This window comes from Hyla sarda, chromosome 2, assembly GCF_029499605.1.
Source record: "Hyla sarda isolate aHylSar1 chromosome 2, aHylSar1.hap1, whole genome shotgun sequence".
In the NCBI taxonomy this organism is placed as follows: Eukaryota; Metazoa; Chordata; class Amphibia; order Anura; family Hylidae; genus Hyla; species Hyla sarda.
In genome coordinates, this window is record NC_079190.1 from 322,816,814 (window position 1) to 322,960,992 (window position 144,179).

At 44.0% G+C, this 144,179-nt stretch overlaps 2 protein-coding genes across 6 annotated transcripts; one reads left to right on the forward strand and one right to left on the reverse strand.

The window, feature by feature from the left end:
- Positions 1–12,751: 12,751 nt before the first annotated feature.
- On the reverse strand, positions 12,752–36,665 carry PSMA5 (proteasome 20S subunit alpha 5). Its single transcript, XM_056557867.1, has 9 exons — positions 36,509–36,665; positions 34,250–34,316; positions 33,259–33,385; positions 32,873–32,940; positions 32,675–32,782; positions 32,534–32,592; positions 29,355–29,457; positions 26,835–26,921; positions 12,752–12,910 (listed from the first exon to the last, which is right to left on the reverse strand). The coding sequence occupies exons 1-9, from the start codon at positions 36,535–36,537 to the stop codon at positions 12,833–12,835; spliced, it is 726 nt and encodes a 241-aa protein (XP_056413842.1). The 5' UTR covers positions 36,538–36,665; the 3' UTR covers positions 12,752–12,832.
- Positions 36,666–36,687: 22 nt separating this feature from the next.
- Positions 36,688–82,759, forward strand: SYPL2 (synaptophysin like 2). Of its 5 annotated transcripts, none has more exons than XM_056557865.1 (8): positions 36,688–36,758; positions 47,965–48,015; positions 50,709–50,882; positions 50,972–51,040; positions 61,742–61,869; positions 74,982–75,180; positions 76,402–76,593; positions 82,460–82,759. In XM_056557865.1, the coding sequence occupies exons 3-8, from the start codon at positions 50,817–50,819 to the stop codon at positions 82,589–82,591; spliced, it is 786 nt and encodes a 261-aa protein (XP_056413840.1). In that variant the 5' UTR covers positions 36,688–36,758; positions 47,965–48,015; positions 50,709–50,816; the 3' UTR covers positions 82,592–82,759. The 5 variants fall into 5 exon arrangements, with proteins under 5 accessions (XP_056413840.1, XP_056413838.1, XP_056413837.1 ...); XM_056557862.1 differs by having other exon boundaries at positions 36,733–36,814; XM_056557864.1 differs by lacking the exon at positions 36,688–36,758 and adding an exon at positions 36,778–36,852.
- The last annotated feature ends 61,420 nt before the right edge of the window (positions 82,760–144,179 follow it).

Below are 144,179 nucleotides of genomic sequence, written 5' to 3' on the forward strand. Positions count from 1 at the left end.
GCTGCTTTTAGCACCCAATTCACGTAACCTTTTGCAGACGTCACTGTATCATCAAGATGTGGTGACCACGGGGTGTTTCAATGGATGTAGCAGGGTCTGGTGGTATTAACCCCGGGGGCAAAATATTGTTAACCCCTTAGTGTTCATGAAGCCAGGATATGGTTGTTTTGGTATAGGGCACCGCCAACAACCAGCCCAAAAACGGCATGCAATGAATGAAGGTCCACAGCAAGGATTTGAAGTAACTGGAACTTTTACTTGTAATATGCAGGAAACAATCATTACAGATATGCAGTTTCCACAGAGGTAACCGGGACACAGGGAACCTTGCAGGCTTGCTTGGACTTGTAGTTATTGTATTAATTATGCAGGCCACTGTACTACTGATATAACTTGAGCTTGACAGTAGGTACTTGATTTGTAGAAGTAGCTTTGACTTACAGTTTAGAAGTGGCTGCTGGTCTTTAGGCTTTGGCCTAGATGAGATGAATTTGGATAGTACAGGACTTTGTGCTTTCTTCAATACCAGGAACTAAGAGAGAGAATTAAGAGACTACTGACCCTTATATATACTAGGGGGCTGGACTAAAGCCCATTGGTTGCTAGTTGCCTGGGGTACCTGTGCCCTTGGAAATCTGGGTATGTCATGTGACCGCAGGTCACATGATCAACACTCTATACACTTTGTACAACTTTATACAAATGAACAATCGCATTAAATGAACATAATAAATACACATGACATTTATACAATACATGTAATATAACATCACCTGGGGGAAGCCCTGCAGGAGAGCCATGTTGACCTAAGGGACTCTTCCTGAGGGGACTTTAGGATGGTACAGAACTAGGTTTGGTACCGGGACACCACCTTGTACAGCTTTTTTTTCTGGTTAATAAAGGAAAGTATCATCTCAGTTGACATTGTTTCAGGTGGTCTTTTCTGGCGTCGCTCTTGATAAAACAAATCAGGAAGGGGCAGATCTTCACTGGTTACAACCAGGATCTATTTCAACAGCAGCTGATAAGTACCGGAAGGATTAAGATTTTTAAATAGAAGTAATTTACAAATCTGTTTGACTTTCTGGCACCAGTTGATTTAAAAACATTTGTTTTCCACCGGAGTACCCCTTTAAGGACTGGGCCAATTTTATTTTTGTGTTTTAGTTTTTTCCTCCTCCCCTTCTTAAAATCCTAACTCTTTTATATTTCCATCCACAGACCTATGTGAGGGCTTGTTTTTTGTGTGACCAATTGTACTTTGTAACGTCACCACTCATTTTACCGTAAAATGTACGGAAAACCCCCAAAATTATTATTTGTGTGATGAAATTGAAAATAAAACTGGATTGTTGCACATTTTGGAAGGTTTCATTTTTACGCTGTACACTTTACGGTAAAAATGACATTTTATTTATTCTGTGGGTCAATACGAATAAAATGATACCCATGATTACATACTTTTCTATTATTTTACTGCTTTTAAAGAAAAAAACTTTTTTCCCCAAATTTCACAAAAAATCTTGGAGGTTTGTTTCACCATATTCTTTTATGGGAGAAAAAACGGCAAGAAAAATGCAAAGTGGGTTTAACCTCTAAAGGACACAGTCAAGTTCAATTTTAGTTTTTGTTTTTCTCCCTGGCCTTTTCAGGGCCATAACTTATTTTTCAACCCCAGATATGAAGGTTTGGTTTTTTGGGCGCAACCAATTATACCTTTTAATGACATCTTTCATTTTACCATTCCTTTTATACACAAATTTTCTGCTTCTTCATTTTACCATAAAATGTAACCAAAAAAATATTATTTCTGGTGGAAAATTGAATAGAAAACTGCAATTTTGTAACTTAGGGGGGCTTTGCATTTTACATAGTTCACTTTGTGGTAAAACGTGTTCTCTTTATTCTGTGGGTTAATACAATTAAAATGATACGCATGGTTAAATGCTGTTCTGTTATTGTACCGTTTAAAACGTTTAAAAAAAAAAAAAAAAGTCAAACTTCTTAAATGAAATAAGTGCCATATTTATCAGAGGATAACATGCACCCTCGTTTTAACTGAGAAATGTTGGTAAATATAGAACAAAATGTTAAATAAATGACTTGGAACTAAATGCCACATCATTCTCCCAACTTTGATTCCCCCATTTGCTACATCATTCCCCCTGCTCCCCCCCCCCCCCATATCATTCCTGACCCTTTTTGAGCCCCTGTGCCACATTTACTGCCTCCCCCTCTCTGGTCCCATGTGTCTCATTATTTTCCCTATGTGCCTCATTTCCCCTTGACCCCCTCCCCTTCTTTATTTTTCTTCTTCCTTACCTGGCCACGCTCAGGTTTAATGCACGTCAGGGATGTCACTCATCATTTCCTGCAGCCGCCACTGGTCACTTCAAAACAGTGTTGCGGTGCTTCACTGACTGCACAGCCCCGCTGCCTACCAGAGAGAGGCCTGGTAAGGGAAAATAAATAAAAAGCATGGGAGAAGTGTTGCGTCAGGGCCCGCAGCAGCCACCGCTAGTCACTGTTTTAGGGCACCTACCCACATGCAGCATTTTGCTGCTGCATATTTTCTTTCCCATTGAAGTCAATGGCTAGCAAAATACGCAGCTGTTTTTGCTGCCCAACGACTTCACTGAGAAAATACGCAGCAGCAAAATACAGCATGTGGAAATGTGCCCTTAAAGTGTCCTCGGCCGGGCTGCTAGTACCTACCCTGAAAATAGGCCCTAGCTGGATTATCAAGGCGGGCTGCAATATAAGCCCTACCCCGAAAATAAGACCTAGACCAGTGGTCTCCAACCTGCGGACCTCCAGATGTTGCAAATGTTTGCAACATCTGGAGGTCCGCAGGTTGAAGACCACTGACCTAGACAATGCCCAGGCTGCAAATATTAAAAACAAACTTTAACTTACCGTATATACTCGAGTATAAGCCGACCCGAGTATAAGCCGAGACCCCTAATTTCAACCCAAAATCCCAGGAAAAGTTAATGACTCGAGTATAAGCCTAGGGTGGGAAATACATCATCCCCCCCTGTCATCATCCAGACCCGTCATTAACATCCTCATCATCATCACCGCCTGTCATCATCCAGACCCTCATCATCATCACCTGTCATCATCCCCTTGTCATCAACCCACACCCCCCCTTCATCATCCCCTTGTCATCATCCCCACCCCCCTTCTTCATCCCCTTGTCATCATCCCACCCCCCCTTCATCATCCCCTTGTAATCATCCCACCCCCCCCTCATCATCCCCTTGTCATCATCCCCACCCCCCTTCATCATCCCACACACCCCCTTCATCATCCTCTTGTCATCATCCCACACCCCCCCTTCATCATCCTCTTGTCATCATCCGCCCTCAGTGGTCTTCAACCTGCGGACCTCCAGAGGTTTCAAAACTACAACTCCCAGCAAGCCCGGGCAGCCATCGGCTGTCCGGGCTTGCTGGGAGTTGTAGTTTTGAAACCTCCGGAGGTCCGCAGGTTGAAGACCACTGCGGTCTTCGACATCATCCAGCCCCCTCTCACCCCCCTTTAGTTCTGTACAGTACTCGCCTCCGCTCGGCGCTGGTCCGGTGCTGCAGGACTGTCCGGTGGGGAGGTCGTCCGGTGGGATAGTGGTTCCGGGCTGCTATCTTCACTGGGGGCGCCTCTTCTCCGTGCTGCGGGCCCGGAATAGAGGCGTTGCCTGGACGATGACGCAGAAGTACGTTGGCAATGAACGTACCTCTGCGTCGTTGTCAAGGCAACGTGACTATTCTGGGGTCGGGCCCGAAGCGCTTAGAAGAGGCCTCCCCGGTGAAGTTAGCAGCCTGGAACCACTATCCCACCGGACGACCTCCTCACCGGACAGTCTTGCAGCACCGGACCAGCGCCGAGCGGAGGCGAGTACTGTACAGAACTAAAGGGGGTGAGAGGGGGCTGGATGATGTCGAAGGCCGCAGTGGTCTTCAACCTGCGGACCTCCGGAGGTTTCAAAACTACAACTCCCAGCAAGCCCGGACAGCCGATGGCTGCCCGGGCTTGCTGGGAGTTGTAGTTTTGAAACCTCTGGAGGTCCGCAGGTTGAAGACCACTGCGGGTGGAGAGTTCACTCGAGTATAAGCCGAGGGGGGTGTTTTCAGCACGAAAAATCGTGCTGAAAAACTCGGCTTATACTCGAGTATATACGGTACCTACGTCCTCCGTTCCCCCATTGCTAAGAAACCGGCCTCCCTGTCCTCCGCTGTTCTCGCTGCGGTCCTGGGGATGGGAACGTCACAGAGCCTTCAGCCTATCACCGCCCGCAGCGATGTCCCGCCTCTGCCGATGATAGGCTGAGCACACTGTGATGTAAGAAGCCGGCCGGCTTCTTACATGACAGTCGGCTCAGCTCGCGGGTGACAAATGATTAGTCCCCCGATGTGGGGTTAATTGGGGGGGGGGGTGTAAATACCGTGGAACCGCCCTGTTGTTCAATGTGCATACTACCCTGAAAATAAGCCCTAGTGTGTTTTTTTGTGGCTAAAATTAATATAAGACCCGGTCCTATTTTCGGAGAAACACGGTAGTAAACAAGCAGTGGCCAGCACATTTATCAGCCTCTAACTCGCAGATTAGAGTTTGTGGCTTAAACTTAAGTTTTAAAAGTGTGTGTTATATGCCGAAACATACAGTATGTTTAATATTGCCCTATTTCATCAGTACCACTTTTGTATGTATGTATCTTTTTGATCACTTTTTGTTCCTTTTTTTTCAGGGATGTCATGTGACCAAAAGGCAGCAATTTTGGAATACCTTATTTTCGACAGCCCCCAACTTTTACAGTTAAAATATAGAGTTTGGGATATACTCGCTGTATAAGCCTACCCCTCTACCGCGATACGGTACCTTACCATTGTTCCCCCACACTAGGTTGTCAGCATAGTGTCTCCACATTTGGTTGGCAGTATAGTTCCCCCACATTAGGTTGTAGTTCCCCCACATTAGGTCGGCAGTATAGTTCCCCCAACATTAGGTTGTAGTTTCCCCACACTATGTTGGCAGTATAGTTCCCCCACAGACATACAGCCTTCAGCCATATACAGTGTATGACTGGAGGCTGTATGACTTTGTACTGCCCCACTTCAGTGCTCCGACCACCGCTCCTCCGGCCCAGGGTCACGATCTACTGCTATGGCCTATAGATCATAGCAGTAGGTCCCAGGACCGGAGGAGTGGTGGTCGGAGAACCGAAAATTACGTGCTGGTAACTTACCATGCCTGCGCGTCCTCGCTGCTCCGCTCTGCCGTTGCTATGGGCGCACGCACGGGAAGTCAGTGACATCCCTGCGTGTGCTACCTCCTGGCGGCCCCTGAGTTAACGCGGGGCCTCAGAAAGGTAACCGGAACATCCTTGTGTCCCAAAAAGATCTTTTGGAACACAGGGATGTCCTGAATGTGAGGGATAATCCATACCCGGGGCCTCCCGGCTGACTGCATTTTAAGGGGTTAAAAAGTCATCTTATATGCTGGAAAATACGGTATTTATTTTTTTATTACACCGCACCCCGTATAGGGTATCTTCAGATGTGCATATTTTGAGGTGTATTTTGCTGCAGATTTTGCTACCCGTTGCAGTCAATCAGTAGCAAAATCAGCAACGGAAAATTTGCTCCTGTGAATTGTTCAATAAGAGTAAAATTATATGGGGGAGATTTATCAAAACCTGTCCAAAGGAAAAGTTGCCCATAGCAACCAATCAGCTTGCTTCTTTCATTTTTAACAAGGCCTCTGCAAAATGAAAATGAGCAATCTGATTGGTTGCTATGGGCAACTGGACAACTTTTCCTTTTCACAGGTTTTGATAAATCTCCCCTTTATAGGTATAGAAAGTCAAGACAATATCTGAAATCTATCAGGGATTAAAAAGCCATACAGCCCCTTGTCAGTGCCCCCTGGTGCTAGAAAGTTAAACAGATTTGTAAATGACATCTATTTAAAAATCTTACTCCTTCCAGTACTTATCAACTGATGTATACCACAGAGGAAGTTCTTTTCTTTTTGAATTTCCTTTGTCTGACCACAGTGCTCTCTTCTGACACCTCTGTCCATTTTACGAACTGTCCAGAGCAGGATAGGTTTTCTATGGGGACCTGCTCCTACTGCAGACAGTTCCTGACATGGACATAGGTGTCAGCAGAGAGCACTGTGGTCAGAAAAAGGAAATTCAATACAGCAGCTGATAAGTACTGGAAGGGTTAAGATTTTTAAATAGAAGTTATTTACAAATCTGTTTAACTTTCTGCCACCATTTGATTTATAAAAAAATAAAATAAAACTTTTCCAATGGAGTACCCCTTTAACCCCTTAAGGACAAAGCCCATTTTCACCTTAAGGACCAGGCCAATTAGATTTTTGTGTTTACGATTTTTCCTCCTCGCCTTCTAAAATCCATAACTCCTTTTATATTTCCATCTACAGACCCATATAAGGGCTTGTTTTTTGTGTGACCAATTGTGTGATCACTTTGTAATGAAACCTCTCATTTTACCAAAAAATGTACAGCGAACACAAAAGAAAAAAATTTTTAGGGAGGAAATTTAAATAAAAACCACAATTTTGCACATTTTGGAGGGTTTTGTTTTCACACTGTACACTTTAAGGTAGAAATTACATGTGTTCTTTATTCTGTGGGTCAATACGATTAAAATGATATCCATGGCTAGATACTTTTAGATTTTTGTACTGCGCCGTCATCTGTACTTTTTATTGATACCACATTTGCATATATAAATCTTTTAGATAATTTTTTATTAATTCTTTTGGGAATAAAATGTGACAAAAAAGCAGCATATTTGGAATTTTTTAATTTTTTACATTTACGCAGTTCACCGTACGGGATCATTAACATTATATTTTGATAGATCGGCCACTTTTTTTTCAAAAAAATTCACGCTTTTTGGGGGTAAAATTGACAATTTTCATTTTTATTAGGGGAGGGGATTATTTTTTTTTTTTTTTTTTTACACTTTTTATGTCCCCATAGGGAACTATCTATAGCAATCATTTGATTGCTAATACTGTTCAGTGCTATGCATAGGACATTGCGCTGATCAGTATTATCGGCTATCTCCTGCTCTGGTCTGCTCGATCTCAGACCAGAGCAGGAGACGTTGGGAGACAGACAGAGGCAGGTGAGGGGACCTCCGGCCACCATTAAAGATGATCGGATTGCCGCGGCAGCGCTGCGGGCGATCCGATCATCTATCTTAACGTGCATTGCCGCAGATGCCGTGATCCGTACTGATCACGGCAGCTGAGGGGTTCATGGCGGACATCCACGCGATCGCAGATGTCGGCCATTACCGGCGGGTCCCCGGCTGCTATCAGCAGAACCTGCTGTGTAGGACACGAGCACTGCTCTGATGCTCGCGGTCATACACAGGACGTAAATGTATGTCCTGGTGCGCGAAGTACCGCCAAGCCAGGACGTACATTTGCGTCCGCGGTCGTTAAGGGGTTAAGTCCCAACTAATGGCCTAAAAAAAAAATGTCACATTGGATAAAAGCAAAGAGCTGTCCCAAGACCTTAGACTGTAGCAAGGTCATCATGCTCCATCCCATAGACTTGCATTGAGGAGGCAGGGCGTGACACCACAAGATGGCAGAGTCGTGACGTCACGAAACTCCGGCCCCGTAGTCGTGACCCTTCAGACACAGAGCGAACATCGCTCTGTGCAGCTGCCACAGGTGGGTGTCTGCATGAGAGACCCCCGCGATCAGACATCTTATTCCCTATCCTTTAGATAGGGAATAAGATGTCTTAGGGCCAAAGTACCCCTTTCAAATTCCATTGAAAATCTATAGAAAGAACATGATTCATAGAAGAGGCCCAAGATTTGAAGATAGTTTGTGTGGAAGTATGGGCCAAAATTGCAACAAAGCAATGCATACGACTAGTTTCTCCACACTGGCTTTTTTTTCTACAAAGTATTAAATATCAGTAGGCATTTTCAATACTTGTTCTCTGTGTGATTTCACATTATTACACATAACCTAATGTCTAAGCGTATTGGTGTCTTTGTATGGATGGATTACTTGAGTGGTGAAAATGTTGTCAATAGCACCTTTGGAAATATATTTACTGAGAAAAATAGTGACGTGTTTAACACTTGTTTCACCCCCCGCTATATAGCTCTCATCATTACATTAACACTTACAGGGGTAAGTATCATTGTAAGGTGTAGTCCATTTGGCTTGTTTCTGGTAACTGTCACTACTCCTCAATGCACAGTCCTCCTCTGCACTGCTCCTTCCTGCTACACACCCTATTAAAACTACATTTCCAAGCAGTCCTCACTGCCAAGACCAGTAAAAAGGGGTAAAGCTTGCCGTTGCGCTGTCAGAAGGGTGGGTGTGGCTTGATGAGCTATTATAGAGAGGGAGGTGGCTTGGTTAGAAAGGGGCATGGCAAGGCCACAACAAAGTGTCACATGATCTGTCTTTGAAGAAAGAAGATGGCAGGTTTTTCTTCATTTTCTGCCTGTCACAGCATATTCCAACAGGGTAAACAGCCCAGTACAGGTAATGAGTGTATATTACAATACAGTTGAACTCCTTTATTTTGGTAAGTAATGGAGTAGTGCATCCATATATGATCCAAGATACATGTTCTTGTTATTACCTTTTCTTGTTCCCAGACACCCCCTTCCAAGATGAGAGGGGGTCGAATACAATCATCTCATGTAGGAACAACCACATCTGCATGCGGTGTCCAATAACTGAGCAATCTCGCTGCAACAGTTAAAGGGTAGCTCCCACCAAGTAGTATATAATGTAATATGTCCCTACCTAGTAGTAATCTAGCCCTAACCCCCTACCTGGCTTCAACAATTTTTTAAATCGCTTTAATAGAGCAGATTTAGTGCTTCTAAATCTGCTCTATAAAGCAGGGCAGGAAGCAGCGCTTCCCAACAGACACAACGTCACTGAGGCCTTGCTGGGCGCTTACTTCCGCCCTCAGATCGTCTATGCAGCGCTCCTGTCGGGAGCGCGCATACATGATCTGCCAATAGCACTGCAGGCAGCCCCGGGGTCTCCTCCTCCCTGTTTACTTGTGCATGTGCTACCCAGGGAGGAGGAGTAGAGGAGCATCACCGGCCTGCCGTGCACAATATTACAGCAGAGACCCGGGACCGATTACAATAGTGGTAGCTATTCTAAATAACTGGCAATACAATGAAAAACTTTAGAAACCCCACCAATGATCTAAATTATGCCCCTAAATAGTTTAGAATCAGCTGTAGGCACATTTATTTTATAAATACGGATGAAAAATCATCAGTGTGCCTACAGCTGTTTCTAAACTACAACTACCAGCATGCACAGACAGCTGTTAGCCGTCAGGGCATGCTTGTAGTAGTAGTAGTTTTGCAACAGCTGCAGGCACCCTGATGATTATTCATCAGTATTTCTAAAATAAATGTTCCTACAGCTGTTGAAAAACTACAACTTCCAGTATGCCCATACAGCTGCCAGGGCATGCTTGCTGTTGTAGTTTTTCAGCAGCTGGAGGCACACTGTTTGAGAAACATGTGTAATCAGGGTGCCTCAGCTGCTGCAAAACTACAACTCCCAGCATGCCCTAAAAGCTGATGACTGTATGGTCATGCTGGGAGTTGTAGTTTTGCGTTAGATGGAGGCACCCACCCTAATAATTACACATGTGTTTCTCAAACAGTGTGCCTCCAGCTGCTGAAAAACTACAACAGCAAGCATGCCCTGACAGCTGTATGGGCATACTGGGAGTTGTAGTTCTTCAACAGCTGTAGGCACACGGTTTGAGAAACACTCATGTATAATTTTCATGGTGCCTCCAGCTGCGGCAAAACTACAACTCCCAGCATGTCAGTACAGCAATCAGCTTTCACGGCGTTCTTGGAGTTGTAGTTTTACAGCATCTGGAGTCACCCTCTTGATTACACATGACACTTTCTCAAACAGTGCGCCTCCTGCAACTCCCAGCATGCCATGAAAGCTGTTGGCTGGATGGGCATGCTTGCAGTTGTAATTTTGCAACAGCTGGAGGCACCCTGATGATTGCACATGAGTGTTTATCTGTGTGCCTACAGCTGCTGCAAAACTACAACTCCCAGCATGCCCATACAGCTGTCAAGACATGCTTTAAGTTGTATTTTTTGCTGCAGCTGGAGGCACACTTTTTGATAAACACTCATGTATAATTTTCATGGTGCCTCCAGCTGCGGCAAAACTATAACTCCTAGCATGTCAGTACAGCCATCAGCTTTCGCGGCGTTCTGCGAGTTGTAGTTTTACAGCATCTGGAGTCACCCTCTTGATTACTTGATCACATGACAACTCCCAGCATGCCATGAAAGCTGTAAGCTGGACGGGCATGCTTGCAGTTGTAGTTTTGCAACAGCTGGAGGCACCCTGATGATTGCACATGAGTGTTTATCTGTGTGCCTACAGCCAGGGCTGGTGCAAGGATTTCCGCCTACCCAAGTGAAGCTCCATTTTGGCGCGACCCCCCCCCCCAACTCTACAACATCTTCCCCTCCACCTCCATCCCCGGCCACCAGAGCTCCCACACGTGACCAGTCACACACCTACACTTCCAGCCAAAACACATATAATGTAGTAGATGTGACCTGCAGTCCTATGTAACACCACAGATAACACAGTGATAAGGTATACCTTCTAGGTATACCTGCCATGATATATTTCCAAATAGGGCACATAACGATATCTCCCAACAACAACTCCATGCATGACATGACAGCGATTGTCGATCCCTGAATGCTTGAAGTTGTAATTTGAAACAGCTGGAGACACACGGTTCTGAAAACACTGATGGCATGGATATATACTATGTTATATATCTATGCCAAGACTGTCTTACTAACAGTTTGCCTCCACCTGTTTCACAATAAATAAAAAAATTCTGCATGCCCCGACAACTATTGTCTATCACTGAATGCTGGGAGTTGTAGTTGTGAAACAGCATTAGGCGCACTATTAGGAAATATATCATGGCAGGAATATATAGTAGAAAAAATAATAATAATGTGTATATATATATATATATATATATATATATATATATATATATATATATATATATATATATATATATATATATATATAATTTTTTTTTTCTACTATATATTCCTGCCATGATATATTTCCTAATAGGACGCCTAACGCTGTTTCACAACTACAACTCAAAGCATTCAGTGATAGACAATAGCTGTGATGTCATGCATGAAGTTGTAATTTCAAACAGCTGGAGACACGGTTTTGAAAACACTCATGCCATGGATATATACTATGTTTTATATATATGCCCAGTGTTTTACTTACAGTGTGTCTCCAACTGTTTCACAATAAAAAATTTCTGCATGCCCCGACAACTATTGGCTATCCCTGAATGCTGGGAGTTGTAGTTGGGAAACATCATTAGGCGTCCTATAAGGAAATATATCATGGCAATAATATATAGGAGAATACATATACATACAAACACACACACACATATTATATATATATATATATATATATATATATATATATATATATGTGTGTGTGTGTGTGTGTGTGTATGTGTGTTCTACTATATATACATCTGGCATGAGTGTTATTTATCTAATAGGGCGCCTTACGCTATTTCCCCAACTACAACTCCCAGCATGCCATGATTGCCATTAGCTGTCAGGCTATGCTGAGAATTGTTGTTGTGAAACAGCTGGAGGCACCCTATTAGAAAAAGAACACTTATGGAAGATGTGTGTATATATGTGTATATATACACACATCTTCCATAAGTGTTCTTTTTCTAATAGGGTGCCTCTAGCTGTTTCACAACAACAATTCTCAGCATGGCCTGACAGCTAATGGCAATCATGGCATGCTGGGAGTTGTAGTTGGCAAACTTGTTTCTAAAGTACTTTAAGACCTCAGATCAGACTTACCCATCCGGAGGATCAGCGCAGCAATGAGTGCGCGCGCTGCCTCCGGACAGGGTAACGGGGGCGGGCGGGGCCGCGCGCGAGGCCAGTGGAGCTGGCCAATGCGCGCAGCCCCAGCTATCAGCGTGCTCGCTCTCGCCTGTTTGATTGACAGGCAGGAGTGAGCACCGCAGTTAAAGGAGTCGAAATTCAGTAGTGACGTCACTGCCAAATGAATTCGGACACTAGGAGGGCGACCCCTAGTGGCAGAAATTAAAAGTTATTTTAAACTGGTTTATTTTATTAAAGTATATTAGAGATATGTTGTAGTACTTAAGTACTACAACATATACATTTTTAGATTTCATGACAGTGCCCATTTAACATTTCACAGGTATTGGCTACTGCATGTGGGCATGGCGTGGCTAACATGCACTGATCATGATGTAGTACCCATTTTCTATTGTCTCAGGAGGTATACTTCATGTTAACAATATTTAAAGCTGGCGGGAAACAAAAACAAAAAAAAAATAAAATAAAACATGTGAACATATCCAAAGTGAACTCAGGGATATCACCGAGAAACTGCCATTGTGTGCCTAAGTTGTCTGCCCGTCTTACTTAAGATGGAGAATTTAGAACTTAGGACAGTGGTTTAGTTTTGTATCCCGGAGTTCTCCTTTAATGCCTACAATTATAAATGTGATCAGCCACAAAGTAAAGAAAAAAGTTCTCAAGAATAGGAAAACAATTTATTTCAGACAACTGGGACCTTTATCTATATACAGATAAAGTTATGTAAACAAAAAAAAAAAAAAAACAAAGAAAAAAATACATGGAAAAATCAACTCAGGAATCGGCAGCTGTGGTCCAATCACCATGATTTTAGTTGATGCTCAGATATCCTTGATAACCTCTTCTAGCTCTTCTTTGCAGTACATGTGAAACTTCTTCCCAGGTTCTACAGTTGCAAGCTGAAGAGAAAGGGAAAAAAAATGGGTAAAGAACGACAGTAGTAAGTGGGAGGTAAAGACCAGCAGGAGATGGACTGAGCAGCTGCTGTGAGTGTGATTGATGTCAACAAAGAATCTCTGCAACTGCAATACCCCAAATATAGCCACTTGTAACCAGAATAGCTCATAGGATAGCCCCCCCCCCCTTTCCATCCAGAAAGCATTTTGCTCTCTATAGCAGCTGAGTAATTAGAGCTGAGCTTTTTACATCAGTAAAGCAGCATCTACTTCCTGAAGAGAGTGGAAAAACAGAAGACATCAACACAAATATTAATGGTTAAATAGCATTTAAAATAAACACAGAAAAAGGCCACAGTTACTGGTAAGTTAAATACAAGTACAGGTTAGGCACCCATTCCCATTTTGATGTAACCACAATGCTATATATAGGGGGAGGTTTGCACAGGTGCAAAGTACTGATAAACAACCACTCCACCTCGCCTCCACCTCATGAGGGGGGTAGCTGCTTAGTATTATAGTTGCACACAGATAAGGCAATATACAGGGTGCCAGTAACGTGATAACGTGTAGTGCACCGTGCTGGCTTACAGCCTATTAGTGACGACCATACTATTCGATCAGGCGGGTTGCCCAGCTTCTTCTATGTGCACCCCACAATGCACTGACATACTGGGCTCATCTGTTTTTTTGTTGTTGTTTTTTTGAGTGATTTATGTGCCTTTTTTAATGTAATGTTAGTGTAACATAGAAACATAGAATGTGTCGGCAAATAAGAACCATTTGGCCCATCTAGTCTGCCATATAATCTGAATCCTATAAATAGTTCCGGGTCCTATCTTATATGAAGGACAAACTTATGCTTATCCCATGCATGCTTAAACTCATTCACTATATTTGCAGCTAGCACTTCTGCAGGAAGGCTATTCCATGCATCCACTACTCTCTTGGTAAAGTAATACTTCCTGATATTACTTTTAAACCTTTGCCCCTCTAATTTAAAACTATGTCCTTTTGTGGAAGTTTTTCTTCTTTTAAATATGCTCTCCTCCTTTACCGTGTTGATTCCCTTTATGTATTTAAAAGTCTCTATCATATCCCCTCTGTCTCTTCTTTTTCCCCCAAGCTATACATGTAAAGGTCCTTTAACCTTTCCTGGTAAGTTTTATCCTGCAACCCATGTACTAGTTTAGTAGCTCTTTAAACTCATTCTAGAGTATCTATATCCTTCTGGAGATACGGCCTCCAGTACTGTGCACAATTCTCCAAGTGAGGTATCACCAGTCTTCTGTACAGCGGCATGAGCACTTCCCTCTTTCTACTGCTTATACCTCTCCCTATCCATCCAAGCATTCTGCTAGCGTTTCCTGCTGCTCTATTACATTGTCTTCCTACCTTTAAGTCTTCTAAAATAATTACTCCTAAATCCCTTTACTCAGATACTCAGGTCAGGACTGTGTCAAATATTCTATATTCTGCATTATCTTGTACTTATCCATATTAGATGTTGAATAGCCAGAGTTCTGACCATTCTTCTAGTTTGCCTAAATTTTTTTTCCATTTGACGTATCCCTCCAGGAACATCAACCCTGTTACATATCTTTGTGTCATCAGCAAAAAGACATACCTTACTACTATCGAGACCTTCTGTAATATCACTAATGAAGATATTAAACAAAATTGGTCCTAGTACAGATCCCTGAGGTACCCAACTGGTAACAAGACCTTGCTCTGAATATACTCCATTGACTACAACCCTCTGTTGTCTGTCCCTCAGCCACTGCCTAATCCCCTCAACAATATAGGAATCCAAGCTCAAAGACTGCAGTTTATTGAGAAGTCTTCAAAATTTACTAAAATCTAGATATGTCTACTGCCCCTCCGCCATCTATTATTTTAGTCACCCAATCAAAAAAATAATATTTGTTTGACATGTTTGCCATCTTGCAATCCATAGGAGTTTAGATGTTCCACAATCAAATCTTTTAATAGGGTTTCCATTAATTTCCCCACTATTGAGGTCAGACTAACTGGCCTATAGTTGCTTGATTCCTCCCTACTATTTTTCTTGTGAATGGGTACGACATTTGCCAATTTCCAATCTTCCGGAAAGGCTCCCGTTACCAGTGATTGGTTAAATAAATATGTTAACAGCAACACATTAAGAGAAACAGAGAAACACAGCCGCACATCCACCATTTGTAATTTGGTCTACTTGCTTCTCAGCATAATTTCAAAAACTAACAGGTTGTTAGTATACATTTTGATCAAAAAGTACAAGCCCACTTGCCACGTCAAGGCCACCTCGTTAGAGTGGGTCCCTAACCTGACACTGGCGTAGCCCTCGGCGGCGACCACTCCCTCCAAGAACCCATGCCCAAAGGAGGGAGCGACCCAGAAGCCAGGCAGCCCCACTACTGCCCGACCAAGTATAAATGTATACTAACAACCTGTTAGTTTTGAAATTATGCTGAGAAGCAAGTAGATCAAATTACAAATGGTGGATGTGCGGCTGTGTTTTTCTTTTTGTGTTGCACATTTGTAGTCTCTCCCTTCTTCCACAGCCAGCACTCCACTCCACCCAATTTGGCCCAGTCGTTTTTAATTAGCAGGAAACTGCATAAGGGTTTCCTCCTACCATTCTCCCAGTCCTCTGGCAGTGAGCACATGGTAGATTTCATGCTGGTGGGGTTCTCTGTGGCAGCCATTGTTTCTGTGATGCTTTGTCTGTGGGGTGGAGTGGCCTGGAGCCAGGGGCTTTGTCGGGCAGTAGTGGGGCTGCCTGGCCACTGGGTCGCTCCCCCTGTTGGGCATGGGGTCACGGAGTTGGTGGTCGCCGCCGGGCGCTACGCCAGTGTCAGGTTAGGGACCCAATCTAACGAGGTGGCCTTGACGTGGCGAGTGGGCTTGTACCTTTTGATCAAAATGTATAATAACAACCTGTTAGTTTTTGAAATTATGCTGAGAAGCAAGGAGATCAAGTTACATATTGTGGATGTGCGGCTGTGTTTCTCTTTTTGTGTTGCAAATATGTTAACAGTTTTGCTAGTTCACTGCAAAGCTCTTAATTTTGGGTGTATCCCAATAGGCCCCTGTTACTTATTTGCCTTAACTGTAGACAGCAAACATAGAACCTCTTCCTCTGTAAAGACACAGGCATCAAAAGATTCATTAGTCTTGCTCCCTAATGGAGGTCCTTTCCTTTTTCTTCTGTAAAAACTGAAAAGTAGTATGCATTAAACCAGACCATTAGCCCTTTATTCTCTTCTACATACCTTCCTTGTATTAATTTCCTTTTTTATTTATATATCTGAAGAATATCTAATCCCTTTTTTCACAGACTGTGCTAGTTTTTCTTCTGCCTGCCCTTTAGAAATTCTTATAACTTGCTTGGCCTCTTTCTGCCTAATCGTGTAGATTTCCCTATCTTCATTCCTTTTTTTTATTTTTTTTTTTTATTTTTTATATAAATACTAAATGCTAGCTTTTAGTTCTTTATGATTTTGGCAACTTCTGCTGAGTACCACAGTGGTCTCTTCCTTTTTCTGCTTTTACTGACAAGTCTAATGCAATTTTCTTCATTTAATTAAATTTTCATTATTGCCTTCAATAATGCATCTTTTAAGTAGTCCCATTTCTCCTGGACTCCATGTAATCCGTTCCAGTCTGATAGGGACTCATTTATGACTAATCTCATTTTTGAAAAGTTGTTTTTTCTAAAATATAAAACTTTAGTTTTTGTGTTGTGCGACTCCTTCACTGTTCTTTTATTAAACCACACTGATTGGTGATCACTAGATTCCAAGCTTTCTCCTACAGTAACATCATATACCAAATCCCCATTTGAGAAAATCAAATCCAAAATGGCCTCCCTCTGGGTTGGCTCCTCAACCACTTGTTGTAGAGATAATCCCAGTAGGGAATTTAGAATATCTGTACTCCTGGCAGAACTAGCTATTTTGGTTTTCCAGTTTATATCCGGAAGATTGAAGTCTCCCATAATGATAACTTCTCCTTTCATTGTCATTTTAGCTATTTCCTCTACTAGAAGACCTAATTTCCGCTGCTAGTTCTCTATAGAAGCCATCCCCTTCTCATTCTCCCACTGCAGCTCCTCTAGTTTCTTTTGCAATTTCAAGAGAACTGTTAGGATTTCCAAAACATTTTTTAATTACTTTCAATTCAGATTAAGATGTAATTAATGCATTGTTTGGAGTATTTGTTAACCCCTAACTCCTTGGGGATGGAGCCCATTATAACCCTAAGGACGGGAGCATTTTTTGCAATTCTGACCACTGTCACTTTAAGCATTAATAACTCTGGGATGCTTTTACTTTTCATTCTGATTCAGTGACTGTTTTTTCGTGACATATTCTACTTTGTTAGTGGTACATTTTTCTCGATACTTGCATTATTTCTTGGTGAAAAATTCAAAAATTTGATGAAAAAATTAAAAATTTTGCATTTTTCTAACTTTGAAGCTCTCTGCTTGTAAGGAAAACAGACATTCCAAATAAATTATATTGATTCACAAATACAATATGTCTACTTTAGGATTACATCATGAAGTTGACATGTTTTTACTTTTGGAAAAAACACCAGAGGGCTTCAAAGTTCAGAAGCAATTTTCCAATTTTTCACAAAAAATTTTCAAAATCGGAATTTTTCAGGGGCCAGTTCAGTTTTGAAGTGGATTTGAAGGGCCTTCATATTAGAAATACCCCATAAATTACCCCATTATAAAAACTGCACCCCTCAAAGTATTCAAAATGACATTCAGTAAGTGTGTTAACCCTTTAGGTGTTTCACAGGAATAGCAGCAAAGTGAAGGAGAAAATTCAAAATCTTCATTTTTTACACTCACATGTTCTTGTAGACCCAGTTTTTGAAATTTTACAAGGGGTAATAGGAGAAAAAGACCCCCAAAATTTGTACACTGGGAGTTGTGGTTTTGCAACAGCTGGAGGCGCCGTTTAGGAAACACTGCCGTATGAGACTTTTTCATTTTTATTGGGGGGGGGGGGGGGGGGGGGGGCGACGTGTAAGGGGGTGTATATGTAGTGTTTTCATTTTGATTAATTTGTTAGTGTAGTGTTTTTAGGGTACATTCGCACAGGCAGGGGTTCAAAGTAAGTTTCCTTGAAGGAAACCCACTGTAAACCCGCCCGTGTGAATGTACCCTGTACGCGCCCCAAACCTTCAGCTGTGGCAAAATGACGACTCCCAGACAGTCCGTACATGCTGGGAGTTGTAGTTTTACCACAGCTGTAGGCACACTGGAGGGGAACCACAGAGTTAGAAAATTTTTATTTTTGCAACATCTGGAGGACCACAGTTTAGAGACCACTACACAGTGGTCTCCAAACTGACCCTCCATATGTTGCAAAACTACAACTGGCAGCAAGCCCAGACAGCTTTTGATGGGAGTTGTAGCTGGGAGTTGTAGTTTTACAGCTTTTAGAAGGCCACAGTCAAGATCACTTATCGCGATCTTCACTGCAGCCTTCTCCGCCACACTTTCCGGCCGCCGCCCTTCCTGCTGCAGCCGCTGCTCCGTGGATGCCGCCTCCGAAGGTCCGGGTAAGCCGAGCCATGCTCCCCCCTCTCCGCCCGTGTTCCCCCCCTCTGTACCGACTTCCGATCGGTGGCAAGAGCGGAGGAAATGAACTCTAACTCCCCCCGTCCTCCTCCTGCCATTGGTGGTCAGCCTGACCGACCAATGGCAGGGGATAGGAGGGGGTGGCAACACTGCCACCTCGCTCCTATCCTTTAGGCTGGTAAGAGCTGGCTCTGACAGCTCCGATCAGTCTTATTTTCCGGGCGATCGGGTCACTAGTGACCCGATTTGCCCTGATCCCGGCAAATCGCAGGTGTCTGAACTGACCTGCGATTTGCTGCGATCGCCGACATGGGGGGTGTCGCATTGCCACGGGATGCCTGCTGATAGATATCAGCAGTCATCCCGGTCCGATCACCGCCCGGCGAGTGGCAGTGATCGGAAATGCCGAGGGTGTATGGATACGCCCTCCGTCCTTAAGTGACGGGACGCGAGGGCATATGCATACGCCCTCCGTCCCCAAGGAGTTAAGGACTTTGGATATAAATGTACATGCTGGTGTGGTGGTACTTAATGCACCACGACGTAAATTTACCTTATGGACATGACTGAGCACTGGATCGGTGCTCGCATCATGCACGGCGGGTCGCGGATGCTATCAGCAGCCAGGGACCTGCCAGTGAAGGCGGACATCAGCTATCGTGCTGATGTCCGCCATTAACCCCTCAGATGCCGTGATCAATACAGATCACAGCAACTGCGGGTTTGAGGCACTTTAAACGGGTGATCCGATCACCCGCAGTGCTGCCACGGAGATCGGATCACCCGAGGTGGCGGGTGGAGGTCTTCTTACTTGCTTCCCACCGCCATCTTGGGGTCTTCTGCTCTGGTATACAATCGAGCAGACCAGAGCAGTAGATCCCATATTTTACTGTATAGTACTATGCCTATGCATAGAACTAAACAGTAAAGGCAATCGAGTGATTACTATAAAATAGTCCCCTATGGGGACTATACAAGTGTACACAAAAGGTTTAAAAAAAAAAGAAAAGAAAAAGTGAATAAGCCCCTCCCCCAATATAAATTCCCCCCCCATTTTGCCTTTTTCCATAAAAATAAATAAGTGTAAAAAAAGAAATAAGTGAGTGAACATATCTGGTATCACTGCCAAGTTACTGATTACCAAACTGCAATGTAACCCAAACTGACTATGTTGGCCTCACTAACTTGTATTAGGTTCGATTTTATGCTATCTTTCACATACATGGCCACCCCTCCCCTTTCCTGCCTTCTGTATATAAAAAAAAAAAAAAAACCCTGGTATGGTTATGTCCCAGTCATTACTTTCATTAAACCATGTCTCAGAGGGGGCATGGCCTGGTGCCAAACAAGATGGCTGTACACTGACCTCGCTCCTGCTCCCTGAGGCTACAAATTAGCTGTTTTACTGCTGTGACCTGGCCATTCTAGATGGGGAGAACCTCCCGACGGCAAGCAAAGCTTTCTCCCACTAACCGGCAACCTTCTGCCCTTCCGGGGGCCATCACCCGCTACCTCCAGGCACCCTCCAGGTCCAGCCTGCACAGCTCGTCCACCATTGTAGGCCCTGCTTCCCGGCCTTCGTTCCTGCTCCGTGGGACCCGCTCCTCTTCTGGTCCGTGACCTGCCCGCTCCTCCACTATCATCCCTGCAGGGGCCGCGGGACTGCCTGGTCTCCAGAGCACCCCTTACCCCCGCACCGGTACTACCAGTCACAGACCTCGCTGTCACCCGGCCTTCTCCTCCCTGCACAGCGGCGGATCCCCTGGAACTCACTGCAGTTCCCACCACTACTGACCTGTAGTGCGCTGAGCCTCTGGCCATCCCTCCAGCCTCGGTGAGTTGCCACTCTAACATCTGGGGAGATGGGCTCTCCTCCTAGCAGCGCTCTCAGCCCACCCCTGTTGGGAGTCCTAGTCTCCTCCTCACCCCTGCTGGGAGTCCTGGTCATCTCCTCACCCCTGCACTGTGAGGCGCCATCTTGGGTTGGGGTGGTGCAAGGCTCCTCACTGCCTCCTCCTTGTACTCTGACACCTCCAGCTGGACTTCAAACCCCTGAGGCCCCCTCTCCAGCGCTGTTGGCTACCTCAGCTGGGCCATCTCCACTGCAAGGGGACTGGTCCCTACCACCTGCCTCCCCTCTATGTCCCTCGGATGAGACCTCCCCGTTTGCACACCTCAGCCAGAACCCCCCAAGCCACACAGGGCTATGGCAACCAGCGGACTTAACGCTGGGGCCCCAAAGTTCTCTTCTCAGAGGGGCCACACTGCTACCACAGAGTTTCATGAGCCCCAGGATGGTAAAATGCTGTGGGACACTATGTCTGATGCAGAGTTGGAGTGCTCAGGGGTGCCTGCTCCATCTCCTCAGCTTTTATCCCAAATTCCCACCAAAGAGGACTTCCACTCCTTACACGCTGATGTAGGGCGGAAATCTCCTCCCTCTGTCAGGATCTCCAGCATGTCTCTGACAGGGTTGAAGGATTGGAGGATGCACATGATTTTACCAGGGCTTATTTCACTCAACTCCAGTCTACTATTGCCTCCCAAACGGAATTCCTCAGCGATTTGCATGGTCATGTGGAGGACTTTGATAATAGGGGAGGTGTAACAACATACAGGTGAGGGGGTCTCCCCGAAGCAACCCGAGAGGAGGATCTCCATGTGACTTTGGAAGCTATATTCAACCTTATCTTAGGCGAACGCTCCTCTCATAAAATCAAACTGGATAGAGCCCACTGGGCTCTCCGCCCCAAGCCCATTAACAGTCTCCCTAGGGAGGTCATTTGTTGTGTCCATGATTTCCAGCTCAAAGAGGTGATTATGGCCAAAGCTCGTACATTGAGGAATTTTGACTTTGGTGGAGCCCCTATTCAATTGTTCTAAGATCTCTCCTGGCTCACCCTCAGGAAATGGCGGATGCTTTCCATGCAGTCTTACTCGCCCATCAAGTGCCCTACAGGTGGAACTTTCCATTTGTCCTGAATGCTAGGGATGGACACTCTGCTGTTCTGATATCTTTTGCTGACCTTCTGTTCTGCGCTGGATTTGCCAGTTCCTTCCTTGTTCACCCCCATAAGCATGACTCCTCCAGGAAGTCTACCTCCTCGGAGTGTCCTCATAGTCAGACTATGGAGTTGATTCCGGAATTGTAATATAGGGGATTGACTCTCACCTGATTTGCTTTAAGTCACCTGTGCCTGTGTTGCTCTTTTTTTCTTTATTTTCCTATGCTGCAGATGCATTCTTTGGACTTCAGTTCCCCCCTGTCTTCAGCTACATGAATATGTTCTATACTATTTGCTTGTTTATATGATTCACCTGTTTATGCATATTTGGTCACCTGTAGTTTTCATGCATGTGTCCTATTGGCATGGCCTCGGGATGGGAGGTTTATTCTTTGTGTGGTTGTTCTCTGATGGCGTTCTCCCATTTTCCCCCCTCAGAGGCTTTAACAATGGTCTGGATCTCTTTGGGATCCATGTTTAAGTTGTTCTTACATCTGGTCTTGGCCTCTGCATTGACCAATTGGTCAATGGTTCATTTTGTGATCTGTTTTTGTATTTTGTCCTCAATCACCTTGTTGTTGTATGGTGGGCCCTTTTTGTCTTCGTGTCCCTTTCTTGTTTCCTCCCCTTTTTTTCCCCCAGGTTCCTGTACGTATCTCTTCTGCAGCGGACTGGTTGGCGCTCCCTTCATTTGGTTCTCCTGGGTGGTCCTCCTGGCTTTTTGGGTGAATCTTTATTAGTGTTTTATTTCCCTACCACATCAAGATGGTTAAGTGTGTGTCATTGAACGTTAAGGGCCTTAATTCCCCCCTAAACAGCGCCTTTGGCAGCAGGAGTTACTTACGCTGGGTGCGGATATTGTTTTCCTTCAGGAGACACATTTTAACCACTCTGGATCCTTCCAATTTCTCCAAAACCTCTATCCTCAGATCTTTTCTGCTACTTCTGATAGGAAAGTGGCTGGAGTTGCTATCCTCATCACTAGATTGTGCCCGCTGCAGGTTTTTACGTCGACCTAGTAGTGGAGGGTACGTTGGGGGTTGCCTTGCTTTTGCTTTGTAATGTTTACGCTCCTAACTCCTCACACACTCCGTTCTTGTGTAGAGTTTTGGCTAGACTTCATAAATATTCGCCCCCTTGTCTTCTCACCCTCTTTGGAAAGTCACTCTCTTACCGGTGCCCCTTCCATTCCTGCCCAGTTGCGCTTGCCCTCTCTTTTCCAGCATATTCGTGCTTTGTCGCTGTATGGCCATCCTCTGGGAAGCCCATAAATCGGTTGCCCATGGGCACTGTTATGCTCTCCGTTCACGTTTGAAACGTGATGCCATGGCTCGCTCTCGGGAGCTAACAGCGCGCATAGCTCACTTGGAGGCCCTCCTGCTGTCCTCTACTCTCTAGGTTCTCTAGGTTAGGTGGCTGCTTGGGCCCAATTGGGTGAGCTTGCCCTTCATAAAGTTTAGCGGCAATTGTTGTACGCTATACAGAGATATTATGAGAAAGGTAATAAGGCCCATACTATGTTGGCCAGATGACTAAGGGACCGTGCAGCCACTCTGTCCACCTCGGCCTTAAAAGGATTCTTCAGGTGTTCTTCACTATCACCTTATATTTCCCGTATATTTGTTTTACTCTGACCTTTACTCCCTGCCTTCTCAACTTCCTTCTGACCCTGTGGAGCGAGCTGCGGAACTTGACTCCTATCTCATGATGTGGGTTGCCAACTTAGTCTGAGGCTGATCGTGCTGTTTTGAATGCCCCAATTACCCCTGAGGAACTTCAGGAGGTACTCAAGTCTCTTCCTACGGGTCGCTCCCCTGGCCCAGACGGCTTTACTTATTTGTACTATAAGACCTTTTCTTCTGTCCTTCTGCCTAGGCTTGTTTCCCTTTTTCACTCTTTTATGGGGGGGGGGGGGGGGTCTGAGTAAGCCTTGCTTCTAAAAGGTACGTTTACACTTCCAATTCCACGGGCGGAATTCTGCGAGCAGAATTTTGCGGTGTGAACTTCACACTGCAGAATTTTAGCGGCGGAATCTGTTCCGCGCAAAGAAAGAACATGTTCATTCTTTGCGCGGATTCCACGAGCACTGCATAGCCATCAATGGTGACGGCTCAGTGCCCCGCGGCCCTAGCCGTGAAGTATTTTCGGCAGCGATCGCCAGACGGAATTCTCTCATCGAGCGGAGATTCTGAGAAGGCCTTTGATAGGCTGGGGTGGCCATTTCTATTTGCTACTTTACAGAAGTTTCACTGGTAACTTCCTAACTGAACTGCAGGGTCTCTATTCTTCTCCTACTGACTTTTAAACTTACTCATGCTCCTTCTCTGACTTTTCCCTTTGTTCAATGGTACTCGCCAGGGATGTCCGTTGTCCCCACTGATTTTTGCACTATGTATTGCACTGCTATGAATCGGGGGGACCCGGATATCTCTGGCATTGCCCTTCACAATAGAGAATTTAAGATCTGTCTATATGCTGATGATGTCTTGCTTACTCTTTCCCGTCCTTTGCTGTCTCTACCTAATCTCTATCGGGTTCTTCATGAATATGGGGTGGACTCTAGTTATAAGGTTAATTTATCTAAATCAGAAGCTCTCCCTCACAATCTTCCCTTGATTCTTTCTTCCCTTTTGCGTGCCGATTATTCTTTTAAATGGTCTCCTCCTGCTATTAAATATTTGGGCATCCATATAACGCCTTGCTATTCCTCTTTATTCTACAAAATTTTCTCCCTCTCTTTCGTGAGCTTAGGTCTCTCATGGAGAAGTAGCGGTCGCAGTATATCTCCATTTTTGGTCGTATAGCAGCAGTGAAAAGGACGATTGCTCTATTTTTTTTTTTTTTTTTTTTTAAACCCTACTGGTTTGTGTACCGCTTTCTGCCCTCAGCTGTTTTTTCGTTTTATATGGGGTGGGAAGTGGCAACGCCTCCCGATGTCCGTAAGGATTGCCAGCCGATCGGGGGGGTCAATTTGCGGTCCCTGATGTCGCTAAATATTATTGGGCTGCACACTTATGCCACCTGGCGGCGTGGTCCTCCTACCATGCCTACAGTCGCTGGATGGAGCTAGAAAAAAAAAAAAAAAAAAAAAACTGTGGTTGGCCCCAATACATCCTAATACTCTATAGTGTATCCCTCCCCCTGAATTGTCTTTGGCTTCCTTGTTGGGTACTATATCTTCTCTAGGTATGTGTGGGGCTACTGTTGTAGGAAGTTTAGACTTTTCCCTCCTTTCTCACCTATGCGGTCTTTTCTCTACCACCCTGACTTACCCTCTGGTCTGTCTTCGGGTATAGTGAATGAGTGGGACTCTCATGGGCTATTTTGTTTTGCTGATGTGGTGGATCCCCTCTCTTGTTCTCTCCTGTCCTTTGACCTGTTGGTCTCTCGCAGGGGGCTCCCTCTGTCCGAGCGGTTACATTACAAACAACTCCAGAACTATATCACCTCTTTGTTGCGCTCAGTGGTTGTTTCCTGGCCCACCGGTTTTAAAAGGTTATGCCGTAATGGACCTCAGGCACGGGGACTTCTCTCTGATATTTACTCTCTTCTTCTACATCCCTGATTCTGACCCTCCTCAGCATCGCTACATGTGTCGTTGGGAGGAGGTTCTGAATACAACCATTACTATCCAGCAATGGCAAGTTATTTGGGAATGTGCATCTAAGGCCTCTATGTGCACAGGGTACAAAGAGACACAATATAAGATGTGGATGGGGTGGTACCATACTCCGGAGGTGCTGAATAAGCAAAATCCTACTATCCCTCCCCAGTGCTGGCGCTGTGGTGTGAGTTTAAGCTCGGTTTATCATATTTTTTTGGTCCTGCCCCCTTATAGTGGACTATTGGAGTATGGTACAATATTTGCTCTCTGAAGTCTTGGGTATCTTGGTCCCCTTAGACCCTCTTCACTATCTTTTTCACCTGTCTCGTAGGGCTTTATCTAAGAAACCTTTCAAGCTTTTCATGCACATAGTCTTGGCAATGAAAACCCTCATAGCCAAAAATTGGAAGAAGACCCTTTCTCCTTCTGAACTGGAATTGCTAGCCCGTATACACAAGATTCGCTCTCTGGAATCTCTTACAGCTTCCTTGAATTACTATATGCCTTTCTTTCGTTTCTTTCTGTGTGGGAACCTTGGGACTGCTTTTCTGACCGCCAACCCCCATAATCATCTTTGTTATTTCATATGACCTCTACCCCCCCTCCTTTTCTTTTCCCTTCCTTACCTCCCTCCCTTTTGGGTCGTGTGACTTGTCCTTTATGTTGGTCCTGTGGTTTTTATATGGTACTTCTCCCCCCCCCCCCCCCCCCCCCCCCCTTTCCCGTGTATGAGGCCTGTGGGACTTCTGTGTATCTGTTTAGTGACTGGTGGGGCGTTGATGCTCCTAGTTTTAACAATCCTGAGGGGTGGAGTGCTTATCTTTTTATTTTCCTGTTTTTAAAGGGCTGTTCCTGCTACTTGTGGTGTACCTATACTGATACTCAGTAGTTCATTTTTGTGCTCTTAAATGTCATTTGCTGACTGTTTGGGGTCACTGACATAATTTGTGTCTTTTTGTTTATTATATGAAAAAAAAAAAAAGTCTTAATAAAAATTGGAAAAAATATAAAATAAAACACACACACACGTCTCAGTAACAGCCACTAAATCTACATTCAGATGCCATTATTGACCCAAGTTCACTGATCTTTTTTCCTAAGCTGCGAGCATTTGTAGGCAAGACTAAGGTTGTCATTTCTTTACCTATGTGCTTCTGACATGTTCTGGCGAGTGTAGGGACTCGCAAGAGACTGAGGACCCTTGACGTGGGTTGAGAGCTTTGCTTTTTTATTTATATTTTTTTGTAATGTGGTCTGGCCTTGTGATGCTGGGGAAGCCAGAGTGTCAGTGCGTTGTGGGGTGCACATAGAAGATGCTGGGCAACCCACCTGATCGAATAGTATGGGCGTCACTAACAGGTTGTAAGCCAGCATGGTGCACTACACACTATCATGTAACTGGAATACTGTTTATGCCTTATCTGTATGCAACTATAATACTAAGCAAATACCCCCCTCATTAATAGGAGGCATGTGAGTGGTTTTTCATCAGTATTTTGCACCAGTGCAAACCTCCCCCTATATAGCACTGTAGCTGATCTACATCATAATGGGAAAGGGTGTCTAGTCTGCCCTTGTATCAGTAACTGTGCCATTTTTTCTGGGTTTTTTTTTTGTGATTTATGTCCCTTTTTTCCTGAGTTTTTTTTTTTTCTTAAAACCATTTAGCAGGAAATTTTGATGAGCACATTTCAGTATATTTGTGAAAGAAAAACCTACCTCAATGTTTGTTGCATTCAGTTTCTCTTCCATCACCTGCTTTAGGATTGTGAGTGATGATTTGATGGCTTCTTTCAGTGTCATTGACTTAAAAGCAAAACACATAAGAGCTAACATTTTAAATATAGCTGATTTAAACAATAATAGCGGTAATTTTATAAAGATTGGGGTACCGTAAAAACAATAGGAAAGCTACACTTACCTACCATGGTACCTTTCCGCTGCAGAACCAATGCTCCTGGTTCTCTGCTTTTGCTGGTTCTTGCTGTGTGTTGATCCCACAGGAACTGCCATGCTCAGCCAAATAGTGACCACAGCGTTGTCCTATCTCTAGTCAATGATTGGCTGAGCAGGCTGGTCCAGTGGTATTGGCATGTGCCAGGAACCAGGAAGAATAAATGACCAATAGGAGCATCAGCGGGGCAGCAAGATAGTATTTTTTATACCACAACTGCCTCATAGAAGAGTTTCCCTTCAAATATTGGATGGCATTTGTAGAAATAGCCACACACTGCATAGAAAATCCACTCAATCTGGAGGTGCAGATTTTAATTGTCACTTTATGCTACAGATACACTGAGTTTCCTTGTTGACGTTAATAGAGAGCTGACATTCTGTAATAAACCTACAGTTACGATTCCACAGCAAGATCCACAACTGCAGATTTTCAGATTTCAATCATTAGCCGAGGCGAGACACAACAGAAGCAGGAACACTGAGGTTCAGGGGACCAGACAGCTAAATGGGATCTGCAGGAGACTGGGCCTAGTAAAATATACACTGCTCAAAAAAAAAAAAATAAAGGTAAGACTAAGATAACACATTCTAGATCTGAATGAATGAACTAATCGTATGAAATACTTTAGTCTTTACATAGTTGAATGTGCGGACAACAAAATCACAAAAATTTTCAATGAAAATCTAATTTATCAACCCATGGAGGTCTGAATATGGAATCAAACTCAAAATCAAAGTGGAAAACCCCACTACAGGCTGTCACACTTTGATGTGATGTCCTTAAAACAAGTCAAAATGAGGCTCAGTAGTGTGTGTGGCCTCCACGTGCCTGTATGACCTCCCTACAATGCCTGGGCATGCTCCCCATGAGGTGGTGGATGGTCTCCTGAGGGATGTCCTCCCAGACCTGAACTAAAGCATCCGCCAACTCCTGGACAGTCTGTGGTGCAATGTGGCGTTGGTGGATGGAGCGAGACATGATGTCCCAGATGGACTCAATCGGATTCAGGTCTGTGGAACAGGTGGGCCAGTCCACAGCATCAATGTCTTCCTCTTTCAGGAACTGCTGACACACTCCAGCCACATGAAGTCTAGCATTGACTTGCATTAGGAGGAACCCAGGGCCAACCGCACCAGCATATGGTCTCACAAGGGGTCTGAGGATCTCATCTCGGTACCTAATGGCAGTCAGGCTACCTCTGGCAAGCACATGAAGGGCTGTGGGGCCCCCCCAAGAAATTCCACCCCACACCATTACTGACCCACCGCAAAAAAGTTCATGCTGGAAGATGTTGCAGGCAGCAGAACATTCTCCACAGCATTTCCAGACTCTTGTCACATGTACTCAGTGTGAACCTGCTTTCATCTGTGAAGAGCATAGTGTGTCAGTGGCGAATTTGCCAATCTTGGGTTTCTCTGGCACATGCCAAACATCCTGCACGTTGTTGGGCTGTAAGCCCAACCCCCCACCTGTGGACGTCTGGCCCTCACACCACCCTCATGGAGTCTGTTTCTGACCATTTGAGTGGACACATGCACATTTGTGGCCTGCTGGAGGTCATTTTGCAGGGCTCTGGCAGTGTTCCCCCTTGAACAAAGGTGGAGGCAGCGGTCCTGCTGCTGGGTTGTTGCCCTCCTACGGCCACCTCCACGTCTCCTGAAGTACTGGCCTGTCTCTTGGTAGCACCTTCATGCTCTGGACACTATGATGACAGACACAGCAAACCTTCTTGCCACAGCTCACATTGATGTGCCATCCTGGATGAGCGGCACTACCTGAGCCACTTGTGGCGTTTGTAGACTCCATCTCATGCTACCACTAGAGTGAAAGCACCACCAGCATTCAAAAGGGACCAAAACATCAGCCAGGAAGCATAGGAACTGAGAAGTGGTCTGTGGTCATCACTTGCAGAACCACTCCTTTATTGGGGTGTCTTGCTAATTACCTATAATTTCCAACTGTTGTCGGTTCCATTTGCACAACAGCCTGTGAAATTGATTGTCAATCAGTGTTGCTTCCTGAGTGGACAGTGTGATTTCACAGAAGTGTGATTGACTTGGAATTACATTGTGTTGTTTAAGTGTTCCCTTTATTTTTTTGGGCAGTGTAGTTTTTAACCCAGCCTCATCAATATAAAATATATAATGTGTTTTGTTATTTTTTAATGCAGAAATACCCTTTTAATACACACACCGTTTTAGTTAGGACAATTCTGTATATTTATAATACATTGGTGCATGATGATTATATTGCACAGAGAATTTAATTTGCTTTAAAATCACCTTATGATAGACCTCTTGTAAAGAACTCTGTGCCCCTTCAGAAGCAGAGCCAATGGCACGAGCATCACACTGTACAAAAGTCCCTGAAGGATCCATGTGAAAACTGTAGGACATGAGAAGAACATTGCAACAGTTATTAACCGAAAACTAAAATGTTATGAAAGCATAAAGAAACCCATTAAAATTGTAGAATATCTTAAATTATTCAGCAGTCTAATATATATATTTTTGTTGTGAAACAAACAGGGAGTACTCAGACCACACGCAGCGCAATTTTGGGGGTCCAATGAGAAAAAAAAATGGCTGTCGGAGGTCTTTTGACTGGCTCTTGCTATCTTCTCGCCTGGTCTGCCCTCTGGCACTAACAAAGTAGTAAAACAATTAAATAAACAAACATATGTGGTATTGGCATATGCAGAAATGTCTGAACTATTAAAATAAAAATGTTTTAATATCGTGTGGTGAACGGCATAAAAGTAAAAAATTGCAAAGTCTAAAATTGCTGGTTTTTATTTACATCACATCCCAAAAAATAAATACATAAATAAAAAAAACGACTACCAAACACTCAAATATATGCTAAGGTGGTACCGTCAAATGGGCACTGTCATTAACCCCTTTAGGACTCAGGGTTTTTCCGTTTTTTGCACTTTTGTTATTTCCTCCTCACCTTTAAAAAAAAAATCATAATTCTTTCAATTTTGCACCTAAAAATCCATATGAGGGCTTATTTTTTGCACCACCAATTCTACTTTGTAATGACATCAGACATTTTATCCAAAAATCTACAGTGAAACGAAAAAAAAAAAAAAAAAAAAAAATATATATATATATATATATATATATATATATATATATATATATATATATATATATATATATATATATATATATATATATATATATATATATATATATATATATATATATATATATATATATATATATATATATATATATATATATATATATATATATATATATATATATATATATATATATATATATATATATATATATATATATATATATATATATATTATATATCTCAATGTGCGACAAAATTGAGGGGCTTCCGTTTCTACGCAGTAAATTTTTCGGTAAAAATGACACCTTATCTTTAGGTCCATACGATTTAAATGATATCCCACTTATATAGGTTTGATTTTGTTGCACTTCTGGAAAAAATCATAACTACATGCAGGAAAATGTATATGTTTAAAATTGTGATCTTCTGACCCCTATGACTTTTTAATTTTTCCGCGTACGGGGCGGTATGAAGGCAAATTTTTTGTGCCGTATTCTGTTTTAGCGGTACCATTTTTGTTGGTCAGACAAAACATTGATCAGACTTTATTTTTATTCATTTTTTCATTATATAAAAAGTGACCAAAAATACACAATTATTATTTTTTTGCGCATACGCCATTGTTTAACTAACAATATATTTTTATAATTCAGAAATTTCCGCACGCGGCGATACCACATGTTTATTTACAGGGTTTTTTTTATGGGAAAGGGGGGGGGGGGGGTGATTCAAACTTTTATTGGGGAAGTGGTTAAATTATCTTTATTAACTATTATAGGGGGCTAGGACACTGCACACACTGATCATTGTTATCCCATAGGATAACACTGATTGAGGATTCTGCCGCTTGACTCCTCATGCCTGGATCTCAAGCACAGAGCAGTCATTCGGCTATCGGACACACAGGAAGCAGGTAGGGACCCCTCTTTGTGTTCCAGCTGTTCGGGATGCCGCGATTTAGCCACGGCGGTCCCGACCAGTTGACTGAGCTAGCCGTAATAGGTTTACTTTCACTTTAGACGTAACGATCAACTTTTAAAGTCGCATCTAAAGGGTTAATAGCGCGCGGCACCGCGATCAGTGCCGCACGTTATTAGCCACAGGTCGGCACATACTAAGCTGCACAGAGAAAAAGCTGAACAGTGCCTCACTGAAAGATACACAGACTGAAAGATGCTGCACTGAGCTTGAGGTCTTCTATTCATCACAGCGCTGCAACGATGTGAGGGCAGAAGTGGTCCACCAGCAGGCTTCAGTGATGTCATGCCTGCTGAGACTGCACTATATGAGCAAGAATAAAAAGGTATGATCCAGAGCTTTTTAAAGCTCTGAAATTTTTTCTAAGGGTGGGAGGAGTGTTAGGAAGCATAGCCTGAGTTAGTTTAGGAAAGTTTATTTAGTGAAAGATACTCTTTAAAAACTACAGATCATGGCGCAAAACCCTCAGCCATCATACAGCCCAGTATATGAAAAATATAAGTATTGTGGGTCAGCAGAGGTCAATTTAAAACTTATTTTGTTAAAAAAAATAATTTAAGTACAATAATAGTAAAGCATGTATTCATGGGCATCGTTTTAATCATATTGACCCACAGAATAAAGAGAACCTGTAAATTTTCATGTAAAAGTGCAATACGTAAAACCGTAAACCCCCAATAGCTGTAAAAATTCTGTCAAATAATTTTTTCATTGTGTTAAACATTTTATGGTAAAATAAAAAGTGCCCTTACAAAGTACAATTGGTCACAGAGAAAAGCCCTAATATGAGACTGTGGAGGAAAACTAAAAGTTATTGGGAGAGATTTATCAAAACCGGCTTTTTTCTTTTAGCCTATTGGACCCTATAACGAGTCGGATCATTCGATAGCATAGGGTTCGTCGGTGATCCAGTGATTTTACAGGAATTTAGCGGGAGAACAAAAATGGTGCTTGCACTATTTTTTCTCTGCTAAACTCCTTCCCTTCTGGCCAGATTGCTGACAGAATTCCGAATAGCGGAGTCGGATGGCAATATGAACGAGGCCTTAGCTGCTCCTTTGGACACTAGGTGGGGGTGGCTCCTTTTTGTTATTAAGACTGTGTGCGTGTACTGTACAGGACCCTGAAGAAGCTCCTGTCCTCTACATAGACAGTGATTTACAGCTTCCAGCAGCTCTTTCTTACTTTTATATGTAAGGACATGCTGTATCTGTATTACTTATTCTTCTTTTCTTTCCTATTTTGGGGCTTTAGAACCAATTACTAGAGTTATGGTCTCAACATACAATGGTCATCCTAAATCCAATAAATATTTTAACTTGTCTAAAAATCCCAGTTATACAAATTTAGTCTATATATACACACACACATCAACTATATGTATGCAACTTACAGCTGAGGCCCTTTCTCATCTGCTCCTCCAAACAGTAAAGCAACTCCAAATGGTCGACTCTAAAACAAAAATAATTGTTATTTACGCAAATATTAGAACTTATACGCATATTACAACTATAGCCCCATATGTAGCACTTGCCATTGCTCCTGGATCAGCATCTTCTTCCCCAAACTGTAATGCTAGGTTAGACACCGCTTGTGTGACACTCTCTACAGTCATTGTCTCATTATATGTAAACCAGTGATTCTAGAAGTCCAAAGTGAGACTACGTTAGAAACAAGGAGTAAAAGATGCAAACAAATATATACAGAATTAGGATTACACAGCAGTTCTTACCTGGGTTTCAACTCTAGCTTTATCAATTAATGTCTTTGCATCTGCAATCAGACCACTCATGGCGCAACCTGTTGGACATAAATAGTTGTAGTTTAAGGAGTTGTCTAGGTTGCTACTGTGACCAGTGCTTGGCCAAGCTGGCATTCCGACACGTCAAGAGGAAAGCAGAAAGAGGTAAACATCAGGCCATGTCGGAATGAATGTTGAAGGAGATCGGGTCAGTGAGTATAGCTCTTTCTGTTTTAATGCCCTGCAGGGGGGCCAAGAGCCACTTGAACAACTCTGTCACACAGCATCTATTGTATGTAATGAATAAAACCTGATCCTCTATTATAGTGATGTAAATCATTGTGGCTTTTCTTTTTAAAGGATATATTATGATTTACCTATATGAGCATCTATTTCTACAATCTTCTCAATGCTGCTGGGCTCCATCAGAGGTGAGGTGATTCTCTTTTCGACAGCAAGGCATACTCCCTCGGATGTCTGGATACCAATAGCTGTGGAGCCAAGCTGCATAATACAAAGCATATCATAAACACTATAATCGAGGCTGTTCATTCCTTCTGTCATATAGTGATAAGTAGTGCCAGTTCCCAAAAAACTCCACCTCTTAGGTTAGAAGTAGAGATGAGCGAACTTACAGTAAATTCGATTCGTCACAAACTTCTCGTCTCGGCAGTTGATGACTTATCCTGCATAAATTAGTTCAGCCTTCAGGTGCTCTGATGGGCTGGAAAAGGTGGATACATTCCTAGGAAAGAGTCTCCTAAGACTGTATCCACCTTTTTCCAGCCCACGGGAGCACCGGAAAGCTGAACTAATTTATGCAGGAAAAGTCATCAACTGCCGAGCAGAGAAGTTCGTGACGAATCGAATTTACTGTAAGTTCGCTCATCTCTAGTTAGAAGCACATGCTGCAGATTTTCGGCATGAAAAGGTGCATGGCATATTCACAGCAGATTACAGTACATGCAAAGTAATGGGATTTTAGACATCTCATGTACACACAGCAAAAACTTTCCTGACAGAAACGGACCCGCAGGGAAGCTTTTTAATGTAAAGTATAATGATATATGTCACAGGAAAGGCACACTAGTGTGCTTTTACAGTAACATAACAAAAGAAAAAAAATAAGGAAATGTTGGACTCTGAAACTGTATACACTCAAAGGCTCGAGGGCCAAAGGGGTTTTCTGGCTTAATGAAAATAAATAAAATATACATCATCAGGATAGGCTGGAACGAACAAACACACACTCCCCATGTCAGGAGAAAGAAAAAAAAAAAAAAAAACCCTCTGAGGGTGACTTGCAGAAATACTTTCACTTTCACATTCATAAAGACAAAGGAAGGTGGAGAAAGTAATGATAACTACCTTTATAGCTTCAATTGCATATTCTACTTGAAAAAGCCTGCCTTCTGGAGAGAAGGTGTTCACCCCCCTGAAGGAGAGAGAGGAGAAAGTCACATATATGCATTATACACACACATACATATATATATATGGTTACAACAGAAACTGAAAGTAGTACAAGTACAATTGATCGGAACAGTACAAAGATATTTTTAGGCCCAATATTGTAAAATGTCTTTGCTTAAAAGGGGTTTTCTGAGATAAGAACATTTATGGCCTAGTCATAGGATAGACCACAGATTTTACATTAGTGGGGGACCAACCCTTGGTTGAAGGGGCAGTGGTGCCAGTGTACAGCACGCAGATGTACGGGGTGACATAAACAAAGAGCCTTTCAAATCTGACATTCTAATTAGAGATGAGCGAACTTACAGTAAATTCGATTCGTCACGAACTTCTCGGCACGGCAGTTGATGACTTTATCCTGCATAAATTAGTTCAGCTTTCAGGTGCTCCCGTGGGCTGGAAAAGGTGGATACAGTCCTAGGAGACTCTTTCCTAGGACTGTATCCACCTTTTCCAGCCCACCGGAGCACCTGAAGGCTGAACTAATTTATGCAGGAAAAGTCAGCAACCGCCAAGCTGAGAAGTTTGTGATGGATCAAATTTACTGTAAGTTCGCTCATCTCTAATTCTAATCAATAATCTTATCTTGGAAATCTCCTTTAGGGTAGGGTCACAGATAGCAAAGGTGGATACAGTCCTAGGAAAGAGTCTCCTAGGAATGTATCCATCTTTTCCAGCCCACCGGAGCACCGGAAAGCTGAACTAATTTATGCAGGAAAAGTCCAACTGCCAAGCCGAGAAGTTTGTGACGAATCGAATTTACTGTACGTTCGCTCATCTCTAATCACCACAGCTGTCCCAGTCATGTATTCTGCCCCTACTGTGATTGGATGGAGTATTTTACATACCTTTCCTGTGCAGAGGTAAAAATCCATGCTAACTAATTATCACCGCCGGTAAATCCACAGCATATCCATTATTTAGGATGCAAGCGGATTGGACACAGAAGCTAGGTACAAACCCATGTCAAGTCCAACACATGTGAACACAGGCCTTAGGGCAGCGGTCTTCAAACTGTGGCCCTCCAGATGTTGCAAAACTACAACTCCCAGCATGCCCGGACAGCCAACGGCTGTTCGGGCATGCTGGGAGTTGTAGTTTTGCAACATCTGGAGGGCCACAGTTTGAAGACCACTGCCTTAGGGTGCATGCACACCACGTTTTTGCTATACAGTTCCGTATACGCTTTCAAGTTAAAACCCGTATGGAACTGTATAGAAAACCATATGCATTGACTTAACATTGTAAACCGTATGTCAAACGCATCAGCCGGTTTAGTCCGTTTTGCATCTCATATGGTTTTGTCCAGTTTTTTACCCGTACGCAAAACTGTAGTCTACCACGTTTCTTGGTCCGGGTGAAAAACTGTATTAAACCGTATACAGGTTTTTTTTTTTTTTTTAACATGGGAGTCAATGGGAACTGTACAGAATTTTATGTGCATATGGTTCCATCAGGTTTTCACCATACGTTTTTTTTTACTTTGCACAGTTTTTTTTCTTGGAATTTCAATCAAACAAGTGAAACTTTATTCAAAATGGAGTGAAAAGTTAAACACATATACACTAGTTTCTTAAAAAACAGATGGAACCGGACATCATTTTTCAAACCGTATAAGGTTTTTAACTGTATATGGGTTAAAATTTATACACACGTTTTGATACAGTTTAGTCAGGTTTCGAGGAATCCGTTTTTCATCAAAAACCTGATACGGGAAATGTATTGCAAAAACATGGCGTGCATGAACCCTTAGGGTATATTCATGCAGTTTTTTTTTATTATTTTTTAAACCATGAAACATGACTTCACAATAGTCTTGCTATAAAAAAAAACTAAAAAAAAAAACTGCATTCTGACAGTTTGTCAGATCAGCATTTTGCTGAAGTCTAATGGTTAAAAATAAATAAAAATTTGCGTTTGGCCTTATTAACCACTGGGGGTCAAACCTCCAAAAAAGAAGCTGAACGGCCAATGCTTACATTAAACTTTCATAAAAAGTGAAAAAGTAACATTACATAAAATGACCAATGTCTTCGGCTGGCACAAAAGAAAGCATTGTATTCCTATCTCTAATGCTGCATAGAGATGATTCAGCAGGCCCCATAGGATGAGCGCATCTTCCCCACTCTCCTATTCCAGTTCCCTCACACTCACCTGTCATACTCAGACCGGGTCAGAAACATGATGAGATGGGACTCCGTGCAAACCTCAAGGACCACAGATGCTAACTCACGAGGGCCTACAACTACCGGCACATAGAACGTAACACCTCTCCACCGCTACCTCTGATTGGCGGGATGATGCACCACGTGCCTGAAACGTCACCTACACGGTTGTGAGGGAGATGCAAGGCATGATGGGAAGTGTAGTTTTGAACAGCAACTAGTGATTGGCGCACACAGATGTGTGTATATTCCGGCGACTTCCGGTTATGCCGTATCTGAAGTAGCGGTTGGATTGGTGGGGAGTTACATTGAAACTGCAGATTGGATTATTGTGTAGCGTTTACTTTTACCATAGCATAGATTTCAGTGCAAGATGTTGGTTAAAACAATACAAGAGTTATACAGCACATACATCGAGTACACATCCGGTGTATTAGTCAAGAGCAGGCAAAGGCAACCTTCGGCACTGCAGATGTTTTGGACTACATCTCCCATGATGCTCTTACAGCCAAAATACTGCCAAAGAATCATGGGAGATGTAGTCCAAAACATCTGCAGTGCCGAAGGTTGCCATGTCTGCTCTAGACTAATGTTTCCCAACCAGGCCGCCATTATGGTGCTTCAAAACTATAACTCCCAAGCATGCCCGGACAGAGTTGTAGTTTTACAATAGCTGAAGGCAACCTGGTTCTGAAGCACTGGTTTATAAGCACATAGACCCAGATTTATCAAACTGTGTGAGAGAAAAAAATAGAGAGATTTTCCCACAGCAACCAATCACAGCTCAGCTAACGAGCTGAGGTAAAGTGAAAGCTGAGCTGTGATTGGTTCTTGTAGAAAAATCCCTCCCCTTTTCTCTCACACATTTTGATAAATCTGGGCCATAGAGAGGGATGTATCAAAACCTGTACAGATGAAAAGTAGACCAGTTGCCAATAGCAACCAATCAGATCAATTCTTTCATTTTCTTAAAAAAAAAAATGCCTCTGAAAAATGCAAGAAGTGATCTGATTGGCTAACTGGTCAACTTTTCCTCTGCCCAAGTTTTGATAAATCTTCCCCATAAAGAACAGGATAAAAACTGATAACATTTTGGCAAACTGTAAACAAAGATTTCCCGGGTATACCACAGTGTACTTTGACAGGCCCACTTGGTATAATGGACTGTAGTCAATTTGTGTACTTACAGTGCATTTTCCAAATGTATATGTCAATTTTGCGGTACGCAATAGCGTAGCACATCGCATTGTTGGTTCCCACAAAATTAACGGATTGGTTCAGAAGAGAACAGTCAGTAGCGCGCTACAGTATTCTCTGGTATCCTTTTTTGACAGATTACCAGTACCGCGAGGGAAAACATAATGGGACCATAGCTGTTCTAGGACCATAAACAGGAACCAGAAAACTGGGCTTTTTCACTTAGCAAACTGAAAATTCTGGCTTAAAATCTGAAATCGGTGCGATTTTACTTGCAGATTTTGACATGGATTTTGGCAAGATTCCATTGATTTCAATGAGAGAATCCATGCAGAAAAGTTACCACTTTTATTACATTCTGAAACATCCACTACAAGGTCTTTGAAAACTATGCAGATTTCTTATTGAAGTCTGTGAGAAATGTTTTATACAAAATGGTGCCAATTTAAATGGGATTTGGTGACAGTTTTCCTTTAAAGAGTTGCTCCCACCATCCTTTTTTTTTCTTTTCTTCCTGTCCCTGCCTATTGCCCATCTATCCCAAATCCCCTCGCGACCTTTATTATAATTTTTTTTTTTTTACTATCTTAGAAATGGCTTTTTGTGCTCACTTATTAGGCAGACTTCCCTAGTAGGCGCGATGTCACTTATGCCTGCTGGGGTCCGACTTCCGCCCTTAGCTCATCTATACACACTTAGCTTATCTATACAGGCCATGATTGTTTTCCTAACAGTGTACCTCCAGCTGTTTCACAAACATCTATTGGCTGTCAGGGCATGCTGGGAGTTGTAGTGGTGAAACAACTGGAGGCACCCTGTGTTAAAAACAATCTATCTTTGTCAAGGCGCCACCTCGTCTTCCCCCCCCCCCCCCCCCCGAAACAACTCCCTATAAGACCTCAGATCAGACACACCCAAGTACAGGACACATGCGTCCTGAGGCAGCAGCAGCAGCACAGCACTGAGATTCAGTGCGCGCTGCCACGCGTATATGCCGGGAGGTGGGGCCAGCGCACGAGGCCAGGGAGCCAATGCGCGCAGCCCCGGCCTTCACAGCGCTCGCTCCCGCCTGTCTGATTGACATGCAGGGAGCGAGCGCAGGTTGACTAAATTCGGACTGATGCCCCGCCGGGATCAGTCCGAATTAATCTGTGACATCACAGCAGGCTGCAGCCACCCACTAGGAGGGAGACCCCTAGTGGCCGGATTTCAAGAGGAAAATAAAATAATTTAACCACAAAAAAAAAATAATAGAAGTATATTAGAGATATGTTGTAGTACATAAGTTCTACAACATATAAAAAAAAAAAAAAAAAAGTTGGGGACAGTGCCCATTTAAGGTATGTTCACAATGAAGAATTGGCATGGAACTGACAGGGAATCATTTTAGTAAGAAAATACTGCAAATCTTCTGCTTGGATAGGAATTGGCACAGAATTTAAGACTGAATTTTTAAGCTGAAATCTATAAGAGGGTCAGTACTATAATCAACAATGTGCTGGCTCTCAATTGTCCATTAAAAATTTATCACGAAAATTCTGCTTCAGTTCCTCGCTCCAAATTTGCCAATGTGGTTACAGAGTGAACTTTTTTTCTCTGTTAACTCACTTAGGTGCAGCTGTCATTATTGACGGTGACACCTAAGGGGTCAAACACCAATCACAGCATTTGCAGCTTTATGTATAAGCTTATGCCATCCCTCCCCCTCCTCCCGCTTCCCTCACTGTGCTTACATGCTGTGCAGGAAGGGGTTAACTCAGTGACCAGCTATAGACTATAATCCCCAAGCTGTTTTCAAGAGCTGAAACTTTTTTCCAATAACATAGCCATATGAGTACTTGTTTTTTGTTGGACAACGTTTTAAAACGTTTTTTAAAAAGTTTTTTAAAAAGTTTTTATCAGCCAGGGTCTCAGTGCTAATGAGAACTAGTGTTTATGAGAACTAGAATGGATAAAGCGGCTCATTTTTGATGACAACATGGGGGTTCATGTAACTTATTGATTACGTTTTTTTAAACTCTTTTTTGGGAAGATAATGGAAAAACATCAATTTAATCCTATGTTTTGCATAATTACTCTATTCACTATGTGGTAAAAATAACATTATGAATTTATTGTTTGGTTCAATATGATCAAAGTAAAAACTTAATTCATATAGTTTTTATAAGTTTTAGTACTTTGCCACAATAAATTATAAAAAAAATGCCACCACATTCATATTGTAACACCTTCGCTCTGGCTGGACACGCCGGCCATTAGCGCTCTCTGCTTATGTCCCCGCTGCCGGCGGGGCTGGGATTCCTATCGTGGGACACGCCCGCATGCAAATCCCAGCCCGTCACTCATGTCCCTCATCTTCCGCCTCTCCGTGTCCTGGCAGTCCCGGCACGCGTGCCCCTCAGGAGGAAGCCATTGAAGCAAAAACGCGTTTGGGGTAGGTTGTTAGCGGTGCCCGTCAGGTGCATGGGTCATGTACAGCATCATTATCTGAATATGTTATTTATCTATCTTGTAACTTGTTGCCTTGCTCCTTAATACCAGTGATATTACTGTTGTCCTATTTATTGATTTGTTCATACTACCTGTTATACTATAGCACTTATATGTGAAGTGATTCTATTCTGGTTATCACTCCTAGAAATGTCACTTTGGTGAAGTGATCCTATTTCAGTGATCACTCCCCCCATATCATTTGTACACCTCTGGGCACTTTACATTGTAGCACCCTCATCCCCCTTTCTTCTGCCTGAAGTACCCCTTTAGTACCCATTCGATATATATGTCTTTTATCGTATGTTTTAAGGTTCTGTGACATCCTAATAAAGTTGGTTCATTTTTATTCACATTTATCTGTATGGTCTCTTGCTTTTGGCGTTGGTGTTGTACGCCGGCCATATGATAGTGGTTCTCGGATAGCAATATGGCTTTGGTAACAGTGTTCTATCCATCTAGAACTCATGGCGGATCTGTTCCCGACGGAGCGTGCTAAAGTGGCGTTTGTGTTCATTCTACTGTCTGGAAAAGCTTTGGCCTGGGCTATTCCTCCCTGGGATCATAGAGATCCGGTCTCCTTGAACCTGTTGGCCTTCCTTGCAGAATTCCGCAATGCATTTAACTCCTTCAGGACGTAGGGCGTACCTGTACGCCCTACGCCCGGTCCCGGTGTTTAAAACGGGGTCACGCCGTGACCCCGCAACACACCGGGTCGATCCCGGCTGCTAATCATAGCCGGGACCCTGGATTAACAGCGCGCGCCATCGATCGTTGTGCCGCGCGCTGTTAACCCTTCAGATGCAGCGATCAAAGTTGACCGCCGCCTCTGAAAACGAAAGTAAACGCTTCCCGGCAGCTCAGTCGGGCTGATCGGGACATGATGATAAAATCGCGATGTTCCGATCAGCTGGGACGCAGGCGGAGGTCTCCTTACCTGACTCCGTGGCGTCCGATCGTCGATTGATTGCTCCAAGCCTGAGCTACAGGCTTGAGCAATCAAGCCCCTATCTCACTGATCCATGCAAAGCTATGGCTTTGCAAGGATCGGCATAGGAGATCAGTGTGTGCAGTGTTATAGGTCCCTATGGGAGCTATAGCACTGCAAAAAAAAGTGAAAAAAAAAGTTAACAAATGTCATTTAACCCCTTCCCTAATAAGAGTTTGAATCACCCCCCTTTTCAAATAAAAAAAATAAAAAATGTGTAAATAAAAATAAACATATGTGGTATCGATGCGTGCGGAAATGTCCAAAGTATAAAAATATATTGTTAATCAAATCGCACGGTCAATGGAGCATGCGCAAAAAAATTCCAAAGTCCAAAATAGTGTATTTTTGGTCACTTTTTATATCATGAAAAAATGAATAAAAAGTGATCAAAAAGTCCAATCAATACAAAAATGGTAACAATAAAAACTTCAGATCATGGCGCAAAAAATGAGCCCTCATACCACCCCATATGTGGTAAAATAAAAAAGTTATAGGGGTCAGAAAATGACAATTTTAAACGTATACATTTTCCTGCATGTAGTTATGATTTTTTCCAGAAGTACTGCAAAACAAACCTATATAAGTAGGGTATAATTTTAATCGTATGGACCTACAAAATACAGAGAAGGCCCGTACGCAGAAAAATAAAAAAGTTATAGGGGGTTAGAAGATGAGAATTTTTAACATATACATTTTCCTGCATGTAGTTAGGATTTTTTTTCCAAAGTACGACAATATCCAACCTATATAAGTAGGGTATCATTTTAACCGTATGGACCTACAGAATAAAGATAAGGTGTTATTTTTACCGAAAAATTAACTGCGTAGAAACGGAAGCCCCCAAAAGTTACAAAATGAAATTTTTTCTTCAATTTTGTTGCACAATGAATTTTTTTTCCATTTCGCTGTGGATTTTTGGGGAAATGACTAATATCACTGCAAAGTAGAATTGATGGCGCAAGAAATAAGCCATCATATGGAATTTTATGTGCAAAATTGAAAGCGTTATGATTTTTAGAAGGTGATGAGGAAAAAATGAAAATGCAAAAACGGAAAAACCGAGATGGCTCTACTGAACCGATGCTAAGGGAACTCCTCCGTTGGTGACTACGCGGTTCAGTTCCGCACTCTTGCCTCTCAACTTTCTTGGAACGACGAGGCCTTGTGTGATACCTTTAAAAAAGGACTTTCCTCTCGAATGAAGGATGCTCTCGCTGCACGAGATTCTCCGGTTAACCTGAGCAAACTTATCCATTTAGCCACTCGAATTGATGTGCGTTTTGCGTGTCAAAATTCTAGTTGGCCCACACTTCCCAACATCACGCTATTGATTAACAGATTTAATTTCTACCAGTGCTAAAAAAATATTTATTATCGCTTAATGCCAAACAATAGTCTAAATAGGGCAAAAATGTATTGATTCCTCAGCCCACGGGTAGTCATCACATACGATTACCCCTTGCCCCTCATACAGTCATGGCCGTAAATGTTGACACCCCTGAAATTTTTCAAGAAAAGGAAGTATTTCTCACAGAAAAGGATTGGAGTAACACATGTTTTGCTATACACATGTTTATTCCCTTTGTGTGTATTGGAACCCTTTGGAAACAATAACTGAAATCAGTGGCTTCCTATAACCATCAATAAGCGTCTCACACCTCTCAGCCGGAATGTTGGACCACTCTTTTGCAAACTGCTCCAGGTCTCTCTTATTGGAAGGGCGCCTTTTCCCAACAGCATTTTTAAGATCTCTCCACAAGTGTTCAATGGATTTAGATCTGGACTCATTGCTGCCACTTCAGGACTCTCCAGCGCTTTGTTGCCATCCATTTCTGGGTGTTTTTTTTTTTTTTTACATATGTTTGGGGTCATTGTCCTGCTGGAAGATCCAAGATCTCGGACACAAACCCAGCTTTCTGACACTGGGCTGGACATGGCGACCCAAAATCCGTTGGTAATCCTCAGATTTCATGATGGCTTGCACACATTCAAATGAAGGAAGTCCAGGCACACGGTAAATAGCTTTCACTGTTTTATTCAAGCTTTCAGCTTAGTGTATCTGCACGCGTTGCGGCTCCACCTGAGCCTTTCTCAATAGCTGATTACAAACAATGGAAGTGATATCTTATAGCAACAAAAATAGGCGTGATCACATATGAACAGAACCATCGCAACTTACTGCTAAATAAAAGTTAAAATAGGCATAATCCATAACTTAAAGAGACAAGTATGAACAATGCCTTATGAAAAGTAAACAAAAAACAAACATCTCACCATATTTGGATTTTCTATTAAGGTCATTCTCTGTTCGATCTGAAAATAGAAATAAAACAACATAGTATCAAATATCATATATGTTGCAAAATTTCATAATCTCTTTTGAGACCACTAGGTGACAATGTATTGAGAACATGAATCCAGGACATTAATTCCTTTGTCGTGAAGCGTACTGGATTCATGTCCTCGATACATTGTCACCTAGAGGTCTCAATAGAGATTACAAAATTTTGCAACATATATCATATTTGATACTATGTTGTTTTATTTTCAGATCCAACAGAGAATGACCTGAACAGAAAATCCGAATATAGTGAGATTTTTGTTTGTTTACTTTTCATAAGGTATTGTTCATACCTGTCTCTTTAAGTGATGAATTATGCCTAGTTTAACCTTTATTTAGCAGTAAGTTGCAATGGTTTTGTTCATATGTGATCCCGCCTATTTTTGTTGCTATAAGATTTGTAATCAGATGTTGTAATCAGCTGTTGAGAAAGGCTCAGGTGGTGCCGCAACCCATGCAGATACGCAAAGCTGAAAGCTTGAATAAAACAGCGAAAGCTATTTACCGTATGCCGGGACTTGCTTCATTTGCTTTACCACTTTCCATGTGCAACGGGTTTCCAGCCACAGTGCCGACTGCCTTCTACTCATTCATTGCTTGCACACATTCAAGGCATCCAGTGCCAGAGGCAGCAAAACAACCCCAAAACATCATTGAATCTCCACCATATTTTACTGTAGGTACTGTGTTCTTTTCTTTGTAGGCCTCATTCCGTTTTCGGTAAACAGTAGAATGATGTGCTTTACCAAAAAGCTCTATCTTGGTCTCGTCTGTCCACAAGACATTTTCCCAGAAGGATTTTGGCTTACTCAAGTTCATTTTGGCAAAATGTAGTCTTGCTTTTTTATGTCTCTGTGTCAGCAGTGGGGTCCTCCTGGGTCTTCTGCCATAGCGTTTCATTTCATTTAAATGTCGACGGACATTTTGCTCTGAGACTGATGCTCCCTGAGCCTGCAGGGCAGCTTGAATATCTTTGGGACTTGTTTGGGGCTGCTTATCCACCATCCGGACTATCCGGTGTTGACATCTTTGATCAATTTTACTCTTCCTTCCACGCCCAAGGAGATTAGCTACAGTGCCATGGGTTGCAAACTTCTTGATAATGTTGCACACTGTAGACAAAGACAAATCTAGATCTCTGGAGATGGATTTATAATCTGCTTTTAGGTGTGATTTTAATAATTCCCACACCTGTTTCTTGCCCCAGGTGAGTTTAAAGGAGCATCACATGCTTGAAACAATCTTGTTTTTCCACAATTTTGAAAGGGTGTCAATATTTTTTTCCAGCCCATTTTTGGAGTTTGGTGTGGCATTATGTCCAATTTGCTTTTTTTCCTCCCATTTTTGGTTCCAATACACACAAAGGGAATAAACATGTGTATAGCAAAGCATGTGTTACTAAAATCCTTATCTGTGAGAAATACTTCATTTTCTTGAAAAATGTAAAGGTGCCAACATTTACGGCCATGACTGTAGCTCTCTTACTATTCTTTTTGTATTAGTTGCATCTCTGATACTAAATAGTATATTGACTGAAGTTTCTCTAGAATCCTACAAAACATGGGTAGAAATATTTAAAGGGGTACTCCGCCCCTAGGCATCTTATCCCCTATTCAAAGGATAGGGGATAAGATGTCTGATCACTGGGGTCCCACCTATTGGAGGGGGCATGGCAGCAGTCGGGAGGACATGACATCACGAGGGGGCGGGCCGTGACATCACGATCCTCCGGCCCCTGTATCACCTGTCATCAGTCACGAGCGAACTTCGTTCCATGCACAAGATGACATTGGATGCTGTAGGAGAGATTGCGGGGGTTCCTAGCGGCGGGACCCCAGCGATCAGACATCTGATTCCCCTATTCTTTGGATAGGGGATAAGATGCCTAGGGGCAAAGTACCCCTTTAATACTTTCCTGCAGTGTGCCAGTGTACACCTACTTTCTCTTATACACCCTGTTCCAAGTTATTACGCAAATTATATTTTTCTCATTTACCTAAATAATTGATGAAAATAACAGTCAGGATAATTCTCTTGTTATCAACTATTAAGAGTACAATTCAAATTTTACTGAACAAACCTCCTAATGATAAGAGTATTTTTTTTAAACATAAAAAACTTACAATGCACTGTTCCTTAATATTACGCACAGTAAGTTTCAAAACACTTTATAGGTTGTAAAGAACTGAAAATTGTCATTTGTTGTGTTTGGAGCATATTTACTGAAATCAAAAGCTATTTTAATCAAACTTTTAACAACATTTTAACTTTTTAAACATTTTAACAGGTCACGTTACATTTTAACATAGGACCTCTTATTTGATAGCAGCTTCACAAGTCTTGCATCCATTGAACCTGTGAGTTTCTGCTTGAATTTGTTTGCAAGATGTCAGAATAGCCTCCCAGAGCTGCTGTTTGGATATAAACTGCCTCCCTCCCTCATAGATCTTTTGCTTGAGGATGCTCCAAAGGTTCTCAATAGGATTGAGGTCAGGGAAGGATGGAGGCCACACCATGACTTTCTCTCCTTTTAGCCCCATAGCAGCCATTGATGCAGAGATATTCTTTGCAGCATGAGATGGTGAATTGTCATGCATGATGATTTTATTATGAAAGCATAGTTCTTCCTTCTGTACCAGGGAAGAAAGTGGTCAATCAGAAACGCCACATACTTTGCAGAGGTCATCTTTTCCCCTTTCGGGGACCCTAAAGGGGCCGACCAGCTCTCCTCCCATGACTCCACCACTGCCTTGCTGATGTTGCAGCCTTGTTGGAACAGGTTGGCCGTCCACCAACCATCCACTACTCCATCCATCTGGACTATCCAGGGTTGCACGGCACTCATCAGTGAACAAGACTGTTTGGAAATTAGTCTTCACATATTTTTTCTGCCCAATGCAGTTATTTCTGCTTGTGAGCATTGGTAAGTGGTGGCAGACTAGATGGTTTATGCACGGTCACAAGACTCTGGAGGACTCTACACCTTGATGTCTGTGGGACTCCAGAGGCACCAGCAGCTTCAAATATTTGTTTGCTGCTATGTAATGGTATTTTAGCAGCTGCTCTCTTGATCCGATGCATGGATCTGGCAGGACTCTTTCTCAATGTGCCTTTATCTACACAAACCCGTCTGCACTCTGAATCAGCCATAAATCTCTTAATAGTGCGATGATCACGCTTAAGTTTTCGTGAAAGATCTAATGTTTTCATACCTCGTCTAAGGCGTTGAACTATTTCACTCTTTTCGGTAGCAGAGACTTCCCTTTTCTTCCCTATATTGCTTGAAAACAGTGATCTGCTTAATAATGTGGAATACCCACCTTTAGTAGTTTTTCCTTAAATTGGGCTCACCTAATTATCACAGGTGTCCGAGATTGTTTTCAGTGATCAAAAGAGCCCTGAGACACAATGCCATCCATGAGTTAAACTGAAAAAAAAATTATATTTAATCTTTGTGACACTTAAATAGGATTTGCATAATAATTTGTAACAGGGTGTAATGTATCAAAGCCCAAAAGTCAACTTTTTTGTAGTTGTTCCAGTAACATGTTAATAGCTCTTATGTGCACTGTCGTATTACCTGCCACTTCTTCCTAAAGCTGATGGTGTATTTTTAATTGAACAACACAAACCTGCTTTGCTGTGGCCTCTTTTGTTGTATTGCACTGGGTTACCTTTGGCTTCCAGGCCAGCATCAGTGCTAAAAGAGTACCTGTCACCAAAGAAACTTTTCTAAACTAACTCAGGCTATGTTTGCTAACTACTCCTAACACCCTTAATTTTTTTTTTTTTTTTTAATAAATGGAGGGTTTTTATTCTTTCACATCACATTACTGCGGAAGTAGCAGACATTGGCCCTCATTTACTATTCTAAACCCGACCTCTTTTGTCGGGTTTTTTTGGCGCATCTTTGTCTGCGCCATGTCGCAGATATCATGCGCCAGTCTGCGACACTATGCGACATTTTTTCCCGACGGACCCGATGTGGATTCTCCCAAACCCGAAAAAGGGGCGTAACCCGACATTTCTGAGCTTTCCCACGTATTTATTAAGGTTTCCAACCCGAATTTGTTGAATTGTTGTGGATTTTTTCCCGACAGCTCAGAGGAGTTGGAAACCAAAACCTACAAAACCCACGTGCGACAAACAGGATGCGACATAATAATAAATACCAGGGGAAAAAAGCAGTCGGGTAAGAAAGCAACATAGACTTACAACCCGATTTTCTTAGTAAATGAGGGCCATTGTCTGACTCTTTAGCTCTATGGAATGGTACTGCTTAGGAGCTCTGGGGGGCACACTAGGTGCTTTACAGCTTTCCCCTTAGATGGTGCCAAGTCCCCTAGCCTATACTATCTCGGGGGTGGTGGGAATTTTCTTTTATGCTTATGTATTGCTTTTATGTACTGGCTATGCTTTGTTTCAGCATACTCTCAGAAGATATGGCACCTGCACTGCTTACTTCACTGGACTTGAGGTGATCCTTCCCTTCTTTCTGGACAGTTTTTTTACTAACGATGTTTCTCTAGTGCCTTACCTGACCAGACACTGTTTTTGATTAGTGCTGTTATATGGTTTTGTTACCTAAACACAAAATCCCAATAAAATGTGTTTAAAAAAAAAAAAAAAAAAAAAAACTGTAAGAGCTTTAAAAAGCTCTGTATCTTACCTTTCTTTTCTTATCTTACCTTCCTATATTTCTTATCTTACCTTTCCTATCCTACCTTCACTATAATACCTTCTTGCTAACATAGTGCAATCTCCTAGCAGGAGAAAGTGGGCATTTCCCAGCAGGCATGACATCACTGAAGCCTGCTGGGGGACCACTTCCACCCTCACATTGTTGCAGTGCTGTGATGAATAGAGGACCTCAAGCTCTGTGCATCTTTCAGTGAGGCTCTTTGCAGCTTTCAGTCTGTGCAGCTTACTCTGTGCAGCTTTCAAGAAGGGAGACCCCTGGTGGCCAAAAGTATACAGCAGAAAAATTAACTTAATAAAAAAAAAAAAATTTATGGAAGTTAATTACAAAAGTTGTTTATTTGGCATAAGGAATCAAATATAAAAAATCATGTTTAATGACAGTGCCCATTTAACAAGGATTATTTATTTTATGGCAATTCTTCAAAACTACTGACACTGTTACATAGCTGTTAGGACAAGGAGTCACATGGTACCTTTGTATATATCTGTCTGTGCTTCCCTAAAGTAGAAAAAATGGTTGTATTCTCTGGTGCAGAGAGTCAACAAAGCATACCCCAGCCCCTGAAGTGCTGACGACTAGAATGCCTCCTTGCTTCTCTTGCCATCCCTGACCCTGCCTGACAATCAGGGCTTGGCTTCCAGCACCCAGCCTTCTTTAGAAATCTCCCTCCTGTATTGTGCGTACAAATTGTGCGCAGGTTTGAGCGAGGAGGTGTTCAAGCTCTAGCACTTCAGGGGCTTGGGAACACCTCTCTGACACTTTCCATCAGAGAATAAAAGCATTATTCTACATTATTGAAGCACAGGCAGATATATAAAAAAAAGTTCCATATGTCTCCTTGCACTAACTGCTGTTTAACAGTTTGGTATCTGAACTGCAGCTGACAAATACCCCTTTAACCTCTTAACGACAATGGCCATAAATGTACGTCCTGATGCACTGGTACTTAGCGCACCAGGAGGACATTTACATCCTGTACATGACAGCAAGCACCGGAGCTGTGCTCGCGTCATGCATGGCAGGTCCCGGCTGCTATCAGCAGCCGGTGACCAACCGGTAATGGCGGACATCAGCGATCGCTCTGATGTCTGCCATTAACCCCTCAGACGCCATAATCAATACAGATCACAGCATTTGCATTACAATAAAAGCATTACAATAATAGAAAAGTATATAATCATGGGTATCATTTTAATCGTATTGAATTGATCCACAGAGTAAAGAAAACATGTAATTTTTACTGTAAAGTGTACAACAAAACCCTCATTACGAAATTACGAAAATTGCGGTTTTCATTTAAATTTCCTTACAGAAATAATTTTTTTTGCGTTCACTGTACATTTTATGGTAAAATGAGAGGTTTCATTACAAAGTAAAATTGGTTGCACAAAAAACAAGCCCTTATATGGGTCTGTGGATGGAAATATATGAATTTTAAAAGGCGAGGAGGAAAAAAAACAAAAAAACGCAAAAATAAAATTGGCCTTGTCCTTAAGGCCAAAATGGGCTTGGTCCTCAAGGGGTTAATGAAAGAAAAATGCTCCCGCCTCACACATGAGGATGATTGACAAGCCAGGAGTCTGCACAGAGCCCTGCTTGTCCTGCCCTCACTTCCTGTATTTTGTCTCCTCACAGAGACACACAGGCAATAGCTGCAGGGACAGCATTTTTTACCCCAAAACATACACATTTTTTAACCAATGTATATTACAAATATACATATAATAGTATTAACTACATCATATAAAAAGTTTTTGTTGACAACAGGTACACATGTAATTGAATGTCTGTTCACTCTGGCACATTTGATGTGATTGTGTTGTATATTATATCAAATGATGCTTCAATTCTTTAAGAAATCATCAGTTGTTCCATTGTAAGGTTAGCATTGTTTATACAGTTGAGGTAATTGCTTCTAAAACCATAAGATCATGCAGCCTGCCAGTGTCCCCTGTTCCAAGTAAAGAAGCCCTGTGTGTCACCTCCCACCAGCTGGACTGATGACTGTGAATGTCCTGTTTTGGGATAGGGTGTGCATAGGGATCAAGTGTCCTTTGCAATTACACTGCTCACTCTAAACTAGGGTTTTTTGTCAGTGCACTGAGAGAGAGGGGGAGAAAGAAGGTGAAGGTTGGCGAGTGGGTTAGGGAGGGGGCAGAAGGATAGATAGGCAAGGGCACCGAGCCAGGTCAGGCAGGACAGGGGCAAGAGAATACTTTACAGCAGTATACAATTATCTGGGCAAAAGCTCCTAGGAGAACACATATAGTCTAATATATAAAGGGCACACATGTATTAACAGAAATATTAGATCTTAAATTACAGAACACAACATAATAGAACACCAAAGTGGAAATGAAAAAAAGTAATTATAGAAAGTGACAAAAAACTACATTTGAATTCAGAAGACTAGCTAGACTAAGTTACAAGTTTAGCTAGAAGGGCTTAAAGTAAGAATTATATTGCAGCAAGGGACCCAGCTGTAAAGAGTCTGAAGATCACTCTGGGAAACAGAAGCACTTTATTTGGATACTTGGATTTCATTCATCTGCTTTGGAAAACAGTGAATAAGGAATATGTCTACAGGAGTGTCCTCCTCGACAATGGACAGAGAAGGGGGCCATACAGGCTTTGCCTTCAAGGTATCGCAAGATGGTGGACAGTATGAATGATGTAGTCTTTATTTATTGTGAATAATCTAGATAATGACATCTCACCCCTGATTCACTAGAATCCACTGACAGGTCTGCGCTGGAAACGACTGGAAGAGCCACTTGGATTCCTTAAATTGCTTGAATGGGTAAGAAAAGCTTATATTTTCAATGGCTGGACACTGAATTCATAGTTCTTGGCAATATTACAATGACATTATTATCTTTACTTCTTATGTTGGATTATACCAGGAGATATCTTGGATTGATATCTTTACTTTCTTGCGTCCACTAATGCCATGTGCACAGTCTGTGCAAATAATTTAGGTTGTTATGGAAGCCCAAAAAGATATCAGGGGACATTTATCATTCTAGTCTTTATAAAGTGTGTTTTGAAGTCATTTATTTGTGCAACATATTTATCATAATATAGCGATAGGGTTGATAAATTTGATGCATGTAAGCAAAAAAAAATAAATCACTCTACGACTTTTCTGCAACTTTTTATCCCGTTATGCAAAATATGCTCTCCACAGCCAGTTTTATAAGCCAGGTCTGGACTGGTAGATTTGCGACAAATTGAGGCCTTTGCAACAAATTCGCAACTTTTGAAAGAAAAGTTGATCTTCATAAATCAAAGCAAAAATGATGTTCCAGTCATTTTAGTTAAAATCCTTTTGTGTAACATAGAGATATTTCTAAGACTTTTCTACACCAAAGAAGGCTATAAACCTGTTCATAAATTCCTCCCATTGTATGTTTGGCAACCAGCGGCAGTCTCAGCTGTTTCTGCACTCAAATGGTGACAACTACTCTGCCTGTATGCATAAATATTTTTGTCACTACAAAGGGTGTTTGTTTAAGATTTGTTTCGAAACGGAATCCTGTATGATATTCATGACCTCATGGCAATCACTCATTATTATTTTTTCTACTATGTTTGCTTTAGAATTTCTTTCATACAGTATTGTGTATTTCTACTCCCAGCCCCCAACTTGGATGGCTCTATATGCCAATCACAAATAGCCGCTCTCACATTTCACTGCAGTTCAGGAATCTCTCCCAGTCAGTAACCTTTCTAACATCTCCATACACCACATGCTTAGAATCACTCAGCACTCAACTTGTGCCAAAGTGTGTTCAAATTTCAGCCATATATTCTGTGTTTTACATGTATCTTTAACATCTGAACACTAAACGACTGTGTTATTAAGTAGCTCAATTACATATTGTAAGTAGTCCCTTGGATGATAACACAAACTGGTAAATTACTTTGCGCCCCCTTACTCTAAAAATATTTATGTAACTTATTGAATACATAGACCTCATCTTATCTCATATTATTCTCTTAAACATAATTCATGCAGAAAAATTTGACCTATACTGGTAAAAACAGAACACCTATTTGTACAATTGCCAGTGGGGGAGAAGGGCGTTACTTGGTGGTAGGGTCAAAGACGTACATGGGTAGAAGGTTGTTAATTGTTGATGAGGCTAAAGGTGTAGAAGGATGTTACTTGTGGTAGGGATATAGAAGTAGTAGGGTGTTATTTGGTGGTGGTTTTATAGAGGAAGAAGGGTGTTACTTAAGAGCATTGTTAGAGTGGTAGAAGAATTTTACTTGGTGGTAGGGTCACCTACATGGGTGTACATAGAAGAGTGTTAATTGGTGATTGAGTTACACTGTGTTACTTGGTGGTGGGTTTACAGAGGTAGAACAGTGTTACTTGCTGGTGGGGTTAAAGAGGTAGAAGGGTGTTACTTGGCGGTAGGGTCAGAGGAGTGGAATAATTATACTTGGTGGTGGGGTAACAGGTAGAAAGGTGTAACTTGGTAGAGGGGTAATGGGTAGAAGGCTGTTACTTGGCAGCGGAGTTACAGGGGTAGAAGGCTGCTTCTTGGTGGTGGACTTTCACAGTATTACGTGATTGTGGGATTACAGAGGCAGAATGGTATTACTTGCTGGTGGGGATACAGAGGTAGAATAGTTTAGGGTAGGGGAGCTATAGAGGTTACTTGCATTATTCATTTTTACTGTTCATTTAAAAAATACAATGCAAATTTATCTGTTTGCCACATGTTCATAATTGACCACAGGAGTCATGACCATATCTCATACATTAATGAACCCATACCAGCTCTACTGTTCAAGCACTCGAGGTCAACAAAGAAATATGATGCGTTGGTTCCAAGGGACATACACCAAGAAGCTAATGCAAGGGATGTGTTATTTCTAATTGGGGGATTTACATGTGTTTTTGTGGTTGTCTTTTTAATTACAAGGTGATAATTTTATCTAGAGGGTGCTATATGTATTGCATAAATAGACTAAAGAAGGGGAAGATGTATTAAAACCTGTGTAAAGAAAGAGTGGTTGCCATATCAGATTGCCTTTTTAAAAATGAAAGAAACAATCTGATTGGTTGCTATGGGCAACTGTACCACTCTTTCTTTACACAGGTTTTGATCAATCACCTCCTTAAACTGTATATTTTTTACAATTATTAAAGTGCTCCCCAGAACCCAGTCAGGGTAGACAGCAGCTGTATTTTAGTTAGTACAAAGATGCTTGGCATGAAGACAGGCAAACACATTAAGAAACTTTTTCCAAAATATGAGTTGTGCGGTAAAATTCTTCACTTGTTCCTACTCTAAGCTTTGTAAAAGTAGAAATGGGAGTAAGAGTAGAAACATTTTTAAAGGGGTACTCCTGTGAAAAACACATTTTTTAAATTTTCTGTCTGACCACAGTGCTCCCCATAGCAAACCTTTCCTGCTCTGGACAGTTCCTGACATGCACAGAGGTGTCAGCAGAGAGCACTGTGGTCAGACAGAAAAAACTATACAACTGCCTCTGTAGTATACAGCAGCTGTTAAGTACTGGAAGGATTAAGAGTTTTATATAGAAGTAATTTACAAATCTGTTTAACCCCTTAAGGACGCAGGACGTAAATGTACGTCCTGGTGAGGTGGTACTTAACGCACCAGGACGTACATTTACGTCCTAAGCATAACCGCGGGCATCGGAGCGATGCCCGTGTCATGCGCGGCTGATCCCGGCTGCTGATCGCAGCCAGGGACCCGCCGGCAATGGCCGACGCCCGCGATCTCGCGGGCGTCCGCCATTAACCCCTCAGGTGCCGGGATCAATACAGATCCCGGCATCTGCGGGAGTTCGCGATTAAAATGAACGATCGGATCGCCCGCAGCGCTGCTGCGGGGATCCGATCATTCATAACGCCGCACGGAGGTCCCCTCTCCTTCCTCCGTGCGGCTCCCGGCGTCTCCTGCTCTGGTCTGTGATCGAGCAGACCAGAGCAGAAGATCACCGAAAACACTGATCTGTTCTATGTCCTATACATAGAACAGATCAGTATTAGCAATCATGGTATTGCTATGAATAGTCCCCTATGGGGACTATTCAAGTGTAAAAAAAAATGTAAAAAAATGTAAAAGTAAAAGTAAAAAAAAAGTGAAAAATCCCCTCCCCCAATAAAAAAGTAAAACGTCCGTTTTTTCCTATTTTACCCCCAAAAAGCGTAAAAAACATTTTTTATAGACATATTTGGTATCGCCGCGTGCGTAAATGTCCGAACTATTAAAATAAAATGTTAATGATCCCGTACGGTGAACGGCGTGAACGAAAAAAAATAAAAAATGTCCAAAATTCCTACTTTTTTAATACATTTTATTAAAAAAAAAATTATAAAAAATGTATTAAAAGTTTTTTATATACAAATGTGGTATCAAAAAAAAAGTACAGATCATGGCGCAAAAAATGAGCCCCCATACCGCCGCTTATACGGAAAAATAAAAAAGTTATAGGTCATCAAAATAAAGGGATTATAAACGTACTAATTTGGTTAAAAAGTTTGTGATTTTTTTTAAGCGCAACAATAATATAAAAGTATATAATAATGGGTATCATTTTAATCGTATTGACCCTCAGAATAAAGAACACATGTCATTTTTACCATTAATTGTACGGCGTGAAAACAAAACCTTCCAAAATTAGCAAAATTGCGTTTTTTGTTTTAATTTCCCCACAAAAATAGTGTTTTTTGGTTGCGCCATACATTTTATGATATAATGAGTGATGTCATTACAAAGGACAACTGGTCGCGCAAAAAACAAGCCCTCATACTAGTCTGTGGATGAAAATATAAAAGAGTTATGATTTTTAGAAGGCGAGGAGGAAAAAATGAAAACGTAAAAATTAAATTGTCTGAGTCCTTAAGGCCAAAATGGGCTGAGTCCTTAAGGGGTTAACTTACCAGCTCCATGTTCAATGTTTTCCATCAGACTACCCCTTTAATAGTTTTTTTCCATGGTAATAACATTATGTTAATCATGCCAAAATTATTATGTGCTGAGTCTTGCTGTATATTATTGTAATCGTTCCATGATACTGTCAATAAGGGTCTTATACAGACATCGAAAGTTTTTAGACGACACCTATTAATCACAGCTTGCCGACTTCAGTAATGTAATGGGCATATAGATATAGATTGTGATATTTTCTTGGACCATTGTAACCTGAACCCATAACCAACATACAATGTGTTACGCCGAGCGCTCCGGGTCCCCGCTCCTCCCCGGAGCGCTCGCTTCACTCTCCCCGCGGCAGCGCTCCGGTCACGTCCTCTGACCCGGGGCGCTGCGATTCCGCTGCCAGCCGGGATGCGATTCGCGATGCGGGTAGCACCCGCTCGCGATGCGCACCCCGGCTCCCCTACCTGACTCGCTCTCCGTCTGTTCTGTCCCGGCGCGCGCGGCCCCGCTCCCTAGGGCGCGCGCGCGCCGGGTCTCTGCGATTTAAAGGGCCACTGCGCCGCTGATTGGCGCAGTGGTCCCAATTAGTGTGTTCACCTGTGCACTTCCCTATATCACCTCACTTCCCCTGCACTCCCTTGCCGGATCTTGTTGCCTTAGTGCCAGTGAAAGCGTTCCTTGTGTGTTCCTTGCCTGTGTTTCCAGACCTTCTGCCGTTGCCCCTGACTACGATCCTTGCTGCCTGCCCCGACCTTCTGCTACGTCCGACCTTGCTTTTGCCTACTCCCTTGTACCGCGCCTATCTTCAGCAGCCAGAGAGGTGAGCCGTTGCTAGTGGATACGACCTGGTCACTACCGCCGCAGCAAGACCATCCCGCTTTGCGGCGGGCTCTGGTGAAAACCAGTAGTGGCTTAGAACCGGTCCACTAGCACGGTCCACGCCAATCCCTCTCTGGCACAGAGGATCCACTACCTGCCAGCCGGCATCGTGACAGTAGATCCGGCCATGGATCCCGCTGAAGTTCCTCTGCCAGTTGTCGCTGACCTCACCACGGTGGTCGCCCAGCAGTCACAACAGATAGCGCAACAAGGCCAACAGCTGTCTCAACTGACCGTTATGCTACAACAGTTACTACCACAGCTTCAGCAGTCATCTCCTCCGCCAGCTCCTGCACCTCCTCCGCAGCGAGTGGCCGCTCCTGGGATACGCTTATCCTTGCCGGATAAATTTGATGGGGACTCTAAGTTTTGCCGTGGCTTTCTTTCCCAATGTTCCCTGCATCTGGAGATGATGTCGGACCTGTTTCCCACTGAAAGGTCTAAGGTGGCTTTCGTAGTCAGCCTTCTGTCCGGAAAAGCCCTGTCATGGGCCACACCGCTCTGGGACCGCAATGACCCCGTCACTGCCTCTGTACACTCCTTCTTCTCGGAATTCCGAAGTGTCTTTGAGGAACCTGCCCGAGCCTCTTCTGCTGAGACTGCCCTGTTGAACCTGGTCCAGGGTAATTCTTCCGTTGGCGAGTATGCCGTACAATTCCGTACTCTTGCTTCAGAATTGTCCTGGAATAATGAGGCCCTCTGCGCGACCTTCAAAAAAGGCCTATCCAGCAACATTAAAGATGTTCTGGCCGCACGAGAAATTCCTGCTAATCTACATGAACTTATTCACCTAGCCACTCGCATTGACATGCGTTTTTCCGAAAGGCGTCAGGAACTCCGCCAAGATATGGACTCTGTTCGCACGAGGCGTTTCTTCTCCTCGGCTCCTCTCTCCTCTGGTCCCCTGCAATCTGTTCCTGTGCCTCCCGCCGTGGAGGCTATGCAGGTCGACCGGTCTCGCCTGACACCTCAAGAGAGGACACGACGCCGTATGGAGAACCTCTGCCTGTACTGTGCTAGTACCGAACACTTCCTAAGAGATTGTCCTATCCGTCCTCCCCGCCTGGAAAGACGTACGCTGACTCCGCACAAAGGTGAGACAGTCCTTGATGTCTACTCTGCTTCTCCACGTCTTACTGTGCCTGTGCGGATGTCTGCCTCTGCCTTCTCCTTCTCTACAGTGGCCTTCTTGGACTCAGGATCTGCAGGAAATTTTATTTTGGCCTCTCTCGTCAACAGGTTCAACATCCCGGTGACCAGTCTCGCCAGACCCCTCTACATCAATTGTGTAAATAATGAAAGATTGGACTGTACCATACGTTTCCGCACGGAGCCCCTTCTTATGAGCATCGGATCTCATCATGAGAGGATTGAACTTTTGGTCCTCCCCAATTGCACCTCGGAAATTCTCCTTGGACTTCCCTGGCTTCAACTTCATTCCCCTACCCTGGATTGGTCCACTGGGGAGATCAAGAGTTGGGGGTCCTCTTGTTCCAAGAACTGTCTAAAACCGGTTCCCAGTAACCCTTGCCGTAACTCTGTGGTTCCTCCAGTAACCGGTCTCCCTAAGGCCTATATGGACTTCGCGGATGTTTTCTGCAAAAGACAAGCTGAGACTCTACCTCCTCACAGGCCTTATGATTGCCCTATCGATCTCCTCCCGGGCACTACTCCACCCCGGGGCAGAATTTATCCTCTCTCTGCCCCAGAGACTCTTGCCATGTCCGAATACGTCCAGGAGAATCTAAAAAAGGGCTTTATCCGTAAATCCTCCTCTCCTGCCGGAGCCGGATTTTTCTTTGTGTCCAAAAAAGATGGCTCCCTACGTCCTTGCATTGACTACCGCGGTCTTAATAAAATCACGGTTAAGAACCGCTACCCCTTACCCCTCATCTCTGAACTCTTTGATCGCCTCCAAGGTGCCCACATCTTCACTAAATTGGACTTAAGAGGCGCCTATAACCTCATCCGCATCAGAGAGGGGGACGAGTGGAAAACGGCATTTAACACCAGAGATGGACACTTTGAGTATCTGGTCATGCCCTTTGGACTGTGCAACGCCCCTGCCGTCTTCCAAGACTTTGTCAATGAAATTTTTCGTGATCTGTTATACTCCTGTGTTGTTGTATATCTGGACGATATCCTAATTTTTTCTGCCAATCTAGAAGAACACCGCCAGCATGTCCGTATGGTTCTTCAGAGACTTCGTGACAACCAACTCTATGCCAAAATTGAGAAATGTCTGTTTGAATGCCAATCTCTTCCTTTTCTAGGATATTTGGTCTCTGGCCAGGGACTACAGATGGATCCAGACAAACTCTCTGCCGTCTTAGATTGGCCACGCCCCTCCGGACTCCGTGCTATCCAACGCTTTTTGGGGTTCGCCAATTATTACAGGCAATTTATTCCACATTTTTCTACCATTGTGGCTCCTATCGTGGCTTTAACCAAAAAAAATGCTGATCCCAAGTCCTGGCCTCCTCAAGCAGAAGACGCCTTTAAACGACTCAAGTCTGCCTTTTCTTCGGCTCCCGTCCTCTCCAGACCTGACCCTTCCAAACCCTTCCTATTGGAGGTTGATGCCTCCTCAGTGGGAGCTGGAGCTGTTCTTCTACAAAAAAATTCTTCCGGGCATGCTGTCACTTGTGGTTTTTTCTCTAGGACCTTCTCTCCAGCGGAGAGGAACTACTCCATCGGGGATCGAGAGCTTCTAGCCATCAAATTAGCACTTGAGGAATGGAGGCATCTGCTGGAGGGATCAAGTTCTCCTGTTATTATCTACACCGACCACAAGAACCTCTCCTACCTCCAGTCTGCCCAACGGCTGAATCCTCGCCAGGCCCGGTGGTCTCTGTTCTTTGCCCGATTTAATTTTGAGATTCACTTTCGTCCTGCCGATAAGAACATTAGGGCCGATGCTCTCTCTCGTTCCTCGGATGCCTCAGAAGTTGAACTCTCTCCGCAACACATCATTCCACCTGACTGCCTGATCTCCACTTCTCCTGCCTCCATCAGGCAGACTCCTCCAGGAAAGACCTTTGTTTCTCCTCGCCAACGCCTCGGAATCCTCAAATGGGGTCACTCCTCCCATCTCGCAGGTCATGCGGGTATCAAGAAATCTGTGCAACTCATCTCTCGCTTCTATTGGTGGCCGACTCTGGAGACGGATGTTGTGGACTTTGTGCGAGCCTGCACTATCTGTGCCCGGGATAAGACTCCTCGCCAGAAGCCCGCTGGTTTTCTTCATCCTCTGCCTGTCCCCGAACAGCCTTGGTCTCTGATTGGTATGGATTTTATTACTGATTTACCCCCTTCCCGTGGCAACACTGTTATTTGGGTGGTCGTTGATCGATTCTCCAAAATGGCACATTTCATCCCTCTTCCTGGTCTTCCTTCTGCGCCTCAGTTGGCTAAACAATTTTTTGTACACATTTTTCGTCTTCACGGGTTGCCTACGCAGATTGTCTCGGATAGAGGCGTCCAATTCGTGTCTAAATTCTGGAGGGCTCTCTGTAAACAACTCAAGATTAAATTAAATTTTTCTTCTGCATATCATCCCCAGTCCAATGGACAAGTAGAAAGGATTAACCAGATCTTGGGTGATTATTTGCGACATTTTGTTTCCTCCCGCCAGGATGACTGGGCAGATCTCCTCCCATGGGCCGAATTCTCGTATAACTTCAGGGTCTCTGAGTCTTCCTCCAAATCCCCATTTTTCGTGGTGTACGGCCGTCACCCTCTTCCCCCCCTCCCTACTCCCTTGCCCTCTGGTCTGCCCGCTGTGGATGAAATTTCTCGTGACCTTTCCATCATATGGAGAGAGACCCAAAATTCTCTCTTACAGGCTTCATCACGCATGAAGAAGTTCGCGGATAAGAAAAGAAGAGCTCCCCCCGTTTTTTCCCCTGGAGACAAGGTATGGCTCTCCGCTAAATATGTCCGCTTCCGTGTCCCTAGCTACAAGTTGGGACCACGCTATCTTGGTCCTTTCAAAATTTTGTGTCAAATTAATCCTGTCTCTTATAAACTTCTTCTTCCTCCCTCTCTTCGTATCCCTAATGCCTTTCACGTCTCTCTTCTCAAACCACTCATCCTCAACCGTTTTTCTCCCAAATCTGTTCCTCCCACTCCTGTTTCTGGCTCCTCGGACATCTTCTCGGTCAAAGAAATTTTAGCTGCCAAAAAGGTCAGAGGAAAAAATTTTTTTTTAGTGGACTGGGAGGGTTGTGGTCCTGAAGAGAGATCCTGGGAACCTGAGGACAACATCCTAGACAAAAGTCTGCTCCTCAGGTTCTCAGGCTCTAAGAAGAGGGGGAGACCCAAGGGGGGGGGTACTGTTACGCCGAGCGCTCCGGGTCCCCGCTCCTCCCCGGAGCGCTCGCTTCACTCTCCCCGCGGCAGCGCTCCGGTCACATCCTCTGACCCGGGGCGCTGCGATTCCGCTGCCAGCCGGGATGCGATTCGCGATGCGGGTAGCACCCGCTCGCGATGCGCACCCCGGCTCCCCTACCTGACTCGCTCTCCGTCTGTTCTGTCCCGGCGCGCGCGGCCCCGCTCCCTAGGGCGCGCGCGCGCCGGGTCTCTGCGATTTAAAGGGCCACTGCGCCGCTGATTGGCGCAGTGGTCCCAATTAGTGTGTTCACCTGTGCACTTCCCTATATCACCTCACTTCCCCTGCACTCCCTTGCCGGATCTTGTTGCCTTAGTGCCAGTGAAAGCGTTCCTTGTGTGTTCCTTGCCTGTGTTTCCAGACCTTCTGCCGTTGCCCCTGACTACGATCCTTGCTGCCTGCCCCGACCTTCTGCTACGTCCGACCTTGCTTTTGCCTACTCCCTTGTACCGCGCCTATCTTCAGCAGCCAGAGAGGTGAGCCGTTGCTAGTGGATACGACCTGGTCACTACCGCCGCAGCAAGACCATCCCGCTTTGCGGCGGGCTCTGGTGAAAACCAGTAGTGGCTTAGAACCGGTCCACTAGCACGGTCCACGCCAATCCCTCTCTGGCACAGAGGATCCACTACCTGCCAGCCGGCATCGTGACACAATGCCACAGACACTTCGGACCTGAGGCTCATGTGTATGGCTGTAAGAGCCGATCCATTAGATAGGGCATTTTACTGGTACAGTATAGTGTAGTACTGCACTGCTCTTTACTTGTACCAGGACTAACGGCTCCATTGTACACCAGGTTAGGGCGGCTCCATTTTGTATGACACTGTGCACACTGTATGAAGAAGCACCTGCCCACTTTTTATAAAGTGATTTATAGATTCTAGCTAATATTTATCATTCACTCATATGTAAGGACTTGTACATATTAGTTATCTTCATTTTTCTTAAGTTTTTTCTTATTTTGGAATGACATTTTTGAGACTTTGGGTTATGGTCTCAAGATACAATGGTTTGAATATACTATGTTCTTCCTGGAACAAATTAATATTGTAACATGAGGGGCAACTGTACTCTAACTTTACAATCTAGGTAGCTCTTTTTCTGTATGTAAATAAATAATGAACATTTTTACCCATATGAATTCTTCCAATTCTCTTTGTTCATAAATGTATACCTAAATAAATATGCATATATAGTTTCTCTTTTTGATGTCATGTTTTTGGGTGTATACATTTCATTCATGCACTACATTCTTAATCTGCTGTTTACTGTATTACATATATGTCTTGTTTCTTTTTCTGTCTTTCAGCTGTTTGCTATCTTTGCCTTTGGATCTTGCGGCTCTTTCATTGGAGAGACAGCAGTAGTTGTAATGTGTACGATTTCAGAAAAGACAGAGACAGATCTCATTTCTGTGCCTTTTTCTTATCCTTTCAGGTAATACCTTGGCATTTCACCTGACTCTTTGCCAGAATAATATATTCAGAGTTTTTTCTGGAATAGTTGTCAGATTGCTTTTTTTTCAGAGGCCTTGTTAAAGTAAAAGAAGCAATCTGATTGCTTGTAATGGGCGACTGGTCAACTTTTATTTCTGCACAGGTTTTGTTTGACAAATGCTAAATTGTGATGATAAGATGACTTATTGCATCTCCAAAATGGCAGGTCTTTTTGGGTGTATGTTATGGAATGCTCAAAGGAAGGACAACTGATTAACCTGTAAGAGAGTCATAAGCAGTCAATATGTACGGTGCTAGTGAAGTCTAACCTACCTAAACTCACAGGAGGGGTCTAAACTCACAGGAGAGTTTCTGTAGCACCAACTACAGAAGAAATGACTGCTGGCGGTGATAGAAAGGTCTTTCAGAAAAATGACAAAAATCTATCTGATTAGTTGCTATGGGCAACTGCACTATTCTTCTTCTCACAGGTTTTGATAAATCTCCCCCAATGTGTTTACTTGGCTTGCTAGGAAATCAAGTCTATGAGTAAACACATGAAGGCTGCACCTCTCCACTTACTTGACTTAAAGGAGATTTGTGTTCGGGGCTCCATACGTGTACTAGTGACAGGAAAGATTGCCTACATACCTATACAAGATCTTACCCTAGCATAGCGGTCTGAGTTGTGCCATAACCGCGCAATGAGGGCACGCCTATAGAGGGCATGCACTATAGTGAAGGAATAAATATAAGGGAGGGTTGGGAGGGTTCCACAAACGTCACGTGCTCCGCCCCTGTAGGAGAGGGAGAAGTTATATACACACGCCCCCACCTGTTCCCAATAAGCCCCACCTGGAAGTGCAGGGAGCGATAATTACTTCTGCCCCTCACACAAATACAGCCCATCAGGCTTTATACATATCATCATCCGCAGGATAGGGGATACGTTTTAGATCATGAGGGGTCTGACCACTGGGAGCCCCTGTGACCTCCCTTCATATATCTCTATGGGAGAGCAGTTTGGCTATCTTTGGCTCTCCCTTAGAGCTGTATGGAGTGTTGTATGGGCGTGTTGGTGGTGAGGGGTCCCAGTGGTCAGACAACCCACAATCTAAAACTTATCCCCTATCCGCAGGATACATTTTTGTACATGATACTTCTCCTTTAAAGGATTTGCTACTAATTTCTTGGTGCCACATACCACAGGGCACCTTCAGTGGGCATGTGAAGTTCTTGCCTAAACAACGTTATGGCTGTTAAGTTTATTTTTTACATAAACAATTGAATAACTTTATACATATAATGTATTTTATTTTTTTTTTTACTTGTACTGATCCTAAATAACAGCTTCTATGATAATTCATAATGTTCAGTTCTGCTGGTTGTCATTGGAAACAAAAAATAAGCCTTTCATCAAATAGATCTCTAACATCTTAGCTTAGCATTTATATTGCTATATCACAGTAGTTGTTCCCACATCTGATAAATGTACAGCACCTTATGTAGACACTAAACTTTTTAGAAGACAAATCACTTGAGCAAGCCCTATGCAGTCATTAAACTAGCAAGGACTGTGTGGAGACTTAAAGGGGTACTCTGTTGGAAACCTTTTTTATTTTTTTTTAATTTTTTTTATTAAACAACTGGTGCCAGAAAGTTAAACAGATTTGTAAATTACTTCTATTAAAAATCTTAATCCTTCCAGTACTTATTAGCTGCTGAATATTACAGAGGAAATTATTTTATAACTTTTATTTTATAACTTTTTGGAACACAGTGCTCTCTGCTGACATCACAAGCACAGTGCTCTCTGCTGATATCTCTGTCCATTTTAGGAACTTTCCAGAGAAGCATATGTTTGCTCTGGGGATTTTCTCCTACTCTGGACAGTTCTTAAAATGGACAGAGATGTCAGCAGAGAGCACTATACTCGGGATTCAGCAGAAAATAATTTCCTCTGTAGTATTCAGCAGCTTATAAGTACTGGAAGGATTAAGATTTTTTAATGGAAGTAATTTACAAATCTGTTTAACTTTCTGGCACCAGTTGATTTAAAAAAAAAAAAGTTTTCCATCGGAGATATTAACCCCTTAGCGCATATGGATGTTTATGAAGGTCCATATGCGCGTCTCCATATATAATAAGCGTTCACGAGGTGAGCTCGCATCATACCCGTGGGTCCCATTTGCTATAAGCAACCAGGACCCACGCTAATGCCGGACATCGCCGATCGGGCTAATGTCGAGCATTAACTCTTTAGACGCGGCGATCAACTAAAAGTGAAAGTGAAAGCATCCCGGCTGCTCAGTTGGGCTGATCGGGACCATCGCGATAAAATCGCGATGTCCCGATCAGCTAGGACGCAGCAGGAGGTCCCTTCACCTGTCTTCTGCGCGTCCCATTGTCGATTGATTGCTCCAAGCCTGAAATCCAAACTTGAGCAATCAACCGCGGATAACACTGATCCCTGCCATTGAATGGCAGTGATCAGTGTATTGAATCAATGTACTGCATGTTATAGCCCCCTATGGGGGCTATAACACTGCAAAAAAAAAAGTGTAAAAAAAAAAAAGTTAATAAATGTCATTTAACCCTTTCCCTAATAAAAGTCCAAATCACCCCCCTTTTCCCATTAAAAAAACAAACATGTAAATAAAAATAAACATAAACTTATGTAGTATCGCCGCGTGCATAAATGTCCGAACTATAAAAATATATCATTAATTAAACTGCACGGTTAATGACGTACGCGCATATAAATTCCAAAGTCCAAAATAACATATTTTTGGTCACTTTTTATATCATGAAATAATAAATAAAAAGCAATCAAAAAGTCTGATCAATACAAAAATGGTACCGCTAAAAACTTCAGATCATGGCGCAAAAAATTAGCCCTCATACGGCCCCAAACGTGGTAAAATAAAAAAGTTTTAGGGGTCAGAAGATGACAATTTTAAACGTATACATTTTCCTGCGTGTAGGTATGATTTTTTCCAGAAGTACTGCAAAATCAAACCTATATAAGTAGGGTATCATTTTAATCGTATGGACCTACAGAATAATGATAAGGTGTCATTTTTACCGAAATATGCACTGCGTAGAAACAGAAGCCCCCAAAATTTACAAAATGGTGTTTTTTCTTCGTCGCACAATGATTTTTTTTTCCGTTTCGCTGAAGATTTTTGGGTAAAATGACTAATGTCATTACAAAGTAGAATTGTTGGCGCAAAAAATAAACCATCATATGGATTTTTAGGTGCAAAATTGAAAGGGTTATGATTTTTAAAAGGTGAGGAGGAAAAAACGAAATTGCAAAAACGTCAAAACCCGTGGTCCTTAAGGGGTTAAGGTATGATAAAAATCAGCATGGAAAACTGGTATCTGAGCAGGGCCCTTGCTACAGATCCAGTTATATAGCATATGTAATACAAATTAGCAGATAAAATACAGTGTAAAAACACATATATCGAACAATAATGATACAGGGTCAGTTTGGGAAAATAAAATACTAATAAAAAGCAGTATTCCCCTTTTCTGTAAAAGTTCAATAGTGCCTTGAGAAAGTAAATGCCATTGGAGTCAGTGGAGCAACGATAGATGTGATCGGCAGTAGTTGTCTCCAATAGCAACAGTCTGGTATTTTATCTGCCCTGGAGGACTCTGGGATTAGCAGATATAGATAAGTAACAAGTTCAATTCAGAAGATCTTTCAGAGAGGTAAATAGAGGTAAATACATGAATGGATGACTCTGCAGGTAGGCACAGGCTGCTCCCGGCCTCTGGGTGAATGTTGCCTGTGGTTGCCAATGTATCAGCTTGTGCTGGTGAAGGTGTCGCTGTGAGCAGGGTATGAGCTTGTCTTGCGGGAGGAAGCTGGCAGGTTCCGCTGCAAGGTGGCACGGATCATCGTCCTGCTTGATGTCAGTGTCCGGGCAGAGGGATCTGGTCGGTGAAGACTCTGTTGCCGGCGTCCTTGTGCAACAGTTAGAGAATTCAGGCCTCCTGGTAGGGAGACTGCAGCGCTTGAGAGGTAATCGCGCATACAAGGCAAACTGTATATCAAATTGTAGCAGCAATAAAATGGCAGTACTGGGCAAATGGTGGTCAGACGCGTTTCGGGGAAGTACCCCTTTTTCAATGGCTTGATGTGGCTGTCTTTGCTAGAGTGAGTTTTTATAGTGTGCCAAATTGATTAATTGGTATCCTGGTGATGGTATTTGTAATAGATGACATGGATTGGGATCAGGGGTTGTGTAACTGCTTGAATGAGAAATAAACTGCGAGTGCAAATGCATAAAATACGCAGTGTTTGTGAAAATGAAACAATCATATAATTGATAAGAGGGTATAGATTTTATTACCAGCTAAATTTTACAAGTTTCCGAGAAACACAGTAACAGAGCTAGTGTATAGTTGTATGAGTATATGAATATGTGAAATAATACAATATATGGAAAAGAAATAGAAAATTAGATGAGTATATAGCATAGTGCATATTACAAATAGATTTGTAAATTACGTCTTTTTAAAAATCTTAATCCTTCCAGTACTTATCAGCTGCTGTATGCTCCACAGAAAGTTGAGTTGAGTGTGGTCAGAGTGGAAAGAACAACTCAACTTCCTGTTTAATCTGTTTAATTTTCTGGAACCCGTTGATTAGAAACAAATTGTTTTCCACCGGAGTACCCTTTTAACCCCTTAACAACCACGGACGTAAATGTACGTCCTGGTGTGGCGGTACTTAGCGCACCAGGACGTACATTTACGTCCTGTGTATGACCGCGAACAATGGATGGGTACTCGCGTCATACACGGCAGGCAGGGAAGCTCCGGTAATGGCGCAGATGTCCGCCATTAATCCCTCAGATGCCGTGATCAGTACAGATCCCGCCATCTGCGGCAATGCGCATGTTAAAATAGATGATCGGATCACCTGCAGCACTGCCGCGGGGATCCAATCATCTGTAATGGCGGACGGAGGTCCCCTCACCTACTGAAAAATAAAAAAGTTATAGGTGGTAAAAATAGGGCGATTTTATATTACTGATTTTGTACAAAAAGTTTTATATTTTTGTACCGCTTAAAAAAAAAATCTCAAAGTATCTAGCCATGGGTATCATTTTAATCGTATTGACCCACAGAATAAAGAACAAATATAATTTTTCCCGCTAAGTGTACAGTGTGAAAACAAAACCCTCCAAAATGTGCAGAAATTATGGTTTTCATTTAAATTTCCTCCCTAAAAAAATAATTCTTTGGGTTCGCCATACATTTTTTCGAAAAAATTAGAAGTTTCCTTACAAAGTTAAATTGGTCTGTAGATGTAAATATAAAAGAGTTATGGGTTTTAGAAGGCTAGGAGGAAAAAACGAAAACGCAAAAATAAAATTGGCCTGGTCCTTAACCTCTTAAGGACCCAGGACGTACGGGGACATCCCCGCACCCTGGGCTTTAAGGACCCAGGACGTCCCCGTACGTCCTGGCGTTTTCCGGTCCCTGCCGCACGTCAGGCAGAGATCGGAAGCGGATGCCTGCTGAAATGCTTCAGCAGGCATCCAGGGCAAACGCCGAGGGAGGCCATGTCTGCCCCCCATGTCGGCCATCGTCGCAAATCGCGAGGGGAATCGCCCTTGCGATCTGCTGCGATACCGGGCTGATCGGGTCTCTGGGACCCGACCGCCCGGTAATTTTGCATGATCCCGGTTGTCACAGACAGCCAGGACCATGCTAAAGTATAGGAGCGAGGTGGCAAGCCGGCCACCTCCTCCTATTCCCTGCGATTCTTCGGTTAGCTAACCGACCAATCGCGGGGGGGGCGGTTACTTCCTCCCACCCTGCCCGGCCCCTGGAAGTCCGGAGAGAACGGGAGGAAGACCGGAGGACGCGGCGGGGGACGGGGGAGTGCTGGGGACCGGCCCCGGTACTTACCTCGTCCCTGAAGACCCAGATCCCGGAGGCGGTGGCGACAGGTGAGTTGATCTTCGGCGGCGGCGCGGGAACTTTGCAGCAGTCCAGACCTCCGTAAAGCGATCTGGACTGCTCCATCTGGTCCCCTTACACTACAACTCCCAGCATGCCCAGACAGCCCTTGGCGTCTGGGCATGCTGGGAGTTGCAGTTTTGCAACATCTGGAGGTCCACAGTTTGGAGACCACTGTGCCCTTCCAGATGTTGCAAAACTACACATCCTCAGCATGCCCTTACTGTCCAGGCATGCTGGGAGTTGTAGTTCTGTAACATCTGGCCCTTCAGATGTTGCAGAACTATAACTCCCAGCATGCCTGGACAGTTTTGACATACTGGGAGTTGTAGTTTTGCAACATCTGGAAGGGCACAGATTGGAAACCACTGTATTAGTGGTCTGCAAACTGTAGTCCGATGTTGCAAAACTACAACTCCAAGCATGCTGGGAGTTGTAGTTCGGCAACATCTGGCTCTAAATATGTTGCCGAACTACTACTTCCAGCATGCCTGAGAATGTTTGGGAGTTGTGGTTTTGCAACAACTGGAGGCACACTGGTTGGGAAACATTGTCTGTTTCCTAACTCAGTGTTTCCCAACCCGCGTGCCTCCAGCTGTTGAAAAACTATAACTACAAGCATGCACTGATAGACTGTGCATGCTGGGAGTTGTAGTTTTGCAACAGCTGGAGGTTCCCCCCCCCCCTTTGAATGTACAGGGTACATTCACATGGGCAGGGGGCTTACAGTGAGTATCAGGCTGCAAGTTTGCGATGCAGCAAATTTTGCGCGGCAGCTCAAACTCGCAGCGGGAAACTCGCTGTAATCCCCTGCCTGTGTGACTGTACCCTAAAAACACTACACTACACTACACTAACACAAAATAAAATAAAAAGTAAAAAACACTACATATACACATACCCCTACACAGCCCCAGTCCCCTCCCCAATAAAAATGAAAAACATCTGGTACGCCACTCTTTCCAAAATGGAGCCTCCAGCTGTTGCAAAACAACAACTCCCAGTATTGCCGAACAGCCATTGACTGTCCAAGCATGCTGGGAGTTTTGCAACAGCTGGAGGCACCCTGTTTGGGAATCACTGGCGTAGAATACCCCTATGTCCACCCCTATGCAAGTCCCTAATTCAGGCCTCAAATGCGCATGGCACTCTCACACTTCGAAGACCTGTCGTATTTCAAGGCAACAGTTTAGGGCCACATATGGGGTATTGCCGTACTCGGGAGAAATTGCCTAACACATTTTGGGGGGCTTTTTCTCCCCTTATGAAAAGGTGAAGTTGGGGTCTACACCAGCAAGTTAGTGTAAAAAAATAAATTTTTTGCACTAACATGCTGGTGTTGCCTTATACTTTTCATTTTGACAGGAGGTAAAAGGGAAAAAAGCCCCCCCAAAATTTGTAATGCAATTTCTCCCGACTACGGAGATATCCCTTATGTGGGCGCAAAGTGCTCTGGGGGCGCACAACAAGGCCCAGAAGGGAGAGTGCACCATGTACATTTGAGGTGATTTGCACAGGGGTGGCTGATTGTTACAGCGGTTTTGACAAACGTAAAAAAAAACAAAAAAAAAAACACATGTGACCCCATTTCGGAAACTACACCCCTCACGGAATGTAATGAGGGGTGCAGTGAGAATTTACCCCCTACTGGTGTCTGACAGATCTTTGGAAGAGTGGGCTGTGCAAATTAAAAATTTTGTACAGCCCACTGTTCCAAAGATCTGACAGACACCAGTGGGGGGTAAATGCTCACTGTACCCCTTGTTACATTCCTCAAGGGGTCTAGTTTCCAAAATGGTATGGCATGTGGGGGTTATTTTGCTGTCCTGGCACCATAGGGGCTTCCTAAATGCGACATGCCCCCCGAGCAAAATTTGCTCTCAAAAAGCCAAATATGACTCCTTCTCTTCTGAGCATTGTAGTTCGCCCGCAGTGCACTTCAGGTCCACTTATGGGGTACCTCCATACTCAGAAGAGATGGGGTTACAAATTTTGGGGGTATTTCCTGCTATTAACCCTTGCAAAAATGTGAAATTTGGGGGGGAAACACATTTTAGTGAAATTTTTTTTTTTTTTACGTATGCAAAAGTCGTGAAACCCCTGTGGGGTATTAAGGCTCACTTTATTTCTTGTTACATTCCTCAAGGGGTCTAGTTTCCAAAATGGTATGCCATGTGTTTTTTTTTTTTTTGCTGTCCTGGCACCATTGGGGCTTCCTAAATGCGACATGCCCCCGAGCAAAATTTGCTCTCAAAAAACCAAATATGACTCCTTCTCTTCTGAGCATTGTAGTTCGACCGTAGTGCACTTCAGGTCAACTTATGGGGTACCTCCATACTCAGAAGAGATGGGGTTACAAATTTTGGGGGGTATTTTCTGCTATTAACCCTTGCAAAAATGTGAAATTTGGGGGGAAACACACATTTTAGTGAAATTTTATTTTTATACATATGCAAAAGCCATGAAACACCTATGGGGTATTAAGGCTCACTTTATTCATTGTTACGTTCCTCAAGGGGTCTAGTTTCCAAAATGGTATGCCATGTTTTTTTTTTTGCTGTTCTGGCACCATAGGGGCTTCCTAAATGCAACATGCCCCCCAAAAACCATTTCAATAAAACGTACTCTCCAAAATCCCCTTGTCGCTCCTTCGCTTCTGAGCCCTCTACTGAGCCAGCCGAACACTTTACATAGACATATGAGGTATGTGCTTACTCGAGAGAAATTGGGCTACAAATATAAGTATAAATTTTCTCCTTTTACCCCTTGTAAAAATTCAAAAATTGCGAGTGTAAAAAATTAAGATTGTGAATTTTCTCTTTCACTTTGCTGCTATTCCTGTGAAACACCTAAAGGGTTAAAATGCTGACTGAATGTCATTTTGAATACTTTGGGGGGTGCAGTTTTTATAATGGGGTCATTTGTGGGGTATTTCTAAGATGAAGACCCTTCAAATCCACTTCAAACCTGAACTGGTCCCTGAAAAATTGTGAGTTTGGAAATTTTGTGAAAAATTTGAAAATTGCTGCTGAATTTTGAAGCCCTCTGGTGTCTTCCAAAAGTAAAAACAAGTAAATTTTTTTTATCCAGACATAAAGTGGAAATATTGTATATGTGAATAAAAAAATTATTATTTGGAATATCCATTTTCCTTACAAGCAGAGAGCTTCAAAGTTAGAACAATGCAAAATTTTCTAATTTTTCATCAAATTTTGGGATTTTTCACCAAGAAAGGATGCAAGTTACCACAAAATGTTACCACTATGTTAAAGTAGAATATGTCACGAAAAAGCAATCTCGGAATCAGAATGATAACTAAAAGCATTCCAGAGTTATTAATGTTTAAAGTGACAGTGGTCAGATGTGCAAAAAATGGCCGGGTCCTAAGGTGTAAAATGGCTGGGTCCTTAAGGGGTTAAACGGGTACTCTCATTATAACAAATTTTTGCTACTGCACTCTTTATGGTAAATAAAAAAGATTTCTAATATACGTTGGTTAAAAAAAAAAAAAAGTTTTCTATGTTTTATCTGTGCTTAAAAAAGCTCAAGAGCACATTTTCCCCCATCTCATACACAGACTTAGGACCGAAGCCCAAACACAGGAAGTGCAGCCTGTAGTGCTGAGGGTGTGTGTCCAACCAACAGCATATGGCAGTTAAGTGTGAGAGGAGCTATGATTGGATGAGGCTGGACACCCCCCCCCCCCCCCCCTTCAGCACTCCAGGCTGCACTTTCTGTGTTTGGACCTCGGTCCTTAGTCTGTGTATAAGATGGGGGAAAATGTGCTCTCAAGCTTTTTTTAAGCACAAATAAACCATAGAAAACTTAATTTTTTTTAAACAAAGTATATTAGAAATATTTTTTATTTACCATAAGGATTGCAATAGCAAAAATTAATTTTAATGAGAGTTACCCTTTAATGTTAAAATGGGAATAGTCCTTAAGGGTTAAAGAGATTTACCATGAAGGTAAATAGGTCTAAACTGATGCATTATGTGAATGTAAATAAATTTGCAAATACAAGTTATCAGAAATCAATTGTGCTTGTTGCAATGGGATACGTCTTTTAACCCCTTGAGGACCCAGGGCGTATGGGTACGTCCTGGCTCCTTGGTACTTAACCCAGGGCGTACCTGTACGCCCGTGGGAATTTCATTCAGCAGGCACCCCGTGCAAACCCCCTGTCAATACATACCGGCGATTTGTGGCTATTCCGGATCGGATCTCTGGTGACCCGGAAAAAAGGGGTGAATGGGGCTGTCTGAGACAACCCCATTCACACTTACCCAGCAGGAGTGAGGTGGCACGGATGCCGCCTCATGATCACGTGATTGATCGGTTGGAACAACCGTCAAATCACAACCCTGCTGGGCGGTGATCGGGACAGCGACGGGGGTGGCAATGGGGGCCAGCAGGGGTCTCTTACCTCTACCTGGCCTGGCGGGGGTCCCCTCAGGAGTGGCGGCGGTGGTTCCAGCAGCAGGAGGGTGGCAGCAGTGGCGGCGGTCCCGGCAGCAGGATACAGTAGGGTGGTGAGGCCTGTTCACCTCCAGGTGTTGCTTAGCAACAACTCTCAGCATGCACAGCCAAAGGGCATGCTTGGAGTTGTAGTTTTGCAACAGCTGGAGTTCCAACTACAACTTCCAGCATGCCCTTTTGTAGTCTGTGCATGCTGGGGCTTGTAGCTATGCAACAGCTGGAGGCACATTTTTTCTATGAAAAAGGGTGCATCCAGCTGTTGCATAACTACAACTCCCAGAATGCACAGACTACCAAAGGGCATGATGGGAGTTGTGGTGCATCCAGCTGTTGCATGACTACAACTCCCAGAATGCACTGACTACCAAAGGGCATGATGGGAATTGTAGCAGTGTGCCTCCAGCTGTTGCAAAACTACAACTCCCAGCATGCCCTTTGACTGTGAATGCATGCTGGGTGTTGCAGTTTTGCAACAGCTGGAGACACATTGGTTGTGTCCTTACTCAGAGTTTTGCAACCAGTGTGCCTCCAGCTGTTGCAAAAACACAACTCCCAGCATGCATTGAGAGACTGTACATACTGGGAGTTCTAGTTTTGCAACAGCTGGAGGCACACTGGTTGCAAAACACTGAGTTAAGTAACAAACTTTGAGTGTTGCGCAACCAATGTGCCTCCAGCTGTTGAACAACTACAACTCCCAGCATGTTTGGTCTGCCAGTGCATGCTGTGAGTTGTAGTTTTGCAACAGCTGGAGGTTTGCACCCCCCCCCCCCCCCCCATTTGAAAAACAAAAAATCTCAGTATTGCTGGACCACCACTGACTGTCAAGGCATGCTGGGAGTTTTGCAACAGCTGGAGACACCCTGTTTTGCAAACACTGCAGTAGGGTTTTTTGGTTGCAGATGCAAATCCCCAAAATAGGCCTCAAATGTGCATGGTGCTCTCTCGCTTTGGAGCCCTTTCGTATTTCAACGCAACAGTTTAGTGCCACATATGGGGTATTTCCTTACTCGAGAGAAATTGGGTTACAAATTTTGGGGGACTTTTTCTCCTTTTACCCCTTGTAAAATTTCAAAAACTGGGTCTACAAGAACATGCCAGTGTAAAAAATGAAGTGTAAAAAATATGACCAGTCATAGATGAGTTAAAGAGGACTCCAGTGGCAACCAGTAAAGCTCTGGTGAACTCCATGCCCAAGAAGCTTAAGGCAGTACTGGAAAATAATGGTGGCCACACAACATATTGGCCCTTATGTACTAACTTTTGTGGCCAAGGTTTAGACAATAATGGCTGTGTGTTGAGTTATTTTGACATATTCAAGCATGTCATATGAAAATATATAATACAAGGAAGTCTTGCTCTCTGGCTGAATAAATGGGAGTTTTACTCTCTGACTGAATATTTACTGGCCATTATAAGGTAAATATACTTCATACATTAAGTACTGTCATATCTCTATATCACAGGCTGTTACACTAAATCCACTTGGCAGGAGGGGGGAGTAAGCACTAATGGCTTCTAGGAAATTGAGTTTAGAGAAAAATAGGTGAAAGTCAGTAGCTCCGCCCACCACACAGATTTTCATTTTGAAAGGGGGGGGGGGGGATAAAAAGAAGACAGAAACAAATAAATAATTTCATTCAAACTAACAAAATATTACGTTTGCTTTGGAAAGTGGATCATGGTAAAACTCCTTTAAAGGGGTACTCCGCCCCTAGACATCTCATCCCCTATCCAAAGGATAGGGGATAAGATGTCAGATCGCCGCGGTCCCCCACTGTCATTACTGCACAGAGCGAGTTCGGGGCCGGTGCATCGTTACGTCAGGGCTCCGCCCCTCGTGATGTCACGGCCCACCCCCTTCAATAATAGTCTATGGGAGGGGGCGTGGTGGTCGTCACGCCCCTGCCATAGACTTGCATTAAGGGGGCGGGCCATGATGTCATGAGGGGTGGAGCCATGACGTCACGCTGCCCGGTCCCCTGTATCGCCCGTCATTACGCACAGAGCGAACTTGCTCTGTGCAGTAATGACAGCAGGGTGCCGCAGCGGCAATCCCGGGGGTCCCCAGCAGCGGGACTGCGGCGATCTGACATCTTATCCCCTATCCTTAGGATAGGGGATAAGATGTCTAGGGGCGGAGTACCTCTTTAAGCACTTCAGAGCTATAGTCACCTTTGAATGTATTTTTATTATTGCACTATATTTATCTTGGTGTGATCAAAATCAATATTTTTTTGTGCACCATACGTACTATGCAATTATAGAACATGCATTCAAAGACCTTCACAGCCTGAAAGCCAGCAGTTGTGAATACAGTTTTTACAAAGACTGCCAAAGTAACAAAGAATTCAGCTGGTGCAGAGGAATCCCCGGAGCTGACCACACACATGCCTGTGGATTTTATGATGTTTCAAGAAAATCAGATGATTATATCGCTGGCTGACTACCATCTTCCTTAAAACTAGATATTTAATTATACTTCCTCATTTGTTATGATTTGCCCTTCAGTATTATGTTAGCATTTACATATTCATCCTTTGTTTAAATGTATACATGCTTATAGAGTAATTATGTTATTAATCCTGTATATCTATGCTTACCACTAATTCAGCATTATGTGTTTGACTGTGTCTTTGTATATATCTTTAGGCTATATCGACAACGCTATGAGATGCCAGCCTGTGGTGAACCTGAAAGTCGTATTTTGCACCTCTCAGGGGATTTCTCTGCACCAGCTGAATTCTTTGTTACTTTGGCAGTCTTTGCTTTCTTGTATTCCATGTTTGCATTGGTAATTTACTTGCTCTTTCATGAGCGATACACGCAAATACGGAGAGTTCCAATTGTGGTAAGTGGCTTCAGTGGGATGAATTGTTAGTGAACTAAATAAGACTCAAAAGGAGGAACATTGGGGAACTATGTGATATAGTCCAAAGACAAATTCATAGTTGTGCTGTTAGAAATAGAAAGCAGCCTTTCTGTCCGACAGTTCCCTAACAGCTTAGCTAAGTCCCTGTAATGACTTTACAGTACCTTATCTACAGATCTTTAAAAAGTTCACAACTTAATCTGACAGCGAGTCTGATAGAACCAAGGGCTGAAACCAAATATAGGTTAAATGGGCTTTCCAGGCAAACACATAAATTTTACTTGCCCTGAATTTGATATTAAAAACTTTTAATATACTTTCGTAATGGATGTCTCTCGTATCCATTGTTTTGGCCACCTGCAAAACCACTTGAGTTTTTGCCTCACCATGCTGACAAAAGTTCACCTGATGGCAGTGGTGGTGACATCAACAACTATGAAGGTTTTTTGGCCATAGTATGAATAACACCTTAAAGAGTACCTGTCACCAAACTAAACTTTTATTATAATTTCCCTTATGTAATTATAAGACACTTTGCCATTTAGTTGCTGTTAAAATGCTGTTACAATTCTCAGCCTTTTTTATGTTTTTAATGTGATTGAAAAAACAGCCACTAGGTGTCTCTGTTCTGTTCCCTGACGCAAGTCAAACAGTTAGTTTGGTCTCCTCCCGGCCTGGCAGAAGACAAAACTCAGGAAGTATGTGCAGGGCATGGTAAGGCACAGCTCTCACAGGCTTCAGTGACATTGTGCCTGCTGGGGAACACCTACTCTCTCCTGCCAGGAGCTCACACAATGTGAGCAAGGGGAAAGGTATGATACATGGCCTTTTAAGGCTCTGACTTTTTTTTTCAAGGGCAGGAGGGGGTGTTAGGAGTAGTTAGGGAATATAATCTGAGTTAAATTCGAAAATATGGTTTGATGAAAGGTACTCTTTAACCTGTAGAAGAGGATGTAGTATATATAATACATTAAAATGTGTTCTTATTTTCACATTTAGGGTGAAGGAGGTCTATTAGTGTTTGTCAGGAAAATCCTTTTTATAATCCAAAGTAGGACAATAATGTACCTGCCGAAAAAATTTTGACCTCTTTCTTTTTATTTACTGATGTTGCATTTCACTACTGTGTGTAGTTTATTTACAGTACAACAGCTCTTTCTATCAAGTACCAATGGCTTTCATGTTCATGTTTTTTTGCAGGATTTCTGTGTGACAGGTGTCTTTGCCTTTTTGTGGCTGGTAGCTGCTTCAGCATGGGGGAAAGGTCTCATGGATGTGAAAATAGCTACTCACCCATCTAGCATTCTTTCATCAATGCCAGTGTGCCAGCTGGAGAATGCATCGTGTACTGCCGGCATTACACCATACTATGGTCTTGCCAATATATCTGTGGTAAGAGTAATCAATAAATACAAAAACTGTACAAAAATTTACACAAAACAAAACATTACAGCTATTATTATTATTAATCTTAAGAATATGTTCACATGTAGTGGATATGCTGGAGGTTTTTTTCATCCAGACATTTGGGAAGAAAAATCCAATGTGTAAAATTGATGACATTTTAGATTTTAAATTTGATTTTACACACATGGATTTCCATTAAATTCAACTGCAAATATCACTGTTTGCAAAGCATAGATTAAAATCTATAGCAAATCCATGACAAAGTCCCAAAGTCAGAAGAAGCGCTGTCAGGGAGAAAGCAGCTGTTCACCGCATCTGTCCATGGGCTTCTGGCGTCCCGCTCCATGGAGTGTTTGCACCGCACCGATGTCTAAGAATAAAGTCACCACTTGAAACTACTCCCTAACCCTGAATACTCCCTCTGTTCTTCTCTTATACTGCAAAGTCAGGGGTGAGTTTGCAGCAGAGAAAGCCACTCCATGTGAACATACACTACAGTTAGTTTTCAAAATCGTGCAAACTTCTGTGGTTGTATATTAAATAATTACTGGAGAAATCAAGAATTTTTACTTATAATGTTTCTCTTCTGTCTTTCTCTGGGATCCATTTTCCTAAATTACTTTATTAGGATTTGGGAGAGATGACAACTATTCCGTACTCTGTGTAGAAGAAAAGTACATGGTGTATAGAGATTAGCTCAAATTAGGCCACCTACCAACTGTTACTTTTTGATGGTTTTATAGACAGAGAGAGAAAGAGAGAGAGATCTCAATATAGTAAAAGTATGTCTGTAGTTTTTAACAGTACCACTTTTGTGTAGTTATGGCTTTTTGATCACTTTTTATTACATTTCTTCTGGCATGTGATATGACCAAAAATGTTGGAGTTTGGAAATTTTTATACATTTAAGTTTTAGATTTTTGAAAAAAAAAATGTTTTAACTTTTTTTTTATATTAGGCCTAGAGGGCTAATATAAGCATCCATAGATGCTTTACATAGATCACTGTAATGCTGTTGCACTGTAATGCTGTTCGTTCTTGGGGTTTGATTGGTAAAGCCCACCTGAGGTAGGGTTTAACAATCGCCGAGCCATGGAAGCCACCAAGGACCAGGTAAGGCACCAGGCTTTACCAACAACATTGCGTGCCTATGGGACTCCTGAACACCAGGGATTACTGGCATTTATTGTTTAAATGCTTTTATTTGTATCGATTGTGGCATTAACCATTTAAATAAGTAAAATAGGAGCGAACTATGATGTCCTTCAATACTGGCAGGTGCTAGCTGTTCTATGATGTGGATCTGAATCACACACCTGCACCATGTTCCCCTCACCTGACTCATGATGTACAGTTAGGTCAATGGTCAGGAAGGGGTTAAATAAAAAGTGATTTTAAAAAATCACATGTACAGAAAAATAAGAAAGTTATAGGGATCAGAAAAGGGCAATTGTAACATACTAATTTTGTTTAAAAATAAAGTTAGTTTTTTAAATAGCAGTACAATAAAAATAAAAAAAAGGATGAAAACATAGGCATCATTTTAATCGTATTGACCCACATAATAAAGATACTGTGTCAGCTTCACTGCAACTGAAAGTACGCCCTATAATAGGCTCACAATTTTCTGTACAAAAAAATCTTTGGTGAGTAAATGCAAACATTAACACCAATACTAGAAAAAAGATCACCGGCAATAAATAGACAGAGTAAATCTTTATTGACTTATACATATTTCATAAAATATCATCATCAAAAAACATAAAGGAGACAGAGAAATAGGTGGTACTGGGGTGAGAAACCTGCCAATAAATATAATCTGTATGCCTGAAAATAAGCACTAATGTTAATGGCCAAACAGCGCTGGAAAGAAACTAAATCAGAGAGGGATTTGACGTATAAACAATAGGCGCAGTAAACAGACTTGCTATCCTTTGAAAAACTCATTCCTCACAAAAAAAAGTGCTGCTCTCAAGACCTGAGCAGTATATTAACGTCTCAAGTGCATACAAAGTAATATACTAGGCTGTATATCCAGCCAAATAAAAAAGTACATATAAACAAATTGTTACCAGGTTCATACAGAGTGACAGGACTCGTACTATTACCCCACCAATTCTCTGAAACTTTTTGCCGGAAAGGCTTTATCCCTTTTTATCAGGCTTTAAAAATGTTTTTTTTTATTTATTTTTTATGAACTGTATCTTAATAAAACGTTTTAATGGGACAGCCCTGGGAGCCTTACTTAGGTCTCAGGCCGTTTCATAGACATTGCATGGAGTGCTTGCCGGCAGACTACTCCATAAGAGCCGGGCCCCATTATGGTGATCAGGGGATGGGGGCGTCCCAGCAGTTGAACTTCTCACGTTCAGAAACTTGTCCTCTTTTGTTTTTAAGTGCTATTAATACCCTTTTTAATTTATCTTAAAGAGGTACTACCATCTCATAATGATTACATGTCACTCATCTTGATAAAGAATATGCTGTGGCACTAGTTTAGCACACCAAGCTGTGCAGGGAACTGCAGCCATTCCCCATTTGTTTTAATGAAGATATGCTGCAGTGTGCAGGGATGGACAGGCAGAGCTATATAGGGCAAACTACCCTGTGAAAAAGGCTAGGGCTACACAGCAACAAACATATTTGGGAGACTTTTGTGCAAATTACTGTCCCATCACTTTATTACTGTTGAGATTTGGCTATAAAAGACAGAGAAGTCACAAGTAGGTTGTAGCTAGAATTGAGGTTAATGCTGTCAAAATCCCATACAACATGTGACCTGAGACCAAATATCCATCAAAGTTGGATTTTGGATGACTGTCATGTTGTCACAACACAACTACATTGAAAGTCATTAGGTGTAATGTTGTATGTGACATTACAATCTTCATGCTGGGCCACCAAAGTACTTAATGATATGTCAATATGTTCACCAAATTATGTTGGCCGTATTTTATTTTATTAGTAAGGTCTCCTCTCAGCTCACTCTGCAGACATGGGACATGAGAAGATAAGGTTTATACAAAGTTTAGAACTGCAGTCCCTTCTGTCCTCCATCCCCCCTGCTGATCTCTGTTAACTGCCTGTCAGTCCTGATGCTCCACTCCCTGCACAGCCCCGACCTCCTCACTGTGTAATGTACTGATGGGCCAAAGAGTGAGAGACCTCCAGGGCTGCCACACAACCCTTCTGTGACATCTCTAATCCTGAATGGCTACTAACGTTTTGGTACTAAGCAGATCAGGAGCCTGGGAAAGTTGTGTGTGACAGTCACACCCTGTAATGACTCATAGCCCTGTTATGATTACACAGCCTGATTGTCACACACAGCTTTCCAAGGCTCCTGCTTAGTACTGAAAACATTACTGGCCATTAGGGAGCCTGGGAAAGCCGTGTGTGGCAGTCAGACCCTATAATGTCTCATGGCCCTGTAATGATAACAGAGCCTGACTGTCACACACAGCTTTCCGAGGCTCGTGAATGGCCAGAAATGTGTCAGTACTAAGTAGCTCCCATGCAATTCAGGAACCTGGGAAAGCTGTGTAAGACAGTCAGGCTCTGTTATCATTACAGGGCGTAACTATAACACACAGCTTTACCAGGTTCCTTAATTATCGTAAATGTTTCAGTAAGAAGATTATCACGTGCCCTTTAGGAGCCTGGGAAAGCCGTGTGTGTCAGCTAGACCCCTGTTATCATTACAGGACCATAGTCATAATGGGTCTGACTGTCATTCTTTACAACCTCCGCCCCGCCACTACTGTGATCTGCTCACCCCGCTCCTCTGACCCTCTGTTTTCTGGACTACTGCTTCTGTTCACCACTGCTCTGGAGTGAATGTATGTCAGAACATTTAGGGTATGTTCACACGGGTGAATTTCCAGCAGATCGCTGCCAGAACATGCCGATACTAGGACCGCTTGAAAATGTGTTATTCTCCATTCACCTCACTATATTGAGCGTGCATATGCATTTGTTTCTGTACTGAGCGTACTCCGTTACCAGACTGTACTGAGTGTGTGTGTGTTCCTTTACTGTACTGACTGCACGTGTCCCTTACTCTACTGAGTGTACTTGTGTATATGACTGTACTGAGCATTCATGTGTCTCTGTACTGAGTGTACCTGACTGTACAGAGCATGCATGTGTCTACTGAGCATACATGTATACCTTTACTATATTGAGCGTGCATATGCATGTATCTCTGTACTGAGCATATGCGTGTTTCTGACTGTACTGAGCTTGCATGTGCGTGTCTCTGTATGAGCGTACATGTGTGCCTTACTGTACTGAGCATACGTGTGTCCCTGAGTGTACAAGTCATATACATGTGTACCTGACTGTATTATGTGTGCATGTGTCTCTGTATGAGCGTACATGTGTACCTGACTGTATGGAGCGGACATATATATTCACTGTACTATGTGTGCGTGACTCTGTTCTGAGCATACGTATATACCGGATTGTACTATGCGTGCATGTGTGTGTGTCTCTGTACTGAGTGTATGGGTGTACCTGACTGTACTAAGCATGTGTGTGTCTCTGTACTAAGTATATTTGTGTACCTGACTGTATTGAGTGTGCATGTGTCTCTACTGAGCATGCATGTGCTAGTATCTTTGTACTAAGTATACATGTATTCCTGACTGTACAGAGTGTACATGGGTCTGTGTACTGAGTGTACATGCGTATGATTGTATTGAGCGTGCATATGCATGTGTCTCTGTATTGAGCATATGTGTGTACCTGACTGTACTGAGTGTGATGTGTCTCTTACTGAGCGTACTTGTGTACCTGACCGTACTGAGCCTACATGTGTACCTGTCTGTACTGAACATGCATGTGTGTGTGTCTTAGTACAGTCAGGTGCCCGCATACGCTCAGTAGAGAGTCTGAATGTGTCTCTGTACTGAGTGTGCGTGCGTCCTTGACTATGTCTGTCTCTAACTGGGTCACTGCAGACTGACTGCAGGGGAAGATGTTTACACTAGACTATGAACCATGGAATAGATCTGTTAAAATGTTGTCCACTGGCATTGTAATATGCTCCAGATTTTTTTACCTGGAAAATCCGCAGCAGATTTTTCCTATGTGAATATACTATTAGTCTGTAGCAACTGTACTTTACCACTGTTCAGTCACCAACAAGATGGCGCAGTACTGTGGAATTTTTCCCCCTCCTCTTGCATAGACACAAGAGGAAGGAAGGTGTGAGGTCACCAGCAGGGAGAGGGGTGGGCCAAATTTGCAGCAGCCAAGTTTCAAGTTACTTTCTCTTCAACTTCTCATTTTAGCTCTCTCTGCTGGTCAACAATGGGATATAATAAAAAACTTAAATAATTATTTTTCATATTTTCTGACAAGTGAATTTTTTTTAAGATTTCCAAAAATATTTAAAACATATAAACAAATGTATTTAACCTTTATATAAAAAAATATATTATTTAGTGACACATTCCCTTTAAGCTCCTCTATGGTGCTCAGCTTCACGAGCAGTGTGTACACAATCCAATAATGCAAATAGAAAATGAGGCAGCACTCACCATTGCTGTTGCAGAGTGTTTTAATATCTTCAGTGCAGTGTCACATAAAAATGGGGGGACGGGGACGAGAACACTGGCAGTGTCAGCCTGGTAACAACAGCACTGTTAGTGTTGTTTCCCTCCTGTTTTTATGTGACACTGCACTGAAAATATTAAAATGCTCTGCACGGGAACAGGTGAGAGCCGCCTCATTTTCTATTTGCATAAAAAAAAAGAACAAAAACCATATGGCAAGACTTTTACAACAGCTTATAATGTTCTCCCATTTTTCTTAAACGCCTCTCACTTTTCCATGCTTTTACCAACAGCTCTTTGGATTTCTGAATTTCCTGATCTGGGCAGCCAATGCATGGTTTGTGTTCAAGGAAACTCCATGGAGCAAACAGGCAGCCAGTAAAGAAGAGTCTGCTGAGCGTGGGGAGGCTGTTGATCTTCAGTGAACCCTTATTACTTTCCATCTAGATCAAGAAGTCTTCCTCTGACTGTGAATCTACTTGTTCATTAGAGTGGACTTGTAATTTCTTACTATTGCTCAGCATCATGATGCGGGTAATATGTCATCTAGAACCAAAAACAACCAAATCCACTCCAATAAAATATTTTTTCCACCTTTCTGTTTTCCAAAGTCCTTAAAGTGTAACTGTCATTCTTACATTTTTTTTCTTTTTTTAATAAAAAAATTTGGACAATTTGAAAACTTTTTTCAAATTTACTTGATTAGGTTTTCACTATCCTTCAATGCTAAAACTACATCTAAAAAGGCGCCCCCCTCAGGGCCATTACTATGCTGCATCTGTACACAGTAGCAGTGGAGCTGCACTGCACGCTTTGCCGATCCCGGTGCTGTGTATCTCTAAACAGTGTTAATGGATTCCAAATGCGATGCTTTCTGTCTATGGTATCCAGTGCGGCTCCTGGTATCGGTATTTTGGAATACCCAGCACGGGGAGCAGCAGGATGAGCAGTGCAACTAAGCTGCTGCCCATACACAGCTACTCTCTACAGATGCAGCATAGTTCTTTAGGATTGGGGGGGGCTCTTTAGATGCAGTTTGAGCATAGATGAATGAAAAATTCTTTAAATAATCTATATCTTTAAATAAAAATAGAAAGAAAGAAGAATGACAGTTACACTTTCATTTGTCTAAAAGCTGTTACCTCCTCTGGTGCTATTTATTAAATAAAATGATGTCCACTTTCTCTTCATGCCTATATATCATCAAGATGTCAGGAATGAAGGAGTGAATTGTAGCTAGTCTTTTCTTAACTACAAAACAAATGTTTTTCAGGCATTTTAGAAGAGAACATAAAGACATAGGGGGAGATTTATCAAAACCTGTGCAAAGGAAAAGTTGTCCAGTTACCCATAGCAACCAATCAGCTTGCTTCTTTCATTTTTAACAAGGCCTCTGCAAAATGAAAGAAGCGATCTGATTGGTTGCTCTGGGCAACTGGTCAACTTTTCCTTTGAACAGGTTTTGATAAATCTCCCCCCATATACTACAGAGGTTTATCAATAACAATCCTACCTCACCTTGTTTATGGCAGCTCCCTATTATTACTTTCACTTCACCCTTTGAAAGATGTCTGGACACCATGAAATTACTGTACTATGTGATACACAACCTAGCTGATGCAGAAATTCCATTTAAAAAGGAAGGAAGCTGTTCATGTCAGTCACTATGATTGATAATAAGATTCCCCTTCTGTTACAAAGATCTTTTACAGAAGTATGTACAAAATTGGATCTTCCTCCATTTGCTGCAGATTATTTTTAAAGAGGAAGACTAGAAGGCTTATTACTTCTCCATTTACTTTTAAAGTGTCTGAAGTTGTTGATGTTTTAATGTCTGAAGTTGTAGATAGCACAAGAGTTATCAGACATCTATGTAGAGAAGTGAATGATGAATCTCTCGACCAGCCGGGATACGGAGCACAATGCCAGGGAACGGAGCGCAATGCCGCCTGCTTCCCTGGCTAATAAATCATGGTCGCAGATGATCGCAGCAGTGAAACCTGGTGTGATCGACATCTTTTGACATGCGTGATTGACATGTTAAAATTTATTTTAAATGACAGTAAGGCTTTAAAAATGTTCTTCAGCAATTATACAGTCACAAAACTCCCTTGTAAATTCTAAAATTCTTACATTATGGCACATAAAACCTCTACACAGTGTTTTTTCAGGCGTATTTCACGTTACTTCTGCAAAATCATTGACAAATTGCAGCTGCATTTTTAAAATGAATGTGTTCTAGGGGAGAAGGGTTGCCTGAGCACATAATATGTAAAAATACAGATGTTTTTTTTACAGCTGCATAAAAAGCGACATCACCTATTTCACCTATTGGTTTCTTATTTTTAGGGGGATTGCCTGCCTGCCCTGCACTATGGGGGAGATTTATCAAAACCTGTCCAGAGGAAAAGTTGCCCATAGCAACCAATCAGCTTGCTTCTTTCATTTTTGAAAAGGCCTCTGCAAAATGAAAGAAGCAATCTGACTGGATGCTATGGGCAACTTGGCAACTTTTCCTTTGCACATGTTTTGATAAATCTCGCCCTATATCCCTACCTGAACGGCACTATATCCCTACCTGAACTATATACCTGCCCTGCACTGTATCCCTACCTGAACTATATCCCTACCTGCCCTGCGCTATATCCCTACCTGCCCTATATCCCTACCTGCCCTATATATCTACCTGCCCTATATACCTACCTACGCTATAAACCTACCTGCCCTAGACACCTACCTACCTGCACTATATATCTAACTACCTACTCTATATACCTACCTACACTATATACATACCTACCTGCGTGCCCTATATACCTACTGTAACACTCACGTAGACTGGAACACTGAAGATAGTGGATCCGCTAGACCTGTGTGATAGATGACTCGGACCGTACCAGGGAGCGGAGTATAAGGTGCCGCTGGTTTTCACCAGAGCCCGCCGCAAAGTGGGATGGACTTGCTGCGGCAGGAGGCACCTAGGTTGCTACCCCTGGCACGACTCGACCACAAAGGCGGCTGAGGAGATTCGAGGCACAGGTGGGATAAGGCAACTCGTGGTCAGGATAGCAGAAGGTCAGGGCAGGCGGCACAGTAGAATAGTCAGGGACGTTACAAATAGTCAGTAGGCAGACGGCAAAGGAGCAAGGTCAGGTCATGGAGCAAGGGTATGATACACGGCAAGGCAATACACAGGAATGCTTTCTCTAAGGCTCTAGGGCAACAAAGATCCAGCAGGAAAGTGTGGGAGGTGGAGGAATTTATCAATGAGCCAGAGGTGTTACTTCACTAATGGACGCTCTGGCCCTTTAAATCTTAAAGCTCCGGTGGGCGCGCCCTAGGGGACAGGGACATGTGCACCAGAGCAGGGGGGCAGGAGAAGCACCAGGTGAGTGATGGGCTGGGATTTGCATGCAGGTGCGTCCCGCAATGCGAATCCCAGCCCCGCCGTCAGCAGCAGGTAACGGGATCATGCCCTATATACCTATTTACTTACGTGTCCTATATACCTACCTACCCATGTGCCTTATATACCTACATTTCTGCACTATATAACTGCCTACATACATCCACTGCATCTACCTACCTACTTACCGGCACTATCTAACTACCAGGGGGTCATTACCCACCTAGGGTAGGAAAAGGTTGGAAAATGTGCAGAGTCTAACATGTTTTTCTGGTTAATTCTGCCGAGACGAGTCATGTTTGGAAGTCTTCATGGCGTCTGAGCAAGACAGAAGAAAAGCAAAGAGAACAACTCCACAAAGATAAAGAGGCCCCCATGTGAGTCACTACATACAGTCATGGCGATAAATGTTGGCACCCCTGAAATTTTTTAAGAAAATTAAGTATTTCTCACGTGTTTTGCTATACACATGTTTATTCCCTTTGTGTGTATTGGAACTAAACCAAAAAAGGGAGGAAAAAAAGCTAATTGGACATAATGCCACACCAATCTCCAAAAATGGGCTGGACAGAATTATTGGCATTGTGGAAAAATAAGACTGCTTCAAACATGTGATGCTCCCTTAAACTCACCTAGGGCAAGTAACAGGTGTGGGCAATATAAAAATCACACCTGAAAGATAAAAATTTGAGAAGTTCTCTTAGTCTTTGCATTGTGTGTCTGTGTGTGCCACACTAAGCATGGACAATAGAGGAGAAGAGAACTGTCTGAGGACAATCTCAAGGTTACAAGTCCATCTCCAGAGATCTAGATTTGCCTTTGTCCACAGTGCGCAACATTATCAAGAAGTTTGCAACCCATGGCACTGTAGATAATCTCCCTGGGCGTGGACGGAAGAGAATAATTGATGAAAGATGTCAATGCAGGATAGTCCGAATGGTGGATAAGCAGCCCCAAGCAAGTTCCAAAGATATTCAAGCTGTCCTACAGGCTCAGGGAGAATCAGTGTCAGCACGAACTATCCATTGACATTTAAATGAAATGAAACCCTATGGCAGGAGACCCAGGAGGACCCCACTGCTGACACAGAGACATAAACAAGCAAGACTACATTTCATCAAAATGAACTTGAGTAAGCTAAAATCCTTCTGGGAAAACGTCTTGTGGACAGATGAGACCAAGATAGAGCATTTTGGTAAAGCACATCATTCTACTGTTTACCGAAAAAAGGAATGAGGCCTACAAAGAAAAGAACACAGTAACTACAGTGAAATATAGTATACGTTCAATGATGTTTTGGGGTAGTTTTGCTGCCTCTGACATTGGGTGCCTTGAATGTGTGCAAGGCATCATGAAATCTGAGGATTACTGTACAGCCCAGTGTCAGAAAGCTGGGTGTGCATCCGAGATCTTGGGTCTTCCAGCAGGACAATGACCTTTAAAATATACGTCAAAAAGTGAAATTACTTTCAACCATGGGGGACCAGTTATTTAGTAAGGAGTCATCTGTTCTAACAGAGTAGGCAAAAACAAATAAGAACTAAGCACCTAGCAGGGTTGTGCGACCTAATCAGACCTTCTAATATATCAATACATTGTTATTAACAAAAAATCTATATATTAATAGAGATTATTACATACCATCAGGACATGCCAAACAAGTAATGTCATGCTGGATTTTATTTCACATTTACACAGTTGGAGACACCACTGCTGTCGTTGTATTTTTTTTAACAACCAGCTGGAGAGTATTCATGCTTTTGGGTTCCTCTGTGAGCCAAATTGCCTTAAATTGTCACTCACCTAATAAACTGGAAAGCACAAAGTGAGAGCCTCAAGTTTTGAGACCAGGGAGCAGTGACAATCCTAGCCACAATGGCCTAGGTGTTAAAAACGCTGTGGGGGAGACAGCTTGGTAACCGGTAAATTGCATTTAGTCTGCATGTGCCTTAACCCCTTAACTCCTTGGGAACAGAGGGCGTACCTATACGTCCTCAGCCCACTCCATTTCTATAATGCAGGGCCACGCCGTGGCCTGTGTCATAGCGGGTCGGGCCCGGGACCAGTGGCTAATAGCGCGCTGCACTGAGCGTGGTGCCGCGCGCTATTAACCCTTTAGACGCAGCGTTCAAAGTTGATCGCTGCGTCTAAAGTGAAGGTAAAGCACTGCCGATTAGCTCAGGGGGCTGTTCCCTACCTTCCTCCATGCTGTCCGATCGCCGAATGACTGCTCAGTGCCTGAGATCCAGGCATGAGCAATCAAGCAGCAGAATCATTGATAAATGGTTTCCTATGAGAAACCACTGATCAATGTAAAAGATCAGTTTGTGCAGTGTTATAGCCCCATATGGGAGCTATAACACTGCAAAAAAAAGTGAATAAAGATCATTTAACCCCTCCCCTAATAAAAGTTTGAATCACCCCCCTTTTCCCAATAAAAAAAAACACTGTGTAAATAAAAATAAACATGTGGTATCGCCGTGTGCGGAAATGTCCGAATTATAAAAATATATTGTTAATTAAACCGCACGGTCAATGGCGTATTTTTGGTCACTTTTTATATCAAGAAAAAATGAATAAAAAGTGATCAAAAAGTCCGATTGATACATAAATGGTACTGCATGTAGTTATGATTTTTTCAAGAAGTACGACAAAATCAAACCTATATAAGTAGGGTATCATTTTAATTGTATGGACCTACAGAATAAAGATAAGGTGTCATTTTTACCGAAAAAATGTACTGCGTAGAAACGGAAGCTCCCAAAAGTTACAAAATGGAATTTTTTTTTCCAATTTTGTCACACAATTATTTTTTTTGTCCGTTTCGACGTAGATTGACTGATGTCATTACAAAGTAGAATTGGTGGCGCAAACAATAAGCCATCATATGGATTTTTAGCTTCAAAATTGAAAGGGTTATGATTTTTAAAAGGTAAGGAGGAAAAAAACTAAAGTGCAAAAACTGGACCCTCCGTCCCCATAGGGTTAAGGACGCAGGGTTTTTCCATTTTTGCATTTTCATTTTTTCCTCATAACCTTCTAAAAATCATAACGCTTTCAATTTTGCACCTAAAATTCCATATGATGGCTTATTTTTTGCTACACCAATTCTACTTTGCAGTAATTTATACGTAAAAAATTGTCATCTCCTGACCCCTATAACTTTTTTATTTTTCAGCGTACGGGGCGGTATGAGGGCTAATTTTTTGCGCCGTGATTTGAATATTTTATCGGTACAATTTTTGTATTGATCGGACTTTTTGATCACTTTTCGTTCATTTTTCATGATATAAAAAGTGACCAAAAATACGCTATTTTAGACTTTTGAATTTTTTTGTTTATTTTTATTTTCAGTTTTTTTTTTTTTTTTTTTTTTATGGGAACAGGGGGGTGATTCAAACTTTTATTAGGGAAGGGGTTAAATGACCTTCATTAACTTTTTTTTCACTTTATTTTGCAGTGTTATAGCTCCCATAGGGGGCTATAACACTGCACACACTGATCTTTTACACTGATCCCTGCAAAGCCATAGCCATTGATCAATGTTATAGGCGATCGAATGCTCAAGCTTGAATCTCAGGCTTGGAGCAATCAATCGCCGATCGGACGCGATGGAGGCAGGTAAGGGGACTTCCGTTCGCGTCCTAGCTGATCGGGACATCGCGATTTTATCGCGATGGTCCCGATCAGCCCGACTGAGCTGCCGGGAAGCTTTCACTTTCATTTTAGACGCGGCGATCAACTTTGATCGCGGCACGCTATTAGCCCTGGCTATCATTAGGTCCTGGCTATCATTAGCCACCGGGACTGGCATGGTATGACGCGGGGTCACGGTGCATTATATACCGGGACAGGGCGCAGGGCATACAGGTATGCCCTGCATCCTTAAGAGGTTAAAGGAGTACTCCGGTGGAAAACTATTTTTTTTAAATCAACTGATGGCAGAAAGTTAAAGTGTGGCTAGCTTTTTGTTAACTGGTATTTCCTGTTTGACTTTTCTTTTTTTTTTACTTCAAATCCCACAATTCCATTTCCTCCATCCCACACATCAGCCACCCATTGAAACATAAATGAGCTGCATCCATTCAAAGACCTGTGGTTTTCAATCAGGGTGCCTACAGCTGTTGCATTAGTTGCAGCTTGATCTCTCTCCCACAAAGCGATAACTCCACCCATTGATGCAGACAGGCTCCCTTTCGTCAGCTGACTAGTGAGTCAGGTCTCGGCCGCATTGCAACCTGGGAAAAATCTGAGACAACAGTAATTTTGTATGCTGGTAAAAATAAATACTGGAGTGAAAATCACAGAAGAATTGTGAGAAAACTGTCACACACAGGTACAGACACTATATTATGAACTACAGTAACTTTACAACCCCTGTAGCATAGTCAAATAAAAAAAATTCCTGGAATACCCCTTTAACCCTTCCAGTACTTATAGGCTGCTGTATGCTCCAGAGGAAGTTCTTTTCGAATTCCTTTTCTGTCTGTCCACAATGCTCTATGCTGACAACTCTGTCCATGTCAGGAACTGTCCAGAGCAGGATAGGTTTGCTATGGGGATTTACTCCTACTCTGGACAGTTCCTGATTTGGACAGAGGTTTCAACAGAGAGCACTGTGGTCAGACAGAAAAGAAATTCAAAAAGAAAAGTATTTCCTGTGGAGCATATAGCAACTGATGAGTACTGGAAGGGTTAATATTTTTCACTAGAAGTAATTTACCACAAAAAGAGAAATAAGTGTGCACTCACCGCAGGGAACGTCAAGCAGTGCCGGAGTCCGGATCACAAGCAGCAGGTTACCGAGGACGCATCACGGGGAGCGCTCAGAGGCGATGCCGGCCTTTCACATGATAGAGCGTGCTTCTTCCGGCCTCAATTTCACGTCATCGCCCTGCGTATTTATCTGTGAAAGGTTGCCATGGGAACGTGTAAACAATACGGGACGGTGAGTGAAGAGGGACAAAAAAGGTAAGGGCAAACTAAATCCTGGGAATACCGGGGGAATAAATCCTACCAGCTGAACTCTCTATATATCAGTAGATACATGTCCAGCAATACTAAGATAAAGAATATAAGAAGTGTTGATACCTAAATTATATGTATTAATATAATATCATAAAGGTGAATATAGTAACAAGAAACTACTTAAGGAAGGGAGAGAGATCTAACCGATCATTTAGACCTGCTGGGCCCTGTGCATCACATCGCAGGATCCATCGTGCTTCACATTGTTAAAGCAGATTCTTCAGATCCCCACCTAATTTTGGCAGATAGACTTTCTGGAGGGCTCCAAACTTTAAAGGGTAGCTCCCACCATCCTATTTTTTATTTTTTTGCTAGCCCGCCCCCCCCCCTACCCCTATGGCTATTCTAGGGGAGCCATGTTCCTTTCTGAGGGAATAAAGGTGTTCCCTAAATCGTGCATTCAATTGTCGCTCGGTTTTCCCGATATAAAATCGGAGGCAGGGGCAAATAAGATAATACACCACATATGTGCTTTTGCACGTTAACATCTGTGGTACACGATGGGTTACTCCTCCTAAAGAGACAGTTTTCACACACGTATTGTAGTGACAGTAGCGGCAATTGCCGCATTTATAGTTACCTTTTAACTGGGGGTCATTAAGCCAGGTTGCTGGCTTTCTAATGTCGGTTGGAGGAGTTTTATTGGAGAGTGAATTGAGGTGGTCAGAGATAGTCTTATTCTTTCTATAGGATATGAGTGGGGGCATTTTAGCTACTTGCTTTAGATCTGGGTCGTTTCCTGGGATATGCCAGTATTTACGTACTGTATTATTAATAACTTCGTTCATCTGTGAGTTCTTAAAGGACAGAGTGAACCTTCGATTTTTGGCAGCTGGATTCCTCTTCTTATAGGACAGCATCTCATTCCTATCCATTTTGTCTACCTTCTTACGTGCTGTATCCAACAAATGTCGGGGGTATCCTCTATCAATTAGTCGCCTTTCCAGGTCTCTTGCTTGGTCCTGATAGGTAGAGGGATTGCTTTTAAGTCTCTTAAGGCGTACAAATTGGCTTAGCGGTAATCCACGCTTAGTGTGCATAGGGTGGGAGCTTGAATAATGTAGCAAACTATTTTTGGAGATAATTTTCCTATATCCTTGTGTAATCAGGCCCTCAGGTGTGACGATAATTTTCATATCAAGGAATTCTAGTTGTTCTTTACTAATAACGCTAGTGAACCTCATGTTCATGTCGTTCATGGTATTCAGATAATCCACAAATTCAGCAAATTTTTCCTCTGATCCTTCCCAGATAATGAGTATATCGTCGACGTACCTTCTAAAGGCCTTAATGTTGGAGACGTAAGGGTTACTAGTGGAGAAGATGTATCTATACTCAAACACGGCCAAGAACAGGTTTGCAAATGTGCATGATATAGGGGTCCCCATAGCAGTCCCGGTTCTTTGTTAAACCATTGATCGCTATATTGAAAGGTGTTTTGTGTTAGCACAAATTCTATAGATTCAGCCACGAAATCTATGAATGCTGGTGACTTATCCGTCTGTTGCAGAAAAAAAGGACTGCCTGTACACCCGCATCCGTAGGGATGCGGGTGTACAGGCTTTCAACATCCACACTAGCCAGCTTTCAACCCTCGGTCCAGGGTATACCCTCAAGGGACAAAAGGACATCAGTCGAGTCCTTAAGGTAAGAGGGGATAGCAGTGAAAAGAGGACGGAGGAGCCAATCCATGAATCTGGATCAGTGCTCTGTGGCGGATCCAATCCCCGCCACGATAGGGCGGCCAGGGGGATTGGTCCGCGATTTGTGCACCTTGGGGAGTAAGTACCACTTTGGCTTTCTGGGGTGTAAAGGCAATAACCGTTCCGCGGTGCGCGTATCTAGGATTCCCTTTTCCACAAAGATCCTCAGCAAGGTCCTCAAATTATTCAGAATTTTGGCAGTTGGATCTGATTTCAAAGGTTCATAGGTTGTCCTATCTGATAGGTGTTTATGAGCTTCCTTGTCATATTGTTCTTTTTGCATCAAAACTATCCCTCCTCCTTTATCTGCTCTAGTTACTATCAGTTGTGTCTGTGTAGCTAGCCATCTCAATGCTTCCAACTCCGCTGTATTAAGATTTTTCTCAATTTCAGGATAAATCAAACACTTCATGTCTCTTAGGACTGCTTTAGTGAAGATATCTATAGCAGAACCGGGTGCAACGGGGGGGGGGGGGGGGTCTTGAATGCTGACGGGTTCCCCCCTGTGAATCTCTTATGACTAGGATCTTCTATATTGGGTGACTGTTATGCCGAGCGCTCCGGGTCCCCGCTCCTCCCCGGAGCTCTCGCAACATCCTCGCATTTGCAGCGCCCCAGTCAGACCTGCTGACCGGGTGCGCTGCAATACCTCTCTCAGCTGGGATGCGATTCGCGATGCGGGAGGCGCCCGCTCGCGATGCGCATCCCGGCTCCCGTACCTGACTCGCTCTCCGTCAGTCTTGTCCCGGCGCGCGCGGCCCCGCTCCTTAGGGCGCGCGCGCGCCGGGTCTCTGCAATTTAAAGGGCCACTGCGCCACTGATTGGCGCAGCTGGCTTAATTAGTGTGTTCACCTGTGCACTCCCTATTTATACTTCACTTCCCCTGCACTCCCTCGCCGGATCTTGTTGCCATTGTGCCAGTGAAAGCGTTTCCTTGTGTGTTCCTAGCCTGTGTTCCAGACCTCCTGCCGTTGCCCCTGACTACGATCCTTGCTGCCTGCCCTGACCTTCTGCTACGTCCGACCTTGCTCTTGTCTACTCCCTTGTACCGCGCCTATCTTCAGCAGTCAGAGAGGTTGAGCCGTTGCTGGTGGATACGACCTGGTTGCTACCGCCGCTGCAAGACCATCCCGCTTTGCGGCGGGCTCTGGTGAATACCAGTAGCAACTTAGAACCGGTCCACCAGCACGGTCCACGCCAATCCCTCTCTGGCACAGAGGATCCACTTCCAGCCAGCCGAATGGTGACAGTAGATCCGGCCATGGATCCCGCTGAAGTTCCACTGCCAGTTGTCGCCGACCTCACCACGGTGGTCGCCCAGCAGTCGCAACAGATAGCGCAACAAGGCCACTAGCTGTCTCAACTGACCGTGATGCTACAGCAGCTACTACCACAGCTTCAGCAATCATCTCCTCCGCCAGCTCCTGCACCTCCTCCGCAGCGAGTGGCCGCTTCCGGCCTACGATTATCCTTGCCGGATAAATTTGATGGGGACTCTAAGTTTTGCCGTGGCTTTCTTTCGCAATGTTCCCTGCACTTGGAGATGATGTCGGACCAGTTTCCTACTGAAAGGTCTAAGGTGGCTTTCGTAGTCAGCCTTCTGTCTGGGAAAGCTCTGTCATGGGCCACACCGCTCTGGGACCGCAATGACCCCGTCACTGCCTCCGTGCACTCCTTCTTCTCGGAGATTCGAAGTGTCTTTGAGGAACCTGCCCGAGCCTCTTCTGCTGAGACTGCCCTGCTGAACCTGGTCCAGGGTAATTCTTCTGTTGGCGAGTACGCCATCCAATTCCGTACTCTTGCCTCCGAATTATCCTGGAATAATGATGCCCTCTGCGCGACCTTTAAAAAAGGCCTATCCAGCAACATTAAAGATGTGCTGGCCGCACGAGAAATTCCTGCTAACCTGCATGAACTTATTCATCTGGCCACCCGCATTGACATGCGTTTTTCCGAAAGGCGTCAGGAGCTCCGCCAGGATATGGACTTTGTTCGCACGAGGCGTTTTTTCTCCCCGGCTCCTCTCTCCTCTGGTCCTCTGCAATCCGTTCCTGTGCCTCCCGCCGTGGAGGCTATGCAAGTTGACTGGTCTCGCTTGACACCTCAAGAGAGGACACGACGCCGCATGGAGAATCTGTGCCTGTACTGTGCCGATACCGAACACTTCTTGAAGGATTGTCCTATCCGTCCTCCCCGCCTGGAAAGACGTACGCTGACTCCGCACAAAGGTGAGACAGTTCTTGATGTCAACTCTGCTTCTCCACGCCTTACTGTGCCTGTGCGGATATCTTCCTCTACCTTCTCCTTCTCTACTATGGCCTTCTTGGATTCCGGATCTGCAGGGAATTTTATTTTGGCCTCTCTCATCAACAGGTTCAACATCCCGGTGACCAGTCTCGCCAGACCCCTCTACATCAATTCTGTTAACAATGAAAGATTGGACTGTACCGTGCGTTACCGCACGGAACCTCTCCTAATGTGCATCGGACCTCATCACGAAAAATTTTTATTTTTGGTCCTCTCCAACTGCACTTCCGAAATTCTTCTTGGATTACCGTGGCTTCAACGCCATTCCCCAACCCTTGATTGGTCCACAGGGGAAATCAAGAACTGGGGTACTTCTTGTTTCAAGGACTGTCTTAAACCGGTTCCCAGTACTCCCTGCCGTGACCCTGTGGTTCCCCCTGTAACCGGTCTTCCTAAGGCTTATATGGACTATGCTGACGTGTTTTGCAAAAAGCAAGCTGAGACTTTACCTCCTCACAGGCCTTATGACTGTCCTATTGACCTCCTCCCGGGTACTACTCCACCCCGGGGCAGAATTTATCCTCTGTCTGCTCCAGAGACTCTTGCCATGTCAGAGTACATCCAGGAAAATTTAAAAAAGGGGTTTATCCGCAAATCCTCCTCTCCTGCCGGAGCTGGATTTTTTTTTGTGTCCAAAAAAGATGGCTCCCTACGTCCTTGCATTGATTACCGCGGACTTAATAAAATCACGGTAAAGAACCGCTACCCCCTACCTCTTATCTAGTAACTCTTTGATCGCCTACAAGGTGCCCACATCTTTACCAAACTGGACTTAAGAGGTGCTTATAATCTCATCCGCATCAGGGAGGGGGTCGAATGGAAGACTGCATTTAACACCAGAGATGGACACTTTGAGTATCTGGTCATGCCCTTTGGCCTGTGCAACGCCCCTGCCGTCTTCCAAGACTTTGTTAATGAAATTTTTCGTGATCTCTTATATTCCTGTGTTGTGGTTTATCTGGACGATATTCTGATTTTTTCTGCCAACTTAGAAGAACACCGCCAGCATGTCCGCATGGTTCTTCAGAGACTTCGAGACAATCAACTTTATGCCAAAATGGAGAAATGTCTCTTTGAATGTCAATCTCTTCCTTTCCTAGGATACTTGGTCTCTGGCCAGGGACTACAAATGGACCCAGATAAACTCTCTGCCGTCTTAGATTGGCCACGCCCCTCCGGACTCCGTGCTATCCAACGTTTTTTGGGGTTCGCCAATTATTACAGACAATTTATTCCACACTTTTCCACTATTGTGGCTCCTATCGTGGCTTTAACCAAGAAAAATGCCAATCTCAAGTCCTGGTCTCCCCAAGCGGAAGACGCATTTAAACATCTCAAGTCTGCCTTTTCTTCTGCTCCCGTGCTCTCCAGACCTGAGCCATCTAAACCCTTCCTATTGGAGGTAGATGCCTCCTCAGTGGGAGCTGGAGCTGTCCTTCTACAAAAAAATTCTTCCGGGCATGCTATTACTTGTGCGTTTTTTTCTAGGACCTTCTCTCCGGTGGAAAGAAACTACTCCATCGGGGATCGAGAACTACTGGCCATTAAATTGGCGCTTGAGGAATGGAGGCATCTGCTGGAGGGATCAAAATTTCCAGTTATCATATACACTGATCACAAGAATCTCTCCTATCTCCAGTCTGCCCAACGGCTGAACCCTCGCCAGGCCAGGTGGTCGTTGTTCTTTGCCCGTTTTAACTTTGAAATTCATTTTCGCCCTGCCGACAAGAACATTAGGGCCGATGCCCTCTCTCGTTCCTCGGATGCCTCGGAAGTAGAGCTCTCTCCGCAACACATCATTTCTCCTGACTGTCTGATCTCCACTTCTCCAGCCTCCATCAGGCAAACTCCTCCAGGGAAGACCTTCGTTTCTCCACGCCAGCGTCTCGGGATTCTCAAATGGGGACACTCCTCCCACCTCGCAGGCCATGCGGGCATCAAAAAATCCTTGCAACTCATCTCTCATTTCTATTGGTGGCCGACTCTGGAGACGGATGTTGTTGATTTTGTGCGGGCCTGTACTGTCTGTGCCCGGGATAAGACTCCTCGCCAGAAGCCTGCTGGTCTCCTTCATCCTCTGCCTGTCCCCGAACAGCCTTGGTCACTGATTGGTATGGACTTTATTACAGACTTACCCCCATCCCGTGGCAACACTGTTGTTTGGGTGGTCGTTGATCGATTTTCCAAGATGGCACATTTTATTCCTCTTCCTGGTCTTCCTTCAGCGCCTCAGTTGGCAAAACAATTTTTTGTACACATTTTTCGTCTTCACGGTTTGCCCACGCAGATCGTCTCGGATAGAGGCGTCCAATTCGTGTCTAAATTCTGGAGGGCCCTCTGCAAACAGCTCAAGATTAAATTAAACTTCTCTTCTTCTTATCATCCCCAATCCAATGGGCAAGTAGAAAGAATTAACCAGGTCCTGGGTGACTATTTACGGCATTTTGTTTCCTCCCGCCAGGATGACTGGGCAGATCTTCTACCATGGGCCGAATTCTCATACAACTTCAGAGTCTCCGAATCTTCTGCTAAGTCCCCATTTTTCATGGTGTACGGCCGTCACCCTCTTCCCCCCCTCCCTACTCCCTTGCCCTCTGGTTTGCCCGCTGTGGATGAAGTGACTCGTGATCTTTCCACCATATGGAAAGAGACCCAAAATTCTCTTTTACAGGCTTCATCCCGCATGAAAAGGTTTGCCGATAAGAAAAGAAGAACTCCCCCCATTTTTGCTCCCGGAGACAAGGTATGGCTCTCCGCTAAATATGTCCGCTTTCGTGTCCCCAGTTACAAACTGGGACCACGCTATCTTGGTCCTTTCAAAGTCTTGTGCCAGATTAACCCTGTCTCTTACAAACTCCTTCTTCCTCCTTCTCTTCGTATTCCCAATGCCTTCCATGTCTCTCTCCTTAAACCACTCATCATTAACCGCCTCTCTCCCAAACTTGATTCTCCCACTCCTGTTTCCGGTTCTTCTGACGTCTTCTCCGTGAAGGAGATTCTGGCCTCCAAGACGGTCAGAGGGAAAAAAAATTTCTTGGTGGATTGGGAAGGCTGTGGTCCAGAAGAGAGATCCTGGGAACCTGAGGACAACATCCTAGACAAAAGTCTTGTCCTCAGGTTCTCAGGCTCCAAGAAGAGGGGGAGACCCAAGGGGGGGGGTACTGTTACGCCGAGCGCTCCGGGTCCCCGCTCCTCCCCGGAGCGCTCACAACATCCTCGCATTTGCAGCGCCCCGGTCAGACCTGCTGACCGGGTGCGCTGCAATACCTCTCTCAGCCGGGATGCGATTCGCGATGCGGGAGGCGCCCGCTCGCGATGCGCATCCCGGCTCCCGTACCTGACTCGCTCTCCCTCGGTCTTGTCCCGGCGCACGCGGCCCCGCTCCTTAGGGCGCGCGCGCGCCGGGTCTCTGCAATTTAAAGGGCCACTGCGCCACTGATTGGCGCAGCTGGCTTAATTAGTGTGTTCACCTGTGCACTCCCTATTTATACTTCACTTCCCCTGCACTCCCTCGCCGGATCTTGTTGCCATTGTGCCAGTGAAAGCGTTTCCTTGTGTGTTCCTAGCCTGTGTTCCAGACCTCCTGCCGTTGCCCCTGACTACGATCCTTGCTGCCTGCCCTGACCTTCTGCTACGTCCGACCTTGCTCTTGTCTACTCCCTTGTACCGCGCCTATCTTCAGCAGTCAGAGAGGTTGAGCCGTTGTTGGTGGATACGACCTGGTTGCTACCGCCGCTGCAAGACCATCCCGCTTTGCGGCGGGCTCTGGTGAATACCAGTAGCAACTTAGAACCGGTCCACCAGCACGGTCCACGCCAATCCCTCTCTGGCACAGAGGATCCACCTCCAGCCAGCCGAATCGTGACAGTGACACATCTTCTTCCGCTAGTTCAGCCAATAACCTCACCATCTCATTATCGTGTGGTTCAAAGCCTGATATAAGGGTAAAGCCTAAAGGGCCTATAGCACATGGTGTTGTACCTTCATGTACATTTTCCTGTATTACTCTCTGTCTTGTTCTTATAAAATTTATGTAAATTCATTTTCCTAGTTGCTTTATATAGATCTATTTCAAATTGAGTTATGTCAAAACTCTCACAGATGCCAAAATTTAAACCCTTGGATAGGGCTAAGATGCAGTCCCTAGGAAGGTCTTCTCCTGAGATATTGATTACAATATCCTGGGGTTCTAATCGTTCCATGAAACTGACTTCCTCTTCTGGTATGGTCTGACATATCCTCTTCTTATGCCGCTTCCCCCTCCTCGTCTTTCGTCTAAAGGGATGAGATCCTTATTTCCTGAGTGTGCTACTTGTACATTCTGTTCTTTGTTGGACTCATCAGACACAATAGTGTCTGAGTCAGTTGTCCAATAGTCTGTACTACGTTTCTTTCTGTAATATCTTCTACGTCCTCCACCCCTGACTCCTCCTCTAAAACATCATCTTCACATCCATATCCATAAAACACTCACCGCCGTCTACGGGGTGCTACTATGCCCTGTGATGCGTCCTCGGTAACCTGCTGCTTGTGATCCGGACTCTGGCACTGCTTGACGCTCCCTGCGGTGAGGGCACACTTATTTCTCTTTTTGTTGTGAATACTAAGATGCCTCACTCTAGTGTATGCACCCCGCAGGTGTCAGCGAGACTTCTCTGAGGGCCACTGCATTTACACTTACCAACCCATTAGGTGTATACACACACCACTGAGCATCATAAGGAGTAATATCCACCGCCAGGGAGTGCACACTCCATTTTCATTACTCTACACATAGAAGTAATTTACCAGTTGATTAAAAAAAAATTATATTTTTCACCAGAGTACCCCTTTAACAGACAGGCACAACAGCTCTCTGTTATTCCAACTTGGGGCATGCTAATTCTGTTGCGCTCGCCAGGAGCAACCAAAATGCCTAAATAATCTCTCAGGCATTTGGAGGGGGGGGGACAACACCAGTAGTAGTAAACCAGTAGTTACATCTTTGTATCTTGTATTTTAGCTTTGTTTGTTGTCATAGCCCTTCTGGTACTGGAGTCACTCCCCGGTGCTCCACTGTAGTAGTCTTGGAGTTCAAGTGGTATGATTCTCCCTAGTCCTGGAGCGAGTAATATTACAACAACGATCTTGCAACCCGTCCTTCCACCACATACCCAGGACCTGCAAAATAAGATAAAATTCCAAATAAGACAAGTAGAATGACAAAGACCACAAAAAAAGGGGGGGGGGGGGGTTACTACTAAAACTGCAGCTTCACAGAAGAAGACACTGGTATGTGGAGCAGGGCCAACTCTGTCTGAGGGTAAATAGGCAGAAAATGACCTGCAACATACAAATAGTTAAAAAATAAGACAGGCAGAAACACTTTTTAACATTAAACACTCACAACACAAGTAGAGCAACCTGCCATGACAGCACCTTTTGTATGGAGCACAAAGGTCTCTGGAGCACAGGCAACTTAGTCTGAGGGAAAACAAAAGAAAACTTCCAATTTGGTGGCCTACAGCCACAATATTTATTAAACAAAAAACAGTGCAAAAAAAAATAAAATAAAAAATAAATGAAAAACACATTTTAATTCACCTCACAAATGTCTGAGACGCCAAATTGGAAGTTTACTTTGTAAATGTTTAAATTCCATAGAAAATAAAGTCGGCGATTCACCAATTTTCTTCTTCAATATTTATTAATACTCACATAAGGCGTAACAGGAGAGGGATAGTGAGGGGGGTACAGCAGGCAACGGTAGCCGCTTCGCACAGGTTAGTGCTTCATCTGGCCCCCCGCAATGCCGGCCGGGGTTCTGAGGTCCCCCCGTCCCCCCCCCCCCGCATGCCGGCGATTTGCAGCGATTCTGGGTCAATCGGATCTCCAATGACTCGGAAAAAAAAGGTCATTGGGGCTGTCTGAGACAGCCCCAATCACCTTTACCCAGCAAGAGTGTGGTGGCATGGGTCAGAACAACTGACCAGTCACTAACCTGCTGGGCGGTCACTTCCTGTAGCCTGGCGGGGGTCCCCCCAGGAGCAGCAGCAGCAGACTGGAGAGGAAGGAGAAGCAGGAGCCGCGGCGATGCGGGAGGCAGGATACAGCAGGAGGTGAGGCCTGTTCGCCTCCTGCTGTTGCTTAGTAAACACTCCCAGTATGCACAGCCAAAGGGCATGCTGGGAGTTGTAGCTAAGCAACAGCTGTAGGTACAACTAAAACTCCCAGCATGCCCTTTGGTAGGCTGTGCATGCTGGGGGTTGTAGTTATGCAACAGCTGGAGGCACATTTTTCTATGAAAAACTGTGCCTCCAGCTGTTGCATAACTACAACTCCCAGCATGCAAGGACAGCCAAAGGGCATGCTGTGAGTTGTAGTAGTGTGCCTCCAGCTGTTGCATAACTACAATTCCTAGCATGCCCTTCGGCTGTCAATGCATCGTGAGAGTTGTACTTTTGCAACAGCTGAAGGCACACTGGTTGTGAAACACTGAGAGTTTGTTACCTAACTCGATGTTTCACAGCCAGTGTGCTTCCAGCTGTTGCAAAAATACAACTATCAGCATGCACTGAGAGACTGTACATGTTGGGAGTTGTAGTTTTGCAAAAGCTGGAGGCACACTGGTGGCAAAACACTGAGTTAAATAACAAACGCTCAGTGTTTCGCAACAAGTGAGCCTCCAACTGTTGCATATCTACAACTCCCAGCATGTATGGTCTGTCAGTTCATGCTGGGAGTTGTAGTTTCCCAACAGCTGGAGGTTTACAGCCCCCTCCCCCATGTGAATGTACAGGGTACATTCACACGGGCGGGGGTTTACAGTGAGTTTCCCGCTGCAAGTTTGAGATGCTGCAAATTTTCCGCTGTAGCTCAAACTCCCAGCCTGAAACTCACCGTAAATCCCGCCCATGTGAATGTAGCCTAAAAACACTACAATACACAAAATAAAAAGTAAAACACTACATATACACACCCTTACACAGTTATTCTCCCCCCCCCCATAAAAATAAAAAACATCTCGTACAGCGCTGTTTCCAAAACAGAGCCTCCAGCTGTTGAAAAACAACAACTCCCAGTATTGCCGAACAGCCACTGACTGTCAAGACATGCTGGGAGTTTTGCAACAGGTGGAGGCACCCTGTTTGGGAAACATTGCCATAGGGTAGGCAAGTGTAATGCTTGCATCTGGGTCCGTCAATCCCTAATTTAGGCCTCAAATGCGCATGATGGTCTCTCACTTTGGAGCCCTGTTATTTTTCAAGGCAACAGTTTAGGGCCACATATGGGGTATTTCCGCACTTGGGAGAAATTGTGTAACATATTTTGGGGGGCCTTTTCTCCTTTTACCCCTTATTAAAAGGTAAAGTTGGGGTTTACACCAGCATGTTAGTGTAAAAAATTAAATTTTGTACACTAACATGCTGGTGTTGCCCAATGCTTTTAATTTTCACAAGAGGTAAAAGGAAAATTTATTACGCAATTTGCCCTCATATGTATTTTTAGGTGCAAAATTGAAAGGGTTATGATTTTTAAAAGGTAAGGAGGAAAAAACGAAAGTGCAAAAACAGAAAAACGCTTGGTCCTTAAGGGGTTAACACCCCACAGGTGTTTGACGAATTTTTGTTAAAGTTGGAAGTTAAAATGAAAAAATTTCTTTTTCTTACTAAAATGCTTGTGTTACCCCAAATTTTTCATTTTCACAAGGGGTAACAGGAGAAAAAGACCCCCAAAATTTGTAGCACCATTTCTTCTCAGTAATGAAATACCCCATATGGGGATGTAAAGTGCTCTGCAGGCGCACTACAGGGCTCAGAAGAGAAGGAGCACCATTGGGCTTTTGGAGAGAGAATTTGGCTGGCATTGAGGGCCATGACCTCCATGGTCCCAGAACAGTGGACCCCCCCCCCCCCCACATGTGACCCCATTTTGGAAACTACACCCCTCACGGAATGTAATAAGAGGTGCAGTGAGCATTTACACCCCGCAGGTGTCTGACAGATTTTTTGAACAGTGATCCATGAAAATGAAAAATATATTTTTTCATTTGCACAGCCCACTGTTCCAAAGATCTGTCAAATGCCAGTGGGGTTTAAATGCTCACTGCACTCCTTATTACACTCCGTGAGGGGTGTAGTTTCTGAAATAGGTCACATGTGGGGTGGGGTCCACTGTTCTGGTAGCACATGGCCCCCGACTTTTATTCCAACCAAATTCTCTCTCCAAAAGCACAATGGCGCTCCTTCTCTTCTGAGCCCTGTAGTGCGCCAGCAGAGCACTTTACATCCACATATGGGGTATTTCCTTACTCAGAAGAAATGGTATTACAAATTTGGAAGGGGGGGGGGGGACATTTCTCCTATTACCCCTTGTGAAAATGAAAAATTTGAGGTAACACCAGCACTTTTTTGAAAAAAAATTGTATTTTTCATTTTCACGTCCAACTTTAGCGAAAGTGTGTCAATCACCTGTCGAGTGTTAAGGCTCACTATACCCCTTGTTATATTCCTGGAGAAGGTGTAGTTTCCCAAATAGTGTCCACCTCATGGCCACACATACCTCCCCTAGACTGGCAGGAGGGACACCCAGAAGGGCTACCGCACCCTACCAAATCCTTGTAAACAAACAGAACACAAAAAGTGGACACAGTGAAATAAATAAATAAGTGGATGTGCACAGTGTGTAATACTGCCCGGACATCCGACCGGATCTATGAAAATTTGCAGTTCCTAGCCGGAAGGCCGGGATGCTAAGGGTGAGTGCCCAGAAGAGTGAGAGAAAAAGTTGGTGCCAAGTGCTTTCCTTCAAGTGGGGTTGTAAATCCCAAGTGAATTCCGGCACCCTGGGTTCACCACTCCCAGGGCACTTGTGCACCTCGGCCTTCACTCTACCCGAACCTTAAGGCCAGATCCAGCAGGAACAGGTCTCATAAGAGATGACTGCTGCCCTCCACAGCCATCCCTGGTACACCTGTCCCACTGTGTGGTTCTGTTAATGACAATTACGTCACTCTCCAATGGTATGGGCACTCGAGGTAGGAATCCCAATCCTTACAATAGACGATAAAGTAGACATGGCACACCAATCAATGTGAAATAGAGTATTTTTATTAGCAATCCAAAATAAAGTAACATTTCGATCCTATTAGGATCTTCCTCAGACCTATGAGGAATAACAAATGCAGAACATATAATAAATGAGAAGATTAGGCCACATATTAGTAAAATCATATGTGATACTCATACTAGAAAGTAATAATACAAAAAATAATAGTAAGATAATAATACCACAAAAATATGTGTGATACATCACAAGGTATATACATATAATGGAGAAACACATCAATGACACAAGTAGTGTAATGAAACATAGGAGATACAATCAAGAAATACAAGTGCATCATTCCAATAATGGTATAGAACTCGAAATGAATGGTATATTGACATCAAACTAGTAATGGTACAAAGAAATCATGACATCACATAGTATGTTAAGAATGGAGATTGCACATCAAACAGTAACGGCATATGTGAGAGGATGTCTGAACTCATATTCTGGGCTTACCGTATTGCTGAAGAGATGTTGGTTAAGAAAGATAGGAGTACTGGTATCTGGAAATGCAGCATATAGCTGCTAATGTCATGGCACATGGAGCCGACTGGGTAGTTTATATAGATCGGTACAGAATCACTTCCGGTTCACTGAACTGGAAGTGAAAGGGTAAATAGATATAGAATATAGAAAAGACAAGGGAAACAAAAAGGAGATTAGAGGGAAAATACCTGTATGTACCTATAAAATAATTAGTGCAATGAGGAGAAAAAAAAAGGCAAAGATATCAAGGACAATACAGAACGACCGGCGGGCGGTGGAGCACACAATGCACTCCACTCGCGGTCATGTGATGTATCTAGAGTCTCAAGCGCACCAGAGACCGCTGAGTGACAGCGATCTCCGCAGCGCACCGTGCAGTGAAACGCAGAATGCGCTCCACCGGACGGTCATGTGATGAAGGGGCAAGGGATAGGCATGACTACAATGTAGCGCCCCCGAGACTGCTGAATCACAGCGATCCCGGCGTGCGCCCAGTGTAGTGGAACGCAAGGTCCGACTCCCTCGTTGGTCACATGGTACAAAGGAACAATAGTGTGTATTGAAATGAAATACAGGTGGAACGCAAACTGTGCTCCACAGGGAGAAAATAAGCTGTATGTGTTAGGAAAAAATGTGGAATAGTAAGAAAGGAATGGAAAGTAAGAAAAGAACAGGAAAGAAAACAGAGGGAAAACGGGTGTAAAAGTAAACTGAATGTAAAATAAGGGAAGAAAAATTGAAAATGATAATACATAAATAATGAAAAGAAATGAAAAAAATGAAAAAAATTGTGAAAATGGAAGAAATTTAAGAAAAGAGGAAAAGAGAAACAAAGAGGAAAAAAGAAAAAGAGGCAGAAAAAAGGGAAAATAATGGAGATGTAAATAAAGAATAATTGGAAAAAATGGGAAAATAAATGTAAATAATAGATATGGGAAAGAGTGGTGCATCAAGAAAAGGATACAAAGAGCTCAGCAGCATTGATCCGGATAATGCCCGATCATGGAGCCTAGGAGAGAGGGAACATCGTCAGTAATTCCATACAAAAATAATAGCATGCAATCTAATGCAATACAAACACTTGATGAATATGAATCACATATGGGTGATGTCATACTCCCTATTCATACCATTTGGTTCTAAAGTCTGCATTGTAAAAATTCAAAAGGCTTCTCTCTGTTTCAATAATTTGATCCTATCGCCACCCCTTCTACCTCTTCCTTCTGATTGTGGATTTATGTTGACAAATCCTATCTCTGATTTTTTGGGTAGTTTCCCCCACGTACGCTAAGCCCTGACAGATTTACAACATGACCTATCTATCATCACTAAGCCAGCTGATAAAGGTGGCGTCATTGTAGTACAAAATATGTCTGATTACCTACAAGAGATTAACTCCCAACTTAGTGACACAAAAGTATATAGAAGAATGGATGGAGACCCCACCATCACAATCGGTCGCATCATCATTGACAAATATCTTGAAATGAATGTGATTGACACCAAAACACACACTTTTCTGACAAAACAACACCCTATCATTCCGGTTCTGTACACTTTACCCAAAATTCACCTGGTAGACCCATAGTGTCCTCAACTGACTCCAACACACCTTCATTTTTACTGGATACATCTTCCTTTCTACAACTGATTCACGACGTTAACCGCATATCATCTGACTCCATTCTTGTCACATTTAACTTCAATAGTCTGTATACTTCAATCGAACATGAAAAAGGTATTAATGCAACAAGACAGCTACTGATTGATTCACACTCAGAACCCTCCCTCATTGATTTTTGCACCGATCTACTTGAACTCATTCTGTACAACAATTATTTCCTATTCCAAGATAAATTCTACTTACAAGTACAGGGTACTGCTATGGGGTCCAATGTGGCACCCCCCTACGCTAACTCATACATGGCTTTTTTTCTATCAAGATTCATCTACTCCGATACACTGTTTTGCACCCATGCCAGGACATGGAAACATTATATTGATGACATTTTTTGCATCTGGGAAGGTCCACTGGACACACTCACATCATTTCACAACAGTATTAACTCGGTATGGCCAGAACTTCAATTTACAATATACCACTACAGAGAAAGAATTGAGTTCCTTGACACCACAGTATCAGTCAATTCACAGGGCCTCCTCACTACTGATTTATTCACAAAACCCACAGACAGGAATAATTTACTACTTTTTTCGAGTTGTCACCCCAAGGCCACTTTGGAATCGCTTCCCACTTCCCAGTTCCATAGAGTTAAAAGAATCGTTAATGACCCTTTGACACAACAACACCGCATGGAAGAAATGTCATCCAAATTCCGTGATAGAGGCTATCCCGATAAAGTCCTTAAGAAAGCATTGGAACCAAGATCCCCCAAATCTAATCTATCAACCCCCCGTATTCCTTTTGTCCATACATTCAACCCATCATCATATAGAATACATGGTTTTATCCGTAGACATTGACCCCTTCTCCAGAAAGCGTATCCTAATGTACCGGAATTCTCCATTCCTTTCTTGCCATGCTTCCGTAGGCCCAAGAATTTACGCGACAAGCTTGTCAAAGCAGACGTTGGCACCACAGATAACAAACATACACAATCACTACTACGCCCCCGGATGGCACATTCCCATGCCTCCATTGCCTACAATGTAATTCCATCATCAGAGAGAACCAGACACACCATCCCAGGTCTGGTAAATCTATCCCAATTAAAGGCTTTTTTACCTGCGATTCTAACTATGTGATCTACCTGTTGAAATGCCCATGTGGCCTACTGTACGTGGGGGAAACTATCCAAAAAATCAGAGATAGGATTTGTCAACATAAATCCACAATCAGAAGGAAGAACTTATTATTGCCTGTACCCCACCATTTTGACACCCATGGCCACACACCCTCCCAATTACGTTTTAAGATTTTGGAACAGATCAAACGAGGTAGAAGGTGTGGCTATAGGATCAAATTATTGAAACAGAGAGAAGCCTTTTGGATTTTTACAATGCAGAATTTAGAACCATATGGTATGAATAGGGAGTATGACATTGGCTGTCTGGGCATGCTGGGAGTTGTAGTTTTGAAACATCTGGAGGTCCGCAGGTTGAAGACCACTGTTCAGACATTGACAGGCGTTGATGATGAAGGGGGGGGGGTGTTGGATGATGACAGGCAGTGATGATGAAGGGGGGTGTGGGATGATGACAGGGGGATAATGACAGGCGGTGATGATGAAGGGGGGATGATGACAGGGGGATGATGACAGGCAGTGATGATGAAGGGGGTGTGGGATGATGACAGGGGTATGATGACAGGCGGTGATGATTAAGGGGGGTGTGGGATGATGACAAGGGGATGATGACAAGCGGTGATGATGAAGGGGGGATGATGACAGGGTAATGATGAACAGGGGGGATGATGACAGGCGGTGATGATGAAGGGGGGATGATGACAGGGTGATGATAATGAGGGTGTTCATGACAGGGGTCTGGATGATGACAGGGGGGGATGATGTATTTACCACCCTAGGCTTATAGTCGAGTCAATAACTTTTCCTGAGTTTTTGGGGTGAAATTAGGGGCTTCGGCTTATATTTGGGTCGGCTTATACTCGAGTATATATGGTAGTGTCTCTCTGCACTTTTCCATTATTCATAAAAATGACATATCTTCTTTACGCTTGACTATTCTTGAAATTATACCTGACAATAGACCTAATCGGTTTCAATGTTTAATTAATCGTGAATCTTTTTGGATATTCAAATTATCCACATTAGTACCACATGCTCTGCATAAGAACATCGAAAATGTTTGATAATTATTCGCAGGCCGTACTTACTGGTACCGCATAGTCTACATGGTTTGCACAATAGGAATAATTTTACTTAAAAATGTTTTTATTACATTACCATACACAATAGAAAAAAAATTTCTTTACATTTTTTTATCACATTACCATAACCCTCTGTTCCATATATACCGTATTTATCGGCATATAACACGCACTTTTTAGGCAAAAATTTTTAGCCTAAAGTCTGTGTGCGTGTTATACGCCGATACACCCCCAGGAAAGGCAGGGGGAGAGAGGCCGTCGCTGCCCGCTTCTCTCCCCCTGCCTTTCCTGGGGTCTAGAGCTCTGCTGTCGGCCCTTTTCACCCCCTGGTTATCGGCGCCGCTGCCCGTTCTGTCCCCCTGACTATAGGTGCCGGCGCCGATAGCCAGGGAGAGAGAAGCGGCGCCGACAGCCAGGGGGAGAGAAGGGGCAGCGGCACCCATTGCCGGCGCCGCTGCCCCGTTGCCTCCCCCCATCCCCGGTGGCATAATTACCTGAGTCGGGTCCGCGCTGCTCCAGGCCTCCGTCGTGCGTCCCCGGCGTCGTTGCTATACGCTGAACGGCGCGGCGCCGTGCATAGCAATGACGCTGGGGACGCACGACGGAGGCCTGGAGCAGCGCGGACCCGACTCAGGTAATTATGCCACCGGGGATGGGGGGAGGCAACGGGGCAACGGCGCCGGCAATGGGTGCCGCTGCCCCTTCTCTCCCCCTGGCTGTCGGCGCCGCTTCTCTCTCCCTGGCTATCGGCGCCGGCACCGATAGTCAGGGGGACAGAACGGGCAGCGGCGCCGATAACCAGGGGGTGAAAAGGGCCGACAGCAGCGCTCTAGACCCCAGGAAAGGCAGGGGGAGAGAAGCGGGCAGCGACGGCCTCTCTCCCCCTGCCTTTCCTGGGGGTATATCGGGGTATACACGCGCACACACGCACCCTCATTTTACCATGGATATTTGGGTAAAAAACTTTTTTTACCCAAATATCCTTGGTAAAATGAGGGTGCGTGTTATAGGCCGGTGCGTGGTATACCCCGATAAATACGGTACATTGTACATGCTCTGCATATGCCATAATCATAACCCTCTGTTCCGTACATACCTTTTTCTTGCTCTGCAGATACATTTACAGTTGCAATGTGATCACCGCAATTTCTCGATTATTGCTGACATTACCTTTACTTTCCACTTTTGCTAAACCCTACTCCATACACTCAGAAACACTGGATTAAATATATGTACATATCACTTCTACATTTACATCCTATATTTACATCCTTTATTATTTAATTCATTTTCTTTTATTCTCCTCTCTTTTATTCTTTTTTACATTATTTCCACTATTACCTGTTTGGTCTACATATTTTTCTATTTTTACATCTGCTTAATCAGCATGGGGTTTGTATGCAATTTGTTTCTTTTCTGTTTGTGTGTATAATCTTTATGTATTTTATTAATGCCATTGTATTTTATTTTTTCCACGCTATGGATGCACTTCTCGTGTATGTTATAGTGATTATATCGTTATAGACATGCATGCATTTGCATATATGCATGCATGCCTATTTCAGCACGTGTGCATGCATGTATGCATTTCACTCTGAGTAAATACAATTCATTACTTTTGTATTTTTATTTAATTGTTTTTATATTTGTCCATGTTTTTGATATATGTTTTTGATATGTTTCTCCTGTAATTGTTATATCACATTACTTATTCCAAATGTCCCCTCTCCCTTCCTTGTACTGAAGTAACAAACTACCACTCCTATAAAATACCCATTCCCTGTCATGCTTGATGAAGCTGCTTTCCCGCAGTGAAACACGTTACAGCTTAGGAAATAAATTACCTTGATTTTCGGCCTTTTGGAAGTGTAGTATCTGTTCTTATCAGGTAGTCCACTGGTAGGAATGGATGGCTACATGGAAGAGCAGGTGTTCCGAGGCTGGTGCCACGTAATCAGCTCAATGGCTGCCCTGATGTGACCTGTTCCCTCCGGTTCTTGCCATGAGGTTTGGAGGGTCTCGAGCCGAGGTACTTTTGTGACCCTGTGGTGCCGAAACTCACTGGGTGTTATAACTCACTGAGTGAACGCACTGTACCACACATTCTTCACCTTTGGCACTCACCCTTGGTACCCTGGCCTTCTGGCTAGGATCAGGGAAATTTTTATAGATCCGGCCGGATGACCATGTAGTATATCTGCACTCATCCACTTATTTATTCTTTTTTTTTGTTTGTCACTGTGCCACTTTTATGTGTTTGTTTGTACACAGGATTTGTCAGGATGCAGTAGCCCTTCTGGGTGTCCCTCCTGGCGGTATAGGGGAGGGGTGTGTGGCCATCAGGTTCCTCACCTCCCTCCAACCCCTAGGCATCTTGGCTTTGGTCGAGATGTCATCAGTATATGGCTCCATGGCTGATATCCTGATTAATGCCTAGGTTGAAGCCAGGTGCATTTGTGGCCCCTTAGTAGCTTTGCCGAAAAGGGGCATCGAACCTGGATCCTTGCAGGTGCCTTTTGCCCCGGAGGTGAAGGGTAGGTTTGTTGGGGGGCCTCTCTCCTGTTGTAGAAGGGCTTAGCAATAGACCGCATCCTTTGTGCACTTTTTTTTAATATGACACGTTTGCACTTTGGGTGATAGAGAGCACTTGCCTTGGCTCTTTAAAAAAATAAAAATAAAAAAAATTAATTACCTCGATTTTATCTGATCTCCATTCCTTTTGTATCCTGCGCCACGTGGAGCCAGTGTTCTTCTTGAAGCCAGACTGATTGAATACCTTGCCTTGCTGGAGGGCTGCGGATACACTACCTCTTGATGTGCTTACCATTGTTGTGTATAACGTTACACAACCACATCTGGTGAGCTGCTGTCTTATTTCACTTTTATACTGATTATCTCTCTTTTATCACACCAAGAAGCACTCTCCCTTTCCTCCCCTTTAGACCTTTTTTGAATGTGGCACACAAGGCCTCATCATTCCATGCAAGTTCAGAGGCAAGAGTGCGGCAGAGGTTCAACAAAGCCGTCTCAGCAGAAGAGGCACATGCGGTTCCTCAAAGACACTGTGAAATTCTACCAAGAAGGCTGACAAATTGGAGCATACCGGATCACCATGGTCCCGAAGGGATGTGGCTCAGGCCAGGGCTTTTCCAGACAGTAGATGTGGTGGACCACTAGGTGAAATGGCGGGACCACGGGTGTAACGGTGTGAGTGGTGGGATCAGATGGTATTAACCCTGAGGGCTGGATGGTAATAACTCCTAGTGTTCATGATGCCAGTGTGGTTTTCGGGTTCCGGAACACCACACGCCCGGATTGTCCGCTATCCCAATTGCTAGAAGTGAAATGAAAGTCCACAACCAGTTATGGTCAAATGGAGGCTTTACTGAGTAGAAGACAGGTGTAATTATCTTCACAGCTAAGGCCAGAATTCCCAGAGAGGTGGCCAGGATCCAGAGGACCTCACAGTTTGCTGAACCAATATACTTGTAGTTAACTTCACTTGAAATTAGATTTGACTTGACTATGTTCAGGACTTGACTTCTTGTAGTGACAGCAGATACATAGACTTGAGACTTACTGGAATGACTGTAGCTTTTGGGGTCTTCCAGATGCTGATCACTTGCACTGAGATCTCTGGTGGTTGCTGTGCTCAGTAGCAGATAGAATTTGTTCTCCGAGAAATTGTAATGGCCATCCCTTTATCTAGTGGGGGGCTGGACTAAAGCCCATTGGTAAAGCTGCGGGTCATAGGTTAAGCTGGTGCTCTCTGGGAGAACATGTGACAACAAATCATGTGACTGCATAACATAACATGTGACAGACTTAAACAGGTCCTTGAGACCTTCCACAGGTCATCTATACTACCTATACATAGGGATCCTGTCTAGGCATTAAAGTGACATACACCTTTATAAAGCCAACAGGGGGAGACCTTGCAGGGGAGCCCCCAGGTCACTGAGGGACTCAAACTGACAGGGCCTAAGGGTAGTACAGGACCATGTCCTATATTGGGATAGCACATAGACTAATGACAAAGGCCACCTTAGCACATTCCGTAGGAAACTGTTCAGACATGAGCTCCAAGTGCATGGAGCACTGTGTAACGAAGCCTCTGCATGACTTGGAATCCCCATCATACTTGGAAGGCAACGGAATATGTAGCTGGGAGCCAGAAGACACTGCAGGAACCGGTGGTGGGAGTGGGCCAGGTTGCGGTACCTGCTGCTGTTGTAAGGCCAAAAGCTGTTGTATCATCAGAAAGTTGAGAAAGTTGCTGCACCTGTCGGGCCAACTGCTGCGACTGACGTACCACAAAGGAGAGAAGATCTGAGACTTTGGGCCGGTGTACCTCAGCGGGATCCATGGGCGGGTCTTACTGTAAAACTCACGTTTCAGAAGACAGGAACCCCGGTGGATGTGGATCCGCTGAACCTGTGTGGCAGATGACTCGGACCGTACCAGGGAGCGGAGTCTAATGTGCTGCTGGTTTTCACCAGAGTCCACCACAAAGCGGGATGGAATTGCTGCGGCATGCGGCACCCAGGTTGCTACCCCTGGCATGGCTCGACCACACAAGCGGCTGAGGAGATGCGAGGCACAGGAGGGATAAGACAGCTCGTAGTCAGGATAGCAGAAGGTCAGGGCAGGCAGCACAGTAGCATATTCAGGAATGTAGAAAATGGTCATTAGGCAGGCAGCAAGGAGCAAGGTCAGGTCCCGGAGCAAACTATCAGATACACAGCAAGGCAATAACAGGAATGCTTTCTCTCAGGCTCAAGGCAACAAAGATCCGGCAGGGAAGTGAGGAGGGTGGAGGAATTTATCAATCAGCCACAGCTGAATTACACTAATAAGCGCAGTGGCCCTTTAAATCTTAAAGCTCCTAGGGGACGGGGACACGTGCACGGGAGCAGAAAGGCAGAGGCGGGGGCAGGAGAAGCACCAGGTGAGTGATGGACCGGGGCTCGCATGCGGACGCATCCCACGATGCGAGACCAGCCCCACCGGCACTAGTAGGTAAAGGGACCATGCGCTCATGGCCACCGTATGCGGCCGGAGCGCATAACGTAACAACTGCCAACCTAATGTGGATGAACTATGCTGACAACCTAATGTGGGGGAACTATGCTGCCTACCTAGTGTGGGGGAACTATGCTGACAACCTAGTGTGGGGGAACAATGGTAAGGTACCATATCGCGGTAGAGGGGTAGTCTTATACTGTGAGTACATCCCAAACTCTATATTTTAACTGTAAAAGTTGGGGGTCGTCTTATACGCCCAGTCGTGTTGTATGACGGAAAATACGGTACTTCTAAAAAAATGTTAACTTGTATGAGAATGAGTATGCTTAAAATTGTCTTCTTCTGATCCTATAAAACTTTTATTTTTGCATATATGGGGATATATGAGGGCCCAAAAATTCAGTTTCAAATCTGGACTGTTCTTTTTAAACATGTGCACCATTGCCCAGGGGTTTTATTAACAATATATTTTAATAGTTTGGACATTTAAGCACATGGCGATACCCTATATGTTTAAAGGGGTACTCCGGCCCTAATATATCATATCCCCTATCCAAAGGATAGGGGATAAGATGTCTGATCACGGGGTTCCCACCGCTGGGGAACCCCGCAATCTGTCATTCAGCACCCATCCCATGGACTTGCATTGAGGGGGTGCGGCGTGACATCAGATGGGGCCGAGTCGTGACATCACGATACTCCGGTCCCGTGGTCGTCTTGCTGCACTCTTGGAGCCTCCAGCGCTGCGGAGAGCTCGAAAAGTTGGGTGCTGAATGACAGATTGCGGGGTTCCCCAGCGACAGCACCCCCGCGATCAGACATCTTATCCCCTATCCTTTAGATGTATTAGGGCCGGAGTACCCCTTTAACCCCTTAACGACCATGGATGTAAATGTACGTCCTGGTTTGGTGGGACTTCGCGTACCAGGACGTACATTTACGTCCTGTGTATGACCGTTCCGATGCTCGCGTCATACACGGCAGGTTCTGGCTGCTTGCAGCAGCCGGGGACCCTCTGGTAATGGCCGACATCCGCGATCGGGCGGATGTCCTCCATTAACCCCTCAGATGCCGTGATCAATACAGATCACGGCATCTGCGGCAGTGCGGTAATTTGAATGGATGATCGGATCGCCCGCAGCGCTGCCGTGGCGATCCGATCATCCAGCATGGCGGCCGGAGGTCCCCTCACCTGGCTCTGGCCGTCTCCCGGGTCTTCTGCTCTGGTCTGAGATCGAGCAGATCAGAGCAGAAGATCACCGGTAATACTGATCGGTGCTATGTCCTATGCATAGCACTGAACAGTATTAGCAATCAAATGATTACTATAGATAGTCTCCTATGGGGACATAAAAAGTGTAAAAAAAAGTTGAAAAATGTAAAAAAAAAAAAAAAAATGAAAAATCCCCTTCCCCAATAAAAATTTTCCCATTTTACCCCCAAAAAGTGTAACATTATTTTTTATAAACATATTTGGTATTGCCGCGGGCGAAAATGTCCGAACTTACAAAATATAATGTTAATGATCCCGTACAGTGAATGTCGTAAACGTAAAAATAAAAGAAGGCCGAAAATGCTGCTTTTTGGTCACATTTTATTTAAAAAAAAATTATAAAAAATTATCTAAAAGTTTTATATATGCAAATGTGGTATCGATAAAAAGTACAGATGACGCCGCATAAAGCCCTATATATGGAAAAATGAAAAAGTTATAGGTAAAATGAGAGGTTTCATTACAAAGTACAATTGGTCACGCAAAACAAGCCCTTATATGGGTTTGTAGATGGAAATATAAATGCGTTATGGCTTTTAGAAGGCGAGGAGGAAAAAACGAAAACGCAAAAATAAAACTAGCCTGGTCCTTAAGGTGAAAATGGGCTTGGTCCATAAGGGGTTAAGTTTATGCTTATTTACATAATTTTATTTTTTTTTAAATGTGAATGGTGAATGAAACTTTTATTCACATTTAATAATTTATAATTATTTTTTACACTTTTTTTTAGTTCCCATAGAGGACTATTGGATGCAATCTTTAGATTGCAGGCATTGTTCAGAGCTGTTCCATAGAACTCCGGTACTCCGGTGGAAAAGATTTTTTTTCTAATCAACTGGTGCCAGAAAGTTAAACAGATTGTTATATGACTTAAAGAAAAAAAATCTTAATCCTTCCAGGACTTATCAGTTGCGGTATACTACAGAGGAACTTGTTTAATTATTTTCTGTCTGACAATAGTGCTCTCTGCTGACACCTCTGTCCATGTCAGGAACTGTCCAGAGCAGGAAAGGTTTGCTTTGGGGATTTACACCTTCTCTAGACAATTTCTGACATGGACAGAGGTGTCAGCAGAGAGCACTGTGTTGTAAGGAACCGAAGGGTTAACTTGCACTGAGAGCTTTTGTTTGATTTTGTTGCTTTGGTTACGCCTGTCTGGACTGGTCAACTGACCTTGATTGTAGCACCTGCTCTGGCTCCATATAAGCTGGGAGTCTACTCCCAATCTCTGTCTAATAAAGAGTTTATCTCCTAGCTAGCATTATACTGTATCTGTGATATCTTGCATTTTGACCATTTGGCTCCGCTCTCTTACTCTTCTGTCTGGTATAAGCAGAAAAATCTAAGAAACATGGAGCGCTCCCCGTGTGGAATCAGTGTGAACTAGCGGTGAAGGAGTATTTTTAGAGAAAACTCGCTCACCTGGTTCGGTTGTGCTAGGAAGGCACAACGCTCTCAAAGGTGTATGCACAATAAGACTGCAGCGGCTTCCCACGCCGACTCGCAGACATGATAATATGCAAAGGAGGAAAACTAGGAAGATGGAAGCTGAGATTGCGCTGTCATGAGATGGACGAATCCAGGATGTAGTGTAAAGATGCTTTATTCTTAAAACACATGCAATGCGTTTCAAAACACTCCGTTTTTTTTCATCAGACGTGATATAACAAAATTCTGGGTGTAATTTATACAGGATGTGATCATAGCGTCATACACACACGTGACACATCGATCCTTCATAAAACATGGAAAAAACTAAGCGAAAACCTGGATAGCATATTATGACAATACATGACCCACATATGCTACTAATAAATAAATACATTACCAAGTATATAGAATATAAATACGAAAAAATACATATATAAAAATATACAAATACATATAAATATATATAGCAAAGACAAAATGACATAAAAAAAGAATCTAAAAAGTAGTTTTTTCAATTTGTTCATTCAATCCATATGGCCATAATGAATTTATATTAAAAATCGAAAAGGATTCTCTGTTAATGAGTCTTTGATATCTATTATGTGTACCATCGGGGATAGCTTCAATTACAGTCACAGCTAAACTATGAGGGTCACTTGCATGAATCATGGTAATATGCCTAGAGACACTGTGTTGCATGAATTTATTTTGAATATTAAAGCGTTGTTTATTCATTCTCGCTCTAAGTGTCTGGACAGTGCGACCAATATATTGAATTCCACACTTACATGTGAGGAGATAAACCACATACATGGAAGAACAATCATGTCTTCCTTTAATAGAAAAACTCTCACCTGTTAAAAATGAGTTAAATATAGAGGTATCTTTTCTAGGAATCAATGAACAACAGAGACAACGGGGGTGCTCACATTTGAAAGTACCGGTTCAAGACAGAGATATATTTTTTGGACTTCCAAGGCGACCCGGTGCCAAATGATTTTTTAGTGTACAGGCCCTCCGATAGGTGATTAGAGGTCTAATCAGAATTTTTTGTTTCAGTATAGGGTCATTCAGCAATATCGCACAATGTTTTTTTTTTTATATTCTGGATTTGCACTGTGGGGCTATTAAAATTAGTAATAAAATTACTAATAAAAATCGCTAATACTCTGATATTAGCGATTTTGTACTTTGACAACACCTGACTTTTGATGAGGATAGTGGACATTTGACTTATAGTGTGAGTGTGTTAGTTTTGCTTTGTTAGTCTGTCTGTTCCCTAATGTTCCTTGACCTGAGTCTGTATTGTTGTATTTTATTATTTTGACTAATTACATCCCTAACTTGTCTAGGGAGGGACTGTCTCCGTGGTTATAGACCTGTCGCCTAGGGCAGGTACGTAAGTAGGCAGGGATAGAGGAGTGGGCAAGAATAGTGTGCACTCCTTCCCTGCCAAGATGTGACATGTGTTCAGACAGAAAAGAGCTGTATAACTTCCTGTGGAGCATACAGCAGCTCATAAGTACTGGAAGGATTAAGATTTTTAAATGAGAATTGTATCTTGGTATCAATTGATATTGAGAGCCTCTACACCAGTATCCCACAGGGGAAGGGTGTAGAGGCTATCAGAGAATTCCTAGAGCACTCTGAGAAAAGTTCGACCTTTATTGATTTTGTCTGTGATTCCCTAAAATTAGTTCTGTCCTCAAATGCTTTAAAGTTCAATAACGAATGGTATACCCAAGTGGGAGGAGTGACCATGGGGACCCCAGTGGCCTGTACCCTGGCAAACCTGTATGTCGCAATGTTGGAGAAAAAATTAATCTTTTCAGAGAAAAATAAATTTATCAGTCATATAGCATGCTATCATAGATTTGTAGATGACATTTTCATCGCTTGGACAGGCACGGAGTCCACCTTTGTGGACTTCGTGTCTGTCCTGAATGATGAAAATGATTTAAACTTGAAATTTACTTGGAAAATTGGGGGTTCTGAACTTGAATTTTTAGACGTCAAAGTTATCCTGTCAAAAGAAGAATTCATCACCCAAGGCTATCGGAAGCCTACTGCCTGCAATTCCCTGCTGCACTTCGAAAGCTATCATCCATTACATGTGAAGAAAGCTGTTCCTTATGGACAGTTCCTCAGACTGAGGCGGATCAATAGCAGTGAGGAGGATTTCGTGGTGCAGGCAAGGGAATTGCAGGAGAGGCTGAAACAAAGGGGGTATCCAGAAGAAGCCATAAACAACAATTGGTTTTTAATACAAAATGATCCATATTTAAAGCAATGGTCCACTGGTCATCCCTTAATAACCGAAACATGCGCTGAAAGGGACCCACAAATGTGGCAGATGTAATTGGTGCACATATTGTACAGACAAGTTTGTTTCTCTAGGAGGTATAGAAATACCACAAAAGGACTTTGTTTGTTGTCGTACGAAAAATGTGATCTATGCCATTCGCTGCACGTGCCAAAGATTTTATATCGGGTGTACTACCCGGGCTCTAAATGTGAGATTTCGGGAACATGTAAATTCCCTTAGAACGGGAAAAGGTTCCCCAAGACTCATACAACACGTAAGGGAATCACATAATAGTGACCCTTCAGTTTTACAATTTTGGGGCATTGAAAGGATTTACGCAGCGAATGGCATGGACACGCGTAATAGTTTGTTGAAAAAAGAAGGGACCTGGATCCTCAGGACAAATGCTCTAGGGAATGCGGGACTGAATGATAGATTAGAAATGAATGTTTTCATTTAGTTTCTATCACAATGCAGCCATGAAGAATGTGTGTTATATGTTAATTAATATTTTGATTATTTTTTCACTATGTAATACTGTGTTGTATTCTCTGTTGTAACACCCTCTTCCGTGATGTGGGCCCGAGAGGTGTATTTACCTGCACCCAGGTGCCGGAAGAGGTTGGTCTGACGAAGCACTGCTTGATCAGTGCGAAAGCAGCTGTTCATCGGTTCGTTCAAGGGTCCGTGGCGTTCCGCTGGTTTGAAGCTGTCCATGCACCATTCACGGAATAAGGTCACCACTTATCAAATCCCCTGAATCGTGAGTGCTCCCTCTATTTCTCATTTCTCTTCGAATGAACTGTTGAAATGCACTATTCTGAGAGGTTGCAGCACAGGCTCTTTTGTGATATCTAAGTGGAACAGCATGAGAGGGCCTGCTGCTGTTTAGAAAAGGAAAAAAGAGGGGACACCTGTGCAGATATATGGTAGTGGCCCATCGCTGTATCTTTGCATCTCTCTTAATTTACAAATCTGTTTAACTTTTTGGCACCAGTTGATTTAAAAAAAAATTTGTTTTCCACCGGAGTACTCCTTTAAACAATAGGTCACTTTCTGATAATGGAAATATATATATATATAGAAAAAGATGGGTTAGCTCCTCAAGGCTGCACAATCCGACTTGTTATGTTTTGTTAGCTATTAGGAAACAGCTGTAGTGATTGAGTGCATGAAACTTTATGTGCAATGATTTGTCAGTATTGTATATTTATGTGAATAGCTCAAAATATGAGGATATATAATATTTATATAGATGTTTGTAACTTATCAGTAGCCAATATATGTATTCCACATGTACAAGTATAAAATAAAAATATATTTATTTATTGCTTCATAAAAGTTTTCCAAGTTTAAAGTGCACTAGTACAATGAGAGATAGAAAGGGAAATAAAATAAAAAAATCATGGTGCATTGGGAGGAATTTGATGTCCTCCCAAAGCTGGGCGCAAACCTGGTGCTGTGGAAAAGATATATTGATAACATCATCATGGTGTGGAGCGGGGATAAAACCTGGCCCACAGAACTTCATCTCAGGATTGAACGACAATTCTCTCAATCTGACTCTAACCCCATGTATAGGGGAAGGATATGTTGAATTCCTCGATTTAAAGATTTATGTAGAAGGAGCAAGATTGAAATGCTGTACGTTCAAAAAACCAACATCCAGGAATACCTATATCCTTAACTCCAGGTGCCACCTACCAAGATGGCTACTGAATGTCCCATTTGGACAGTTCTGCCGTATTAGGCAGAACTGCACGGACATGAAGAAATTTGAGGAAGAAGCCACCGACCTAGTCAGGGACATTGAAGAAAAGGAATACCCTCCGAAAATATTGGAAGACTCTCTCAGGAGAGCAAGGGAGTTTGATAGAGATAACCTCTTTAAGGAAATTAACCCTAGGACCAAGAATGTGAAAAGTGGCACAAAACTTGTACAATGTACAACATAAAGAAATAGAAAGGACAATAACTAAATACTGGCCCATTATACTGGAAGACAAGACCTTATCAGACATTCTCTGAAAGAAACCACCAATTGAGTAAACAAGGGCACCCAATTTGAGCATACCGGTGGCCCCTACAATCAAGAATACCAACAACTTCGGAGAGAAGCACAAAACGTGGCTTGACATTAAGGGCTTCCATAGGTGTGGATCATGCAGAGGTTGCAAATGTAAGTTCCAAAGAAACACAGTTGAAATAAACTCCACTTCTAACTCACATTCTTACAAAATCAGAGAATGTCTGACCGGCAGAAGTACATCAGTAGTTTACATCATAACCTGCCCATGCCATCGCCAATATATTGGACAAACTTGAGACCACTGTTTAACCCCTTAAGGACCCGGCCATTTTTTGCACCTTAGGACCCGGCCATTTTTTGCACATCTGACCACTGTCACTTTAAACATTAATAACTCTGGAATGCTTTTAGTTATCATTCTGATTCCGAGACTGTTTTTTCGTGACATATTCTACTTTAAAATAGTGGTAACATTTTGTGGTAACTTGCATCCTTTCTTGGTGAAAAATCCCCAAATTTGATGAAAAATTTGAAAATGTATCATTTTTCTAACTTTGAAGCTCTCTGCTTGTAAGGAAAATGGATATTCCAAATAATTTTTTTTATTCACATATACAATATGTCCACTTTATGTTTGCATCATAAAATTGACGTGTTTTTACTTTTGGAAGACATCAGAGGGCTTCAAAGTTCAGCAGCAATTTTCCAATTTTTCACAAAATTTCCAAACTCACAATTTTTCAGGGACCAGTTCAGGTTTGAAGTGGATTTGAAGGGTCTTCATCTTAGAAATACCCCACAAATTACCCCATTATAAAAACGGCACCCCCCAAAGTATTCAAAATGACATTCAGTCAGCGTTTTAACCCTTTAGGTGTTTCACAGGAATAGCACCAAAGTGAAGGAGAAAATTCACAATCTTCATTTTTTACACTCGCATGTTCTTGTAGACCCAATTTTTGAATTTTTTTCAAGGGGTAAAAGGAGAAAATTTATACCTATCTTTGTAGCCCAATTTCTCTCAAGTAAGCACATGCCTCATATGTCTATGTAAAGTGTTCGGCGGGCGCAGTAGCGACAAGGGGATTTTGGAGAGTACGTTTTTCTGAAATGGTTTTTGGGGGGCATGTTGCATTTAGGAAGCCCCTATGGTGCCAGAACAGCAAAAAAACCCTACATGGCATACCATTTTGGAAACTAGACCCCTTCAGGAATGTAACAAGGAATAAAGTGAGCCTTAATACCCCACAGGTGTTTCACGACTTTTGCATATGTAAAAAAATAAATAAAAAATTCACAAAAATGTGTGTTTCCCCCCAAATTTCACATTTTTGCAAGGGTTAATAGCAGAAAATACCCCCCAAAATTTGTAACCCCATCTCTTCTGAGTATGGAGGTACCCCATAAGTTGACCTGAAGTGCACTACAGGCGAACTACAATGCTCAGAAGAGAAGGAGTCATATTTGGCTTTTTGAGAGCAAATTTTGCTCGGGGGCATTTAGGAAGCCCCTATGGTGCCAGGACAGCAAAAAATACCCACATGGCATACCATTTTGGAAACAAGACCCCTTGAGGAACGTAACAAGGGGTACAGTGAGCATTTACCCCCCACTGGTGTCTGTCAGATCTTTGGAACAGTGGGCTGTACAAAATTTTTAATTTGCACAGCCCACTGTTCCAAAGATCTGTCAGACACCAGTGGGGTGTAAATTCTCACTGCACCCCTCATTACATTCCGTGAGGGGTGTAGTTTCCGAAATGGGGTCACATGTGTTTTTTTTTTTTTTTGCGTTTGTCAAAACCGCTGTAACAATCAGCCACCCCTGTGCAAATCACCTCAAATGTACATGGTGCACTCTCCCTTCTGGGCCTTGTTGTGCACCCCCAGAGCACTTTGCGCCCACATATGGGGTATCTCCATAGTCGGGAGAAATTGCATTACAAATTTTGGGGGGCTTTTTTCCCTTTTACCTCTTGTCAAAATGAAAAGTATAGGGCAACACCAGCATGTTAGTGTAAAAAATTTATTTTTTTATACTAACATGCTGGTGTAGACCCCAACTACACCTTTTCATAAGAGGTGAAAGGAGAAAAAGCCCCACAAAATTTGTTAGGCAATATCTCCTGAGTACGGCGATACCCCATATGTGGCCCTAAACTGTTGCCTTGAAATACGACAGGGCTCCGAAGTGAGAGAGCGCCATGAGCATTTGAGGCCTGAATTAGAGATTTGCATAGGGGTGGACATAGGGGTATTCTACGCCAGTGATTCCCAAACAGGGTGCCTCCAGCTGTTGCAAAACTCCCAGCATGCTTGGACAGTCAACGGCTGTCCGGCAATACTGGGAGTTGTTGTTTTGCAACAGGTGGAGGCTCCATTTTGGAAAGAGTGGCGTACCAGACGTTTTTCATTTTTATTGGGGAGGGGGGCTGTGTAGGGGTATGTGTATATGTAGTGTTTTTTACTTTTTATTTTATTTTGTGTTAATGTAGTGTAGTGTAGTGTAGTGTTTTTAGGGTACAGTCACACGGGCAGGGGATTACAGCGAGTTTCCCGCTGCGAGTTTGAGCTACCGCGCAAAATTTGCTGCATTGCAAACTTGCAGCCTGATACTCACTGTAAGCCCCCTGCCCATGTGAATGTACCCTGTACATTCACAGGGGCGGGAGGGAACCTCCAGCTGTTGCAAAACTACAACTCCCAGCATGCACAGTCTATCAGTGCATGCTGGTAGTTATAGTTTTGCAACAGCTGGAGGCACACGGGTTGGGAAACACTGAGTTAGGAAACAGGCAATGTTTCCCAACCAGTGTGCCTCCAGTTGTTGCAAAACCACAACTCCCAAACATTCTCAGGCATGCTGAAAGTAGTGGTTCGGCAACATCTTTAGAGCCAGATGTTACAGAACTACAACTCCCAGCATGCCTGGACAGTAAGGGCATGCTGAGGATGTATAGTTTTGCAACATCTGGAAGGGCACAGTGGTCTCCAAACTGTGGACCTCCAGATGTTGCAAAACTGGTACTCCCAGCATGCCCAGACGCCAAGGGCTGTCTGGGCATGCTGGGAGTTGTAGTGTAAGGGGACCAGATGGAACAGTCCAGATCGCTTTACGACGGTCTGGACTGCTGCAAAGGTCCTGCGCCGCCGCCAAAGATCAACTCACCTGTCGCCACCGCCGCCGTCGGGATCCGGGTCTTCAGGGACGAGGTAAGTACTGGGGCCGGGCCCCAGCACTCCCCCGTCCCCCGCCACGTCCTCCGGTTTTCCTCCCGTCCTCTCCAGACTTCCAGGGGCCGGGCAGGGCGGGAGAAAGTAACTGCCCCCCCCCCCTGCGATTGGTCAGTTAGCTAACCAAGGAATTGCAGGGGATAGGAGGAGGTGGCAGGCTTGCCGCCTCGCTCCTATACTTCAGCATGGTCCTGGCTGTCTGTGACAACCGGGATCATGCAAAATTACCGGGCGGTCGGGTCCCAGAGACCCGATCAGCCCGGTATCGCCGCAGATCGCAAGGGCGATTTCCCTCGCGATTTGCGAGGATCGCCGACATGGGGGACAGACATGGCCCCCCTCGGCGTTTGCCCTGGATGCCTGCTGAAGCATTTCAGCAGGCATCCGCTTCCGATCTCTGCCCGGCGCGTGGCAGGGACCGGAAAACGCCAGGACATACGGGGACGTCCTGGGTCCTTAAAGCCCAGGGTGCGGGGATGACCCCGTACGTCCTGGGTACTTAAGAGGTTAAACGAATTACAGGACATCTTTATAATATTAAGACCAGTTTTGAGAAGCACACACTGTCTAACCATTTTAAAGAATGTACATAATCAGGACTGCACTGGCATAAAATTTGCCACATTGCATACTGTCCCGTCCTCCTTTCCCGTCCTCATATCTCGACCTCCTTTCCTGTCCTCCTATCTCAACCTCCTTTCCCGTCCTCCTTTCCCGTCCTCCTTTCCCGTCCTCCTATCCCGTCCTCCTATCCCGTCCATCTATCCCGTCCTCCTATCCCGTCCTCCTTTCCCGTCCTCCTATCCCATCCTCCTATCCCATCCTCCTTTCCCATCCACATATCTCGACCTCCTTCCCCGTCCTCCTTTCCCGTCCTCCTTTTCCGTCCTCCTATCCAGTCCTCCTATCCAGTCCATCTATCCCGTCCTCCTATCCCGACCTCCTATCTTGACCTCCTATCCCGTCCTCCTATCCCGCCCTCCTTTCACGACCTCCTATCCCGTCCTCATATCTCGGCCTCCTATCCCAGCTTCCTATCTCGGCCTCCTATCCCGTCCTCCTATCCCGTCCTCCTATCCCGACCTCCTATCCCGTCGTCCTATCCCGTCGTCCTATCCCATCGTCCTATTCCGTCCTCCTATCCCGTCCTCATATCTCGACCTCCTATCCCGTCGTCCTATCCCGTTCTCCTATCCCGTCCTCCTATCCCGCCCTCCTATCCCGCCCTCCTATCTCGACCTCCTATCCCGACCTCCTATCCAGTCCTCCTATCCTGTCCTCCTATCCTGTCCTCCTATCGTGACCTCCTATCGCGACCTCCTATCCCGGTCCTCCTATCCCGGTCCTCCTATCCAGTCCTCCTATCCCGACCTCCTATCCCGTCCTCCTATGTCGACCTCCTATCCCGACCCATAATATGTGTACCAGGTATTGAAATATCTCCAGCTGTACGGAAGTTATGTGGGAACATATATTCCCCATTTGATTTGCATGGGACTTTAAACAAAAACCCCGTCCCTCACAAATGAGGGTAGTTAAGGGTTAAATTAACTATCCTATATTTTAAGTGGACATATAAGTAACATGTGACCAAGTATTATCAAAATATCTCCAGCCGTTTGGAAGTTATGCAGTAACATATATTTCCCATTGACTTGTATGGGACTTTAAACATAAACCCCGCCCCTGGCAAACGGGGGTGAGTAAGGGTTAAATCACCTATCCTATGTTTGTTGTTGACATATAAGTAACATGTGTGCCAAGTTTCATGTTAATATCTTTAGCCGTTTGGACGTGATGCTGGAACATACATACACACACACACACACACGTTGAGTTTTATATATATAGATATTCAAGTAGCAAGTACTGACTGGGAGTAGACTGCCAGCTTATATGGAGCCAGAACAGGTGCTACAATCAAGGTCAGCTGACCAGTCCAGGGAGCCGGGCTTAACCCAGTAACATAAAAAAATAAAACAAAGAACCTGTCAGAACCTTTTAACCCTATCATTTACTATTATTGCATTTTTTTAAAACTTTTTTTTAACTTTTTTTTATTACATTTTATTTTTTTATTTTTCATTTTTTTTCTCTCTTTTTCTCTAAACTTTTACTCTCCTCCCTTTGACTTACTCCCTCTACTTAATTTTTACAATCATTTATTTTATTGTCGGGTTCCATGTCAAGTTCCATGCCCTTCAACCAGGTTTTATGTGGGAAAATATCCCTCTTATAAAAAGCCAAGGATAGGGCACTATCAGCATGTTGTTGAAAAAGGAGTCACGCAAGACTCCAAAATGCATCCAGCCTTTAGCTCCCTGTTGGTTAAACAAGGCATAACTAACAGAGGATCATGTCCGCACATCGCCACTTTCTACACAGATATACTCTAAAATATATAACACTATAGAGATACAGCTCCAAGCTCCAGAGGCAGGAGGGGGGGGGGGGTCTGGTCGGGGCTCACCAGGGTCATAATTACATAGCCAGATGTAACAAATGCGTAATTTGTAAGGGAAAACACAGAAAGTTGCCAAAAGTAAGTATATCAATCGTAGACTAGGAAAGGGTTAAATCCCAGATAATAGCTCTATGATAAATTGCATAAAGGCTATGGTGGTATCCCCCATAAGCATCAAAGGCTAAAGCTGGGAGCCCAACAAAGAGTAAATAAAGTGCATAGATAAATTACCTAGTGGTATGGGTGAGAGAGTGTAAGACCAGACCGCAGTGGCCCGACGTTTCACCAAAATAGGCTTCTTCCGGGGCGTGTCACATCAGAAGAACTGCTGCACTTTGCACTTAATGGTTTATATAAAGCATTAGAGGAACATTCAGTTTATTGACCACAGATATTCTGGGACTCTGGATTACTAGCAACTGCTGGACTACCATCAGCTGCCCACTGAACTGGATCTGATCAACAGGGCTTTAAACAGACACTTTAGTTTTATTTTACTTTATTTTGACACATATTAATTATTTTAATTATTTATATTTGCCTTTCTATATATCTGTCCTATCTCTCATTGTACTAGTGCACTTTAAACTTGTAAAACTTTTATGAAGCAATAAATAAATATATTTTTATTTGATACTTGTACATGTGAAATACATATATTGGCTACAAATAAGTTACAAACAGCCATATAAATATTTATGTATCCTCATATTTTGAGCTATTCACATACATATACAATACTGATATATCACTGCACGTAAAGTTTTGTGCGCTCAATCATTACAACTGTTTCCTAATTTTTTGAGTTAAATAGCTAACAAAACATAACAAGTCGAATTGTGCGGCATTGAGGCGCTAACCCCTCTTTTTCTATATATATTTCCATATCAGTATAGGAGCTAGCACTCTGCAACAGTGGGAGTGAGCCGCTATTGTCTACAGTGGATCAAAAGTTTTGGCACCCCAGCAAAAAATTTGTATGAATGTGCGTAAAGAAGCCAAGGAAAAATGGAAAAATCTCCAAAAGGCATCAAATTACAGATTAGACATTCTTATAATATGTCAACAAAAGTTAGATTTTATTTCCATGATTTACACTTTCAAAATAACATAATACTAAAAAATGGCGTCTGCAAAGGTTTGGGTACCCTGCAGAATTTATAGCATGCACTGCCTCCTTTGCAAAGCTGAGACCTGCCAGTGTCATGGATTGTTCTCAATCATCATCTGGGAAGACCATGTGATGTCAATCTCAAAGGTTTTAAATGCCCAGACTCATCTGACCTTGCCCCAACAATCAGCACTTGTCTAGAAATCTGAAACTGAAAATAGTTGATACTCACAAAGCTGGAGAAGGCTATAAGAAGATAGCAAAGCATTTTCAGATGTCAATATCCTCTGTTCGGAATGTAATTAAGAAATGGCAGTCATCAGGAACAGTGGAAGTTAAAGCAAGATCTGGAAGACCAAGAAAAATATCAGACAGAACAGCTCGCAGGATTGTGAGAAAAACAATTCAAAACCCACGTTTGACTGCACAATCCCTCCAGAAAGATCTGGCAGACACTGGAGTTGTGGTACACTATTCCACTATAAAGAGATACTTGTACAAATATGGTCTTCATGGAAGAGTCATCAGAAGAAAACCTCTTCTACGTCCTCACCACAAAAATCAGCGTTTGAACTTCAAATCACCACTTTAGGCCTCAAATCTCATCGGTGTTGTGTCACTCCTAAGCCCTGTTTTGCACCAACATAGTGCTTTTCCCCCTTATATGGGATATTTTCTTATTCTGGAGAAATTGGGCTACAAATTTTGTGGAGATTTTTTTTCTCTTCTACTTGTAAAACAAAAAAGAAATGGTTAAAACCAACAATTCAGTCTTAAAAATAAATGTTTTCACTTTTACGGCCCACTGTTAAAAAAAACCTGTGAGGTATTCACTGTAACCCTTGTTATGTTCCTAGAGGGGTTTAGTTTCCAAAATGGTGTCACATGTGGGGGGTTTCTGCTGTTTTGGCACCATGGGAGGTTTGTAAATGCACATAGCCCCCGACTTCAATTTCAGCAAAATTCTCTTTCCAAAAATCCAATGGCGCTCCTTCTGTTCTGAGACCTGTAGTGCGCCAGCAGAACACTTAACATCCACATATGGAGCATTTTCTTAATCGGGAGGAATTGGGCTTCAAAATTTGGGGTCCATTTTCTTTTATTACACCATGTGAAAATGAAAAATTTGAGGTAACACCATCATTTTAGTGTTAAAAATCAAATTTTCCATTTTCACATCCAAATTCAACGTAAAGTCGTCAAATACCTGTGAGGTGTTAAGGCTCACTATACCCCTTGTTATGTTCCTTGAAGGGTGTAGTTTCCAAAATAGTATGCCATGTGTTTGTTTTTTTTGCTGTTCTGGCACCATGGGGGCTTCCTAAATGCAACATGGCCCCCAAAAACCATGACAGCAAAATTCGCTTTCAAAAATCCCACAGCTGCTCTTTCCCTCTTGAGCCATGTTGTGAGCCTGTAGAGCACTTTATGTCAACATATGAGGTATTTCCATACTCGAGAGAAATGGGGGCTACAAATTGTGGGGGGCTTTTTCTCCTAATACCACTTTTAAAAATGAAAAAAATGGGGTTACAAGAACATGTTAGTGTAAAAAATGCAGATTTAGAGGGGGGCGTGTCCGGACATGGCCATGTGAGGACGCGTGTGAGAGGAGCTCCCGCCGGCCGCCGCTTGCATCTCCCTGATACGGTGCTCCTAATGGGGAACAGGACCAAAAGGGCTAAAAAGAAGGTGGCCAATAGTGTTGAGCGGCATAGGCCATATTCGAATTCGCAAATATTCGCGAATATATGGACGAATATTCGTCATATTCGCGAATATTCGCATATTCGTAACATTCTCGTTTTATTTTCGCATATGCGAATATTCGCGCGTGCGAAAATTAACATATGCGAAATTCGCATATTCAAAAATTAGCATAAGAGAAAATTCGCATATACGAAAATTAGCATATGCAACTTTTCGCATATGCGAAAATTCGCACGCCGGTCTCACACAGTAGTATTAGAGCCTTCTTACACCACATAAGCTGGAAGCAGAGAGGGAGGATCACTGTGATGTGTACTGTGAAAAAAATAAAAAATAAATACAAAAAACGAATATTCGTAATTACGAATATATAGCGCTATATTCGCGAATATTCGCGAATATGCGATATTCGCGAATAAAATTCGAATTGCGAATATTCGCGAGCAACACTAGTGGCCAAGACACCCCAGGACCCTAAGATGACCAGCCTGGATACCTACTTTACACGGTCCCAGCACCAGTGCCCTGAGACCGCGCGCTCACCAGTGCCGCTGGACGCCATCTTGCCGCGGCCTTCATCGGAGCTGCTACCTCCTCCGGCCCGCGACCCTGTTGCGATGAGTGCCTCCCTCTGCCACCTACCTCGTGCAGGGGGGACATGCCGGAGCTACCCACTCCTCCGTCGGAGGCCTCGCATGCCCGGAATGGAAGCCACGCCGCCGCTCTGCCCGACCGGTCTCCTATCCAGGCAGCAGTGCAGCAACTCACCATGGAAACACACACGGAGGACCTGGTGAGTTTGTAAGTCCCTGCCCGCTCCCGCAACGCTGCTTTGAGCCCGACCGGCCTCCCTCACTCGGTGTCAGAGTCAGGAAGCCACGGGCAGGATCCCACCATCATCCCAGACTTACTCACTGGGGAGTGCCCTCTTACCCCAGAACCGTTGCAACCCCCCATGGGCCCCCGCACCATCTCCCACTCTGGGTCAGGGCAGCAAGCTCAGAGGCCCTGTGGAGGACACTGCCTATGAACTCTCTAGCGACCCCCTGGACATTCACATGGCCCTAAGACCTCCTCCTTCTCCTTATGCTATGCAGGGGTCGCCATCACCACGCTGGTCAGCAAATTCACCTTGGTCTGGGGTGGCTGCGGGGTCCCCCCTGGGGCTGGGTAGCCATCCCCCCATGAATGCTCCCTATCACCTTCTAAGGGGCTAGTGACGGGTCCACCCGCCACTGGGCTCTGCGCCACCCCCCCCGCATGTCTCCCCCCCCCCTGCAGCCTGGACTCTATCCCATCCATCTTCCGACCAGGCACCTAGTCTGCTGATGTCCCCGCTCTGGGCCTAATGTTCCTAGCTCATGGTGTGGGGTCCTCTGGCTTGCCACATACCCCGGCTACATCCCCGCCTCTTACACTGGCTGACCTACAACTCCTTGTCCACTCACTTCCATCTAAGGCGGATATTGCTGTACTTGCCAAACAACTGGTGGACGAGTGTAAGCAGGAATTTGCCCAATTCTGTTCAGAACTGACTACTCTAAACACCAGGATCTCCGCCGCGGAATCTGCCCAAGAGTCTACATCCTCCTCAGTCCAAGCTCTCCAAGCAATAGTCCACAGTCAGTCCGAGCAATTATTTTCCCTGCAACAACACATGGATGACATGGAGAATCGCAGCCGGAGGAACAATATCCGCGTAAGGGGCCTCCCTGAGACGGTGTCTCCCTCTGAACTGTGGGACACTCTCACTACCATTTTCAACAATCTCCTTGATCGCCCGCCAGATGCCTATATCGAGATGGATAGGGCTCTCAGGGCCCTCCGACCCCCTAGTGCTGCCGACCAGAACCCCAGGGATGTCATCTGTAGGATTCATTTTTATGCACTTAAAGAGGACATTCTACGTAGCGCTAGGCGCAGACAGCGGATCTTTTATAAGGAGGTACCTATCCAATTGTACTCAGACCTATCCAGACATACCCTGGCGCAACGCGCCGCCCTCAAACCTCTCCTACAAGCCCTTAGGGAGAAGGGGATGCAATATTCCCTGGATGTCCGTCGCAATGGCAGGAGCTATTCTCTCCACTCTCCTGAGGACTTGCCAAGTTTCCTGCAGGACCTGGAACTTCCGGATGTTGTTCTGCCCTCCTGGCCGGCTGTGCTGCCTTTCTCCAACAAACGCCCACTGCCGAATTCCCCTTCCCCGCCTGCTAAATCTCCCAGAGCTGGGGCGTCCACTGGAGGACTTCCCCGTAGGGGTCACAGACCCCCCTTGACTCGAAGACTCGCTCAATCTGGGCCACTGCAGCGGCTATCACAGCTGGGAACGGATTCCCCGTCCCGCTGAGAACTTTCCATTTCCAGCCCTTGTGCTCTAATTGTGTGGTTTACTGATTAGACCCCCCCTGACATGTTGGTCCATTGGCGGCCTATTATATGCTGACTTTAGGGTATTGTTGCCTGCCTGTTGCCTTTATGCCCTACGGACCATATTCCTTTGCCTGTTGTCTCCCGGGGAATCTGATTATGTAGCCTATTCTCGGGTCCTGGGGTGTAATAATTGTTGTTATATTTACTATTGCAAATCTACCTATTTCGACAGATTGCTTTTCCGTTTGCTGCCCATTGTATCTTCTCTATGGTCTCCTTCTATTCTCTTCTGGTCTCGGCTGCCTCTCACCCCTTTTTTCGGTCCTCTTCATTCCCCTAGGAATCCTTCTACTGTGCCATGCTGTCACGATGCCGGCTGGCAGGTAGTGGATCCTCTGTGCCAGAGAGGGATGGCGAGGACCGCGCTAGTGGACCGGTTCTAAGCCACTACAGGTTTTCACCAGAGCCCGCCGCAAAGCGGGATGGTCTTGCTGCGGCGGTAGTGACCAGGTCGTATCCACTAGCAACGGCTCACCTCTCTGGCTGCTGAAGATGCTGAAGATAGGCGCGGTACAAGGGAGTAGGCAGAAGCAAGGTCGGACGTAGCAGAAGGTCGAGGGCAGGCGGCAAGGATCGTAGTCAGGGGCAACGGCAGGAGGTCAGGAACACGGACTAGGAACAGACAAGGGAACGCTTTCACTAGGCACAAGTGCAACAAGATCCGGCAAGGGAGTGCAAGGGAGGAGACTAGATATAGGGAAGTGCACAGGTGGGAGCCAATTAAGCTAATTGGGAAGATTGGGCCAGGCACCATCATTGGTGCACTGGCCCTTTAAATCGCAGAGACCCGGCGCGCGCGCGCCCTAGGGAGCGGGGCCGCGCGCGCCGGGACAGGACCGAGGGAGAGCGAGTCAGGTACGGGGGCCGGGGTGCGCATCGCGAGCGGGCGCTATCCGCATCGCGAATCGCATCCCGGCTGAAGGCGGGACCGCAGCGCACCCGGTCAGTGGATCTGACCGGGGCGCTGCAACAACGAAGATGAGGCGAGCGCTCCGGGGAGGAACGGGGACCCGGAGCGCTCGGCGTAACACATGCCTATTCTTTAACCATAGGCGGCAGCGGGGACCTACCTCCCGCTTCCTGTGATAGTTTTACCGACGCTTACCCCCTCGTAGGTTGTGAGTCCGTGTGGACCTTGTTCATCGGTCTCCTATATTGTTGACTTTTTAGTCTCTCCTAGTCACTGCGGCAGTGGTTTCTCTCTGTCCTCTACTGCCTTTTGTGTTTCTTATTTCCTTGGTTCTTTATTTCTTCTCTCTCTCTTTTTGTGTGTGCTGCCTACCCTTATGTGTTTCCCTCTTGTTACCCCCTCCTTTTTGTATTTGTCTTCCCGACCCCACCCCCTTCTTTTACTGTCATTACTGATTGTAGTTGATTCAGTACCTAACTTGTGCCCTTTCTCTCCCGTTTTTCCCTTATGGCTGACCTTAAAGTAGCATCCTATAACGCAAAAGGCCTGAACACGCCTGAGAAGCGCTCCCAAGTGCTCCATCACTTTCACAAGCAGTGGGTGCAGTTGGTGTGCTTCCAGGAAACCCATTTTAAGGTAGGACATGCCCCTTCCCTCCGACATCCCCACTACCCTACGTGGTTCTGTGCAGATAACCCCCAGTCTAGATCATGTGGTGCGGCGATAGCCATTCACAAATCTCTACCCCACCAGGTTCTGCATAGTAAGTGGGCCCAGACGCTAGGTATGTCCTCTTGTGACTACTGGTAAGCGGACGTGAACTCACAATATTGAATGTTTATACCCCTAATGTGAACCAAGTCCAGTTTTTCCTTACCCTAATTGACAGGGTTCTCCCTTTACTTAAGGGTACGGTGATCCTATGCGGGGATTTTAATCTGACCCTGGATCCCACGCTTGATAATTCTTCAGGGAAGTCATCCCTTTCCTACAATGCCATTAAACGCTTGAAAAGGTCATTTGCTACCCTGCAATTGTGTGACACTTGGTCTTTACTCCATCCTGCTGACAGGGACTATAGCTTTTTCTCTCTGTCTCATGGCACCTACAGCAGGATCGACTACATTAAGTTGCAGCATAGCGCATTGCCTTGGCTTGTATCATCCACCATTGGTAATATCCTCTGGTCGGATCATGCGGCTGTCATTTGCACATTGTGGCTCCCTGCCTTTGTTAGAGAGGAATGGACATGGCGTTTGAACGACTCTCTTCTGTTAGATCCTGTATGTGTCTCGGACATAACTAGGACTATTTCAGACTTTATCCTTAATCACGCTAATGACTCCACGTCCCCCTTGATGAAGTGGGAAGCCGCCAAATGTGTCCTCAGAGGTACCTTTATCAAGCAGGGGACCAGGCTCAAAAAGGAAAGGGCTCAGGCTTTGAAAACGGCACTTAAAAAAGTAGCCGACCTTGAATTGGCCCACAAACGCGCACTCTCAGCCTCGATTCTAGGTGATCTCTTGTTAGCCCGACAGGATGCTCGGCGTCTACTAGACGCGTCCTCCAAGAAGGCCTTGCAAATCTGTAGAAGCAAATTTTATGAATTTGGCAATAAGAGTGGGCGTTTGTTGGCCAAGGCTCTCAGAGAGCATGTGTCTAGGTCCCACATCCCATGTATTCAATTCAGCTCAGGTAGGAAGGCCCATACCACCCCTGAGATAGCTGAGGCATTTACCGCATTTTACTCTGATCTTTATAACCTCCCCGCCCCCCTTGTACTGCCGCAGGCCCTGGCTCTTTCCCCCTTTCAGATCTCCCCAGACTCCAGACTCACCCATGACTTGGTGAGTGAGCTGGATGCTCCGTTCCTCGGGGTCATCTCGTCCTTACAGGGGGGGGGGGGGGGGGACCGGACGGATTTACGACGGGCTTTTATAAGAAGTTTGGGGACCTTTTGGCTCCTCTACTGCTAGATTCTTTTGACACGGCAGGTCCAAACAACCCCTTCCCTGCCCAGTCCACACTGGCCCATGTCGCGGTCCTCCCTAAACCGGCCAAAGACCCAATGATCTTCTCTAATTATAGGCCTATTTCCCTGCTGAATGTGGACCTTAAGATATTCTCCAAACTCATAGCCAGTAGGCTCAATGCTCACCTGCCGCCACTCATTCATCCTGATCAAGTGGGCTTTGTCCCGGGGAGGGAGGCCCGCGACAACACCCTTAAAACGCTAGACATAATGTACCACGCACAGACCAATAATATCCCTCTCATGATCTTATTGGTGGACGCCAAAAAGGCGTTTGACCGAATCTCCTGGTCATCCCTCCGCGACACCCTTAATGCTATCGGCATTGGTCCGCTCCTCACTGGCAAAATTCTCTCCCTTTACCAATCCCCCTCTGCCTGTTTGCGGATTAATGGCTCCCTTTCCCACACCTTCTCCATTTCCAACGGCACACGCCAGGGGTGCCCCCTGTCCCCTCTGTTATATGTTTTTATCATGGAACACTTGCTGGCTTCCATTCGCCGTAGTCCGGACATCACGGGGATCAAAATAGGTTATATGGAATATAGATGTTCGGCTTTTGCCGATGATCTCCTGGTATACGTCACCAACCCCCACATCTCACTTCCTTCCTTGATGTCTGTGCTGTCCGGATTTGGGGAATGGTCCAACTTCAAAATTAACGTAGCTAAATCAGAGGCATTGAATGTATCCCTTCCCAGTTCAACGGTGGAATTGCTCAAACGAAACTTCCCTTTCTCCTAGCCCGCCCAGGGGATAACATACCTGGGGATTGTGATTCCTCAGTACCTGACCCTGTACCAGAAGAATTTCCTCACTCTTTTGACCCACTTCTCCACCCATCTGGCTAAATGGCATACTAAGTCGGTGTCGTGGTTTGGTAGGGTACACGCCCTTAAAATGTCCTTACTCCCCAAGCTGCTGTATGTACTCCAGACGGTACCGATTGCCCTCCCTGTCTCTTATTGGCACATTCTTCATAAGAGGTGGGGTTCGTTTGTGTGGGCAGATAAGAGACCTCGACTCAGTCGGCAGGTGCTATTCCGCCCTAAACAGTTCGGCGGGGTCGGCCTTCCCGATTGTCACCTGTACTATCTAGCGGACGTACATGCCAGGTTGCTGGATTTGTTACACAGTTCAGAATCTAAACTCTGGGTGCGCATAGCACATGACGCTTCACCTACTGGAATTTCTGGCCTGCCATGGATAGGACATCAGCTCCCCGCTTCTGCATGCTCCCTGTCCTTCACCATGTCACACACCTTCACAGCTCTGTCTAGATGTAACCCTCGGGACTCTCTTGTAGACCCGAAGGGCCCAATGCTGCCCGTTACTGGCAACCCCCAGTTCTCACCTGGGCTTCACCCTGGTGGCCCGCTGGGCCACCTAGGGCACTCGCCCCTACGATTTTCTCATGTTGTCTCCTCCACGGGTTTGAAACCGGTGACAGAACTAGGCTGGACCGCGGCTTCTCGGGGCATCGATTCCTTTTTGTATCTTCAACTGCAGCATTTTTATACCTCAGTCAAGCACTCTATGAACTTGCATAGGGAGTTGACTACCTTCGAGAAGCTGTGCCTGTCCCCCCCGGTTCCTCCTCATGCCATAGGCTTTCTGTATTGATTGTTACTTTCCACTCGTACTTCTTCCCTACCCTCCTTCTGTGTTGCCTGGGAACAGGAGTTGGGGATCAGCCTTACCCCGGCCCAATGGTCTAAATGCTTTTACCTCACTCATAAATCTATCATAGCGACAAAAGCCCAGGAGACAAATTATAAAATCCTTTCTCGTTGGTACCGGGTTCCATCACAGCTCCACCAATGGTACCCTTTGGTCCCGAACACTTGCTGGCGTTGTGGAAGTTCCCTGGGAACCATGGCCCATGTTTGGTGGGGATGCCCGGGGCTCTCATCTTTTTGGGCCTCGGTCGTGCGCACTATCCGTGAGGTCACGAATGTATCTGAGCCCAATTACCCTGAGGCGGTGCTTTTCTTTAATTTCCCCATGTCCGCTAGCTCGTTTCGTAAATCCCTCCTTAGCCATATGCTACAAGCGGCCCACACGGTTATTCCCCATAGGTGGCGTTCCCCCCACACATCCCTCCATGGGAGACTGGCTGGAGGAGATTGCTACCACCCAGCGTATGGAGGAATTGCTTGTTCTTACCCCGGAGGACTACGATAGGTACTCCCAAACCTGGCTGGAATGGCTCCTGTTCCAGTCCTCCCCCCGATTTAATGCTCTCCTGGCCTCGTGTCCCCCTACGGCCTCAGGATAGGCTGCTTCTGTCCCCTCTCTTCCATTGTTTCTCCACTCACACCCCTGTATCCCTCCTTTTCCAGATCCCCCCTTATGTCCTACCCTTCCGTGTATGCCTCATAGGTGTTGGTCTCTGTCTTCTTACCCCTGTACTTCCCTAGTCTGTGTTGTCGGGTTGTTTTCCCTGGTCTGTTATACTTTTGTCTATCAGCCTGGCTTTTCTCTCTCTCCTTTTCTCTTCGATTCCGGCTGGCTACTCCTTGCCCACTGCTCCACTTTTCACGTCTGTCCCCTTCGGTGGACTATTTTCCCCTTCTTCTGCTGGTTTTGTTATCTGTACTTACTCCTTCATCCTTATTCTTGATGGTGGATGACTCTCCCTTCCTGATACCTTGCAGTTATGTTGCTCCTGTACCGATTGCTGCAGTCCCAGTTTGCTACTTTAGACCTTGCCTACTATTTGGTACTGTTGATGGGAATATGTTATTGCATTATCTGTCAGTTTCATGTCTACCTTCGCACGAAAAAGGTGCGATTGTTGATTTATTATGTTTTTAATTGAAATAAAATAAAACATTGAATAAAAAAAAAAATGCAGATTTAGATTTTTCTAGAAAATTGCTGCTATACTTTGAAGCCCTCTAATTTTTCAAAAAGTTAAAATATGTCTATTTTATTATGCCAACATATAGTAGACATATTGTATTTGTGAATCAATATAAAATGTATTTGGAATATCTATTTTCCTTTCAAGAAGAGAGTTTCAAAATTTTCATGAAATTTTGGGATTTTTCACCAAGAAAGGATGCAAGTAATGAAGAAAATTTACAACTATGTTAAATTAGAATATGTCACGAAAAAATTATCTCGGAATCAGAATAATCGGTAAAAGCATCCCAGAGTTATTAATGCAGAAAGTGACAGTGGTCAGAATTGCAAAAATGGGCTGAGTCCTTAAGGTGAAAATAGGCTGAGTCCCTAAGGGGTTAAAGCTTACCTGTCATTTCAGGTGACTTTTATAAGCTGCCCTGTGTGTTTATATGAGGAGCAGCAGTGATTCTGGCCATTATATGACATTTATATAGCATTTTTTAACAGATTTCTGCTCTTTATGCTTTATCTCTAATTTGCAGTTCTCCCTGAGAGGGTCGGCAAAGCTAACACATTGAGATGGTTAACCTGCACTTCTATGTCTCAATGCACTGACTACACAGCCTAAAAGGCATAAAAAAAACTAGCAATGAACAGTCCAAACTGTGTATAAAGCCCTGGGGTGAGGTCACACTAACCTCTCTGCAGTATGTATTATCTCACTCTGTCTCTCCCTTATGCTGCTGTGTTCACATGCATTTTCCCTCCCATCTTACTCCTCCCCCCTCCAAAGGCATGTATTGCCTGCTTTTATGCCTGAGTGAGCTTATAGAAAGGGACATGTTTTTTTAGGTACTTTTGCACAGTAAAAACATGTTTTATGGCAGTATTCCCCACCAGTATGTTGGGATCCACATGTGATTTTCAGATCCTCCAAATCTAGAACAGAGCGACTAAGACATCTATCTGCTCTCAATACAAGGAGACTTAATAAAAATGTATGGCATTGCACCCTTGCCCTCCTATATTGGCTTAATCAGCTATTTCACATGTATGCTGGTATTGTGGTGATTGTGGAGAATACTTTGCACCATTTCAGAAATGCTCGCTGTTGGCTCCCTTATTAAACAGTGTTTAAACACTTATACAAGATATATGAGGCCACACAATGCCACTAAACACACTTTTTATTTTATACTTTTATTATATGTAACTCAGAGCAAATGCAGTCATAAGTCTCTGTCCCCACTCTTTGCAAAGTCATAGACATTATAGGAAATTAGGAATTGAGGCACGCCTGTTACATGAGCTTAAAAAGGTGTACACAAAACATACACCACACCCTTGACTTTATTATTTAATTATACCTTATGCTGTACTATATAAGTAAAGAAATAAATAAAAGTTCCTACACTGCTTTTTTCAGTCAAAACCCTGATCGATGCCTGTTGATGTATGCGGCTTTGAGACAAAAGTTGGTAAGTGGTATTTTAGTCAATTAAGAAGCACAACTTTCCACGAGCATTCATTAGCTCAGCGGGCACTGTGGGGAGGAATGAGATTGATGTGTCTGCCCTAAAAAGAATTTATAATTTATCTGGGTTAAGAGATGGTTAAGATGTTAAATGACTTGACTTATTTAGGGTGGTGTGTGTTCACACAGTCAGGTTTTTAACCCCTTAATGATCAGGGGCACCCTGAGACTTTGTAAGGCCTTAGGCGAAACTCAAACATGAGGCCCAGCATCATTTTCTGCAGACTTCACATGGTGATCCAATCGACTGTGAGATGGTTGCAGGGGAGTTGTAGTTTTGCAACATCTGGAGGTCCGCAGGTTGAAGATCACTGTTGCTGCAGCACCAATCTCAAGTGGCAAAGTCACCAATCTCAAGTCACCAATATTACTAGTATACAAGGAGGAATATTATCCCCATACATATCACGATCATATTGTTACTGACCAAATCCTGTATACTGAGACTAATATTAGCACTAAAACCTGTATGCAAGGAGGAATATTATCACGATACATATTACCATTATACTGTTACTGACAAACTCCTGTATATTGAGATCAATAATACCAGTATACCAGAAGGAATATTATACCATCACTGTGTGTATTATCCCTTTACTGTGAAATCACTGTGCATTACCTCTGTACTGTGACATCGCTGTACTATGACATCACTGTGTGTATTTTCCCTGTACTGTGACGTAAATGTGAGCATTATCCCTGTACTTTGACATCACAGTGTGTATTATTCCTGTACTGTGACATCACTGTGTATTATCCCTGTACTGTGATATCACTGTGTGTATTATTTCTGTACTGTTACATCACGGGGTATATTAACCCTGTAGTGTGACATCATTGTGTTCATATCCCTGTACTGTGACATCACTGTGGGTATTATTCCTGTAATGTGACATCACTGTATGTATTATCCCTGTACTGTAACATCACTGTGTGTATTACCCCTCTACTGTGACGTTACTGTATGTATTATCTCTGTATTGTGATATCACTATGTATTATCTCTGTAGGCTAAGTTTCTATTTGGTTCTTTGTACTGCGTTTTTGGTTTGAAAAAAACGCCTGAAAAAAAACGGCAGTGCAATTTCCTGCGTCTGGCTTTTTTTCTGGCGTTTTTTCATTTGTGTGGAAATTGCACCTTGGAAGTTTTTTTTTGGTACCCAAAATTTGTTGGGTCCAAAAAAAAGAAAAGAAAAAAAAAGGATGCAGTAGTGATGGAAAAATTTTTATTTTACGAAATGTATATATTTTATAACATAATTTTAATTAATTTTTAATAGAGTTTTTAATTTTTAGGTAGTACTGTTACTCCCAGCATGGAACAGACTGTTCCATGATGGGAGTAGTAGTACCTGTACTAATAGACATATCGCCCTGGGTGTCAGTTGTGACACCCGATGCGATTGCCAATAATATAGCAGAGATAGGGAGCGGTTCTATACAGCGCTCACATCTCTGCTCTGTACTCCGGACAGTGATGTGAATAGAACATCACTCATTCATATTTTCCGCCCAGAGTGGTGATACGCCAAGTGGAATAGGAATTTGGTGATTTCTCATTGATTTAAAGCTAACATCTGGCCGCAGCGTTCTTTGCCCGAAAAAACGCCCTGCGGCAGAATTGGCGTTTCTCCCCCCCCCCCCAAAAAAAAACAAGTAGAAACTTAGCCGTAATGTGACATCACTGTATATTACGCCAGTACTGTGACATCACTGTATATTACCCCAGTACTGTGACATCACTGTATGTATAATCTTTCTACTGTGACACCACTTTGTATATTATCCCTGTACTGTGACATCACTGTGCATTATACCTGTACTTTGACATCACTGTATTATTTCTGTACTGTTACATCAGTGTGTGTATTATCCTGTACTGTGGGGCACAGCACATTTGTCAGTATTGTATGCACATTTTCTTACAGCCAGCCAGGCCCTTAGGCTAGAATTCACAGAAAAAAACGCCAGAAAAAACACCAGTGCAATTTGTCTGACGTTTTTTCTGGCATTTTTGCATTTCAGTTGAAATTGCATTTTTGGCCCCTTTGGCGTTTTTTTTATTTATTTTATATTTTTTTTTGTATTAAAGGTTTTTATTGGCATTAACAATAATAGTAACATTACAGCAAAAAGTAGATTGCAGAACAGCCTACAGATATGCAAACAGAATAGGCAAGTTGCAACACTTCCACAAATGTGAAATATAACATCAATGCATGTGTGAGAATATATGTGGAAACTCACGGTCGACAGTTGTCGTCTATATGAGTCACGAGACAGTCTCGTTTCATGTCGCAACCGGCAATGAGATAAGTTGACATGTTACATAGGCGCACTTGGTAAATCAAATCGACATACAAGGGAGAAAGGGAGAAGGATAAAGGAGGGAAAAGGAAGAGGGAAAGAGAACAGAGAAGGATGCTGAAGTAAGGGTGTAGATGCAAGGGGGGTGCATACCTCAGGTGATCGTGTGCACGGACCAGGCCCCGACCGTCTAGCAGCTTGACATAACTAGGCGGGTCACACACCCGAGAAGAGATATGGACACCAAGTGGGGGCCAGTCTATGTGTGGAGCGATCTATATTCGGGGGAGGACACAAAGGAGGTCCAAGGATGCCATATCTGGTGGTATTTGGTCAGCTGCCTGGAGGAGTCGGCCAGAAGTTCCTCCATTCTGTGGATAGTAGACAACTCCTGCAGCCAGTCTGAGAAGGTGGGGGGGGAGGTGGACTTCCACATTCTAGGTATTACCGATTTAGCAGCCAGCAACATGAATCTTATCAATCGAGAGGTATTCCTCGGCACCGATGGAGGGAGGACTGAAAGGAGAAGGGGAACAGGGTCAGAGGGAAGGCAAACTTCAGTCAGCCGGTAGATCAGGTTTATCACTTGGTCCCAAAAGGGAAGAAGCAATGGGCAGTGGAACCAGACATGGGACATGTTACCACCCCGCCCACCGCATCTCCAGCAGTGGTCAGGCACTCCGGGGTACATACGGGACAGGAGGGTAGGCACTCTATACCACCTTGTCAACACCTTGTAACAGGTCACCTGTGCTTTACTGGATATTGAAGTCTTATGGCAAGAAGAGATCGCCTGTCCCCACTCCTCGTCCGAGAGTGCACGGTTCAACTCTCTCTCCCAACCCATACGGAAGGGGAGAGGGTCATCACGAAGTGTATCTATGAGGAGAGCGTATAAGGTACTAATCGGCCGAGCCGAAGCAGAGCCAGAGGTGCATAATCTCTCAAACGAGGACAGTGGACGGTAGAGGTTAAGACGCGCCCCTCTAGTAATGTAAAAATGACTTAACTGTGTATACTGATAGCTAACAAGGGGCGAGGGCAGGCAATCAGGGAGTATGTCAGATAACGACTTCAAGCCCGAGGGGGTCAAGAAGTGCGAGAAGGAGGCACCCACCGCTCTAGGGTAACACAGGAACTTAGGTGAGTCGAAGGCTGGTGGAAATATCTGGTTTCCGAACACAGGGGACAAGGGGCCATCTGACCTATGTAAGAGGGAGTCTGGCAGGAGGGTGCGGTGTGTTCTAGCAATAGAGGACGTGACTGGCGGTAGCTCAGATAGGACAGCATTTGTCAATTGTGACCTGGGTAGCCATAGCAGTGTCTTAGGGTGTAAGCGTGCCGTATGGGCTTCCAAAAGTGCCCATTGCTTAGTAACCGGGTCATGATGACAGTCCAGCACTCTGGTCAACACGGCCGCCAGGAAGTAAAAGAGGCAGTCCGGGGAACCCAGTCCACCGTCCAGTTTGCGTCTGGAGAGAATAGTCTTCGCTACTCGAGGGCGCCCACCGGCCCAGATGAATTTCGATAGCAGGGTCGACAGGTCTTTAAAAAATAATTTGGGAGGGATAGCGGGGAGGCTGGAGAAGAGGTAAAGGAGTCGGGGCAAGATATTCATTTTGATTACATTGATACGACCCAGCCAGGAGAAGTCCTTCCTCTCCCATTTAGTCAGGTCTACTTTGATGGCGTGGAGTAGAGGAGGGTAGTTAACGCGGAAAGCGTCAGTCAACCTACTGGGTACTTGGAAACCTAAGTATTTAAGGGAGTCTCTACACCATTTAAAGGGGAAGTTGTCTTTCAGTTGCCTAATTAAGGGTATGGGGAGGGAAACATTAAGTGCCTCGCTTTTGGCGGCATTAAGTTTATAGTTGGAGTACTTGGCGAAGGTGTTAATGGTAGAGAGTAAGGATGGGAGGGAAGTAAGGGGAGAGGTCAAGAAAAGCAACAGGTCGTCCGCAAAAGCCGAGCATTTGTGATGACACGAGGCAACTCTCAGGCCCTGGATATTCGGATTGCTACGGATCGCATTAAGAAGGTGTTCCATGCATAGCACGAAAAGCAAAGGGGAGAGAGGGCAGCCTTGCCTCGTGCCATTGCAGATGCCAAAGGGGAGGGATAGCTGGCCGTTTATCCTAACCTGAGCCTGCGGGTCTGAGTAAAGTGACATGATGCGGGTCGCCATTAGTGGACCTAATCCAATTTGTGATAGAGTTGCCCTTAGAAAACCCCAATCAACACGGTCGAAGGCCTTCTCTGCATCCAATGACAGCAAGAAAAGAGGGGTCTTAGTCTTTTGAGCATGATGGATGACAGAGAAAGTCCTCAGGGTGTTATCCCTGGCCTCTCGACCGCGGACAAAGCCGACCTGGTCGATATGTATCAGACCGGGCATAAGAGGAGCCAGCCTGTTTGAAATCAACTTGGCGAAAAGTTTTGTGTCCGTGTTGAGGAGGGAGATCGGTCTGTAACTCTGGCACAGCAATGGATCTTTCCCCTCTTTGGGGATCACCGTTATAAAAGCCCGTAAAAAGGAGTTGGGGGGGGTGAGGTCTCAGAGATAGCATTAAAGGCCGAGAGAAGTGGTTGGGTCAATTCTGTAAGGAGGAGCTTGTAGAACTTGGCCGAAAAGCCATCAGGGCCAGGGCTCTTACCTGCAGGCAGAGATTTCACAGCTACGCTAAGCTCCTCCAAAGAGAATTGCTGCTCAAGCATAGAAATACTATCAGGTGAAAGGGTCGGGAGGGCTGTGGCGTTGAGGTAAGAGGCCAGGGATGACGGGGCAGATGAAGGTGAGCGTGTCGAACATGGAGCCGGTAAGTGGTATAGTGCGGAGTAGTATTGTCGGAACGCGTCGAGAATTTCTGGCGTGAGATGTGAAAGAGAGTTGTCAGGCTTACGAATAACAGGAACAAACAGGGATGACCTCTTCTCTCGTAGTGCTCTGGCCAGAAGTCTGCCCGATTTGTTCCCCCACTCATAGAAGGTTCTGCCAGTGAGCTGTTTATAGTAGCGATGTTTCTCATTCAACAGGGACAGCAGCTCCTGTCGAATGCGTAGGATATCACGCAGTGTATGCTCATGTTGGGATCTTTTGTGCTGCAATTCTAGGGTGCAGAGATCAGCGTGAAGGGAGGACAGTTTCGCCGATTTTTCCCTCTTCAACCTCGCCCCATGCCGGATTAGAATGCCTCGGAGGACGCACTTCAGAGCCTCCCATTTAATCAGGGGGGAGGAGTCATCAGAGCAATGGTCAGATTGGAAGTTTGCAACCGCAACCTGGAGGTCCGTAAAGCACAGTGGATCTAGCAGGAGGGTTTCATTCAGCTTCCAGGTGGCATGGGGTTTGGGGAAGGAGGGAAGGGCGAAAGACATAAAGACCGGGGCATGGTCTGACAGGGTGGTGGTGCCGATGGAGGAGTGGGTGAGGGAGGGTAAGAGATGGTGAGGGCAGAAAATGTAATCTATCCTGCTATAGGATTTTCGGGGATGGGAA

Excerpts from the sequence above, each read along its gene's own strand:
- PSMA5 (XM_056557867.1), bottom strand. The coding sequence starts at position 36,537 with ATGTTTCTGACCCGGTCTGAGTATGACAG. Across the intron at positions 33,386-34,249 it reads ATGCAATTGAAGCTATAAAG|CTTGGCTCCACAGCTATTGG; the intron begins GTAGTTATCATT and ends TGTATTATGCAG. Across the intron at positions 32,593-32,674 it reads ATGCTGATCCAGGAGCAATG|AGTCGACCATTTGGAGTTGC; the intron begins GCAAGTGCTACA and ends TTTTTGTTTTAG.
- SYPL2 (XM_056557865.1), top strand. The coding sequence starts at position 50,817 with ATGTCTACAGGAGTGTCCTCCTCGACAATGGACAGAGAAGGGGGCCAT. Across the intron at positions 51,041-61,741 it reads TCCTTAAATTGCTTGAATGG|CTGTTTGCTATCTTTGCCTT; the intron begins GTAAGAAAAGCT and ends TCTGTCTTTCAG. Across the intron at positions 76,594-82,459 it reads GTCTTGCCAATATATCTGTG|CTCTTTGGATTTCTGAATTT; the intron begins GTAAGAGTAATC and ends TTTTACCAACAG.